This window comes from Anomaloglossus baeobatrachus, chromosome 7 (assembly GCF_048569485.1).
Source record: "Anomaloglossus baeobatrachus isolate aAnoBae1 chromosome 7, aAnoBae1.hap1, whole genome shotgun sequence".
NCBI classification, from domain to species: domain Eukaryota; kingdom Metazoa; phylum Chordata; class Amphibia; order Anura; family Aromobatidae; genus Anomaloglossus; species Anomaloglossus baeobatrachus.
Window position 1 is genome coordinate 17902032 of NC_134359.1, and position 136352 is coordinate 18038383.

Sequence of the window (136352 nt, forward strand, 5' to 3'; positions counted from 1 at the left end):
GGGATCACAGAGTGACCCTGAGAGTGCGGGACTGCTCACACTGCTGCCATGAAGTTGGTGAAAACCCGTGGGGCTGTCGCCAGACCGAAGGGTAGGGCTACGAACTGAAGATGCTCGTCTTCAAAAACGAATGGTAGCAAACGCCGGTGTCCTGGAGCAATCGGCACGTTGAGATAAGCATCCTGATGTCAATTGATGCTAGGAAATCTCTTTGAGACATTGAGGCCATGACGGAGCGGAGGGATTCCATCCGGAACCGCCTGGTTTTCACGTGCTAGTTGAGCCGTTTAAGGTCCATAACGGAACGGAAGGAGCCGTCTTATGTTGGCACTACGACCAGATCGGAGTAAAAAGCGTATCTTGTTCCTGAGGAGGAACAGGGATTACTACTCTTTCTGCCTTCAGAAGAGCCTCGGCTCGCCGGTGAGGAAGTTGTGGGACAACTGTCTCTCATCCACCGGCCTTTGACCTGTGGCAGGTAAGTGTCGCTAAAGCGGGGGAGTCTGCGACCGATCGGGGACGCGGAGTGAGAGGGCTGAAGGTCATGAGGAAACCGCCTTGATAGCAGTTTCTCCGGCTGCTTTCCCCGGGCGTGATTGAGCCCGCCAGGAATCTGCGCCCCTCTGAGCCTTTTGCGTCCCTTTGGACGAGGACCACTGGGACCTGCCCGAGCCTGGGGAGGACCGAAACCTCGACTGTCCCTTCTCCTGTTGGGTTTTGTTTGATGTGGGCCGGGGTAAGGAAGAATCCGTACCCTTGTACAGTTGAATGATTACATCCAACCACTCACTAAACAGTCTGTCACCAGATAACGGCAACCTGGTTAAGCACTTTTTGGAATCAGCATCTGCTCCAATCCCTTAACCACTAGGCTCTGCGTAAAAACACGGAGTTGGCGGACGCCACTGACGTACGGCTCGTAGCGTCCAGGACAGCATTAACGGCTTGAGTCGCAATGCCGACATTGCGAGGTTAAGGACGCTACTGCGGCCAAGATGTACATGTGACAGCGTCCCCCTGCGCAATACCAGCTGAAATAGCTTGGAGTGCCTCTATGGCTGCGAATGCCGGAGCAACCGACCCGCCGATAGCTTCATAGACAGAGTGCAACGAGAGGTCTATCTGTCTGTCAATGGCATGTTTAAGTGAAGTCCCATCTTCCACTGCAACTATAGATCTAGCCGCAAGCCTGGAGATTGGGGGATCCACCTTTGGACACTGTGTCTAGCGCTTGACCACGTCAGGGGGGAAGAGACACCGCGTATCCTAAATACGGTTGGAGAAACTGTTATCGGGATAAGCGTGGAGATTCTGGACTGCTTCTCTGGAGTCAGAGTGACCAGAAAAATACTCAATATACACTTGAGATACTGAAAGAGGGATTTATCCTGCTGTGAAGCTGACCCCTCCCCTGGAGGAGTTGAGGGGGAAATACCCAACTTTCCATTGATGGACGCTATAAGATTATTCACTATAGCGTCACCATCCGGTGCATCCGGATTGAGAGCGGTCTCAAGATCAGAGTCTTGAACAGCTACGTGTGCCTCATGATACAGAGAGTACTCCTGTGGTGACCCTGACCAGTGATGAAGTCGAGGGCCATTCCCATGGAGCTCGCTTAGGCCGTCTGGGACTGTCGTCCGTGTCAGAGCCTGCACCCTGGGATGCATGGGACCCCCCTGGAACCCTGATTTATTCCCAATCAGGGTGGCCAGGGGCATTGAATCAACCTTGGCCAAGGTCTATCTGGACTGCAAAGTCTGTAAGATATTAGTCATAATCACAGACAATATAGCAGCGGAAAACTGCAACTCCATCCCTGTCCATGGACAGGGAGCACAGGTGGTCTTTTGGCTACCTGTAGCGGAGACCCCGGTTGAGCAATTGCACATACTGGTGGCCCTGGAACCGTATCACATGCAGTACAAGCAGCATAGAAAGCCTGTGCCTTGGCACCCCTGCTTTTTTGCTGTTGTTGTCTAGCCATCTAGGAGCATTAGCTAAGAATAGCGACCTTACAGTGAATGCATACAAGCATGAAGTACAAATAAACACTTCAGCCCATGTAGTACAAGCAGCCTAGAAAGCTTGTGCCTTGGCACCTTTGCTTTTCTGCTGCTGTTGTCTAGTTATTCAGGAGCATTAGCGAAGAATAGCTACATACAGTGAATGTATAGCATACAAGCATGAAAATAAACACTTCAGCCCATGTAGTACAAGCAGCCTAGAAAGCTTGTGCCTTGGCACCTTTGCTTTTCTGCTGCTGTTGTCTAGTTATTCAGGAGCATTAGCGAAGAACAGTTACATACAGTGAATGTATAGCATACAAGCATGAAAATAAACACTGCAGCACATGCACTTCAAGCAGCATTGAAAGCTTGTGCCTTAGCACCCTTGCTGTTTGCTGCCGCTGGCTAGCCATCTAGGCTGGTAGACAGCAAAGAATAGCCATTACAGTGCCATGTACAGTCTGTGCTTTAGCACCGCTGCTTTTTAGCTGGTGTTTCTAGGCCTGCATCCTGAATAGCGACTTTACAAAAAGTACAGCAGGACACTTCGGCATTAGTGGGTCAGCACTGCAGCTGCCGCTTACCGCCCGCACAAAAGCAGGTGTTGGCGCCTCCTGTGACTGCTAGCTCAGCGCTTGTCTCCGTTTTCCCGCTCTGCGTGCCGGAATGGCTGCCGGCGTCCAGAGAAGAGGGGCGGGCCGAGGGCGTGCCCGAGACAAGAGCGGGAACCCGGCGTCCCACTGAGTCTAGTGAAGGGGGCTGGAGAATGCAAAGCAGACTCCAGCTCCCTGCGCTGACTTACTGTACAGCGTCCCGCCCCTTCCCTGACTGGCAGGGCTGGGGGCGGGAACGAAAGGAAAACTAGGCCGCAAAGCCGGGGACTCGAGTAATAAGCGCGGCCGTCCTATGTGCACGGCCGGCGCGGAAGTCCCCGGCGCACCACAAGTCCCAGCCGCGCCACAGTGTAAAACACCCAGCAGCGGCCGGCGCGGCCGTTCCCAATACATAAATTCACTCAGCAAAGCTGTAGTGAATAGCACAAGCGCTCTGCGCTGTTGTCCCCGGCGCACTAGCACTCCCAGCAATGCTGGTGTGTGTGTGCGAGCTTGCCCGGGGACACAGAGTACCTTAATGTCGCAGGGCCCTGTCCCTGACGATACTCAGCTCCATATCCAGCAGGTTCTCTGGGTCTGTGGATGGAGCCCGGTCTCAGTGCCTGGAGACCGGTAAGATCCCACTTCACCCAGAGCCCCATCAGGGGGATGGGGAAGGAAAGCAGCATGTGGGCTCCAGCCTCCGTACCAGCAATAGGTACCTCAACCTTACAAACCGCAAGTGGGGTGAGAAGGGAGCATGCTGGGGACCCTATATGGGCCCTCTTTTCTTCCATCCGACATAGTCAGCAGCTACAGCTGACTAAACAGTGGAGCTATTGCATGGATGTCTGCCTCCTTCGCACAAAGCTTGAAAACTGAGCAGCCCGTGATCCCACGGGGGGTGTATAGCCAGAAGGGGAGGGGCCTTACACTTTTTAGTGTAATGCTTTGTGTGGCCTCCGGAGGCAGTAGCTATACACCCAATTGTCTGGGTCTCCCAATTAGGAGCGACAAAGAAAAACGGAAAAAACGCAATAGCCTAGGCTGAGGTTGGCCCACAGAGATATGGGCCCACTTCAGCCTCCTACGACACTAAGCAAAAAACTGGCATAGTACCGCCTCCGGCTCGGGGTGTACACTGCCAGGGAGGAGCTAACTTTTTTTATGTTCACTTAGTGTCAGCCTCCTAGTCACAGCAGCATACACCCATGGTCCTGTGTCCCCCAATGAAGGCGATAGAGAAATAAAAATGGTCAGTAGCTAATGTGATCATACATTTGCAGGAGGAATAACAGAGGAATAGCACAAAGCCAAGATTCATTTGCAGGAGGAATAACCGAGGAATAGGACAAAGCCAAGAAACATTTGCAGGAGCAATAACTGAGGAATAGCACAAAGCCAAGATTCATTTGCAGGAGGAATAACCGAGGAATAGGAAAGCCAAGATTCATTTGCAGGAGGAATAACAGAGGAATAGCACAAAACCAAGCTATATTTGCAGGAGGAATAACAGAAGAATAGCACAACGCCAAGCTATATTTGCAGGAGGAATAACAGAAGAATAGCACAACGCTAAGATTCATTTGCAGGAGGAATAACAGAAGAATAGCACAACGCTAACATTCATTTGCAGGAGGAATAACAGAGGAATAGCACAAAGCCATAGAGTTTACACGGTTTCACTAAACCACACGACAGAAGAACTGACAGGTCGTTTTTAATAAATGAAAACCATAGTAAGATCTGTCAACGTCTGCTGCCAACCTGATGATTGTTTCCATGTATAACTATAAAAATAAAATCGTATTGCAGATGTTATGACTCAGCAGCTTCTTGTGAACCAATTTGTGGATGACTTTAATTCTATTTATCCTGATGGCGACTGCAAGAGCCGCCCCCCTCCGAGCACAGGCGACAGGTGCAGCTGTCAACGCATGAATGGCAGCCGTGGACATGGAGGAGGTGTGCGGGTGGCCCGGAGCGGCTGCAGCACAGTGACATCTACCCACGGCTCTCAAGGGAAGACCCCCAATTACTATGGCCAAATACACAGAAATCTGTAACCTTTAAGGAGTGTGTGAACACAGCCACTTTAGGAAAAAAAGCTGCAAGTGTCAGAAGTGATGAGCAATGCTCTGCAGCCATGTTGTGGGTCTGGGCTCGTGCAGTGGTCAGCGAGCGCTCCCCTCCGTGGTTCAGGCCGGGATACTCTGTGCCCAGCGCTGACAGCTGCAGCTTTCCCCGGGAGGACTTGGCGTCCTGGGGGCGCACAACATGACACCCCAGCTGCGTGGGAGTGAGGAGGGAGCGGTGTCACTGCTCCGTCTTATTTTGGTACTTGCTAAATATTGTCCCCTGAAGACCCATTAGTGAACCCGAGCCCCCGCCTGCAGAGCGGCTTTAAGCAGGGGGGTGCGGAGCAGGACGGTACCATGGGGAGAGCAGGAAAGAGCTGATGAGGTGCAATTATGTGGGAATAAGTATCTGATGAAAGGGTCCCGGATCACTCAACTCTAAGATCCATCCCACCATGCGAGAGCTGCACTCCGGAGATGGCTGACATCGGTGGTCTCCAACCAGTAACTCCTTACCACGTGGCTTGAGATCACACTCCGGAGATGGCTGACATCGGTGGTCTCCAACCAGTAACTCCTTACCACGTGGCTTGAGATCGCACTCCGGAGATGGCTTACTCCCGTGGTCTCCAACCAGTAACTCCCTGCCACGTGGCTCCAGATCGCACTCCGGAGATGGCTTACTCCTGTGGTCTTCATCCAGTGACTCCCTGCCACGTGGCTTGAGATCGCACTACGAAGATGGCTTACTCCCGTGGTCTTCATCCAGTGACTCCTTGCCACGTGGCTTGAGATCGCACTGCGCAGAGAATTCCCTGTGCATATAATCCCAATATTGAGGACTCATCTTCAGCCATGAAGTGATGACTTGGATGACGCTAAAACAAAATCTAACAGTAAACTATGAATGCATTTAATGCGTCACTTCATTTTTTTTGCATTTGAGCAACCCGACACCATAAGTCTCGACCCTGGATTTCAAGGGTCCCCTTATAACCGCCCCATTTAACGACTGGACCTCATAGGGCTGTTGGAGGGGCACCCGCCTGAGTAAGAAGCGTCAGCTCTTGCGGCAGTTTTGTCATCATTTATTAACAATATATTATTTTGGCAAAGAAAACTAAAAACTCAAACAGCAGAACAGAGGTCATCCTGAAATTGTGAACGAGGATGTGCACAGACCCAAGACCCCCAATGTGAGAGGAATAGGACAATTCCAGGACCGGTTGGTTCCTATAACCCAGAAGGTGAAAAGTTTTGTACTGCTCAACATTAAAAAAGGCAGCACAACTCTCATCGGACACTTTCATTCCAGGCACTTAACACTTTAGAAAAATAGATGCATCTTGGATTGCTCCTTGCGGTATTGCGTTTTCTTCTGGAAGCACAGCGATGGCCCAGCAAGGCCTCCCCAGACCTGCGAGCCCCGGGACCTGCACCCCGAGTCACAGATTCATTGGTCAGCGTCCACGGTAAAACTCATCATCCGTTGAGGTAGATTTTGAGTAGGAGCAGCAGCGGCAGGTGGAGACGCCGCTCATCACATGACCAAGGCAGATTCCGGTGCACTGGACAGAATGCGAGAGAGGACGGGGCTGCGCTCCTGCTGCGGAGGGATCACAGGACTGTGATGGAGGGGGGACGTCTTGAATGGTTTCAGCTGCTCCTCTGGATAAAGAAGCAATCTGCGGAGAGAGAAAAAAAATGAAAAAAAAAACAACACACAAATAAATAATTAAAATAAGACTGTTCTATTACACTTACAGCATTTTTACACATAATATTACAACACTCGACAGGTTTAATGTAGCGTCCCCTAATGGTCTTTTCCTTTCCAGATCACATTATATGTATATCCAGGATACAAATGTAGGCAGAACTCGCACAGAGGTGGTCTCATATCCGTACAATGAAGTCAGAGCAGTGGAGCATTAATGGCTATATAGGACAAATGCTCATTTAAAGGGGCTTTCTACTTTTTTAAAAGATAGTCCCCAATAGATGGCACTAATTTTAATTAAAATGGGTCCACCATTGCTCCAGTCTATGTTCTGGGAATAGCAATGACATCACAACTACAGCCAATCACTGAATGCAGTGATGACATCACGACTATTGCACTGCAGCCAATCACTGAGCTCAGCACCTCTTATGTAGCATGACATCAGCCATCTTCTGATCTGATCTTCGTGATTGGCTGCAGCGCTATATTAATGATGTCATCACTGCAGCCAAAATGAAGAGCGGGCCAGAGGAAGAGAATAGATGTACAGAGGCTTCAAAGTGTAATACAAAATCCCATCTACATTGTTGGGGCTGTGTCAGATTTCTCATGAAGTCACACTGGAGAGATTCCCCACATGTGTCATTTGTTATAACTCCTATAAATAAGAGGCTGGAAATTGCGGCCCCCCCGGGGTGATCAGTAAGTGGGAACCTGATGGCGTCATGAATAACAAATGTCTGCAAACCCATACCTGGGTTTTGTGGCGTCCCTTTTACTGTAGCCATTGAGACTCGTCCCACCGGGACTGGATTTCTGCGGTGACCTCTGAAATAAAAGTAGTAGTTATCATTATTAATAATGCATTTCTATCTAAAGCAATGAAATTCTCCAATGCACCTAGAGCAGCTTCACATGAAGCCGGATATTTCAGACTAGTAATGAGCGCGCACTAAAATGCTCGATACTCGAATCGAGTGCGTCAGACGCTCAGATGGGCTCGACTTGAGTAACGATTATAATAGAAGTCAATGGGGAACTCCAGTAATTTTCCAGTAGACCCTCCCTCTCCTAAGGAGGGCTGGGGGAGCAGGGAATAAAGAATAAAATATGCAGCACCGCCATAGTCCACAAATAGAAACCTGAAATACAAACAGAAATAAAAACAAGACTCAGTCCCTCGTTCACCAATTTATTAGAAAAGCAAGTTCTCAAGTCCAACGCAGTCCTTCAGGTCCCACGACGTTCCTCGATTATGGAGATGAAAAGCTGCTGAACCCGGGACTCTGAGCACCGACATTTCGGACGTCACCACTCAGTGTCCCGGATCTCACGGAGCACAGCGCGAGTCGGGAGAGGCGGCTGCTCGGAACTAATGGAGCCTCGTTGTGATGCTCCACAGCATTTGATCTCTGTAATTGAGGACTGTTGTAGGAACTGCAGGACTACGTCAGACTTGGGAACCTGGATTTCTAATAAGCTGGTGAACGAGGGACAGGGTCTTGTTTATATTTCTTCGTTTGTCTTTTAGATTTCCAATTGTGGACTACGGCAGCAACCCCCAGACTGCGCCGGGAATCCCCGTTTTGTTTTTTTTTCACTATATGATGAACCAGCGAAAGCCTGGGGGAGTGTTTTTTAATAAATATTTCGTTTTTTTTTTCTTTTTACTCACTGGGATTGTAATGGGGGAGTTCTGATAGACGCCTCTCCATTTTTAACTCCTGGGCTTAATGTCAGCTGACATCAACCCAAAAAATATTACCCTGATTGCCAGCGCACCAGGGCAATCAGAGAGAAGTGAAGCGCCAGAATTGGAGCATCTAATGGATGTGCCACTTCTGAGGCGGCTGCAGACTATTTTTACGCTGGGAAGAGCCCAAAAAACATGGACCTTCCTAGCCAGATAATACCAGCCCACATCTGTCTGCTTTACCTTTGCTGGTTATCAAAAAAAGAGAATTTTGTTACTTACCGTAAATTCTTTTTCTTATAGTTCCGTATTGGGAGACCCAGACATTGGGTGTATAGCTTCTGCCTCCGGAGGCCACACAAAGTACTACACTTAAAAGTGTAGCTCCTCCCTCTGAGCTTATACACCCCCTGGTAGCCAGTCCTAGCCAGTTTAGTGCAAAAGCTGAAGGAGAATAGCCACCCACAAGTAGAGATAGAGCAAGAACCGGAACAACCGGAGACTCTGCCCACGACAACAGCCGGTGATAACACACGGAACAAGAAAATTGCCAACAGGCAACAGGGAGGGTGCTGGGTCTCCCAATAAGGAACTATAAGAAAAAGAATTTACGGTAAGTAACAAAATTCTCTTTTTCTTTATCGTTCCTTTGGGAGACCCAGACCATGGGACGTTCCAAAGCAGTCCCTGGGTGGGAATAAACAGAAAAAACTAAGAAGGCGGCGGAGGAGGCACCTGAGTACTCTGGTAGGAGTCCGAAATGGTCGATCTAATCCAACGGGCCAAGGTCAGCTTAGAAGCAGAGAGACCCTTGCGCCGCCCTGTGGTTAGCACAAAAAGAGGTGCACCGCCTAAGCGCAGCGGTGCGAGCCACATAAATCCGGAGAGCACGCACCAGATCTAGAGTATGCAGCGCTTTCTCAAAGCGATGAACAGGGGCCGGACAGAAGGAAGGCAAGGAAATATCCTGGTTAAGGTGGAAGGGAGAGACCACCTTAGGAAGAAAGTCCGGGGTCGGACGGAGAACCACCTTGTCTTGGTGAAAAACCAAAAAAGGTGACTCCGAGGAGAGCGCAGCCAAATCAGACTCTCCTGAGAGAAGTTATGGCAACTAGAAAGGCCACCTTTTGAGAAAGACGATACAAAGAAACCTCCCTAAGAGGCTCAAAAGGGGGGTTTCTGCAATACCGTGAGGACCAAGTTAAGGTCCCAGGGATCCAAGGGCCGCCGGTAAGGCGGAATGATGTGAGACGCACCTTGCATGAAGGTGCGGACCTGAGCCAGCTGAGCGAGACGCCGCTGGAACAGCACTGATAGAGCTGAGACTTGTCCCTTGAGAGAGTTGAGGGACAGTCCTAGCTGCAGACCGGACTCTAAAAAAGACAGAAGGGTCGGTAAAGAGAATGGCCAAGGAGGATGGTCGGTAGAGCGACACCATGACAGGAAAATTCTCCAAGTCCTGTGATAGATCTTAGCGGAGGAAGACTTACTGGCCCGAGTCATAGTGGAGATGACTTCAGGAGGAATACCAGAAGCCGTCAAAATCCAGGACTCAAGAGCCACGCCGTCAATTTGAGTGCCGCAGAATTCGGGAGGAAAAACGGACCTTGCGAGAGCAGGTCTGGACGGTCCGGAAGATGCCACGGCATCTCCACAGACAGTTGGAGTAGGTCCGGATACCAAGCTCGCCTGGGCCAGTCCGGTGCAATGAGGATGACTCGACGGCCCTCCATTTTGATCTTGGGCAGGACTCTGGGCAGGAGAGCTAGAGGGGAAAACACGTAGGACAGACGAAACTGGGACCAGTCTTGAACCAGAGCGTCCGCGGCGAAGGCCTGAGGATCGTGGGAGTGTGCCACGTAAACCGGAACCTTGTTGTTGTGACGGGATGCCATTAGGTCCACGTCCGGAGTGCCCCACTTGCGGCAGATTGACAAACACTGCCGGGTGCAGGGACCACTCGCCACCGTCCACGGATTGACGACTGAGGTAATCTGCCTCCCAGTTTTCGACGCCAGGGATGTGGACTGCGGATATGGTGGACTTTGAGTCCTCCGCCCATTGAAGAATGCGTTGGACCTCCAATATTGCCAGGCGGCTGCGTGTCCCGCCTTGGTGATTGATGTAGGCAACCGCTGTCGCGTTGTCTGACTGGACTCGGATGTGCTTGCCCGCCAACAGGTGGTGAAAGGCTAGGAGAGCTAGAAGCACAGCTCTGGTTTCCAGCACATTGATTGAAAGGGCTGACTCGGACGGAGTCCAAGTGCCCTGCGCTCTGTGGTGGAGACATACCGCTCCCCAGCCGGATAGACTGGCATCCGTGGTGAGGATCACCCAGGACGGGGCCAGAAAGGAGCTCCCTTGGGACAGGGAGAGGGGGGTCGAAGCCACCACTGAAGAGAGCTCCTGGTCTGTGGCGACAGAGCCACTAACCTCTGTAAGGAGGAAGGCCGCTTGTCCCAACAGCGGAGGATGTCCAGCTGCAGGGGGCGCAGATGGAACTGGGCAAAGGGAACCGCCTCCATGGAGGCCACCATTTGACCCAGCACATGCATCAGGCGCCTGAGGGAATAACGGCGAGGCCTCAGGAGAGAGCGCACCGCTAGCCGGAGAGACTGCTGTTTGATTAAGGGCAACTTCACAAGTGCCGGCAAAGTCTCGAACTGCATCCCTAGGTACGTGAGACTCTGGGTCGGAGTCAAAGTGGATTTGGGAAGATTGACAATCCACCCGAATTGGGCTAGAGTGGCGAGAGTGAGCGAGACACTCCGCTGACAGTCTGCGCTGGATGGAGCCTTGACTAGAAGGTCGTCCAGATAAGGAAGCACTGCTAACCCCTGGAGGTGCAGGACCGCAATCACTGCCGCCATGACCTTGGTGAATACCCGAGGGGCCGTGGCTAACCTGAAGGGGAGAGCCACGAATTGGAAATGATCCTCTAACGCAAAACGTAACCAACGCTGATGTGACACTGCGATTGGCACACGTAGATAGGCATCTCTGATGTCGATGGACGCCAGGAACTCCCCGTGGGTCATAGAGGCAATGACTGATCGCAGAGACTCCATGCGAAAGTGCCGCACCCGAACATGGTTGTTGAGAAGCTTGAGATCCAGGATGGGCCGGAAGGTACCGTCCTTTTTGGGGACTAGGAAGAGATTTGAGTAAAAACCTCTGAACCGTTCCTGAACGGGAACTGGGACAATCACTCTGTTTGCCTGCAAGGACGCCACGGCCTGTGAGAAGGCGGCGGCCTTGGAGCAGGGGGGAGTTGAGAGAAAAAATCTGTTTGGAGGGCTGGAAGAGAATTCTATCCTGTAACCGTGAGATATGATGTCTCTCACCCACTGATCGGAGACGTGTTGAAACCAAGCGTCGCCAAAGTGGGAGAGCCTGCCACCGACTAAGAACGTGGCTGAGCGGGCAGATAGTCATGAGGAAGCTGCCTTAGTGGCAGAACCTCCTGCGGTCTTCTGCGGACGCGCTTTTGGGCACCAGTTGGATTTCTGATCCTTGGCTGAGTTAGCGGACAAGGCGGAAGGCTTAGAGGATGACCAGTTGGAGGAACGAAAGGAACGAAACCTCGATTGATTCCTACCCTGGGCGGGTTTCCTGGTCTTAGTTTGTGGCATGGAAGTACTCTTCCCGCCAGTAGCTTCTTTAATGATTTCATCCAGCTGTTCACCAAACAGCCGTGAACCAGCAAAAGGGAGCCCAGCAAGAAACTTCTTGGAAGAAGCATCTGCCTTCCACTCTCGAAGCCACAAAATCCTGCGGATAGCAAGAGAATTAGCTGAAGCCACCGCAGTGCGGTGAGCAGCCTCTAGCATGGCAGACATGGCATAAGATGAAAAAGCTGAAGCCTGAGCAGTTAAGGTAACCATCTCAGGCATAGATTCCTTGGTGAGGGAATGCATCTCCTCTAGAGAAGCAGAGATGGCTTTGAGAGCCCACACTGCTGCAAAAGTCGGGGCAAACGCGGCCCCCGCAGCTTCATACACAGATTTGGCCAGAAGGTCAATCTGACGGTCAGTGGCATCCTTAAGAGAGGTGCCGTCAGCCACCGACACAACGGTCCGGGCTGAGAGCCTAGACACCGGGGGGTCTACCTTTGGGGAGTGAGACCACTCCTTGACCACCTCAGGTGGAAATGGAAACCGGTCATCAGAACCACGCTTTGGGAAGCGTTTGTCAGGACAGGCCCTGGGTTTGGTCACAGCGGTCTGAAAACTGGAGTGGTTAAAGAACATACTCTTCACTCTCTTAGGCGAGGTAAACGGATGTTTTTCTGCCAAAGAGAGTTGCTCCTCTGACACTGGCGGATTGAGGTCCAGTACAGAATTAATGGAAGCAATCAAATCACTAAGATCTGTTTACATGTTTACATCCCACTCATCTCCGCCCCTCCGCTCCGATTGGCCGCCTGGCGTGTGACGTCGCTATGACGCCGCACGACCCGCCCCCTTAACAAGGAGGCGGGTCGCCGGCCAGAGCGACGGTCGCAGGACAGGTGAGTCCATGTGAAGCTGCCGTAGCGATAATGTTCGCTACAGCAGCTATCACAAGGAAATCGCTGCTGCGACGGGGGCGGGTACTATCGCGCTCGGCATCGCAGCATCGGCCTGCGATGTCGCAGCGTGCAAAGTACCCCTTAGAAGGACGGGGTCTGGGATCAGATGATGAATCCTCCGTGAGCTCCGATGGACGGAGGTCAGAGGATAGGAATCCTCTGTCAAGAGTATTAGAGGCACCCTGTGAGGGGGCCTGATGCATATTCATCAAAGTCCTGGACAAAAGTCCCATGCACTCAGCAAATGACTGGGATATGGACCTAGAAAAGGACTCTACCCAGGCTGGGGGTTCAGTCACAGGTGCAGCAGCAGCCTGAGAGACCACTGGGGGTGAGACTCCAGGCTGTGGCACCGCCAAGTTAGAGCAGGCATCACAATGTGGATAGGTGCTCGGCTCAGGCAGCAGGAGCTTACATGCAGTGCATGCAGAATCAAGCTTTGGAGCCTTGCTCCTTGTGTGACACATGCTGCTGGAGTGGGGGCTTTGCAGACAATGAACCCCAGGGAGAATATACAGAGGTCCACAACCGGAGACCGGCTGTGGCTTACCAGACCGCTGAGCGCAGTGTTGTGTGCCCTCCAGATCCCGAAGCCCGGTCCCCCAGTCGCAGCACCTCAGCAGAGATGCAGAATGCAGGATGTCCCAGAGCAGAGTGAACTCTGCCTGAGAAATAGCCCCTGGAGCGAAGAGAGGGGGCGGGACTAGGGGGCGTTCCTATAAAAGAGCGGGAACTGGAGGGCTATAGAGACCTGCAGGGGAGGAGGGACGCCCCAGCAGTGGGGAGTGTCCCTCCCCTGTGTAGAACGGCCGCCGGGAGGAGCCGAACCTGTCCCTCTGCATGAGTGACATGCGAGGGCAGGAAAATGAAACTAGGCCTCCGGCGAAGCCGGGGCCTAAATTTAAGCGGCGAGGCCGACAAGCAGGCACCATCGGCACAGTTCTCAGGCAAAAGCTGGAGAACCCGCCGGAAAAGTTAAAAACAATCACATACAGCATACTCTCCCCTTACAATAAAGAACCGGGACCCCCAACATAAACGTCTCAGGTACTTAGCTGCTGAGATGCAGGGCCATGTCCCTGGGGATGAGTGCTCCGGTCCAACAGAATCCTCAAGGGGCTGTGGATGGAGACCGGACTCCTGCCAGGCATGGAGACAGTGCTGGCTCCCACTTCAAGCCAGAGCCCAGGAGGGATGGTGAAGGAGCGCGGCATGTAAGGCTTCAGCCTTGTAAATCAACCTTAACAACACCGCCGACAGTGGGGTGAGAAGGGAAATGCCGGGAGTCCAGACATGGACCCGCTTTTCTTCAATCTCTTTCCAAAAAACAAAAAATCAGATGAGAATGCATGTGTGGATGTATGCCTCCTGAACACAAAGCGATAAACTGGCTAGGACTGGCTACCAGGGGGTGTATAAGCTCAGAGGGAGGAGCTACACTTTTAAGTGTAGTACTTTGTGTGTCCTCCGGAGGCAGAAGCTAGACACCCATGGTTTGGGTCTCCCAAAGGAACAATAAAGAAAAAAACAAGCGTGTTTTTGCAGCTGCGGTTTTACTGTCAAGAGAAGTAGAAATTTCTGCATCTAAATGCTCAACATGTGCACATAAACCCTACTGCCATAGAAATTAAACCCTGCCTATATGCCTGCTCCTCACACCAAACACTCCCTGATCTGCTTCCAGTGTGCTGAGCATTGTGTCACCAAGTCTTATATAAGACACGATGCGGCCGGCCAATCACAGATCTGAAATTACAGTGTACGGCAGGTAAACCCCGCATGTTCATTGGCTGTGTAACAGCTGCAAAACATACAATTTGGGGACTCGAGCATGGCGCTCGAGCACCTGCAATACTTGAGCGAGTAATTAATGTACCCCCAGGGCTGGATGGTTAATACAGTATCGAAAAGCACCGAGCTCGCTCACCCATCACTATTCGAAAATGAGACCAACCACATGCAGAGGGAATCCACCGCTCCCTTAGTCATCCATCCAACCCCGGTCTTGTTTCCTTAGTGGCGCCCTGCAGACTTACCGGCGGTGAGCGTGGAGTAGACCCGGTGTGAACGTTCTTCAGACACAAGCGCCTCAGCAGTTCTTGTCCTAATCAGGAAAAAAAAAAAATTAAATTAAAAAAAACTGTAGAGACAATCTCATATATTAGTACCTTAGTGGGGGCGCCACCACTGGAGCAGCCCCCCCTCCCCCCATCACCCCCCCAGACCCTGGAAGAAGCAGACGACACAGGAGACTGAACAGAGCAACTGGGCATTTTTATTTCTTTTTATCCCTGTATTTTTAAAGATATTACTTTATTTTACATTCAATGCAGACCTGAGAAGAATGGTTTCCTGTGGGACAACTAAGGCTAGGTGTGCACAATGCGTTTTTGCGTGTTTTTTGGGTGCGTTTTGGGGCTCAAAACTGCATGACTTTGCTTCCTCAGTAAAGCCTATGAATTTTCATTTTTTGCTGTCCGCACACAACTTTTTTAGCTGCGTTTTTGAGCTTTAAATAAAAAAATAAAAAAAAAGTAATGTCAATTCTTTTCTGCGTTTTCCACCCATGCAATGCATTGGAAACGCAGCAAAACGCAGAGATCAAAAACGCAGCAAAACTCAGCCAAAAACACTGCATCTTTGTAGTCACAAAAAATGGCAAGGTGTGCACATAGCCACACCCTGGTATACACAGTATTACATACTTTTTTTTTTATTATTGCAGAGGGGGGAACTATTTTTTACAATTCAGACTTTTTTCTTTACAGCTTTCATGCAGAATAAGACAAAATGACAAAAAAAGAATTTTAAAATATTGTAGCGATTCCCAATTGAATTTCATGACACTATGGGGGCATAATGTGTGAGAGAAAAACAAAAAGTAAGAAATAATTGCTATATAAAAAGGGGAACATAATTTAATGGTATTTTCGTAGTCTTTTGAGACTCTAAAATTTAAATTAAAAAAAAAAAAAAAATGTGAAAAGCAGTCACATTTCCTTTTTATTTTGCAACGATACAAAAAGTTCATATTTATTAGATTTACAAGGTATTGGCTGTCTTCTGGTTTGATGCTTGCGTGACACTACGCTGTGGTAGATGCACAGAGTGATATGTCCTGGCAGGATCTAATAGGCTCATCTCATGCAACAAGTCAGTATTCTGTGATCACTTTGCAAAGGCGCCGCTGAGATTACCAAAGGGGCCCTCCTCTTGCCAAATGCCTTAGATGCCGCAGTCACTATTTACCGTGGCAGCCAAGAGGTTAAACCAGCCAGGACTGAAAGCCAAAGCCGATCCAGACTGCTGCAGCAAGATGTATGATGGCATGGACGGACGCGTCTTGAGAATACGCCATCTCTACACCACAACATGAAAAGAGCCATTCTCCAGCACCACAAGCCCATGACGTGACATAGAAAAGGGTTAAATGATCTCGGGGGAGAAACCTTTGTGTGGCATGATTTACCATACCATTATGGACGGCCCCCGGCTGCCTACCTTTCTCTCTGCTGCCGTAGTATTTCTGCTCCCACTGGTTGGTGAGAATATTGAAATACCGTTGTTGTTCGAAGAAGCGCAAATATCGCGAGGAGATGGCGGAAGGAAAAACTCGCTCAAAATGTCCACAGCGCGAGAGCTCATCTTCAGTCTCCACTAGGACCCGCACGTCCTCTGGAGTAAGCTGGTCCAGGACTGTGGCATAGAAGTCCTGAAAGACGGACAGATCTTAACGCCGGGACTAAAGGTCACAGGTCATCGTGGGATTTGTTCTGTTACAAAGATGCAGAGACGATATTAAATATTATAAAGGCTTCCGTTACCTTATCCGGCACCTTCAGGCTGAGGTAATGTGCCCGCTTCATCTTTTCCTCATTCACAATCTCCGCAGAACCACCGTGGTCCTTTCCCAACACGCTAAAATAAAAATTAAATTCTATCAAGATTTATTCTACAAATGTAATCTAGCTGCACCTAGCCTTGTGTGTATACAGCTCCCGTGCAGAACTATGTGCCTCCATGCTTACAGGCTCCAGACAAACCCTGTGTGACCGGATCCTGCAGGCACACTCCCCCGTCACTGGAGAGGATACATGCCTGCAGCATCAGACTACACTGGCCATGTTTGTAGTCTGTAACCATGGAGACACACCGGTCTGCACAGGAGCTGGAAACCAGAACATGAAAAGGTTTCAATTCATTTACTTAGCAAAAGTTATGTGATTTTTGTTGTTGCAATGCATCTAATTATAAAAATAGCAACAAAAACAGGAATACCTTCCAAAAATTAATTACTTATACAGCAAAGATGGGCTGCAGTTGTACATCGCCCAGGCCAAAAACTAGTACTCTACCAGGATACAGCTAAACCCCCACTAGGTGGAGGCATCACAGGTGCAGAAGGAGCAAATCACACACAAACTTCCAAAAAATGGAGGGGGCTTGATAAAACTGCACACTGATTGCTTACATAGAGCGCTGTTCACACAAGCAATTGCGCCCTCCATTTTTTGGAAGTGTGTGATTTCCTCCTCCTGCACCTGTGATGCCTCCACTTAGAGGGGGTTTAGCTGTATCCTGCTAGAGTACTAGTTTTTGGCCTGGGAGATGTACAACTGCTGCCCACCTCTGCTGTAAAGGCCACTTTACACACAGATAAATCTGCGGCAGATCTGTGGTTGCAGTGATATTGTGGACAATCAGTGGCAGGTTTGTGGCTGTGCACAAATGGAACAATATGTCCATGATTTCACTGCAACCACAGATCTGCCAAAGATTTATCTCTGTGTGTGACAGGGCCTTAAGTAATGCAATGCATCTAAAATTAAATAGTGACAGCTCTAAACATGAACTTTATGTCCTCGTCTCCCTCCGATCCGATCCACCGCTTTATGACGCGGCCATGGTTGGTTACGCAATGCGCATTGTTACAGGGAGCAGAATGTATCAATGATTTTTCGCTTCGCTATTTCGGGTGCATTTTATGTCTATATCCACAAAAAAAAAAAAGAATTTTGTTTACTTACCGTAAATTCTTTTTCTTATAGTTCTGTAATGGGAGACCCAGACATTGGGTGTATAGCTTCTGCCTCCGGAGGACACACAAAGTACTACACTCAAAAGTGTAGCTCCTCCCTCTGAGCATATACACCCCCTGGATAACAAGATCTAGCCAGTTTAGTGCAAAAGCTGAAGGAGAATAGCCACCCACAAGTAAAGACAGAGCAAGAGCCGGAACAACCGGAGACTCTGTCCACGACAACAGCCGGTGATACCACGCAGAACAAGAAACTGCCAACAGGCAACAGGGAGGGAGCTGGGTCTCCCAATACGGAACTATAAGAAAAAATTTACGGTAACAAAATTCTCTTTTTCTTTATCGTTCCTATGGGAGACCCAGACATTGGGACGTCTCAAAGCAGTCCATGGGTGGGAATAATCAGAAAACTGAGAAGTAGGCGGAGCCTAACTTCACAAATGGGCGACAGCCGCCTGAAGGATGCGTCTGTCCAAGCTCGCATCTGCCGAAGCATGAGCATGCACTTGGTAGTGCTTTGAAAAGGTATGCAGGCTAGTCCAAGTGGCAGCCTGACCGACCTGCTGAGCCGTGACCTGGTGCCTGAGAAACCAAGAGGCACCGACAGCTCTGGTCGAGTGTGCCTTGATCCCCGGCGGGGGAGGCACCTGAGAACACTAGTAGGCCTCTGAAATGGGCGACCTAATCCAACGGGCTAAGGTTGGCTTAGAAGCCGAGAGGCCCTTACGCCGACCTGTGGTTAGCACAAAAAGAGAGGTGCACCGCCTAAGAACAGCGATGCGAGACACATAGATCCGGAGCGCCCGCACCAGATCCAGAGTATGCAGCGCTTTCTCAAAGCAATGAACAGGAGCCGGACAAAAGGAAGGTAGGGAAATATCCTGGTTAAGATGGAAAGGAGAAACCACCTTAGGAAGAAAGTCCGGAGTCGGACGGAGAACCACCTTGTCTTGATGAAAAACCAAAAAAGGTGACTCCGAGGAGAGCGCAGCCAAGTCAGAGACTCTCCTGAGGGAAGTTATGGCCACCAGAAAGACCACTTTCTGTGAAAGACGAGACAAAGAAACCTCCCTAAGAGGCTCAAAGGGGGGTTTCTGCAAGGCCGTGAGGACCAGATTGAGGTCCCAGGGATCCAAGGGCCGCCGGTAAGGCGGAATGATGTGAGACGCACCTTGCATGAAGGTGCGCACCTGAGCCAGCCGGGCGATACGCCGCTGGAACAGCACTGACAGAGCCGAGACCTGTCCCTTGAGGGAATTGAGGGATAGTACTAGCTGCAGACCAGACTGTAAAAAGGACAGAAGGGTCGGCAAGGAAAAAGGCCAAGGAGCATGGCCGGAAGAGCGACACCAGGACAGGAAAGAAGGGAATTTTGTTTACTTACCGTAAATTCCTTTTCTTCTAGCTCCAATTGGGAGACCCAGACAGTGGGTGTATAGCTACTGCCTCTGGAGGCCGCACAAAGAACTACACTTAAAAGTGTAAGGCCCCTCCCCTTCTGGCTATACACCCTCCCGTAGGAGTACGGATTCCTCAGTTTTAGTACCAAAGCAAGAAGGAGGAAAGCCAATAACAGTTTCAAAACCAAATTCAATCCGATAACTAGATCGGAGAACTTAAGAAACAACGTGAACAACATGTGCACCCGAAAAAACGAAACCCTAAAAACAGATAGGGCGGGTGCTGGGTCTCCCAATTGGAGCTAGAAGAAAAGGAATTTACGGTAAGTAAACAAAATTCCCTTCTTCTTTTTCGCTCCTAATTGGGAGACCCAGACAGTGGGACGTCCAAAAGCAGTCCCTGGGTGGGTAAAAAGATACCACATGAACGGGCTGTCCCACAGCCTCTTCCTACAGGTGGGCCACCGCCGCCTGAAGGACCCGTCTACCTAGGCTGGCGTCTGCCGAAGCGTAGGTATGCACTTGATAGTGTTTGGTAAACGTGTGCAGACTCGACCAGGTAGCCGCCTGGCACACTTGCTGAGCCGTAGCCTGATGCCTCAACGCCCAGGACGCACCAACGGCTCTGGTAGAATGGGCCTTCAGTCCAGATGGAATCTGAAGCCCAGCAGAACGGTATGTGTGAAGAATTGGTTCCTTGATCCACCGCGCCAGGGTGGATTTGGAAGCTTGCGATCCCTTATGCTGACCAGCGACTAGGACAAAGAGCGCATCCGAACGGCGTAGAGGCGCCGTGCGAGAAATGTAAATCCTGAGTGCTCTCACCAGGTCCAACAGATGTAAACCCTTTTCAAATTGGTGAACTGGATGCGGACACAAAGATGGCAAAGTGATATCCTGATTGAGATGAAAGGAAGAAACCACCTTGGGAAGAAACTCTGGAATTGGACGCAGTACTACCTTGTCTTGGTGAAACACCAGGAAGGGAGATTTGCAAGATAACGCCGCCAGCTCGGACACTCTTCGAAGAGATGTGACCGCTACAAGAAAAACTACCTTTTGTGAAAGCCGAGAAAGGGGAACCTCTTTCAAGGGCTCGAAAGGCGGCTTTTGAAGAGCAAGGAGAACCTTGTTCAGATCCCAGGGTTCCAATGGCCGTCTGTAAGGAGGAACGATATGACAAACTCCTTGGAGAAACGTGCGTACTTTAGAAAGCTGTGCCAAGCGCTTCTGAAAGAATACGGATAACGCGGAGACTTGACCCTTAAGCGAGCTAAGGGACAAACCTTTTTCCAACCCAGACTGCAGGAAGGAAAGAAAAATTGGCAATGCAAATGGCCAGGGAGAAAACCCTTGAGCCAAGCACCACGCTAAGAATATCTTCCACGTTCTGTGATAGATCTTAGCTGAGGATGGTTTTCTAGCCTGTCTCATTGTGGCAACAACTCCCTGAGATAAACCTGAGGCCGCTAGGATCCAGGACTCAATGGCCACACAGTCAGGTTCAGGGCCGCAGAATTCAGATGGAAAAACGGCCCTTGAGACAGCAGATCTGGACGGTCTGGTAGTGCCCACGGTTGGCCTACCGTGAGATGCCACAGATCCGGGTACCACGACCTTCTTGGCCAATTTGGAGCGACGAGTATGGCTCGCTGGCAGTCGGACTTGATTTTCCGGAGAACTCTGGGTAACAATGCTAGAGGTGGGAACACATAGGGGAGTCGGAATTGCGACCAATCCTGAACCAAGGCGTCTGCCGCCAGCGCTCGGTGATCGTGAGACCGTGCCATGAAAACTGGGACCTTGTTGTTGTGCCGTGACGCCATCAGATCGACGTCCGGCGACCCCCAGCGGTAACAGATCTGTTGAAACACGTCCGGGTGAAGGGACCATTCTCCTGCGTCCATGCCCTGGCGACTGAGAAAGTCCGCTTCCCAGTTTTCCACGCCTGGGATGTGAACTGCAGATATGGTGGACGCTCTGCTTTCCACCCACGTCAAAATCCGCTGGACTTCTTGAAAAGCTTGGCGACTGCGTGTTCCCCCTTGGTGGTTGATGTACGCCACCGCCGTGGAATTGTCCGACTGAATCCGAATCTGCTTGCCTTCCAGCCATTGTTGGAAGGCTCGCAGGGCAAGATAGATTGCTCTGATTTCCAGAACATTGATCTGCAAGGTGGACTCTTCCTGAGTCCACGTCCCCTGAGCCCTGTGGTGGAGAAACACCGCTCCCCACCCTGATAGGCTCGCATCTGTCGTGACCACTGCCCAGGACGGGGGAAGGAACGACTTTCCCTGTGACAATGAGTTGGGGAGAAGCCACCAACGTAGAGAGTCCTTGGCAGTCTGAGAGAGGGAGACAGTCCTGTCGAGGGACGTCGATTTCCCATCCCATTGGCGCAGAATGTCCCATTGGAGAGGGCGCAGATGAAACTGCGCGAACGGGACTGCCTCCATTGCTGCTACCATCTTTCCTAGGAAATGCATGAGGCGCCTCAGTGAGTGCGACTGGCTCTGAAGGAGAGATTGCACTCCAGTCCGTAGCGAGCACTGCTTGTCCAGTGGAAGCCTCACTATCGCTGATAGAGTATGAAACTCCATGCCAAGATAAGTCAGAGATTGGGTCGGGGTTAGATGAGACTTTGGAAAGTTGATAATCCACCCGAAAGTCTGGAGAGTGTCTAGCGCCACCTTCAGACTGTGTTGGCATGCTTCTTGAGAGGATGCCTTTATAAGCAGGTCGTCTAGATACGGGATGACCGAGTGACCCTGCGAGTGCAGAACAGCTACTACTGCTGCCATGACTTTGGTGAAGACCCGGGGGGCTGTTGCCAGACCGAAGGGTAACGCTACGAACTGTAGGTGCTCGTCGTGTATGACGAAACGTAGGAAACGCTGATGCTCTGGTGCAATCGGCACGTGGAGATACGCATCTTTGATGTCTATTGATGCTAGAAAATCTCCCTGAGACATTGAGGCTATGACGGAGCGTAGGGATTCCATCCGGAACCTCCTGACTTTTACGTGTCTGTTGAGCAACTTCAGATCCAGGACGGGACGATACGATCCGTCCTTTTTTGGGACCACAAACAGATTGGAGTAAAAACCGTGACCCTGTTCCTGAAGAGGGACGGAGGTCACCACTCCTTCCGCCTTTAGAGCGGCCACCGCCTGCAACAGAGCATCGGCTCGGTCTGGTGGTGGAGAAGTTCGGAAGAAACGAGTTGGCGGACGAGAACTGAACTCTATCCTGTACCCGTGAGATAGAATATCTCTCACCCAACGGTCCTTGACGCTTGCTAGCCAAATGTCGCCAAAGTGGGACAGCCTCCCACCGACCGCGGGTGTGGGCATCGGAGACCGCAAGTCAGGAGGACGTCGTTTTGGCAACGGTTCCTCCGGCTGGTCTTTTTGGGCGTGACTGAGACCTCCAAGAATTTGAACGTCTCTGGTCCTTTTGAGTCTTTTTTGACGAGGCGAATTGGGACCTGCCCTGTCCTCGAAAGGACCGATAACCAGACTGACCCCTCCTCTGTTGGGGCTTGTTTTGTCTGTGTTGCGGCAAGGAAGAGTCCTTACCCTTGGAGTGTTTGATGATTTCATCCAAACGCTCTCCAAACAATCGGTCACGAGAAAAAGGCAAATTGGTTAAGCACTTCTTGGAATGAGAATCTGCTTTCCAATGTCTCAACCACAGAGCCCTACGCAAAACAACTGAGTTGGCTGACGCCACTGCCGTGCGGCTTGTAGCGTCCAGAACAGCATTAATCGCGTACGACGCGAATGCCGCCATTTGCGAGGTCAATGGTGCTACCTGCGGGGCAAATGCACGTGTGACTGAGTCGACTCGCGCAAGCCCGGCCGTGATAGCTTGGAGTGCCCATACGGCCGCAAAAGAAGGCGCTAATGACGCTCCAATCGCTTCATAGATGGATTTCAGCCAGAGCTCCATCTGCCTGTCAGTGGCATCTTTAAGTGCCGCTCCATCTTCAACAGCAACCAAGGATCTAGCTGCAAGCCTGGAAATTGGAGGATCCACTTTTGGACACTGGGTCCAACCCTTGACCACTTCAGAGGGAAAAGGGTAGCGTGTATCTTTAAGTCGTTTAGGAAAACGCCTTTCAGGATAAGCGTGGGGTTTCTGGATTGCGTCTCTGAAGTCAGCGTGGTCCAGAAAAGTGCTTAATGTACGCTTAGGGTATCTGAAATGGATTCTCTCGTGCTGCGAAGCTGACTCCTCTACAGGAGGAGCTGGTGGGGAAATATTCAACATCTTATTGATGTTAAATATAAGATCATTAACTATGGCGTCACCATCTGGTGTATCTAGATTGAGAGCGGTCCCAGGATCAGAATCCTGATCAGTTACGTCCGCCTCATCACCCATAGATTCATCCCGCTGGGATCCAGACCATTGAGATGAATGTGAAGGCCCGTCATAACGAGCCCGCTTAGGCTGCCCGGGGCCATCGTCCGAGTCAGAGTCTTCACCCTGAGGTGTAGATGCCCGTCCCGGAGCTAGGAGCTGAGGGGGACCAGGGGGCAATACATGCACAGTGTCCGTGGTCTGAAGTACAGGCCTAGCTCGCAATGTGTCAAGAATTTGTGACATAGTGAGAGACATTCTGTCAGCAAAAGCTGCAAACTCAGTTCCTGTCACCTGGACAGCATTCACAGGTGGTACACCCTGGGTCACGTCCAGCAGAGGTCCCGACTGTGCAAGCGCCGCAGGGGCCGAGCACTGCACACAATGGGGGTCCGTGGAGCCTGCCGGTAGAAAAGTCCCACATGCGGTGCAGGAAGCATATAATGTCTGTGCCTTGGCACCCTTGCGTTTTACGGGCGACATGCTGCTGGCTCTCTGCATGTGAGAGAGTCTATAGCCAAAAGGCGACCAGCGCTATGTAATACCAAGTATTTGTAGCAACAAAATACTAAGAATACTACGAGCACAAGAGGGGGTGAGCCCTGAGGGCTGCTTACCGCCCGCTGAACAGCGGGTAAGAGGCTGCAGAATGCCTTGTCTGGGTCTCCCCGGCTCCCCTCTGCAGCTCAGCGTGTCAGCAGGAATGGCTGCCGGCGTCTGTGGAGAGGGGCGGTCCGTGGGAGTTCCCAAACAAAAGTGCGGGAACAGTGTCCCCTCTGTGCTGACTGTGAGGGCTGGAGTATGTAAAAACGACTCCAGCCCTCAGCGCTGATGCACTGGCCAGCGTCCCGCCCCTCTCCTGACTGGCAGGTCTGGGGGCGGGAACGAACGAAAGCAGGCCGCAAAAGCCGGGGACTCGAGTTATCAGCGCGGCCGCCGTAAAAGCGCGGGCCGCGCTGAAGTCCCCGGCGCACTACAAGTGCCAGCCGCGCCGCTGTTCCAGCGGCCGGCGCGACCGAGTCCTAGACGTGGGCAGCGTCCCGCCCCTCTCCTGACTGGCAGGTCTGGGGGCGGGAACGAACGGAAGCAGGCCGCAAAAGCCGGGGACTGTAGTTATCAGCGCGGCCGCCGTAAAAGCGCAGGCCGCGCTGAAGTCCCCGGCGCACTACAAGTGCCAGCCGTGCCGCAGTCCCAGCGGCCGGCGCGGCCGATTCCCATAAGTGTGCCTGCTTCAGCTAAGCTGAATGAGGCCATGGCACAGGCGCCGCAGCGCTGATGTCCCCCGGCGCACTACAACACCCAGCATGCTGCGGTGTGAGCGCCAAATGCACGGGGACACAGAGTACCTTAAGGAAGCAGGGCCATGTCCCTGATGTACTCCGCTCCATCCAGCATCTTCTCCAGGGGCTGTAGATGGAGCACGGTCTCAGTGCCTGGAGACCGGTAAATCCCACTTCACCCAGAGCCCTGTAAAAAGGGATGGGGAAGGAATCAGCATGTGGGCTCCTGCCGCCGTACCCGCAATGGGTACCTCAACCTTACAAACACCTCCGACATAAGTGGGGTGAGAAGGGAGCATGCTGGGAGTCTGTATAGACCCTCTTTTCTTCCATCCGACATAGTCAGCAGCTGCTGCTGACTAAAAACAATGGAGCTATGCGTGCGTGTCTGACCTCCTTGCGCACAAAGCTAAAACTGAGGAATCCGTACTCCTACGGGAGGGTGTATAGCCAGAAGGGGAGGGGCCTTACACTTTTAAGTGTAGTTCTTTGTGCGGCCTCCAGAGGCAGTAGCTATACACCCACTGTCTGGGTCTCCCAATTAGGAGCGAAAAAGAAATCTTCCAAGTCCTGTGATAGATCTTGGCAGAGGAAGACTTCCGAGCCTGAGTCATAGTGGAGATGACCTCGGAAGGAATACCAGAAGCCGTCAAGATCCAGGACTCAAGAGCCACGCCGTCAATCTGAGAGCCGCAGAATTCTGGCAGAAAAACGGACCTTGTGAGAGAAGGTCTGGACGGTCCGGAAGATGCCACGGCACCTCTACGGACAGATGGAGCAGGTCTGGGTACCAAGCTCGCCTGGGCCAGTCCGGTGCAATGAGGATGACCCGCCGGCCCTCCATTCTGATCTTGCGCAGAACTCTGGGCAAGAGAGCTAGAGGGGGAAACACGTAGGACAGACGAAACTGGGACCAATCTTGAACCAGAGCGTCCGCTGCAAAGGCCTGAGGATCGTGGGAGCGAGCCACGTAAACCGGAACCTTGTTGTTGTGCCGGGATAACATTAGATCCACTTCCGGAGTGCCCCACTTGCGGCAGATTGACTGAAACACTGCCGGATGCAGGGACCACTCGCCACTGTCCACGGTTTGACGGCTGAGATAATCTGCCTCCCAGTTTTCCACGCCTGGGATGTGGACTGCGGATATGGTGGACTTGGAGTCCTCCGTCCATTGAAGGTTGCGTTGAACCTCCAACATTGCCAGGCGGCTGCGTGTCCCGCCCTGGTGATTGATGTAGGCAACTGCTGTCGCGTTGTCTGACTGGACTCGGATGTGCTTGCCCGCCAGCAGATGGTGAAAAGCTAAGAGAGCCAGGAGCACGGCTCTGGTTTCCAGCACATTGATCGAGAGGGCTGACTCTGACGGAGTCCAAATGCCCTGAGCTCGGTGTAGACATACCGCTCCCCAGCCGGATAGACTGGCATCCGTGGTGAGAAACACCCAGGACGGTGCCAGGAAGGAGCGTCCCTGAGACAGGGAGAGGGGCCGAAGCCACCACTGAAGGGAGCCCCTGGTCTGTGGCGACAGAGCCACCAACCTGTGCAAGGAAGAAGGCCGCTTCTCCCAACAGCGGAGAATGTCCAGCTGCAGTGGACGCAGATGGAACTGGGCAAAGGGAACCGCCTCCATTGACGCCACCATCTGACCCAGCACCTGCATCAGGCGCCTGAGGGTATAACGGCGGGACCTCAGTAAAGAGCGCACCGCCAGATGGAGGGACTGCTGTTTGACTAAGGGCAGCTTCACAAGTGCCGGCAAAGTCTCGAACTGCAACCCCAGGTACGTGAGCCTCTGGGTCGGAGTAAGAGTGGATTTGGGCAAATTGACAAGCCACCCGAATTGGGTTAGAGTGGCGAGAGTGAGCGAGACACTCCGCTGGCAGTCTACACTGGATGAAGCCTTGACTAGAAGGTCGTCCAGATAAGGAAGCACTGCTAACCCCTGGAGGTGCAGGACCGCAACCACTGCTGCCATGACCTTGGTGAATACTCGAGGGGCTGTGGCTAACCCGAAGGGGAGAGCCACGAATTGGAAATGTTCCGATCCGATTGCAAAACGTAGCCAACGCTGGTGTGAAACTGCAATTGGCACATGCAGATAGGCATCTCTGATGTCGATGGATGCCAGGAAATCTCCTTGGGTCATTGAGGCAATGACTGATCGCAGAGACTCCATGTGAAAATGCCGCACCCGAACATGCTTGTTGAGAAGCTTGAGATCCAGGATGGGCCGGAAGGAACCGTCCTTTTTGGGGACTAGGAAGAGATTTGAGTAGAAACCTCTGAACCGTTCCCGAGCGGGAACCGGTACAATTACTCCGTTTGCCTGCAAGGATGCCACGGCCTGAGAGAAGGCGGCGGCCTTGGAGCAGGGGGGAGTTGACAGAAAATCTGTTTGGCGGGCTGGAAGAGAATTCTATCCTGTAGCCGTGGGAGATGATATCCCGCACCCACTGATCGGAGACGTGTTGAAACCACACGTCGCCAAAGTGGGAGAGCCTGCCACCGACCAAGGACGTTGCTGGCGCGGACAGATAGTCAAGAGGAGGCTGCCTTAGTGGCAGCAGCTGCTGCGGTCTTCTGTGGACGTGCCTTTGTGCGCCAGTTGGATTTTTGGTCCTTGGCTGAGTTAGTGGACGAGGCCGAGGGCTTAGAGGACGACCAGTTGGAGGAACGAAAGGAACAAAACCTCGACTGGTTCCTGCCCTGGACAGGTTTCCTGGTTTTGGTTTGTGGCATGGAAGTACTCTTCCCGCCAGTAGCTTCCTTAATAATTTCATCCAGCTGTTCACCGAACAGCCTGGACCCAGCAAAAGGGAGCCCAGCAAGGTACTTAGAAGAAGCATCTGCCTTCCACTCTCGAAGCCACAAGATCCTGCGGATAGCGAGGGAATTAGCCGAAGCCACCGCAGTGCGGTGAGAAGCCTCCAGCATGGCAGACATGGCATAGGATGAAAAAGCTGAAGCTTGGGAAGTTATGGCAGCCATTTCGGGCATAGAGTCCCTGGCGAGGGAATGCATCTCCTCTAGAGAAGCAGAGATGGCTTTGAGAGCCCACACTGCTGCAAAAGATGGGGAGAACGAGGCCCCTGCCGCCTCATATACAGATTTGGCCAGAAGGTCAACCTGGCGGTCAGTGGAATCCTTAAGAGAGGTGCCATCAGCCACTGATACAACGGTCCGGGCTGAGAGTCTAGACACCGGGGGGTCCACATTTGGTGAATGAGCCCACTCCTTGACCACCTCAGGTGGAAAGGGAAACCAGTCATCAGAACCACGCTTTGGGAAGCGTTTGACAGGACAGGCCCTGGGCTTGGTCACAGCGGTCTGAAAACTGGAGTGGTTAAAGAACACACTCCTTGTTCTCTTAGGCAAGGTAAACTGGTGCTTTTCTGCCAGAGAGGGTTGCTCCTCTGATACTGGCGGATTGAGGTCCAGTAAAGAATTAATGGACGCAATCAAATCACTAACATCTGAGTCACCCTCGGTCAGATCAATGGGGCACATGGAGGTAGCCTCCGAGCCCCCAGTAAAGGCATCCTCCTCGTCCTGCGAGTCAGCTCGTGAATCAGAGCCGCGGGACGAGGAAGGAGAGGGAGCCCTGCGTCTCCTTTTAGGAGGACGGGGTCTGGGACCAGATGAAGAATTCTCTGTGAGCTCTGCTGAGAGACCCCTAGCAGCAGAGGCGCCCTGAGAAGGGGGCTGATGCATGTTCAGCAAAGTCCGGGACAGCTGTCCCATGGAGTCGGCAAAAGGCTGGGAGATAAAGGATTCTACCCAAGTCGGGGGTTCAGCCACCGGAGCCGGAGCAGCCGGAGGGACCACTATGTGTGCGATTTCAGGCTGAGGCATTGTCAGGTTAGAGCAGGCATCACAATGTGGATATGTGCTCGGTTCAGGCAGCACGAGCTTACATGCAGTGCATACTGAGTACAGCCTTGCAGCCTTGCTCCTCGTGTGAGACATGCTGCTGAAGTGGGGGCTCTGAGCCAGAATGACCCCCAGAGAGTATATAAGAAGATCCACAACCGGAGGTTGTGGCTTACCAGCCAGTTTGTGTGCCCTCCAGATCCAATAGCCCGGACCCCCAAGCAGCTTAGCAGGGATGCTGCAGCCAGCACTGATCCAGAGAAAAAACGCTGAGAAAATGGCGCCGGAGCGAGGAGAGGGGGCGGGACCTGCTCTGAGAGCGGGATCTGGAGGGCCAAGGAGATTTACAGGGGAGGGGACATGTACTCAGAGAGGAGTGTCCCTCCCCTGTGCCGAACGGCCGCTGGGCGGAGCCGCACTGTCCCTCTGCATGATTGACATGCGAGGGCAGTGAAATCGAAAGTAGGCCTCCGGCGAAGCCGGGGCCTAAATTTAAGCGATGCGGCCGGCGCGCAGGCACCATCGGCGCGGTTCTCAGGCGACAGCCAGAGAACCGGCCGGAAATGTCACAAAAGTTACACAGCACACTCCCCCACCATAATAAAGTACCGGGACCCCCCAAATATAAACGTCTCAGGTACTTAGCTTGAGACGCAGGGTTCCAAGTCCCTGGGGATGAGTGCTCCGTCCAGCAGGATCCTGAAGGGCTGCGGATGGAGACCGGTCTCCTGCAAAGCAAGGAGGACCGTGCTGGCTCCCACTTCAAGCCAGAGCCCGAGGGATGGTGAAGGAGCGTGGCATGTAAAGGCTCCAGCCTTGTAAATCAACCTTAACAGCACCGTCGACACAGTGGGGTGAGAAGGGACATGCCGGGAGTCCAGGCTTGGACCCGCTTTTCTTCAAAAACTTTCCAAAAATGAAAAATCAGATGAGAATGCATGTGTGGATGTGTGCCTCCTGAACACAAAGCAATGAACTGGCTAGATCTTGTTATCCAGGGGGTGTATATGCTCAGAGGGAGGAGCTACACTTTTTAGTGTAGTACTTTGTGTGTCCTCCGGAGGCAGAAGCTATACACCCAATGTCTGGGTCTCCCATAGGAACGATAAAGAAATATTCCAGGTCTATAAAAGACGTTTTCTCTCTGGTGTTAGTCGGCCTCACCTGGAGGTCAGATTTGTGTTGCTGGAGTTTGCGCTCTCATTGTTGGGGAGGAGAAAGCCGGCTAAGTTCAGGAGGTCCCGGATCATCTGTCCTTTGATCCTCACATCCAATGGAGAATTGGAATGAAGACTGTGGGAGAAAGAAAATAACGTGACGAGAGGCTCTAATGGACAGAAGGCAGGCGAGAAGATTATGCTCATGTGCCAATCTTGCAGCGTTCGGGCGACCGCAGAAATTTACATAAGATTTAGAGGACATGCTGTGGATTTTTCATCTACACTTTTCTTTGTTAAATCCATATCAAATTCCCCACAAAATCTGCATAAAATTACATCAGTTTTTTTTTTGCTGTGTAAACATTTTATTGTTTCATGTGGACGTAACCAAAGAGTGCGAAAAAGTCGTCACTCCCATGAAGTGCAGAAGTGTGAAAAGAAAATGAAGTGTAGACGCAACTGTGGATATAGTTTAGAAATACCCAGGAGCCCTGTCCCTTTAACTGTTAATCCTATACAGCATTACTGACATTGCTGGCGAGTGCCTGGGAGTCTATGGAGGACATCTGCGAGTCTCTGGGTGGCTGGAGGCTGCTAGATATTTTCATTACCTCAGCAGTACAATATTTCCATGTGCTAACAGGACGGCTGTCCAAGCAGGACGACTTTATATATCCCCCAGTGCCGCCTATTAAATTCCCACCCTCACCTTAAAAAGAGACCGTAAGCCTAAAGGCAAGTTTACACCACCCAAGGTGTTCACTTATCGTGGCCAATTAGTGGTCTATTTACACAGGGCGACCACATGTCTTATGTGCACAGAATAAATCGGTAATAGATCAGTAATAAATTGTTCTGAGCGGCCAGGCTGCATTGTTCTCGGCAGGACATACAGGTTACAAAGGACAATGTGCTGCTGAGAACTAGAGTTTTTAAACCTACAAAAAAATATTCTCTCACCTGAAGGAGAATCTTCAAAGCAGGACGGGAGAAGGGGTTAATGCCGCGCAGTCACCAAAGGATGTAAAATTGTTGATTAATAATTATTTTGTTCTATAGAGCTATGCGTTTCGAGGTATAGAACCTCTTCCTCAGGACCAAAGAATCAATACAATTTTATTGTTGGTTCTTTTTTTAAATCGTAAGATTTTTATTTACAAAATGTGTCAAATATTACATCATATTGACAAATTCTTAACAGCACATTAAAGAACGTATTGATGATTCTTTGGTCCTGAGGAAGAGGTTCTATACCTCGAAACGCCTAGACCTATGGATAAAGATAATTATTAATGAACAATTTTATATCCTTTGGTGACTGCGCGGCGTTAACCCCTTCTCCTTTCCCAATTTGAAGGTGGGGCTGCGGTAGCCGCCATTATCTATATGTTATCTCTGGTGGTGGTGACCCTCACAACCGCATAAGGTGAGTGTACATTACTACACATTGCCATTTTTAGATCTGGTAAGACCCTATCAGCGCTTCTTTTTCCTATTCTTTATCACTGAAGGACAATCTTGTGATTTCCAGCCTGTTTACACTGCCCGATTATCAGTACTCCTCAAATTGTCCAGTGTAAATCCAGTTTTAAAGCGCCCCTCTGCCCCCACTGGGATTATTGGCTAGAAGTACTGAAACCTTAATGGTCCTGATTCATCAAGGCTTTTAAGCCAAAAAAAATTGTTGAAGCTTTCAAAAGTAGTAAATTTTTGGTGTAAAAAGCTTGTGACTTTTGCCTTCTTCATATGAGTTTATACAAAGAAGGGAATTTTGTTTACTTACCGTAAATTCCTTTTCTTCTAGCTCCAATTGGGAGACCCAGACAATTGGGTGTATAGCTACTGCCTCCGGAAGCCACACAAAGTATTACACTAAAAGTGTAAGGCCCCTCCCCTTCTGCCTATACACCCCCCGTGGGATCACGGGCTCCTCAGTTTTAGTGCAAAAGCAAGAAGGAGGAAAGCCAATAACTGGTTTAAACAAATTCAATCCGAAGGAATATCGGAGAACTGAAACCATTGAACATGAACAACATGTGTACCCGAAAAAACCAAAAAACCCAAAGGAAACAGGGCGGGTGCTGGGTCTCCCAATTGGAGCTAGAAGAAAAGGAATTTACGGTAAGTAAACAAAATTCCCTTCTTCTTCGGCGCTCCATTGGGAGACCCAGACAATTGGGACGTCCAAAAGCAGTCCCTGGGTGGGTAAAATAATACCTCATGTTAGGGCCGTAAAACAGCCCTTTCCTACATGGAGGCAATCGCCGCCTGAAGGACTCGTCTACCTAGGCTGGCGTCCGCCGAAGCGTAGGTATGCACTTGATAATGCTTGGTGAAAGTGTGCAGACTCGACCAGGTAGCTGCCTGGCACACCTGCTGAGCCGTAGCATGGTGCCGTAATGCCCAGGACGCACCCACGGCTCTGGTAGAATGGGCTCTCAGCCCTGAGGGAACCGGAAGCCCAGCAGAACGGTAGGCTTCAAGAATTGGTTCCTTGATCCACCGAGCCAGGGTGGATTTGGAAGCTTGCGACCCTTTACGCTGACCAGCGACAAGGACAAAGAGTGCATCCGAGTGGCGCAGGGGCGCCGTGCGGGAAATGTAGAGTCTGAGTGCTCTCACCAGATCCAACAAATGCAAATCCTTTTCACATTGGTGAACTGGATGAGGACAAAAAGAAGGTAAGAAGGTATCCTGATTGAGATGAAAGGGGGATACCACCTTAGGGAGAAACTTCGGAATCGGGCGCAGAACCACCTTGTCCTGGTGAAACACTAGGAAAGGAGCTTTGCATGACAGCGCTGCTAGCTCAGACACTCTCCGAAGAGACGTGACCGCTACTAGAAAGGCCACTTTCTGTGAAAGGCGAGAAAGGGGAACATCCCTCATAGGCTCGAAAGGCGGCTTCTGGAGAGCAATTAGAACCCTGTTCAGATCCCAAGGTTCTAATGGCCGCTTGTAAGGAGGGACTAAGCGGCAAACCCCCTGCAGGAACGTGCGTACCTGAGGAAGTCGTGCTAGGCGCTTCTGAAAAAATACAGAGAGCGCTGAGACTTGTCCCTTAAGGGAGCTGAGTGACAAACCTTTTTCCAAACCGGATTGCAGGAAGGAAAGAAAGGTAGGCAATGCAAATGGCCAGGGAGAAACTCCCCGAGTAGAGCACCAAGATAAGAATATCTTCCACGTCCTGTGGTAGATCTTGGCGGACGTTGGTTTCCTAGCCTGTCTCATGGTGGTAATGACCTCTTGAGATAATCCTGAAGACGCTAGGATCCAGGACTCAATGGCCACACAGTCAGGTTCAGGGCCGCAGAATTCAGATGGAAAAACGGCCCTTGAGACAGCAAGTCTGGTCGGTCTGGTAGTGCCCACGGTTGACCCACCGTGAGATGCCACAGATCTGGGTACCACGACCTCCTTGGCCAGTCTGGAGCGACAAGGATGGCGCGGCGGCAGTCGGACCTGATCTTGCGTAGCACTCTGGGCAACAGTGCCAGAGGTGGAAACACATAAGGTAGCCGGAACTGCGACCAATCTTGAACTAAGGCGTCCGCCGCCAGAGCCCTTTGATCGTGAGACCGTGCCATGAAAGCCGGGACCTTGTTGTTGTGTCGGGACGCCATTAGGTCGACGTCCGGCATCCCCCAGCGGCGACAGATCTCCTGAAACACGTCCGGGTGAAGAGACCATTCCCCCGCGTCCATACCCTGGCGACTGAGGAAGTCTGCTTCCCAGTTTTCTACGCCCGGGATGTGAACTGCGGATATGGTGGATGCCGTGTCTTCCACCCACATCAGAATCCGCCGGACTTCCTGGAAGGCTTGCCGACTGCGTGTTCCGCCTTGGTGGTTGATGTATGCCACCGCTGTGGAGTTGTCTGACTGAATTCGGATCTGCTTGCCTTCCAGCCACTGCTGGAAGGCTTGTAGGGCAAGATACACTGCCCTGATTTCCAGAACATTGATCTGAAGGGTGGACTCCTGCTGAGTCCACGTACCTTGAGCCCTGTGGTGGAGAAAAACTGCTCCCCACCCTGACAGACTCGCGTCCGTTGTGACCACCGCCCAGGATGGGGGTAGGAAAGACTTTCCTATTGACAATGAGGTGGGAAGAAGCCACCACTGAAGAGAATCCTTGGCCGCCTGAGAAAGGGAGACGTTCCTGTCTAGGGACGTCGACTTCCCGTCCCATTGGCGGAGAATGTCCCATTGTAGTGGACGCAGATGAAACTGCGCGAAAGGGACTGCCTCCATTGCTGCTACCATCTTCCCTAGGAAGTGCATGAGGCGTCTCAAGGGGTGCGACTGGCCCTGAAGGAGAGATTGCACCCCTGTCTGTAGTGAACGCTGTTTGTCCAGCGGAAGCTTCACTATCGCTGAGAGGGTATGAAACTCCATGCCAAGATATGTTAGCGATTGGGTCGGGGTCAGATTTGACTTTGAAAAGTTGATGATCCACTCGAAACTCTGGAGAGTCTCCAGCGCAACGTTCAGGCTGTGTTGGCATGCCTCTTGAGAGGGTGCCTTGACAAGTAGATCGTCCAAGTAAGGGATCACAGAGTGACCCTGAGAGTGCAGGACTGCTACTACTGCTGCCATGACCTTGGTGAAGACCCGTGGGGCTGTCGCCAGACCGAAAGGCAGGGCTACGAACTGAAGGTGTTTGTCTCCTATAACGAAGCGTAGAAAACGCTGGTGCTCTGGAGCAATCGGCACGTGGAGATAAGCATCTTTGATGTCTATTGATGCTAGGAAATCTCCTTGAGACATTGAGGCGATGACGGAGCGGAGGGATTCCATCCGGAACCGCCTGGTTTTCACATGCTTGTTGAGCAGTTTTAGGTCCAGAACAGGACGGAAAGACCCGTCCTTTTTTGGCACCACAAACAAATTGGAGTAAAAACCGTGACCTTGCTCCTGAAGAGGAACAGGGACCACCACTCCTTCTGCCTTTAGAGAGCACACCGCCTGCAGAAGAGCATCGGCTCGGTCGGGAGGTGGAGAAGTTCTGAAGAATCGAGTCGGAGGACGAGAACTGAACTCTATCCTGTACCCGTGAGACAGAATGTCTCTCAGCCAACGGTCTTTGACCTGTGGCAGCCAAATGTCGCCAAAGCGGGAGAGCCTGCCACCGACCGAGGATGCGGAGAGAGGAGGCCGAAAGTCATGAGGAAGCCGCCTTGGTAGCGGTTCCTCCGGCTGTCTTCTTTGGGCGTGACTGAGCCCGCCAAGAATCTGAGCTCCTCTGATCCTTTTGAGTCCTTTTGGACGAGGAGAATTGGGACCTGCCCGAGCCTCGAAAGGACCGAAACCTCGACTGTCCCCTCCTCTGTTGGGGTTTGTTAGGTTTGGGCTGGGGTAAGGAAGAATCCTTACCCTTGGACTGTTTAATGATTTCATCCAATCTCTCACCAGTCTGTCACCAGAAAATGGCAAACTGGTTAAGCACTTTTTGGAAGCAGAATCTGCCTTCCATTCCCTTAACCACAAGGCTCTGCGTAAAACCACGGAGTTGGCGGACGCCACTGCCGTACGGCTCGTAGAGTCCAGGACAGCATTAATAGCGTAAGACGCAAATGCAGAAATTTGAGAGGTTAAGGACGCTACTTGCGGAACAGATGTACGTGTGACAGTGTCAATCTGCGCAAGACCAGCTGAAATAGCTTGGAGTGCCCATACAGCTGCGAATGCTGGAGCAAACGACGCGCCGATAGCTTCATAGATGGATTTCAACCAGAGCTCCATCTGTCTGTCAGTGGCATCTTTAAGTGAAGCCCCATCTTCCACTGCAACTATGGATCTAGTCGCAAGTCTGGAGATTGGAGGATCCACCTTTGGACACTGGGTCCAGCTCTTGACCACGTCAGGGGGAAAGGGATAACGTGTATCCTTAAGACGTTTGGAGAAACGCTTATCTGGATAAGCGTGGTGTTTCTGGACTGCCTCTCTAAAGTCAGAATGGTCCAGAAAAGTACTCAATTTACGCTTGGGATACCTGAAATGGAATTTCTCCTGCTGTGAGGCTGACTCCTCCACTGGAGGAGCTGAGGGAGAAATATATAACATTCCATTGATGGACGCTATAAGATCATTCACTATGGCGTCACCATCAGGTGTATCCAGATTGAGAGCGGTCTCAGGATCAGAATCCTGATCAGCTACCTCTGCCTCATCATACAGAGAGTCCTCCTGCTGGGACCCTGACCAGTGAGATGAAGTCGAGGGTCGCTCATAGCGAGCTCGCTTAGGCTGTCTGGGACTGTCGTCCGTGTCAGAGCCATCACACCGGGATGTATGGGACCCCCCCGGAGCACGGATTTGTTCCAAATGAGGGGGGCCAGGGAGCATTGAATCAACAGTGCCCATGGTCTGAGTTACCGGTCTGGACTGCAAAGTCTCTAGGATTTTAGTCATAGTCACAGACAATCTATCAGCAAAAACTGCAAACTCCGTCCCTGTCACCTGGACAGTGTTCACAGGTGGTTCTCCTTGGGCCACCTCTAGCAGAGACCCCGGCTGAGCAAGTACTACAGGGGCCGAGCATTGCACACAATGGGGGTCAGTGGAACCTGCCGGTAGAACAGCCTCACATGCGGTACAAGCAGCATAGAAAGCCTGTGCCTTGGCACCCTTGCTTTTTGCGGACGACATGCTGTTGTCTAGCAATCTAGGAGGGTATATAGCCAAGAATAGCGACCGTACAGTGCAATGTATAGCATACAAGCATAAAGTACAAATGAACACTTCGGCACTAGTGGGGTCAGCACCTCAGGTGCTGCTTACCGCCCGCTCAAAAGCGGGTGTGTGGTCGCCAGAATCCCGTGTCTGGGTCTCCCAGTCTCCCCTCTCCAGCTCAGACTGCAAACAGGAATGGCTGCCGGCGTCCTGTGAAGAGGGGCGGGCCGTGGGCGTGCCCCAGACAAAGTGCGGGAAACTGGCGTCCCACTGTGCCCAGTGAGGGGGCTGGAGTATGCTAAGCAGACTCCAGCCCTCGGCGCTGACGTTCTGAACAGCGTCCCGCCCTTCCCCTGACTGGCAGGCCTGGGGGCGGGAACGAAACGAAACTAGGCCGCAAAAGCCGGGGACTCGATTTATAAGCGCGGCCGTCGTATAAGCACGGCCAGCGCGGAAGTCCCCGGCGCACCACAAGTCCCAGCCGCGCCGCAGTGTAAAAACAGCCAGCAGCGGCCGGCGCGGCAGTTCCTAATACATAAACTCACTCAGCTAAGCTGCAGTGAGTAATAGCACAAGCGCGCCGCGCTGTTGTCCCCGGCGCACTAACACACCCAGCAATGCTGGTGTGTGTGTGCGCGATTTGTACGGGGACACAGAGTACCTTAATGTAGCAGGGCCCTGTCCCTGACGATACTCAGCTCCATATCCAGCAGGTTCTCCGGGTCTGTGGATGGAGCACGGTCTCAGTGCCTGGAGACCGGTAAGATCCCACTTCACCCAGAGCCCTGAGGGGGATGGGGAAGGAAAGCAGCATGTGGGCTCCAGCCTCCGTACCCGCAATGGATACCTCAACCTTAACAAACACCGCCGACAAGAGTGGGGTGAGAAGGGAGCATGCTGGGGGCCCTATATGGGCCCTCTTTTCTTCCATCCGACATAGTCAGCAGCTGCTGCTGACTAAACAGTGGAGCTATGCGTGGATGTCTGACCTTCGCACAAAGCATGAAAACTGAGGAGCCCGTGATCCCACGGGGGGTGTATAGGCAGAAGGGGAGGGGCTTTACACTTTTAAGTGTAATACTTTGTGTGGCCTCCGGAGGCAGTAGCTATACACCCAATTGTCTGGGTCTCCCAATGGAGCGCCGAAGAAAACCTCCAAATGGGGCAGGACGAGGGCATGTCAAAGCTTCTCTAATTGGGAGCTGTGACACTATGGACATCAGGAATCTCACTCCAGTGCCTAGCAGGAGTAATCTCTCTGGCGTAGCGCTCAAACTCAGGCCACTCAGACACTCCAAATTCGAGAAGAGATGTGCAACTTTTCATGAATCAGGAGAGTCTGACTCCAACACGGCCCCTCATCAAACACAATATGACTGCCGCCAGTCTGCATGACTTGTACACTGTCCTTATGTCACAAATCTCCAGTTTGTTACTTTCCTAAATTTCATACATCCACATAAAACAATGTATTCTGCCTACAAACTAAACTACCATTTTGTTTTCTTCCTAAATGGCTGTGCAAACCCTTCCTGATGTTTGATGTAAGTCACATGTCAGGTACGGGTGTTTGTAGCGGTGTTATTCAGCTGGCATCTGTCGGGGTCATTAGCCAATTCTCACAACCCTATAGCAGCGGTTTTCACCCATTCTTATTAAGAGCTGCAATTCCAGGCACGACCATGGATCTTATGAGATTGGAGCACAGCACCTTTAGTATGTGCCACGAGACAAGAGGTCGGGCAGGGACTTGGCCGTATTACAGATGATACATGTACGTATAGGAGCCTCGGTGTATATCAGGCCTAATCCATATTTCCTGGGTGCAGCGCGATGATTGAACCTCCCTTAGACCATCAGTATTAGAAGCCTCCGCACAGGACGGTACCTTGGAGAGATGTTCACCTCCAGAACCCACGGCTTCAAGTTCTCATCTAACATGATGTCGAATCCAAACAGCTCGTGGCAGGAATACTGGTGCTGGACGTACGTCTTCATGAAACTGTTCACATAAGGCTCGGAGCTTAAAAAAATAAAAAAAAAGTTAGAAGATGTCATTTACCCCTTCTTGGTGCCATATCTGTGCACGGATATTCATTATAATCATATGTTGTTGCTGGAGCAAATCAGGATTGAATAAAAGACATTTCTGCAAATAATCTAATCTGAGCTTAGAATTAAAAAACAAAAAAACCCACACAACAAAAAACACACAAGATGCCACAGTTTCAGATTCATCAGATGAACCTGTCAAAAGAAGGGAATTTTGTTTACTTACCGTAAATTCCTTTTCTTCTAGCTCCTATTGGGAGACCCAGACAATTGGGTGTATAGCTTCTGCCTCCGGAGGCCACACAAAGTATTACACTTTAAAAAGTGTAACCCCTCCCCTCTGCCTATACACCCTCCCGTGCATCACGGGCTCCTCAGTTTTGGTGCAAAAGCAGGAAGGAGGAAACTTATAAATTGGTCTAAGGTAAATTCAATCCGAAGGATGTTCGGAGAACTGAAAACCATGAACCAAAAGAACAATTCAACATGAACAACATGTGTACACAGAAGAACAACTAGCCCGAAGGGAACAGGGGCGGGTGCTGGGTCTCCCAATAGGAGCTAGAAGAAAAGGAATTTACGGTAAGTAAACAAAATTCCCTTCTTTGTCGCTCCATTGGGAGACCCAGACAATTGGGATGTCCAAAAGCAATCCCTGGGTGGGTAAAAGAATACCTCGATAAAAAGAGCCGAAAAACGGCCCCTTCTTACAGGTGGGCAACTGCCGCCTGAAGGAGTCGCCTACCTAGGCTGGCATCTGCCGAATCATCGGCATGCACCTGATAGTGTTTCGTGAAAGTGTGCAGACTCGACCAGGTAGCCACCTGACACACCTGCCGAGCCGTAGCCCGGTGCCGCAATGCCCAGGACACCGACGGCTCTGGTAGAATGGGCCTTCAGCCCTGCAGGAATCGGACGCCTAAAAGAACGGTAGGCTTCAAGAATCGGTTCCTTGATCCACCGAGCCAAGGTTGACTTGAAAACCTGAAATTTCTTACTCTGGCCCGCGATAAGGACAAGAGCGCATCAGACCGGCGCAGGGGCGCCGTGCGAGAAATGTAGAGCCGGAGTGCTCTCACCAGATCTAATAAATGCAAATCCTTTTCACCTTGGTGAACTGGATGCGGACCCAAAGAGGGTAAGACGATATCCTGATTGAGATGAAACGGGGATACCTTAGGGAGAAAGTCCGGGACCGGACGTAGAACCACCCTATCCTGGTGAAACACCAGGAAGGGGGGCTTTGCATGACAGCGCTGCTAGCTCAGACACTCTCCTGAGTGATGTGACTGCCACTAGGAAGGCCACCCTTTGCGAAAGGCGAGATAGAGAGATCCCGCATCGGCTCGAAAAGTGGCTTCTGAAGAGTCGTCAGCACCCTGTTAAGATCAGAGGGTGTTAACGGACGCTTGTAAGGTGGGCCCGGAAAGCGCCGATACTTGTCCCTTGAGAGAGCCGAGAGACAAGCCCTTGTCCATTCCGGATTGAAGGAAAGAAAGAAAAGAGGGCAAGGCAAACGGCCAGGGAGTAAAACCCTGATCAGAACACCAGGATAAGACAATCCTCCAAGTCCTGTGATAGATCTTGGTGGACGTTGGTTTCCTGGCCTGTCTCATGGTGGCAATGACCTCTGGAGATATCCCTGATGACGCTAGGAGCCAGAACTCAATTGCCACACAGTCAGGTTTAGAGCCGCAGAATTCAGAAGGAAATATGGACCTTGAGGCAGCAAGTCTGGTCGGTCTGGGAGTGTCCACGGTTGACCCACCGTGAAGTGCCACAGATCCGGGTACCACGATCACCTCGGCCAGTCTGGAGCGACGAGGATGGCGCGGCGACAGTCTGACCTGATCTTGCGTAACACTCTGGGCAGTAGTGCCAGAGGAGGAAAAACATAAGGCAGTCGAAACTGCGACCAGTCGTGAACTAGCGCGTCTGCCGCCAGAGCTCTGTGATCCTTGGACCGAGCCATGAATGCCGGGACTTTGTTGTTGTGCCGAGACGCCATTAGATCGACGTCCGGCATTCCCCAGCGGCAACAGATCTCTAGAAACACGTCCGGGTGAAGAGACCATTCCCCTGCGTCCATGCCCTGGCGACTGAGAAAGTCTGCTTCCCCGTTTTCTACGCCCGGGATGTGAACTGCGGAGATGGTGGAGGCTGTGGCTTCCGCCCACAGCCGAATCCGCCGAACTGCTCGGAAGGCTTGGCGACTGCGTGTGCCGCCCTGGTGGTTGATGTACGCAACCGCCGTGGCGTTGTCCGACTGAATTCGGATCTGCCTGCCCTCCAGCCACCGCTGGAACACCTTTAGGGCTAGATCCACTGCCCTTATCTCCAGAACATTGATCTGAAGGGAGGACTCTGTCGGAGTCCAGGTTCCCTGAGCCGAGTGGTGGAGGAAGACCGCTCCCCACCCTGACAGACTCGCGTCCGTCGTGACCACAGCCTCAGCTGGGGGCCGGGAGGATTTTTCCTCCGCCCAGGAAGTGGAAAGAAGCCACCACTGAAGAGAGGTTTTGCCGCAAGGGAAAGAGACGTTCTTGTCTAGGGACGTCGACCTCCTGTCCCATTTGCGGTGTCCGATAGAATCGGACGCAGACGAAACTGCGCAAGGGAACTGCCTCCCTTGCTGCCATCATCTTCTTTAGAAAGTGCATGATGCGCCTCAAGGGGTGACTGGGCCCGAAGGAGAGATTGCACCCCTGTCTGTAGTGAACGCTGACTATGCAGCGGAAGCTTCACTATCGCTGAGAGAGTATGAAACTCCATCCCGAGGCAAGTCAGTGATTGGGTCGGTGTCCGTTTTAACCTTGGAAATTTGATGATCCACCCGAACCCCTGGAGAGTCTCCAGAGCAATGGTCAGGTTGTGTTGACATGCCACCCAGGAGGGTGTCTTGACTAGAAGATCGTCTAGGTAAGTGATCACCGAGTGGCCCTTGTAGGACTGCCACCACTGCTGCCATGACCTTGGTGAAGACCCGTGGGGCTGTCGCCAGGCCGAATGGCAGAGCCACGAACTGAAGTGTTCGTCCCTGATGGCGAAACGCAGAAGCGTTGAAGCTCGGGTGCGATCGGCACATGGAGATAAGTATCCTTTATGTCAATTGATGCTAGGAAGTCTCCTTGTGACATTGAGCTTTCAGAGTGTTCCCCGCCTGAAAAAATGCATCGGCTCGCTCGGGGGGCGGAGATGTTTTGAAGAAAACGAGTCGGAGGACGAGAGCAGAGCTCTATCCTGTACCCGTGAGACAGAATGTCTCTCACCCATCGGTCTTGGACATGTGGCCACCAGGCGTCGCAAAAGCGGGAGAGCCTGCCACCGACCGAGGACGCAGTCTTGGTGAGGCCGAAGTCATGAGGAAGCCGCCTTGTGACTTAGACCGCCATGCAGAAGAGTTCCTCTAGCCCTCCTCTGACCTGTTGGACGTGGAGGAAAGGAACTTGCTGAGGGCCGAAATGACCGAAACCTTTGGACTGGGGCAAGGACGAGACCTTTCCCTTGGACTGTCTAGTAACTTCATCCAATTGCTCGCCAAACAAACGGTCGCCAGAAAATGGCAAACCGGTTAAGAACTTCTTGGAAGCAGAGCCTGCCTTCCATTCACGTAGCCACATGGCCCTGCAGACTGCCACCGAATTGGTGGATGCCACCGCTGTACGGCTCGCAGAGTCCAGGAACGGCGTTCATGGCGTAGAACGAAGAAACCTACGCCTGAGAAGTGAAGGACACAACCTGCGGGGCAGAGTATGTGCAACCGCAATAATCTCAGCCAGAGAAGCTGAGATAGCTTGGAGTGCCCTCACGGCTGCGAAGGCTGGAGCAAAAGATGCGACTATGGCTTCATAGATGGATTTCATCATAAGCTTTATTTGCCTGTCAGTGGCATTCGTTCACTAATACTACGGATCTAGCCGCCAGCCAAGGGACTGGAGAATCCACCCTGTGACACTGAGCCCAACCCTTAACAACGTCAGGGGGAAAAGGGTAACGCGTGTCAATAAGGCGCTTAGTAAGCGTTTGTCCGTAAAGTTCTGTGCTTTTGGACGGCCCCTCTGGAGTTAGAGTGATAGAAACACGCACTCCTGATTAAGTCGGGGAAGGTTCCCAGCGGGCCCGCTTAGCCTAACAAAGGCCGCGGTCCATGACGGAGTTCTCACCGTGGGATCTGGGTGTTACCCCAGGAGCCCCTTGTTGTACCGACCCAGAGGGACCCGGGAGCGATGAACTCACAGCTCCCTGGGCCTGTGTTATCGGTCTGGACTGCAAGGCTTCCAGTATCTTAGCAGACCCTCTGTCCATAGACTAAGTCCTGGAATGTGAAAGCTACTCAGAGATTTGCTGATTCCAACATGCAAACTCTGTCCCTGTCATCTGTGCAGTGGAAACCGGCGGAACCACCTGGCCGAGGGTCCCACCAGTGCCGGAGGCTCCGGCTGAGTGAGTGCCCTCGGGGCCAAGCATTGTACACAATGAGGGCCTGTAATATAGCCGCACAAGAGGTACAGGTTGTAACTAAGCCCATACCTTGGCACCCTTACTCTTTAAGAGCAGACAACAGCATGTCGTCCGCAGAGTAATCAGTGAGGGTATACAGCCAAAGGCAAATAATGCTGCCGAACAGTGAGATCATATATCATATAAATAAACATACATTATATATATATATATATATATATATATATATATATATATATATATATATATATATATATATATATATATATATATATATATATATATATATATATATATATATATATATATATATATATATATATATATATATATACATATATATATACATATATACATACATATACACTGCGGCACCAAGGGGGGTCAGCACCTGAAAACTGGTGCCCCACAGTGCTCAGTGAGGGGGAAGGAGGATACCAACGTATGCTCCAGCCCTCCCTGCCGACGTCCAGTCGGCCGTCCCGTCGTTACCCCTGACTGGCAGGCCCGAAAACGGGAGTATATGGTACTAGGCCGCAAGAGCCGGGGACTAAATTTAAAAACGCGGCCGGCAAACATGGCGCGGTCGGCGCGGTAGTCCCAGTCTCACAAACCACTCAGCAACCGCTGCGGCATTTGTAACACAGATGCTGCATGCACCGTCCCTCAGGGGACACAGAGTACCTTATGATGCAGGGCTCTGTCCCTGATGATGTCAAGTCTCCTGTCCGTCAGAATCCCCCAGGGGCTGCGGATGGAGCCCGGTCCCAGAGCATGGCGACCGGTTAGGATCCCCCTCTCCCAGAGCAGTGTTGTAGCAGATTCTGAGATCCTCCACCGGCAGAATTATAACAATGGCTGCCGGCGTTCCGAGGGGAGGAGAGAGCCGTGGGCGGAACCGCAAAAGTGCGGGAACCTGGTGGCCCATAGTGATCAGTGAGGGGGGCGGAGGACAGCGAAGTGTGCTCCAGCCCTCACTGTCGGCATCATACCGACCGTCCCGCCTTTCTCCCTGACTGGCAGGCTCAGGGGCGGGAGTTTAACACACTAGGCCGCAAAAGCCGGGGACTAAAGTAAAAACCCGCGGCCGACAAACAGGCACGGTCGGCGCGGTAGTCCCAGACAAAAAATCCACACCGCAGTCGCAGCTGCGTCTGAGGCCAAGGTGCTTCATGCACCGTCCCAACGGGGACACAGAGTACCTGTAGATGCAGGGCCATGTCCCTGACGATACTCCGTCTCCTGTCCGGCAGATTCCCCCAGGGGCTGCGGAGGGAGCCCGGTCCCAGTGGCTGGATGACCGGTTAGGATCCCACTTCCCCAGAGCCCCTAAGGGATGGGGAAGGAAAACGGCATGTGGCTCCTGCCTGTGTACCCGCAATGGGTACCTCAACCTTAACAGCACCGCCGACTCAGTGGGGTGAGAAGGGAGCATGCCGGGAACCCTGTTAGGGGCCCTCTTTTCTTCCATCCGATATAATCAGCAGCTGCTGCTGACTAAAATGTGGAGCATTGTGTGCATGTGTGCCTCCTTCAACACAAAGCATAAAAACTGAGGAGCCCGTGATGCACGGGAGGGTGTATAGGCAGAGGGGAGGGGTTACACTTTTTAAAGTGTAATACTTTGTGTGGCCTCCGGAGGCAGAAGCTATACACCCAATTGTCTGGGTCTCCCAATGGAGCGACAAAGAAATAAATTACTGGTGTCTCATAGAAAATAAAAGCACCTTGCACTCCCATCCCACACAGGTGCGGCACCGGTGATGTTGGCACCAGGATCTGCCGCTGCTTGTGAAACATCTGTGCCTGGTGTGAGCTGCAGTCTATCAATGATCACTGATAGGCAGCAGCGTTAGCCATCCAATGGAAGTGTGGAGTTTAATCTAAGGGAAGTGTAAGTGCTGCAGCCAGTGTCCAAGTAACCTCAAACTCAATATTCATGTCAACTTGCATCGAGGACATATTTTGCAGGGTGCACATGAGATTCCTTAAAATCAGGTGCACTGTGCTGTAAAAGGCATCAGATTTTCTGTACACGGATATGTAGAGGAAAGTCAACTCTGCTGTGCCATGGGAGCTCAACATTAGAGAACGATTCATAGGCCTAAACTTCTCTACATCATAAGTGATAAATTATTTCTTGGGGTCCCACCGCTCCTAACAGTTCCCGCGTAGAGGGCTCATTAGTGCCATTTAGAATGGCACAATGGCTACACTTGCACACATCCGCTCTGTTCAGTATCTTGGCCATCTCCAGAGGTCCCATAGACAATGAAACGAGCAGAGGTGCACAAAGCGGCCATCTCTCCGTACAAATGGCGCAATTCAGAGCCTCATTTTAGGGATTCAGGGGATTTAACTAGCCCAGTAAGAAGATAGGAAAACCCCTGGAAGCTGAATGTAAACCATGAACTATTGTTTCCATTAAAAGACAGCAAGCGAAGGTAAAGCAGAAATATCAAACTTTATTGGGGGGTGGGGGGGAGCCGATGAGGGGGACGTTTGAGCGCTCAGTCCAAGTCATTATCAGTAACCACTTACGCAATTATTGTCTTTATCACCATCTCTTTGATCTTCTCCCAGATTTTTTCGCTGCTGAAACCTTTCTGGTTGAGGTAGCTCCACAACGCTTTAAGAGCCCTGCGGGGAGAGTGCAGTTAATAGATTAATCATACAACCCCGGATCCTTGTAGATTTACAGAAATGTACTAAATGTAGGGAAAAGTCTGATGGCAACAAAAGGAAAAAATAGAAGCCCAAGCTGAGCCATGAGCCGAGCGCCCTCACACCCCGGACTAGGAGGGCACTGGCTTTCTTAACAGAAGCCACCAGTTAAGAAGACCTATGGGTCAAGCAATGGTCCCTGCAAAAAGTCATGCAAATTAGCCCCTGTGGCTCTTCTCTGGTTGTTTCCTTATAACTCAATGTCAGACCAGTTAGAAGGAGCCTTAGAACATGTCTGAGAATATTGCACAAATGCCTGCACCTACCACTTGTGGCCCTGACAGGCAGACTCGTCCGCGTTTGCCTTGTAGTCCACATTCTTTTTATTCACAGAATAGTTTGTCAAGTGCATGAATTTGTTGCTAAGGCTTTTCATGGACGACGAATACCTGAAAGAAAAAACATGCATTACACTATGAATGGTGGAAGCTGCTCACATAATAAGGGATTGCTTCTGCAGATGTTGTATTGACAGGCGGGGGGTCTGAGATAGGATGAAAGAGGGTACACATTCTGACCACTAGAGGTCTGTGAGAGATATATAGATTTAGATATAGATAGAGATTATATATACCTCCCCAGTAAGCTACATTCGGCTTATAAAGACACGACCCTCATTTTCCACCCAAAATTTTTGGAAAGAAAAGAGTCTTAAAACCCCAAAAATATGGTATCTATTTGAAGTATATTTACAGTTTCAGAAAACGTCCGCAGCTTTGCTGAACGGGTCTGGGAGCCGTGATGGTGCCATATTGGTTTTGGCCACAAATCCACACAGGAGGGCATGGAGAGACTGACTACGAAACTAATCCCCATCATTCACTAAAACACAGGGGGAGAAGCGCTCAGCCAAGTGCGGGTCTCACTTTGGACTTAGGGCGGGCTTTGCACGTTGCGACATCGCACGTGCGATGTCTGTGGGGTCAAATTGAAAGTGACACACATCCGGCATCACTTTCGACATCGTAGTGTGTAAATGCTAGATGATACGATGAACGAGCGCAAAGAAGGGAATTTTGTTACTTACCGTAAATTCCTTTTCTTCTAGCTCCTATTGGGAGACCCAGACGATTGGGTGTATAGCACTGCCTCCGGAGGCCACACAAAGCAATTACACTAAAAAGTGTAAGGCCCCTCCCCTTCTGGCTATACACCCCCAGTGGGATCACTGGCTCACCAGTTTTAGTGCAAAAGCAAGAAGGAGGAAAGCCAATAACTGGTTTAAACAAATTCACTCCGAAGTAACGTCGGAGAACTGAAAACCATTCAACATGAACAACATGTGTACCCGAAAACAACCAAAAATCCCGAAGGACAACAGGGCGGGTGCTGGGTCTCCCAATAGGAGCTAGAAGAAAAGGAATTTACGGTAAGTAACAAAATTCCCTTCTTCGGCGCTCCATTGGGAGACCCAGACGATTGGGACGTCCAAAAGCTGTCCCTGGGTGGGTAAAAAAATACCTCATGTTAGAGCTGCGAAGACAGCCCTCCCCTACGGGGAGGCAACTGCCGCCTGCAGGACTCTTCTACCTAGGCTGGCATCCGCCGAAGCATAGGTATGCACCTGATAATGTTTGGTGAAAGTGTGCAGACTCGACCAGGTAGCTGCCTGGCACACCTGTTGAGCCGTAGCCTGGTGTCGCAATGCCCAGGACGCACCCACGGCTCTGGTAGAATGGGCCTTCAGCCCTGATGGAACCGGAAGCCCAGCAGAACGGTAGGCTTCAAGAATTGGTTCTTTGATCCATCGAGCCAGGGTGGCCTTGGAAGCCTGCGACCCTTTGCGCTTACCAGCGACAAGGACAAAGAGTGCATCCGAACGGCGCAGGGGCGCCGTGCGGGAAATGTAGATTCTGAGTGCTCTCACCAGATCTAACAAATGTAAATCCTTCTCATACCGATGAACTGCATGAGGACAAAACGAAGGCAAAGAGATATCCTGATTAAGATGAAAAGAGGATACCACCTTCGGGAGAAACTCCTGAATGGGGCGCAGCACTACCTTGTCCTGGTGGAAGACCAGGAAGGGAGCCTTGGAAGACAGCGCTGCTAGCTCAGACACTCTCCGAAGAGATGTGATCGCTACCAGAAAAGCCACTTTCTGTGATAGTCTAGAAAGTGAAACCTCCCTCAGAGGCTCGAAGGGCGGCTTCTGGAGGGCAACTAGTACCCTGTTCAGATCCCATGGATCTAACGGCCGTTTGTACGGGGGAACAATATGGCAAACCCCCTGTAGGAACGTGCGCACCTTAGAAAGTCGTGCTAGACGCTTCTGAAAAAAGACGGATAGCGCCGAGACTTGTCCTTTAAGGGAGCCGAGCGACAAACCTTTTTCTAACCCAGATTGCAGGAAAGAAAGAAAGGTAGGCAATGCAAATGGCCAGGGAGACACTCCCTGAGCAGAGCACCAGGATAAGAATATCCTCCACGTTCTGTGGTAGATCTTAGCAGACGTGGGCTTCCTAGCCTGTCTCATGGTGGCAACGACCCCTTGGGATAAGCCTGAAGACGCTAGGATCCAGGACTCAATGGCCACACAGTCAGGTTCAGGGCCGCAGAATTCCGATGGAAAAAAGGCCCTTGGGACAGTAAGTCTGGTCGGTCTGGTAGTGCCCACGGATGGCCGACCGTGAGATGCCACAGATCCGGATACCACGCCCTCCTCGGCCAGTCTGGAGCGACGAGTATGACGCGGCTGCAGTCGGATCTGATCTTGCGTAGCACTCTGGGCAAGAGTGCCAGAGGTGGAAACACATAAGGGAGCCGGAACTGCGACCAATCTTGCACTAGGGCGTCTGCTGCTAGAGCTCTTTGATCGCGAGACCGTGCCATGAAGGTTGGGACCTTGTTGTTGTGCCGGGACGCCATTAGGTCGACGTCCGGCCTTCCCCATCGGCGACAGATTTCCTGAAACACGTCCGGGTGAAGGGACCATTCCCCTGCGTCCATGCCCTGGCGACTGAGGAAGTCTGCTTCCCAGTTTTCTACGCCGGGGATGTGAACCGCGGATATGGTGGAGGCCGTGGCTTCCACCCACATCATAATCCGCCGGACTTCCTGGAAGGCTTGCCGACTGCGTGTCCCCCCTTGGTGATTGATGTATGCCACCGCTGTGGAGTTGTCCGATTGAATTCGGATCTGCTTCCCTTCCAGCCACTGTTGGAAGGCTAGTAGGGCAAGATACACTGCTCTGATTTCCAGAACATTGATCTGAAGGGTGGACTCCTGCTGAGTCCACGTACCCTGAGCCCTGTGGTGGAGAAACACTGCTCCCCACCCTGACAGACTCGCGTCTGTCGTGACCACCGCCCAGGACGGTGGTAGGAAGGATCTTCCCTGTGATAATGAGGTGGAAAGGAGCCACCACTGCAGAGAGTCCTTGGCCGTCTGGGAAAGGGAGACTTTCCTGTCCAGGGATGTTGACTTCCCGTCCCATTGGCGGAGAATGTCCCATTGAAGTGGACGCAGATGAAACTGCGCAAACGGAACCGCCTCTATTGCCGCCACCATCTTCCCGAGGAAGTGCATGAGGCGTCTTAAGGAGTGTGACTGACTTTGAAGGAGAGCCTGCACCCCAGTCTGTAGAGACCGCTGCTTGTCCAGCGGAAGCTTCACTATCGCTGAGAGAGTATGAAACTCCATGCCAAGATACGTTAGTGATTGGGTCGGTGACAGATTTGACTTTGGGAAGTTGATGATCCACCCGAACGCCTGGAGAGTCTCCAGTGCAACATTCAGGCTGAGTTGGCATGCCTCTTGAGAGGGTGCCTTGACCAGTAGATCGTCCAAGTAAGGGATCACAGAGTGTCCGTGAGAGTGCAAGACTGCTACCACTGCCGCCATGATCTTGGTGAACACCCGAGGGGCTGTCGCCAGACCAAATGGCAGAGCTACGAACTGAAGATGGTCGTCTCCTATCACGAAGCGTAGAAAGCGTTGGTGCTTTGTAGCAATCGGCACGTGGAGATAAGCATCTTTGATGTCTATTGATGCTAGGAAATCTCCTTGAGACATTGAGGCAATGACTGAGCGGAGGGATTCCATCCGGAACCGCCTGGCGTTCACATGCTTGTTGAGCAGTTTTAGGTCCAGAACAGGACGGAAGGAGCCGTCCTTTTTTGGAACCACAAAGAGATTGGAGTAAAATCCTCGCCCCCGTTCCTGAGGGGGGACAGGGATCACGACTCCTTCTGCTCTTAGAGAGTCCACCGCCTGCAGCAGGGCATCTGCTCGGTTGGGGTGTGGGGAGGTTCTGAAGAACCGAAGTGGAGGCCGAGAACTGAACTCGATTCTGTACCCGCGAGACAAAATGTCTGTTACCCACCGGTCTTTGACCTGTGACAGCCAAATGTCGCAAAAGCGGGAGAGCCTGCCACCGACCGAGGATGCGGAGGGAGGAGGCTGAAAGTCATGAGGTAGCCGCTTTGGAAGCGGTTCCTCCATTTGCTTTCCTGGGGCGTGAGTGAGCCCGCCAGGAATCTGAGCTCCCTTGTTCTTTCTGAGTCCTTTTGGACGAGGAGAATTGGGCCTTGCCCGAGCCTCGAAAGGACCGAAACCTCGACTGCCACTTTTTCTGTTGAGGTTTACTTGCTCTGGGCTGTGGTAAGGAAGAGTCCTTACCCTTGGACTGTTTTATGATTTCAGCCAATGGCTCACCAAACAGTCTGTCTCTAGATAATGGCAAGCTGGTTAAGCATTTTTTGGAACCAGCATCTGCTTTCCAGTCCTTTAACCACAAGGCTCTGCGCAAAACCACAGAATTGGCGGACGCCATAGCGGTACGGCTCGTAGATTCTAGGACAGCATTGATAGCATAGGTCGCAAACGCAGACATTTGCGAAGTTAGGGACGCCACCTGCGGTACTGCTGGATGTATGATAGCATCCACCTGTGCTAAACCAGCTGAAATAGCTTGGAGTGCCCACACGGCCGCGAATGCTGGAGCAAACGACGCGCCGATAGATTCATAGACAGATTTCAACCAAAGGTCCATCTGTCTGTCGTTGGCATCTTTAAGTGAAGCGCCATCCTCTACTGCGACTATGGATCTAGCCGCAAGCTTGGAAATTGGGGGATCCACCTTTGGACACTGGGTCCAGCGTTTGGCCACCTCAGGGGGAAAGGGATAACGTGTATCCTTAGAACGTTTAGAGAAACGCTTGTCTGGATGAGCGTCGTGTTTCTGGATCGATTCTCTGAAGTCAGAGTGGTCCAAAAAAGCACTTAATTTACGCTTGGGATACAGGAAATGGAACTTCTCCTGCTGTGCAGCTGCCTCCTCTGCTGAAGGAACTGGGGGAGAAATATCCAACAGTCTATTAATTGCCGATATAAGGTCATTAACCATGGCGTCACCATCAGGGGCATCCAGATTGAGAGGGGCCTCAGGATTAGAATCCTGATCACCGTCCTCAGTCTCATCACAGAGAGACTCTTCTCGCTGAGACCCTGAGCAGTGTGATGACGTCGAGGGTCTTTCCCAGCGAGCTCGCTTAGGCTGCCTGGGACTGTCATCTGAGTCAGAGACTTCAGCCTGTGATGCTTGAGACCCCCTTGAAGTACGGATTAGTTCCAACTGAGGGGGACCGGAGAGCATAGACACAGCAGTGTCCATGGTCTGAGTAACTGGCCTGGACTGCAAGGTCTCCAGGATTTTTGTCATAGTCACAGACATTTTATCAGCAAAAACTGCAAAGTCTGTCCCCGTCACCGGGGCAGGGTTCACAGGCGACTCTGCCTGGGCTACCACCACCATAGGCTCTGGCTGACGAAGTGCCACTGGGACTGAACATTGCACACAATGTGAGTCATTGGAGCCTGCCGGTAGATCAGCCCCACATGCAGTACAAACAGTGTACACAGCCTGTGCCTTGGCACCCTTGCGTTTTGCGGATGACATGTTGCTGCCTCCTCAGAGCAGTACAGGGTGTCCAGCCAAGAAGCGACCTTACAGTGCAACTATATATATATATGGTACCACGAAAAAAGTACACTAATATAACACTGAGGCACTAGTGGGGCCAGCACTAAAGTGCAGCTTACCGCCCGCTTAGGAGCGGGTGTGTGGTCGCCGAAATCCCTTTAGTCTGGGTCTCCCAGAGCCTGCTGCCTTTCCCCAGCCAGACCGCATGTGTAATGGCTGCCGGCGTCCTTGTGGAGAGGGGGGGGCGGGCCCTGGGCGTATACAGACGAAGAGCGGGAAGTCTGCTTCCCACTGTGCCTAGTGAGAGGGCTGGAGCATGTAAATAAAGCTCCAGCCCTCGGCGCTGCCAATTGAGCAGCGTCTCTCCCCTACCCTGATTGACAGGGTGGGGGCGGGAACGAAGCGGCGCTAGGCCGCAGAAGCCGGGGGCTATAGTTAGAAGCGCCGCCGCCGTAAAAGCGCGGTCGGCGCAAAGTCCCCGGCGCACCACAAGTCGCAGCTGCGCCGCCGCTCCAGGAGCGGTCGGCGCAGTAGTTCCCAACATGTAACGTCACTCAGCAAAGCTGCAGTGACCTAACCCCAGCGTTAATGTCCCCGGCGCACTATAACGCTCAGCAAGCCTTGAGAGTGTCCGTGCCTGCCGGGGACACCGAGTACCTGAATGATGCAGGGCCTTGTCCCTGACTGTACTCATGCTCCAAATCCAGCAGGTTCTCTGGGTCTGTGGATGGAGCCCGGCCTCAGGGCTTGGGGGCCGGCAAGATCCCACTTCCACAGAGCCCTCCAGGGGATGTGGAAGGAAAACAGCATGTGGGCTCCAGCCTCTGTACCAGCAATAGGTACCTCAACCTTACAAGCACCACCGCGGGTGAGAAGGGAGCATGCTGGGGGCCCTATATGGGCCCTCTTTTCTTCCATCCGATATAGCCAGCAGCTACTGCTGACTACAAACCAGGGCTGTGGAGTCGGAGTCGGAGTCGTGGAGTCGGAGTCGGAGCTCATTTTGGTGGAGTCGGAGTCGGAGTCGGTATAAAATGCACCGACTCCGACTCCTAAAATATATAATAAATTGGGGACAGGAGTGCAATGCAGAATGTGCTGAATATTTTACTAAATAACAACATTTAGTATAATGCTTATATTTAAGTGAAAAATTTATTGTAGTACAATGTGAACATCAGACATTTAATTGTTTTTATGATACAATAATCAAGATATTTGGATAGAACATAAAATATTTATTGGAATACAACTTTAGAACACAAAAAAACTAATAAATTGTAAATATGTAATATATATAATATATATATATATATACAGTGTATATACACACACACAAGATATATATGTAATCTACTGTATATTACATAGTGTATTACATATTTACAATTTATTACAGTTTTTTGTGTTCTAAAGTTGTATTCCAATAAATATATTTTATGTTCTATCCAAATATCTTGATTATTGTATCATAAAAATTATTAAATGTCTGATGTTCACATACACATATTCATGTACTACAATAAATTTTTCACCTAACTATAAGCAATATATGTAGGAGTCGGAGTCTGAGTCGGAGTCGGAGCCGGAGTCGGTGCAAGAGAATTTGAGGAGTCGGAGTCGGAGTCGAAGGTTTGGCTTACCGACTCCACAGCCCTGCTACAAACAGTGGAGCTATGCGTGGATGTCTGACCTCCTTCGCACAAAGCAGAAGAAGGGAATTTTGTTTACTTACCGTAAATTCCTTTTCTTCTAGCTCCAATTGGGAGACCCAGACAGTGGGTGTATAGCTACTGCCTCTGGAGGCCGCACAAAGAACTACACTTAAAAGTGTAAGGCCCCTCCCCTTCTGGCTATACACCCTCCCGTAGGAGTACGGATTCCTCAGTTTTAGTACCAAAGCAAGGAGGAGGAAAGCCAATAACAGTTTCAAAAACAAATTCAATCCGATAACAAGATCGAAGAACTTAAGAAACAACATGAACAACATGTGCACCCGAAAAACGAAACCCTAAGAACAAATAGGGCGGGTGCTGGGTCTCCCAATTGGAGCTAGAAGAAAAGGAATTTACGGTAAGTAAACAAAATTCCCTTCTTTTTCGCTCCTAATTGGGAGACCCAGACAGTGGGACGTCCAAAAGCAGTCCCTGGGTGGGTAAAAAGATACCACATGAACGGGCTGTCAGACAGCCTCTTCCTACAGGTGGGCCACCGCCGCCTGAAGGACCTGTCTACCTAGGCTGGCATCTGCCGAAGCGTAGGTATGCACTTGATAGTGTTTGGTAAACGTGTGCAGACTCGACCAGGTAGCCGCCTGGCACACTTGCTGAGCCGTAGCCTGATGCCGCAATGCCCAGGACGCACCCACGGCTCTGGTAGAATGGGCCTTCAGTCCAGATGGAATCGGAAGCCCAGCAGAACGGTATGTGTGAAGAATTGGTTCCTTGATCCACCGCGCAAGGGTGGATTTGGAAGCTTGCGATCCCTTATGCTGACCAGCGACTAGGACAAAGAGCGCATCAGAACGGCGTAGAGGCGCCGTGCGAGAAATGTAAATCCTGAGTGCTCTCACCAGGTCCAACATATGTAAACCCTTTTCAAATTGGTGAACTGGATGCGGACACAAAGATGGCAAAGTGATATCCTGATTGAGATGAAAGGAAGAAACCACCTTGGGAGAAAACTCCGGAATTGGACGCAGTACTACCTTGTCTTGGTGAAACACCAGGAAGGGAGATTTGCAAGATAACGCCGCTAGCTCGGACACTCTTCGAAGAGACGTGACCGCCACAAGAAAAACTACTTTTTGAGAAAGCCGAGAAAGGGAAACCTCTTTCAAAGGCTCGAAAGGCGGCTTCTGGAGAGCAATGAGAACCCTGTTCAGATCCCAGGGTTCCAATGGCCGTTTGTAAGGAGGAACGATATGACAAACTCCTTGGAGAAAAGTGCGTACTTTAGAAAGCCGTGCCAAGCGCTTCTGAAAGAATACGGATAGCGCGGAGACTTGACCCTTAAGCGAGCTAAGCGACAAACCTTTTTCCAACCCAGACTGCAGGAAGGAAAGAAAAATTGGCAATGCAAATGGCCAGGGAGAAAACCCTTGAGCCAAGCACCACGCTAAGAATATCTTCCACGTTCTGTGATAGATCTTAGCTGAGGATGGTTTTCTAGCCTGTCTCATTGTGGCAACAACTTCATGAGATAAACCTGAGGCCGCTAGGATCCAGGACTCAATGGCCACACAGTCAGGTTCAGGGCCGCAGAATTCAGATGGAAAAACGGCCCTTGAGACAGCAAATCTGGACGGTTTGGTAGTGTCCACGGTTGGCCTACCGTGAGATGCCACAGATCCGGGTACCACGACCTTCTTGGCCAATCTGGAGCGACGAGTATGGCTCGATGGCAGTCGGACTTGATTTTCCGGAGAACTCTGGGTAACAATGCTAGAGGTGGGAACACATAGGGGAGTCGGAATTGCGACCAATCCTGAACCAAGGCGTCTGCCGCCAGCGCTCGGTGATCGTGAGACCGTGCCATGAAAACTGGGACCTTGTTGTTGTGCCGTGACGCCATCAGATCGACGTCCGGCGTCCCCCAGCGGCAACAGATCTGTTGAAACACGTCCGGGTGAAGGGACCATTCTCCTGCGTCCATGCCCTGGCGACTGAGAAAGTCTGCTTCCCAGTTTTCCACGCCTGGGATGTGAACTGCGGATATGGTGGACGCTCTGCTTTCCACCCACGTCAAAATCCGCTGGACTTCTTGAAAAGCTTGGCGACTGCGTGTTCCCCCTTGGTGGTTGATGTACGCCACCGCCGTGGATACTACCATCTTTCCTAGGAAATGCATGAGGCGCCTCAGTGAGTGCGACTGGCTCTGAAGGAGAGATTGCACTCCAGTCCGTAGCGAGCACTGCTTGTCCAGTGGAAGCCTCACTATCGCTGAGAGAGTATGAAACTCCATGCCAAGATAAGTCAGAGATTGGGTCGGGGTTAGATGAGACTTTGGAAAGTTGATAATCCACCCGAAACTCTGGAGAGTGTCTAGTGCCACCTTCAGACTGTGTTGGCATGCCTCTTGAGAGGGTGCCTTTATAAGCAGGTCGTCTAGATACGGGATGACCGAGTGACCCTGCGAGTGCAGAACAGCTACTACTGCTGCCATGACTTTGGTGAAGACCCGGGGGGCTGTTGCCAGACCGAAAGGTAACGCTACGAACTGTAGGTGTTCGTCGTGTATGACGAAGCGTAGGAAACGCTGATGCTCTGGTGCAATCGGCACGTGGAGATACGCATCTTTGATGTCTATTGATGCTAGAAAATCTCCTTGAGACATTGAGGCTATGACGGAGCGTAGGGATTCCATCCGGAACCTCCTGACTTTTACGTGTCTGTTGAGCAACTTTAGATCCAGGACGGGTCGATACGATCCGTCCTTTTTTGGGACCACAAACAGATTGGAGTAAAAACCGTGACCTTGTTCCTGAAGAGGGACGGAGGTCACCACTCCTTCCGCCTTTAGAGCGGCCACCGCCTGCAACAGAGCATCGGCTCGGTCTGGTGGTGGAGAAGTTCTGAAGAAACGAGTTGGCGGACGAGAACTGAACTCTATCCTGTACCCGTGAGACAGAATATCCCTCACCCAACGGTCTTTGACGCGTGACAGCCAAATGTCGCCAAAGTGGGAAAGCCTCCCACCGACCGCGGGTGTGGGAATTGGAGACCGCAAGTCAGGAGGACGCCGTCTTGGCAACGGTTCCTCCGGCTGTCCTTTTTGGGCGTGACTGAGACCTCCAAGAATCTGAGCGTCTCTGGTCTTTTTGAGTCTTTTTTGACGAGGCGAATTGGGACCTGCCCGGTCCTCGAAAGGACCGATAACCAGACTGACCCTTCCTCTGTTGGGGTTTGTTTTGTCTGTGTTGCGGTAAGGATGAGTCCTTACCCTTGGAGTGTTTGATGATTTCATCCAAACGCTCTCCAAACAATCGGTCACGAGAAAAAGGCAAATTGGTTAAGCACTTCTTGGAATGAGAATCTGCTTTCCAATGTCTCAACCACAGGGCCCTACGCAAAACAACGGAGTTGGCTGACGCCACTGCCGTGCGGCTTGTAGCGTCAAGAACAGCATTAATCGCAGACGACGCGAATGCCGCCATTTGCGAGGTCAATGGTGCTACCTGCGGGGCAAATGCACGTGTGACTGAGTCGACTCGCGCAAGCCCGGCTGAGATAGCTTGGAGTGCCCATACGGCCGCAAAAGAAGGCGCTAATGACGCTCCAATCGCTTCATAGATGGATTTCAGCCAGAGCTCCATCTGCCTGTCAGTGGCATCTTTAAGTGCCGCTCCATCTTCAACTGCAACCAAGGATCTAGCTGCAAGCCTGGAAATTGGAGGATCCACTTTTGGACACTGGGTCCAACCCTTGACCACCTCCGGGGGAAAAGGGTAGCGTGTATCTTTAAGCCGTTTAGGAAAACGCCTTTCAGGATAAGCGTGGGGTTTCTGGATTGCGTCTCTAAAGTCAGCGTGGTCCAGAAAAGTGCTTAATGTACGCTTAGGGTACCTGAAATGGATTCTCTCGTGCTGCGAAGCTGACTCCTCTACAAGAGGAGCTGGTGGGGAAATATTTAACATCTTATTAATGTTAAATATAAGATCATTAACTATGGCGTCACCATCTGGTGTATCTAGATTGAGAGCGGTCCCAGGATCAGAATCCTGATCAGTTACGTCCGCCTCATCACCCATAGATTCATCTCGCTGGGATCCTGACCATTGAGATGAATGTGAAGGCCCGTCATAGCGAGCCCGCTTAGGCTGCCCGGGGCCATCGTCCGAGTCAGAGTCTTCACCCTGAGGTGTATATGCCCGTCCCGGAGCTTGGAGCTGAGGGGGACCAGGGGGCAATGATTGCACAGTGTCCGTGGCCTGAAGTATAGGCCTAGCTCGCAATGTGTCAAGAATTTGTGACATAGTGAGAGACATTCTGTCAGCAAAAGCTGCAAACTCAGTTCCTGTCACCTGGACAGCATTCACAGGTGGTACACCCTGGGTCATGTCCAGCAGAGGTCCCGACTGTGCAAGCGCCGCAGGGGCCGAGCACTGCACACAATGGGGGTCCGTGGAGCCTGCTGGTAGAAAAGTCCCACATGCGGTGCAGGAAGCATATAATGTCTGTGCCTTGGCACCCTTGCGTTTTACGGACGACATGCTGCTGGCTCTCTGCAATGTGAGAGAGTCTATAGCCAAGGGCGACCAGCGCTATGTAATACCAAGTATTTGTAGAAACAAAATACTAAGAATACTACTGGCACAAGAGGGGGTGAGCCCTGAGGGCTGCTTACCGCCCGCTGAATAGCGGGTAAGAGGCGCAGAATTCCTTGTCTGGGTCTCCCCGGCTCCCCTCTGCAGCTCAGCGTGTCAGCAGGAATGGCTGCCGGCGTCTGTGGAGAGGGGCGGTCCGTGGGAGTTCCCAAACAAAAGTGCGGGAAACAGTGTCCCCTCTGTGCCGATTGTGAGGGCTGGAGTATGTAAAAACGACTCCAGCCCTCGGCGCTGATGCACTGGCCAGCGTCCCGCCCCTCTCCTGACTGGCAGGTCTGGGGGCGGGAACGAACGGAAGCAGGCCGCAAAAGCCGGGGACTCGAGTTATCAGCGCGGCCGCCGTAAAAGCGCGGGCCGCGCTGAAGTCCCCGGCGCACCACAAGTGCCAGCCGCGCCGCAGTCCCAGCGGCCGGCGTGACCGATTTCCAGAAGTGGCCAGCGTCCCGCCCCTCTCCTGACTTGCAGGTCTGGGGGCGGGAACGAACGGAAGCAGGCCGCAAAAGCCGGGGACTCGAGTTATCAGCGCGGCCGCCGTAAAAGCGCGGGCCGCGCTGAAGTCCCCGGCGCACCACAAGTGCCAGCCGCGCCGCAGTCCCAGCGGCCGGCGCGACCGATTCCCAGAAGTGTGCCTGCTTCAGCGAAGCTGAATGAGGCCATGGCACAAGCGCCGTAGCGCTGATGTCCCCCGGCGCACTACAACACCCAGCATGCTGCGGTGTGAGCGCCAAATGCACGGGGACACAGAGTACCTTGAGGAAGCAGGGCCATGTCCCTGATGTACTCCGCTCCATCCAGCATCTTCTCCAGGGGCTGTAGATGGAGCACGGTCTCAGTGCCTGGAGACCAGTAAATCCCACTTCACCCAGAGCCCTGTAAAAAGGGATGGGGAAGGAATCAGCATGTGGGCTCCTGCCGCCGTACCCGCAATGGGTACCTCAACCTTACAAACACCTCCGACATACAGTGGGGTGAGAAGGGAGCATGCTGGGAGCCCTGTATGGGCCCTCTTTTCTTCCATCCGACATAGTCAGCAGCTGCTGCTGACTAAAAACAATGGAGCTATGCGTGCGTGTCTGACCTCCTGCGCACAAAGCTAAAACTGAGGAATCCGTACTCCTACGGGAGGGTGTATAGCCAGAAGGGGAGGGGCCTTACACTTTTTAGTGTAATTGCTTTGTGTGGCCTCCGGAGGCAGTGCTATACACCCAATCGTCTGGGTCTCCCAATGGAGCGCCGAAGAAAACGTCGTTATCGTATCATTGTTGCATTCACCGACATTTCCATACTGCTGGTGCAACGACAGGTACGATGTTGTTCCTCGTTCCTGCGGCAGCGCACATCGCTGTGTATGAAGTCGCAGGAGCGAGGAACATCTCCTTACCTGGGGCCGGCGGCTAGGCGGAAGGACGGAGGTGGGCGGGATGTTTACATCCTGCTCATCTCCGCCCCTCCGCCGCTATTGGCCGCCTGCCGTGTGACGTCGCTATGACGCTGCACGACCCGCCCCCTTAGGAAGGAGGCGGATCGCCAGCCAGAGCGACGGTCGCAGGGCAGGTGAGTGCATGTGAAGCTGGCAGAGCGAAAATTATCACATGATATCGTACCTTCGACGGGGGCGGGGACTATCGCGTGCGACATCGCAGCATCGGCTTGCGATGTCGCAACGTGCAAAGCCCGCCCAAGAGAAATCTTAAGATACAGCCGCCATCGGCTGAGCTCCTCTGACCCTCTGATTAGTGACAGGTTAAGAGTCACAACACCCGGACCGATCAGAACTTCTGCCATCTCCCTCCCATATATAAAATTATATATATATTTGCACTAAGTGATTGTACAATATACTTGGTGCACGGATCTCCAATTGCATAGGCCTGTGAATGTCAGGGAATGATGGGTGTTATAGTTTTGCAAACATGTGATGGGCCACAAGATGTGGAAATACGGCTCAAAGGTTAAATCTAATCCTCACAAAGCAGAACATACTTGCAGCTGGCGAACCGCACCAGGCCGTCGGTAAACAAGTACACACGCAGAGGGTCATACGACGTGACGTAAACATAGATCCGCAAGTCAAACTTGCTGCCACTGATGAGGTAGGGTTTGTGCAAATACCTAAAAAAAAACAAACAAAAAACAAACATTCTCATATACAAATCAGGTGGTTCATAGCGTCCTGTGCAGTGAGGTTTCCTGTAGATCATTTTTCAAAAAGATCACTACTTGGAAAAGCCAAGAGGCAAAAAAACATTGAGACTATTGCACCACAACGGGTCGCTAAACTTTTTCAGAGTCTTAAGGGGGATTTACACGCTATGATATCGTTAATGTTTTATAGTCGGGGGTCACGTTGTTTGTGACACACATCCGGCGTCATTAACGTTATCGCAGCGTGACACTTTTGTGCAACCTAAAACGATAGCAAAAGTGGCACAAATAGTTTGCCGCGGAGAGGTCGTCCTAAAACCAAAAATCGGTCACCTCTCATTAGCGATGTTATTCCTCGTTCCTGCGGCAGCGCACATCGCTGTGTGTGAAGCTGCAGGAGCGAGGAACATCTCCTTACCTGCGTCCACCGGCTATGCGGAAGGAAGGTGGTGGGCGGGATGATTACGTCCCGCTCATCTCCACCCCTCCGCTTCTATTGCACGGCTGCCGTGTGACGTCGCTGTGACGCCGCACGACCAGCCCCCTTAGGAAGGAAACGGATCGCCGGCCATAGCGACGTCGAAGGGCAGGTAAGCCGTGTGACGGGGAGCGCGATTGTGTGTGACGGGCAGAGATATGCCCGTATCGCACAAACGATGGGGGCGGCTACGCACTAAAGCGATATCGCTACCGTGTAAAGCCCGCTTTAGATTAAACATTGAGAGTCAAGAGCCAGACAAATATTAAAGGGTTGTTCTGTTGTTCTGTTTTCATGAGCGCACCGCTTGCGCAGATTTACAATTCAGGCTGAGCTGTTGTGACCTGTGCAGTTTCCAAAGCTGCTGGCTATGGGGGCGCTGCCACGACCAGGAGCCAAACAGCACGGACCAACGGTCCAGCAGAGCAGCACAAGCAAGCTCTATAGCAAACCGTTTTGTAAATGTTGAGCTCCGTCTATAGGAGACCGGCCACCACCGCTAGACTGCATCAGCGGCTGGTGACCTAGTATCATAACCAGGCAAAGTTTAGAATTGAAGGGCAGTAGGGAAGACGGCGGCTGGATTGGCGGCCATATTGGTTTTGGATCCATAGTGTTCGGTCACAACTCTGACTACTTGCAATGTAAGAACAAGTTCCCACATACGAGGGCATGGCGGGGGAATCAGTCACTCATTGGCTGAACTATCCCCTCTTCAGGTGGCGGTTACCTCTGTACCAGTAGCGGTCTTTTCTTCGGCAGCTGGCTCCATTTATGGATCACATGGATCCCCATTCCTCTGGCTGATGCAGGCTGAAATGAAAGCAAATAGAATTGTTAAAAAGTATAGAAATCAGATAAAAATAAGTTAAGATCACTAGTGATAACTGATCCGTTCTGTCCAGCTCCAAGCCCCGAGCACACGGCAGATCCCTCTCCTGAGCCGATGTATGGAGCATCTAATGAAGTGCACCATGGTACAATTGTATTGGAGGTGCAGAGACATACATTCGGGACCCGTAAGGGTTTATAGGGCCCTGATAAGCTCCATACGACCGGTGTTACCGCTCAGGAAAACCTCAGTGTGCACAAAGCCCTGAGGACGAATCTCCTAGAAGCAATCACCATACATAGATCACACTCCTCCCGTACCGGCTTCACGATCCATTTCTGCCGCGTCCCCCCTTGTTCCCAGGCTTTCCTCAGGAGTTTGATGTCTTGCGGAAGCACAAAGGACTGGGGGAAGAAGTTGAATTCTTTCCTTCCAAAGCGAGCCTGCATTTTGGACAGGTTTCTCCAGAGACGATCTTTCCTCCCGATCTGAAAGGAGCCTGGAAAATGGTTCAGCTGATCGGAAACAAGAAAAGAAGGTGAGGAACAGCCAGCAGAGAGACAACGGAGGTCCTCCAGGGTCATAGTATGGCCACCCTATAACAGACTGTGGGGGTCTGACTCTTGGCACCCCCCAATAATCAGACGCTTGAAGGGGCCATAACATCACCACTGAAGTAAATGAGACAATGCTGCAATCCTCTGCTTATAACACCAATACTACAATATCATCAAATGCTTGCTACATAATATGAACACCAATATTACAACTAAAGCAAGCAATATACACACATTGTAATTTCAAAAATACTTTATTAACAATAAATATTGATTAAAAAATGAATCAAATGGAACCATCCAGATGACGGATGGAATAATAACACATGGGGGACACGGCACCTGTGGTGAAAAATACACACCACCATATACCAACAGGATAGTAAGAGGTTACCAGATGTATGCCTGGCACTAAAGTTCACAGCCTATTAAGAAGTATACAAATCAATTGTACAATTATTATATATAAGGACAGTGACGTTAAAGATGCAGAGCGTACATCATATTACCAAGGAGTAGTATATCCAAAGGGTATCGGTACAGCGGCCCCCATGAACACTGACGCGCGTTTCGCTACAGTGCTTCGTCCAGTAGTCCTTATTACAGAGGCTGCAGTGCCCACCCCAGTGCCGGGGGCTGTATACTAACAAGCTGATCCGAGAAGGTGACGCGAGTCACACACCAAACAATCAAATAAGGAGCGGCCATCAATATGACCCTTGAAAACCCCTTTAAAAATCTAAGTAACTCCTTACTGTGGAAAACGTACCTTCTGGTAGTCTCTGATAGCTTTAAAGCCTGTGGACTTCATGTGATGACCCCAGCAACCCAACCAGTCATTCTCTGCAAGAAAGATTCATCTGTTATGACCAGGCCTATTTGGAGGTGATAATGGTCAGACATTTTTATTTTATTTTTTATTCTAGCCATTCCACCTTTTAGTAGCCATGACATATTTTACTGACCTGACTGATTGACCACTTAAATAAAAGTGTGCCATTATTCAGCCCGGCTTGGCGAAACAGAAAATATGGTGTCATTCCTATTTGTTTATGCTTTTTTTTGTGGGGATTGAAGGACTAGGGATTGTGAATCAGGAATGAAGGGAATTTTGTTTACTTACCGTAAATTCCTTTTCTTCTAGCTCTAATTGGGAGACCCAGACAATTGGGTGTATAGGCTATGCCTCCGGAGGCCGCACAAAGTATTACACTCAAAAGTGTTAAGCCCCTCCCCTTCTGCCTATACACTCCCCGTGCTCCCACGGGCTCCTCAGTTTTGGTGCAAAAGCAAGAAGGAGGAAAAAGAATTATAAACTGGTTTAAAGTAACTTCAATCCGAAGGAATATCGGAGAACTGAAACCATTCAACATGAACAAACATGTGTACACAAAAAAACAGGGGCGGGTGCTGGGTCTCCCAATTAGAGCTAGAAGAAAAGGAATTTACGGTAAGTAAACAAAATTCCCTTCTTCTTTGTCCCAGACAATTGGGACGTCCAAAAGCAGTCCCTGGGTGGGTAAAATAATACCTCGTAAGAGATCCGTAAAACGGCCTCTTCCTACAGGTGGGCAACCGCCGCCTGAAGGACTCGTCTACCTAGGCTGGCATCCGCCGAAGCATAGGTATGCACCTGATAGTGCTTCGTGAAAGTAAAAGGAGGGGAGCCAGCACTGCTTGTGAATGGCTTGCAACAATGAAGAAATAAAAAGTGTAATATTCACAAATTCGTTCCTACTGTAAAAATTCAATGAGATTTTTAGCAAATGATTGATCAATGATTTGAGCCCCCCTGCCCCGTCACGGCAAGTCTCTATAGGGGGGTCCCTAACGCTATATTATAAATTATTATGTACCATGAGGTCTCATATAATGAGCAGGACCATATGAAGACACCACTTACCTGAGACATGTCTGAACCGCTCCCATGCTGCTAGGACTGACAACCACGAATAAAGGCAGCCCAGGTGCCAGTGTGTGTGGCAGAACCACACACACCAGCACAATGTCAGGACTGGCCCTCACAGTGCCAGACCAGCAAGCATGGATGAGGGCGGAACAAGGTTCAGGCAGGTGGTGTTTAAATAATGATGCCTTGGAGCAGGAGGTGGTGGCTGTGTGTGAACAAGCACCAACTGAATTTTGATGGCTACAGAAGGAATTTGCAAACCACACTGGGCGTGCACGGCATGGTGGCGGTCGACCACCTGACCAGTAAACGAAAAAGGAGGGGAGCCAGCACTGCTTGTGAATGGCTTGCAACAATGAAGACCCCCCTATAGAGATTTGCCGTGACGGGGCAGGGGGGCTCAAATCATTGATCAATCATTTGCAAAAAATCTCATTGAATTTTACAGTAGGAACGAATTTGTGAATATTACACTTTTTATTTCTCCATTGTTGCAAGCCAACCACAAGCAGTGCTGGCTCCCCTTCTTTTTGCTTCGTGAAAGTGTGCAGGCTCGACCAGGTAGCCGCCTGACACACCTGCTGAGCCGTAGCCTGGTGCCTCAAAACCCAGAACGCGCCCACGGCTCTGGTAGAATGGGCCCTCAGCCCTGAGGGAACCGGAAGCCCAGCCGAACGGTAAGCTTCGATAATTGGCTCCTTGATCCACCGAGCCAGGGTTGATTTGGAAGCCTGTGACCCTTTACGCTGGCCAGCGACAAGGACAAAGAGTGCATCCGAGCGGCGCAGGGGCGCCGTACGAGAAATGTAGAGTCTGAGTGCTCTCACCAGATCTAACAAGTGCAAATCCTTTTCACATTGGTGAACTGGATGAGGACAAAGAAGGGAATTTTGTTTACTTACCGTAAATTCCTTTTCTTCTAGCTCCAATTGGGAGACCCAGACAATTGGGTGTATAGCTACTGCCTCCGGAGGCCGCACAAAGTACTACACTTAAAAGTGTAAGGCCCCTCCCCTTCTGGCTATACACCCCCCCGTGGGAGCACGGGTCCCTCAGTTTTAGTGCAAAAGCAAGAAGGAGGAAAGCCAATAACTGTTTCAAAAACAAATTCAATCTGATAAACAATATCGGAGAACGTAACTTATCAACATGAACAACATATGCACCCGAAAAACAAATACCCTCAGAAAAAACAGGGCGGGTGCTGGGTCTCCCAATTGGAGCTAGAAGAAAAGGAATTTACGGTAAGTAAACAAAATTCCCTTCTTTTTCGCTCCTAATTGGGAGACCCAGACAATTGGGACGTCCAAAAGCAGTCCCTGGGTGGGTAAAAGAATACCTCGCGATCGGGCTGTCAGGCAGCCCTTTCTTACAGGTGGGCCACCGCCGCCTGCAGGACTTGTCTACCTAGGCTGGCGTCCGCCGAAGCATAGGTATGCACCTGATAATGTTTGGTACAGGTGAGCAGACTCGACCAGGTAGCCGCCTGGCACACCTGCTGAGCCGTAGCCTGGTGCCGTGATGCCCAGGACGCAGAATGGGCCTTCAGCCCTGAAGGAACCGGAAGCCCAGAAGAACGGTAGGCTTCAAGAATTGGTTCCTTGATCCACCGAGCCAGGGTGGATTTGGAAGCTTGCGACCCTTTACGCTGACCAGCGACAAGGACAAAGAGTGCATCCGAGCGGCGCAGGGGCGCCGTGCGGGAAAAGTAGATTCTGAGTGCTCTCACCAGATCCAACAAATGCAAATCCTTTTCACATTGATGAACTGGATGAGGACCCAAAGATGGTAAAGTGATATCCTGATTGAGATGAAAGGAAGATACCACCTTGGGAAGAAACTCTGGAATTGGACGCAGTACTACCTTGTCTTGGTGAAACACCAGGAAGGGAGATTTGCAAGATAACGCCGCCAGCTCTGACACTCTCCGAAGAGACGTGACCGCCACCAGAAAAGCCACATTCTGTGAAAGCCGAGAAAGGAAATCTCCTGCATAGGCTCGAAAGGTGGCTTCTGGAGAGCAATTAGAACCTTGTTCAGATCCCCGGGTTCCAATGGCCGCTTGTAAGGGGGAACGATATGACAAACCCCCTGCAGGAACGTGCGTACCTTAGGAAGTCGCGCCCGGCGCTTCTGAAAGAATACGGATAGCGCAGAGACTTGTCCTTTAAGGGAGCTAAGCGACAAACCTTTTTCCAACCCAGACTGCAGGAAGGAAAGAAAAATAGGCAATGCAAATGGCCAGGGAGAAACTCCCTGAGCAGAGCACCAAGATAAGAATATCTTCCACGTTCTGTGGTAGATCTTGGCGGAGGATGGTTTCCTAGCCTGTCTCATGGTGGCAACAACATCATGAGATAAACCTGAGGTCCCTAGGATCCAGGACACAATGGGCACACAGTCAGGTTCAGGGCCGCAGAATTCAGATGGAAAAAACGGCCCTTAAGACAGCAAGTCTGGACGGCCTGGTAGCGCCCACGGTTGTCCTACCGTGAGATGCCACAGATCCGGGTACCACGACCTCCTTGGCCAGTCTGGAGCGACGAGAATGGCGCAACGGCAGTCGGACCTGATTTTGCGGAGCACTCTGGGCAACAATGCCAGAGGTGGGAACACATAAGGTAGTCGGAACTGCGACCAATCCTGAACAAAGGCGTCTGCCGCCAGAGCTCGGTGATCGTGAGACCGTGCCATGAAAACCGGGACCTTGGTGTTGTGCCGTGACGCCATCAGGACGACGTCCGGCATTCCCCAGCGGCGACAGATCTCCTGAAACACGTCCGGGTGAAGGGACCATTCCCCTGCGTCCATGCCCTGGCGACTGAGAAAGTCTGCTTCCCAGTTTTCCACGCCTGGGATGTGAACTGCGGATATGGTGGATGCTGTGTTTTCCACCCACGTCAGAATCCGCCGGACTTCTTGAAAGGCTTGTCGAGCCACTGTTGGAAGGCTCGCGGAGCAAGATAGACTGCTCTGATTTCCAGAACATTGATCTGAAGGGTGGACTCCTGCTGAGTCCACGTACCCTGAGCCCTGTGGTGAAGAAACACTGTTCCCCACCCTGATAGGCTCGCATCTGTCGTGACCACCGCCCAGGATGGGGGTAGGAACGACTTTCCTTTTGACAATGAGGTGGGAAGAAGCCACCATCGGAGAGAGTCCTTGGTTGCCTGAGAGAGGGAGACATCCCTGTCGAGGGACGTCGACTTCCCGTCCCATTGGCGGAGAATGTCCCATTGTAGAGGGCGCAGATGAAACTGCGCGAAAGGGACTGCTTCCATTGCTGCCACCATCTTCCCTAGGAAATGCATGAGGCGCCTCAAGGAGTGGGACTAGTTCTGCAGGAGAGATTGCACCCCTGTCTGCAGAGAGCACTGCTTGCCCAGTGGAAGCTTCACTATCGCTGAGAGAGTATGAAACTCCATGCCAAGATATGTTAGTGATTGGGTCGGGGTTAGATTTGACTTTGAAAAGTTGATAATCCACCCGAAACTCTGGAGAGTCTTCAGTGCCACGTTCAGACTGTGTTGGCATGCCTCTTGAGAGGGTGCCTTTATAAGTAGATCGTCCCAATACGGGATCACGGAGTGACCCTGCGAGTGCAGGACAGCTACTACTGCTGCCATGACCTTGGTGAAGACCCGAGGGGCTGTTGCCAGCCCGAAAGGTAACGCTACGAACTGCAGGTGTTCGCTTTCTATAACGAAGCGTAGAAAACGCTGATGCTCTGGCGCAATCGGCACATGAAGATAAGCATCTTTGATGTCTATTGATGCTAAGAAATCTCCTTGAGACATTGAGGCTATGACGGAGCGTAGAGATTCCATCCGGAACCTCCTGGTTTTTACGTGTTTGTTGAGCAACTTTAGATCCAGGACGGGCCGAAAGGACCCGTCCTTCTTTGGCACCACAAACAGATTGGAGTAAAAACCGTGACCTTGTTCCTGAAGAGGAACGGAAGTCACCACTCCTTCTGCCTTTAGAGCGGCCACCGCCTGCAGCAGAACATCGGCTCGGTCGGGCGGTGGGGAAGTTCTGAAGAAACGAGTTGGAGGACGAGAGCTGAACTCTATCCTGTACCCGTGAGACAGAATGTCCCTCACCCAACGGTCTTTGACCTGTGACAGCCAAATGCCGCCAAAGCGGGAGAGCCTGCCACCGACCGAGGATGCGGAGAGAGGAGGCTGAAAGTCATGAGGAAGCAGTCTTGGTAACGGTTCTTCCTGCTGCCTTTTTTGGGCGAGACTGAGTCCGCCATCTGAGCCTCTCTGATCCTTTTGAGTCCTTTTGGACGAGGAGAATTGGGACCTGCCTGAGCCTCGAAGGGACCGAAAACCAGACTGACCCCTCCTTTGTTGGGGCTTGTTTTGTCTGTGTTGAGGTAAGGATGAGTCCTTACCCTTGGAGTGTTTAATGATTTCATCCAAACGCTCCCCAAACAATCGGTCACGAGAAAAAGGCAAACTGGTTAAGCACTTCTTGGAAGCAGAATCTGCTTTCCATTCTCTCAACCACAGGGCTCTGCGCAAAACCACGGAGTTGGCTGACGCCACCGCCGTACGGCTCGTAGAGTCCAGGACAGCATTAATCGCGTAAGACGCGAATGCAGACATTTGAGAGGTCAATGGTGCCACCTGCGGGGCAGATGTACGTGTGACCGAGTCGACTTGTATAAGCCCAGCTGAAATAGCTTGGAGTGCCCATACGGCTGCAAAAGCTGGCGCCAACGACGCTCCAATAGCTTCATAGATGGATTTCAGCCAGAGCTCCATCTGCCTGTCAGTGGCATCTTTAAGTGCCGCTCCATCTTCTACTGCAACTAAGGATCTAGCTGCAAGCCTGGAGATTGGAGGGTCCACCTTGGGACACTGGGTCCAACCCTTAACCACGTCAGGGGGAAAAGGATAGCGTGTATCTTTAAGCCGTTTAGAAAACCGCTTCTCAGGATAAGCGTGGTGTTTCTGGATTGCGTCTCTAAAGTCAGAGTGGTCCAGAAAAGTGCTTAATTTACGCTTGGGATATCTGAAATGGAATTTCTCCTGCTGTGAAGCTGCCTCCTCCGCAGGAGGAGCTGGCGGAGAAATATCTAACATTCTATTGATGGACGCTATAAGATCATTCACTATGGCGTCACCATCCGGTGTATCCAGATTGAGAGCGGACCCAGGATCAGAATCTTGATCAGTTACATCCGCCTCATCACCCATAGATTCGTCCCGCTGGGATCCTGACCAGTGAGACGAAGTTGAGGGCCCCTCATAACGAGCCCGCTTAGGTTGTCTGGGACTGTCGTCCGAGTCAGAATCGTCACCCTGGGGTGCATGTGACACCCCCGGAGCTTGGTAGTGTTCCAGCTGAGGGGGACCAGGGAGCAATGATGCCACAGTGTCCATGGTCTGAGTTACTGGTCTAGACTGCAATGTTTCAAGAATCTTTGACATGGTCATAGACAATCTGTCAGCAAAAGCTGCAAACTCCGTTCCTGTCACCTGGACAGCATTCACAGGTGGTACACCCTGGGTCACGTCCAGCAGAGGCCCCGGCTGTGCAAGTTGCACAGGAGCCGAGCACTGCACACAATGGGGGTCATTGGAACCTGCCGGTAGAGCAGCCCCACATGCGGTACAGGCAGTATATAATGTCTGTGCCTTGGCACCCTTGCGTTTTGCGGACGACATGCTGTTGCCTCCTTGTAATCTAGGAGGGTATATAGCCGAGAATCACCAGCGACCGTACAGTACAAAGTATTTGCAAACACAAAATACTCAGTATACAAATGGCACAAGTGGGGGTGAGCCCTTGAGGCTGCTTACCGCCCGCTGAACAGCGGGTATGAGGCCGTAGAATCCCGTGTCTGGGTCTCCCCGTCTCCCCTCTGCAGCTCAGCGTGCAGGCAGGAATGGCTGCCGGCGTTCTGTGAAGAGGGGCGGACCGTGGGCGTGCCACAAACAAAGAGCGGGAAACTGCGTCCTACTGTGCCTGGTGTGAGGGCTGGAGTATGTAAAAACGACTCCAGCCCTCAGCGCTGATGCTCTGTACAGCGTCCCGCCCTCCTCCTGACTGGCAGGTGCGGAGGCGGGAACGAACGAACTAGGCCGCAAAAAGCCGGGGACTGTAGTAATAAGCGCGGCCGTGATATATGCACGGCCAGCGCGGAAGTCCCCGGCGCACCACAAGTCCCAGCCGCGTCGCAGTCCCAGCGGCCGGCGCGACCGTTCTCCCTGAGTCTACCCACTCAGCTAAGCTGAAGTGAGGAAATGGCACAAGCGCAGCAGCGCTGTTGTCCCCGGCGCACTAACACACCCAGCAATGCTGCGGTGTGCGCGCGTATGCACGGGGACACAGAGTACCTTGACGGAGCAGGGCCATGTCCCTGACGATACTCAGCTCCATATCCAGCGGCTTCTCCAGGGGCTGCGGATGGAGCACGGTCTCAGTGCCTGGAGACCGGTAAAATCCCACTTCGCCCAGAGCCCTAATGGGGATGGGGAAGGAATCAGCATGTGGGCTCCAGCCTCCGTACCCGCAATGGGTACCTCAACCTTAACAAACACCGCCGACAGAAAGTGGGGTGAGAAGGGAGCATGCTGGGGACCCTAGTATGGGTCCTCTTTTCTTCCATCCGACATAGTCAGCAGCTGCTGCTGACTAAACAGTGGAGCTATGCGTGCGTGTCTGACCTCCTTCGCACAAAGCAAAAACTGAGGGACCCGTGCTCCCACGGGGGGGTGTATAGCCAGAAGGGGAGGGGCCTTACACTTTTAAGTGTAGTACTTTGTGCGGCCTCCGGAGGCAGTAGCTATACACCCAATTGTCTGGGTCTCCCAATTAGGAGCGAAAAAGAAAAGAAGGTAAGGAGATATCCTGATTGAGATGAAAGGGGGATACCACCTTAGGGAGAAATTCCGGAACCGGACGCAGAACCACCTTGTCCTGGTGAAACACCAGGAAGAAGGGAATTTTGTTACTTACCGTAAATTCCTTTTCTTCTAGCTCCAATTGGGAGACCCAGACGATTGGGTGTATAGCTACTGCCTCCGGAGGCCACACAAAGTATTACACTAAAAAGTGTAAGGCCCCTCCCCTTCTGCATATACACCCCCCGTGGGATCACGGGCTGCTTCAGTTTTAGTGCAAAAGCAAGAAGGAGGAAAGCCAATAACTGGGTAAACAATTCAATCCGAAGGAACATCGGAGAACTGAAACCATTCAACATGAACAACATGTGTACCCGAACAACCAAAAATCCCGAAGGAACAGGGGCGGGTGCTGGGTCTCCCAATTGGAGCTAGAAGAAAAGGAATTTACGGTAAGTAACAAAATTCCCTTCTTCGGCGCTCCATTGGGAGACCCAGACGATTGGGACGTCCAAAAGCAGTCCCTGGGTGGGTAAATTGATACCTCAAGTTTGGACTGTAAAAACAGCCCTTCCCTACATGGAGGCAACCGCCGCCTGCAGGACTCTTCTACTTAGGCTGGCATCCGCCTAAGCGTAGGCATGCACCTGATAACGCTTGGTGAAGGTGTGCAGACTCGCCCAGGTAGCCGCCTGGCACACCTGCTGAGCCGTAGCCTGGTGCCGTAATGTCCAGGACGCACCCACGGCTCTGGTAGAATGGGCCTTCAGCCCTGATGGAACCGGAAGCCCAGCAGAACGGTAGGCTTCAAGAATTGGTTCCTTGATCCATCGAGCCAGGGTGGATTTGGAAGCCTGCGACCCTTTGCGCTGACCAGCGACAAGTACAAAGAGTGCATCCGAGCGGCGCAGGGGCGCCGTGCGGGAAATGTAGATTCTGAGCGCTCTCATCAGATCCAACAAATGCAAATCCAATTCATATCGATGAACTGGATGAGGACAAAAGGAAGGTAAGGAGATATCCTGACTGAGATGAAAAGGGGGATACCACCTTAGGGAGAAACCCCGGAATCAGGCGCAGCACTACCTTGTCTTGGTGAAACACCAGGAAGGGAGCTTTGGATGACCGCGCTGCTAGCTCGGACACTCCCTGAAGAGACGTGACCGCTACCAAAAAAGGCCACTTTCTGTGAAAGTCGAGAAGTGAAACATCCCTCAGAGGCTCAAAGGGCGGCTCCTGGAGAGCAATTAGTACCATGTTCAGATCCCATGGGTCTAACGGCCTCTTGTACGGAGGGACAATGTGACAAACCCCCTGCAGGAACGTGCGTACCTGAGGAAGTCGTACTATGCGCTTCTGAAAGAATACAGACAGCGCTGGGACTCGTCCGTTAAGGGAGCCGAGCGACAAACCTTTTCCCAAACCAGATTGCAGGAAGGAAGGAAAAGTAGGCAATGCAAATGTCCAGGGAGACACTCCCTGAGCAGAGCCCTAAGATAAGAATATCTTCCACGTCTTGTGGTAGATCTTGGCAGACGTCGGCCTCCTAGCCCGTCTCATGGTGACAATGACGTCTTGAGATAATCCTGAAGACGCTAGGATCCAGGATTCAATGGCCACACAGTCAGGTTCAGGGCTGTAGAATTCAGATGGAAAAAACGGCCCTTGGGACAGTAAGTCTGGCCGGTCTGGTAGTGCCCACGGTTGGCCGACCGTGAGATGCCACAGATGCAGGTACCACGACCTCCTCGGCCAGTCTGGGGCGACGAGGATGGCGCGGCGGCAATCGGAGCTGATCTTGCGTAGCCCTCTGGGCAACAGTGCCAGAGGGGGAAACACATAGGGTAGCTGGAACTGCGACCAATCCTGAACTAAGGCGCCTGCCACCAGAGCTCTTTGATCGTGAGACCGCGCCATGAAAATCGGGCCCTTGTTGTTGTGCCGAGACGCCATTAGGTCGACGTCCGGCCTCCCCCAGCGGCTACAGATTTCTTGAAACCCGTCCGGGTGCAGAGACCATTCCCTTGCGTCCATGCCCTGGCGACTGAGGAAGTCTGCTTCCCAGTTTTCTACGCCCGGGATGTGAACTGCGGATATGGTGTATGCTCTGTCTTCCACCCACATCAGAATCCGCCGGACTTCCTGGGAGGCTTGCCGACTGCGTGTTCCGCCTTGGTGGTTGATGTATGCCACCGCTGCGAAGTTGTCCGACTGAATTCGGATCTGTTTGCCTTCCAGCCTCTGCTGGAAGGTTTGCAGGACAAGATACCCTGCCCAGATTTCCAGAACATTGATCTGAAGGGTGGACTCCTCCGAAGAGAGTCCTTGCCCGTCTGAGAAAGGGGTACGTTCCTGTCTATGGACGTCGACTTCCCATCCCATTGGCGAAGAATGTCCTATAGAAGTGGACGCAGATGAAACTGCGCGAAAGGGACTGCCTCTGCATGAGGCGTCTTAAGGGGTGTGACTGGCCTTGAAGGAGAGACTGCACCCACGTCTGTAGTGAACGCTGTATGTCCAGCGGGAGCTGCCCTATCGCTGAGAGTGTGTGAAGCTCCATGCCAAGATATGTCAGCGATTGGGTCGGTGTCAGATTTAACTTTGAAAAGTTTATGATCCACCCGAAACTCTGGAGAGTCTCCAGCGCCACGTTCAGGCTGTGTTGGCATGCCTCTTGAGAGGGTGCCTTGACAAGTAGATCGTCCAAGTAAGGGATCACAGAGTGACCCTGAGAGTGCAGGACTACTCCCACTGCTGCCATGAACTTGGTGAAAAGCCGTGGGGCTGTCGCCAGACCGAAGGGCAGGGCTACGAACTGAAGATGCTCGTCTTCAATAACGAATCGTAGCCAACACCGGTGCTCTGTAGCAATCGGCACGTGGAGATAAGCATCCTGATGTCTATTGACGCTAGGAAATTTCCTTGGGACATTGAGGCAATGACGGAGCGGAGGGATTCCATCCGGAACCGCCTGGTTTTCACGTGCTTGTTGAGCAGGTTTAGGTCCAAAACGGAACGGAAAGAGCCGTCGTTTCTTGGTACCACAACCAGATTGGAGTAAAAACCGTATCTTGTTCCTGAGGAGGAACAGGGATTACCACTCCTTCTGCCTGCAGAAGAGCATCGGCTCGGTCGGGAGGTGAGGAAGTTCTGAAGATCAAGTCGGAGGACGAGAACAGAACTCTATCCTGTACACGTGAGCCAAAATGTCTCTCACCCACCGGTCTTTGACCTGTGGCAGCTAAATGTCGCCAAAGCGGGAGAGTCTGCCACCGACCGCGGATGCGGAGAGAGAGGGCTGAACGTCATGAGGAAACCGCCTTGGTAGCGGTTCCTCCGGCTGCCTTCCTTGGGCGTGATTGAGCCTGCCAGGAATCTGCGCCTCTCTGAGCCTTTTGAGTCCTTTTGGACGAGGACAATTGGGACCTGCCCGAGCCTGGGAAGGACCGAAACCTCGACTGTCCCTTCCTCTGTTGGGTGTTGTTTGATCTGGGCTGGTGTAAGGAAGAGTCCTTACCCTTGGACTGTTTAATGATTTCATCCAATCGCTCACCAAACCGTCTGTCACCAGATAGTGGCAAACTGGTTAAGCACTTTTTTGGAAGCAGAATCTGCTTTCCATTCCCTCAACCACAAGGCTCTGCGTAAAACCACGGAGTCGGCGGACGCCACTGACGTACGGCTCGTAGAGTGCAGGACAGCATTAATAGCGTAAGTCGCAATGCAGACATTGCGAGGTTAAGGACGCCATCTGCGGCACAGATGTACATGTGACAGTGTCCACGTGCGCAAGACCAGCTGAAATAGCTTGGAATGCCCATACGGCTGCGAATGCCGGAGCAACCGACACGCCGATAGCTTCATAGACAGAATTCAACCAGAGGACCATCTGTCTGTCAATGGCATCTTTAAGTGAAGTCCCATCTTCCACTGCAACTATGGATCTAGCCGCAAGCCTGGAGATTGGGGGATCCACCTTTGGACACTGGGTCCAGCGCTTGACCACGTCAGGGAGAAAAAAGGATAACGTGTATCCTTAATACGATTGGAGAACGCTTATCTGGATAAGTGTGGTGTTTCCGGATTGCTTCTCTGAAGTCAGAGTGGCCAGAAAAGTACTCAAAATACGCTTGAGATACTGAAAAGGGATTTCTCCTGCTGTGAAGCTGACTCCTCCACCGGAGGAGCTGAGGGAGAAATATCCAACATTCCCTTGATGGACGCTAGAAGCAAAATTTATCAAAGCGGCGGCCGGAGGCAACGTATCTTGCAACGTTTTTTTGTCCGGCAAAAAAAACCGCATCGCGCCGGATCCGGCGCGATACGGCGTGTTTTACAATAAAAGCCTATGGACGCCGGATCCGGCGCAATGCGGTAAAAAATGGATGCGGCTACCGGATCCGTTTTTGTAAACTGCGCATGCACCAAATTAATTAAAAAAGCTGATCCTTCAAAAAAAGGACAAACCGGATGCAAAAACGGATGCAAACCGTATCCACCGGATCCGGTTTTGTACGCATCCGGCATAACGGATCCGTTAAAAACCGGATCCGGTGGATACAGTTTGCATCCGTTTTTGCCGGATCCTTTGCATCAGGAAAAAAAAGGATTGTGCCTGAATGCAGAAAACTGATGTGTGAAAGTAGCCTTAGACTGTCTGGGACTGTCGTCCGTGTCAGAGCCTGCGCCCTGGGATGCATGGGACCCCCCCGGAGCACTGATTTGTTCCAAATGAGGGCGGCCAGGGAGCATTGTATCAACATTGCCCATGGTCCGTCTGGACTGCAAAGTCTCTAAGATGTTAGTCACAGTCACAGACAATCTATCAGCCGAAAACTGCAACTCCGTCCCTGTCCCTGGACAGGGTTCACAGGTGGTTCCTTTGGTCACCTCTAGCAGAGACCCCGGCTGACCAAGTGCTACAGGGGAGCATTGCACACAATAGGGACAGTGGAACCTGCCGTGTGGAACAGTATCACGTGCAGTACAAGCAGCATAGAAAGCCTGTGCCTTGGCACCCTTTCTTTTTTGCTGCCGTTGTCTAGCCATCTAGAAGCATATAGCCAAGAATAGCGACCGTACAGTGCAATGTATAGCATACAAGCAGAAAGTACAAATGAACACTTCAGCACATGCAATACAAGCAGCATAGAAAACCTGTGCCTTAGCACCCTTGCTTTTTTGCTGCTGTTGTCCAGCCATCTAGGAGTATATAGCCAAGAATAGCGACCGTACAGTGCAGTGTATAGCATACAAGCAGAAAGTACAAATGAACACTTCAGCACATGCAATACAAGCAGCCTAGAAAGCCTGTGCCCTAGCACCCTTGCTTTTTGCTGCTGTAGTCTAGCCATCTAGGCATAAAGTACAAATGGCATTAGTGGGGTCAGCACTTCAGGTGCTGCTTACCGCCCGCACAAAGGCGGGTGTGTGGTCGCCCGAATCCTGTGACTGGTTGCCCAGAGCTTGTCTCCCTTCTCCAGCCCAGACTGCGTGCAGGAATGGCTGCCGGCGTCTTGTGAAGAGGGGCGGGCCGTGGGCGTGCCCCAGACAAGAGCGGGAAACTGGCGTCCCACTGTGTCCAGTGAAGGGGGCTGGAGAATGCAAAGCAGACTCCAGCTCTCGGCGCTGACTTTCTGTACAGCGTCCCGCCCCTCCCCTGACTGGCAGGGCTGGGGGCGAGAACGAAGCGAAAACTAGGCCGCAAAGCCGGGGACTCGAGTAATAAGCGCGGCCGTCCTATGTGCACGGCCAGCGCGGAAGTCCCCGGCGCACCACAAGTCCCAGCCGCGCCACAGTGTAAAACACCCCGCAGCGGCCGGCGCGGCAGTTTCTAACACATAAATTCACTCAGCTAAGCTGCAGTGAATAATAGCACAAGCGCTCCGCGCTGTTGTCCCCGGCGCACTAGCACTCCCAGCAATGCTGGTGTGTGTGTGCGCGATGTGTACGGGGACACAGAGTACCTTAATGTAGCAGGGCCCTGTCCCTGACGATACTCAGCTCCATATCCAGCAGGTTCTCCGGGTCTGTGGATGGAGCCCGGTCTCAGTGCCTGGAGACCGGTAAGATCCCACTTCACCCAGAGCCCCGAGGGGGGATGGGGAAGGAAACCAGCATGTGGGCTCCAGCCTTCGTACCCGCAATGGGTACCTCAACCTTAACAAACACCGCCGACAAAAGTGGGGTGAGAAGGGAGCATGCTGGGGGCCCCATATGGGCCCACTTTTCTTCCAACCGACATAGTCAGCAGCTGCTGCTGACTAAAAACAGTGGAGCTATGCGTGGATGTCTGACCTCCTTCGCACAAAGCATGAAAACTGAAGCAGCCCGTGATCCCACGGGGGGTGTATATGCAGAAGGGGAGGGGCCTTACACTTTTTAGTGTAATACTTTGTGTGGCCTCCGGAGGCAGTAGCTATACACCCAATCGTCTGGGTCTCCCAATGGAGCGCCGAAGAAAGGGACTTTGCATGACAGCGCTGCTAGCTCAGACACTCTCCTAAGTGAAGTGACTGCAACTAGGAAAACCACTTTCTGCGAAAGGCGTGAGAGAGAAATATCCCTCATTGGCTCGAATGGTGGTTTCTGAAGAACCGTCAGCACCCTGTTCAGATCCCAGGGTTCTAACGGCCGCTTGTATGGAGGGACGATGTGACAAACCCCCTGCAGGAACGTGCGTACCTGTGGAAGTCTGGCTAGGCGCTTCTGGAAAAACACAGAGAGCGCCGAGACTTGTCCCTTAAGGGAGCCGAGCGACAAACCCTTTTCCAGTCCAGATTGAAGGAAGGACAGAAAAGTGGGCAAGGCAAAAGGCCAGGGAGAAATACCCTGAGCAGAGCACCACGACAGGAAAATTTTCCACGTCCTGTGGTAGATCTTGGCGGACGTTGGTTTCCTAGCTTGTCTCATAGTGGCAATGACGTCTTGAGATAACCCTGAAGACGCTAGGATCCAGGACTCAATGGCCACACAGTCAGGTTGAGGGCCGCAGAATTCAGATGGAAAAACGGCCCTTGAGATAGCAAGTCTGGTCGGTCTGGTAGTGCCCACGGTTGGCCGACCGTGAGATGCCACAGATCCGGGTACCACGACCGCCTCGGCCAGTCTGGAGCGACGAGGATGACGCGGCTGCAGTCGGCCCTGATCTTGCGTAACACTCTGGGCAACAGTGCCAGCGGAGGAAACACATAAGGGAGCTGAAACTGCGACCAATCCTGAACTAAGGCGTCTGCCGCCAGAGCTCTGGGATCTTGAGACCGTGCCATGAACGCTGGTACCTTGTTGTTGTGCCGGGACGCCATGAGATCGACGTCCAGCACCCCCCAGCGGCAACAGATCTCCTGAAACACGTCCGGGTGAAGGGACCATTCCCCTGCGTCCATGCCCTGGCGACTGAGATAATCTGCTTCCCAGTTTTCCACGCCTGGAATGTGAACTGCGGAGATGGTGGAGGCCGTGGCTTCCACCCACAGTAGAATCCGCCGGACTTCCTGGAAGGCTTGCCGACTGCGTGTGCCACCTTGGTGGTTGATGTATGCCACCGCTGTGGAATTGTCTGACTGAATTCTGATCTGCTTGCCTTCCAGCCACTGCTGAAACGCTTTCAGGGCAAGATACACTGCCCGTATTTCCAGAACATTGATCTGAAGCGAGGACTCTTGCTGGGTCCACGTACCCTGAGCCCTGTGGTGGAGAAAAACCGCTCCCCACCCTGACAGACTCGCGTCCGTCGTGACCACCTCCCAGGATGGGGGTAGGAAGGATTTCCCTTTCGATAATGAAGTGGGAAGAAGCCACCACCGAAGGGAAGCTTTGGTCGCCTGCGAGAGGGAGACGTTCCTGTCGAGGGACGTCGGCTTCCTGTCCCATTTGCGAAGGATGTCCCATTGAAGAGGACGCAGGTGAAACTGCGCGAAAGGAACTGCCTCCATTGCTGCCACCATCTTCCCCAGGAAGTGCATGAGGCGCCTCAAGGGGTGTGACTAGCCTTGAAGGAGAGATTGTACCCCTGTCTGTAGTGACCGCTGCTTGATCAGCGGAAGCTTCACTATCGCTGAGAGGGTATGAAACTCCATGCCAAGGTATGTCAGCGATTGGGCCGGTGTCAGATTTGACTTTGGAAAATTGATGATCCACCCGAAACTCTGGAGAGTCTCCAGGGTAGCGTCGAGGCTGTGTTGGCATGCCCCAAGAGAGGGTGCCTTGATCAACAGATCGTCCAAGTACGGGATCACCGAGTGACCCTGAGAGTGGAGGACCGCTACTACAGTAGCCATAACCTTGGTGAAAACCCGTGGGGCTGTTGCCAGGCCGAACGGCAGTGCCACGAACTGCAGGTGTTCGTTCCCTATGGCGAAGCGCAAGAAGCGCTGGTGCTCTGGAGCAATCGGTACGTGGAGATAAGCATCCTTGATATCGATCGATGCAAGGAAATCTCCCTGGGACATTGAGGCGATGACGGAGCGGAGGGATTCCATCCGGAACCGCCTGGTCTTTACGTGTTTGTTGAGAAGTTTCAGGTCCAGGACAGGTCGAAAAGACCCGTCCTTCTTTGGGACCACAAACAAGTTGGAGTAAAAACCGTGGGCCTGTTGCTGAAGAGGAACAGGGACCACCACTCCTTCTGCCTTCAGAATGCCCAGCGCCTGCAGAAGAGCCTCTGCTCGCTCGGGAGGCGGGGATGACCTGAAGAATCGAGTCGGGGGACGAGAGGTGAACTCTATCTTGTAACCGTGAGACAGAATGTCTCACCCAGCGGTCTTTTATTCGTGGCAGCCAGGTGTCGCAAAAGCGGGAGAGCCTGCCACCGACCGAGGATGCGGAATGAGGAGGTTGAAAGTCATGAGGAAGCCGCTTTGTTAGCTACCCCTCCGGTGGTCTTTTTAGGACGTGACTTAGACCGCCATGCATCAGAGTTCCTTTGCTCTTTCTGAGGCCTTTTGGACGAGGAGAATTGGAACCTGCCCGCGCCCCGAAAGGACCGAAACCTCGACTGCCCTCTCCTCTTTTGGGGTATGTTCGGTTTGGGCTGGGGTAAGGATGTATCATTTCCCTTGGATTGTTTGAGGATTTCATCCAAACGCTCGCCAAACAATCTGTCGCCAGAAATTGGCAAACTGGTTAAGCGCTTTTTGGAAGCAGAATCTGCCTTCCATTCCCGTAGCCACAAGGCCCTGCGGAGTACCACCGAATTGGCGGCTGCCACCGCCGTACGGCTCGCAGAGTCCAGGACAGCATTAATAGCGTAAGACGCAAATGCCGAGGTCTGAGTGGTAATGGACGCCACTTGTGGCGCGGACGTGCATGTGGCTGCTTCAATTTGCGCTTGACCTGCTGAGATAGCTTGTAGCGCCCATACGGCTGCGAATGCTGGGGCAAAAGAAGCGCCGATCGCTTCATAGATGGATTTCAACCAGAGCTCCATCTGCCTGTCAGTGGCATCCTTGTGTGAAGCCCCATCTTCCACTGCAAGTATGGATCTAGCCGCCAGTCTGGAGATTGGAGGATCCACTTTGGGACACTGAGTCCAACCCTTGACCACGTCAGGTGGAAAGGGATAACGTGTATCCTTAAGGCGCTTAGAAAAACGCTTATCTGGACAAGCATGGTGATTCTGGACTGCCTCTCTGAAATCGGAGTGGTCCAGAAACATACTCTGTGTACGCTTGGGGAACCTGAACCGGAATTTCTCCTGCTGAGAAGCAGACTCCTCTGCTGGAGGAACTGAGGGAGAAATATCCAGCATTTGATTGATGGATGCAATAAGATCGTTCACTATGGCGTCCCCGTCTGGAGTATTAAGATTGAGAGCGGCCTCAGGATCAGAATCCTGATCAGCTACCTCCGCTTCATCAACTCGAGATTCCCCTCGCTGAGACCCTGAACAATATGATGATGTCGAGGGAAAATCTAAGCGAGCTCGCTTAGTCGGTCTGGGGCTGGGGTCTGTGTCAGAACCCTCAGCCTGGGATCTATGAGATACCCCGGGAGGACATTGTTGGTCCAACTGAGGGGAGCCAGGGAACAAAGATTCAACAGAGTCCCTGTGCTGAGATACCGGCCTGTACTGCAAGGCTTCTAGTATCTTAGCCATAGTCTCAGAGTTTTGCAAACTCCGTCCCCGTCACCTGAACAGTGTTAGCAGGTGGCTCCCCCTGGGCCCCCCCTAGCAGAGGCTGTGGCTGAGCAAGTGCCACAGGGCCCGAGCACTGTATACAATGAGGGTCAGTGGAACCTGCCGGTAGCGGGGTCGTACATGCGGCGCAGGCAACATAATAAGCCTGTGTTTTGGCACCCCTGCCTTTCGTGGGCGCCATGCTATTATCTTCCCTGAGCAACACAATAGGGTATATAGCTAGAAATCAACTGTGCACTATACAGTGTAAAATAAACATATAATGTTACACTACTGCACAATGGGGCTAGCACCACAGGTGCTGCTTACCACCCGCTTAAAGCGGTTGTGATGCCACCAGAGTCCCTGCCTGGGTCTCCCAGATTTTGTCCCCCTCTGCAGCGTCCGAGGAGCTGACAGGAATGCGTCCTGAGGAGATGAGGGAGCCGTGGGCGTGACCCAGAAAGAGCGGGAACTGGTGCCTGCACTGTGCACAGTGAGGGGAGTGGAGTATGCAAAGCATGCTCCAGCCCTCAGTGCTGCTCGTTCTGTGCAGCGTCCCGCCCTTCCCCTGCCTGTCAGGGCTATGGGCGGGAGGAAAGGAAACTAGGCCGCAAAAAGCCGGGGACTCTAGTAATAAACGCGGCCGCCGTAAAAGCGCGGCCGGCGTGGAAGTCCCCGGCGCACTACAAGTCCCAGCCGCGCCGCAGTGTTTCCAAGGCAGCGGCGGTCAATGCGGCAGTCCCTATACATAAACACACTCAGCAACGCTGAGTGTGTAATGGCACATATTAACCCGGTCAACGCCGCGGTCCCCGGTGCACTAGCACACCCAGCAAAGCTGGAGTTGCTGTGCGCGGTCCCCACGGGGACACAGAGTCCCTCCAAGTAGCAGGGCCATGTCCCTGAACGATACCCGGCTCCTATCCAGCAGGCTCCACAGGAGTTGTGGATGAAGCACGGTCTCATGTGCCTGGAGACCGATAGGATCCCACTTCCACCAGAACCCTGAGGGGGATGGGGAAGGAAAACAGCATGTGGGCTCCAGCCTCCGTACCCGCAATGGGTACCTCAACCTTACAACACCACCGACAAGAGTGGGGTGAGAAGGGAGCATGCTGGGGGCCCTATATGGGCCCACTTTTCTTCCATCCGACATGGTCAGCAGCTGCTGCTGACCAATCTGTGGAGCTGTGCGTGCGTGTCTGACCTCCTTCGCACAAAGCAAAAAACTGAGGAGCCTGTGGGAGCACGGGGGGTGTATAGGCAGAAGGGGAGGGGCTTAACACTTTTGAGTGTAATACTTTGTGCGGCCTCCGGAGGCATAGCCTATACACCCAATTGTCTGGGTCTCCCAATAGAGCGACAAAGAAAATAATGAACTTATTATACACCATCATCTGGGTCACTATGACCGCACGTCATTACCCCGACAGCAGGCTTATTATATAGACAACGATGGGGTCTTTTCTAGGGCTCAAGGGTTGACTGCACAGGCATCTCCAAGTGAGATCGAGTCATCACGAAACCCAGTAATCTGGTATAAAAAGATCACTTATGATCATCAAAAATAGATTCCGCCAAACGAACACTTATGAGCAGGAGCCAAGTGCCCACTTCAGGGCATTGAGACCCCCGTGCAGGATTTATGCTTCAGATCATTTAAAAACCTGGTGCAGTAGAGGAGGACCCCTTAGAGGATTCTTAGGGTATGTGCACACGCTAAAGGGGGCTTTACACGCTACGACATTGCTAATGCGAACTCGTTGGGGGGTCACGGAATTGGTGACACACATCCGGCCACATTAGTGATGCCGTTGCGTGTGACACCGAAGAGCGATTTTGCATGGTCGCAAAAACGTGCAAAAATCGCTTATGGGTGACATGGGGGTCCATTCTCAAAAATCGTTACTGCAGCAGTAACGAGGTTGTTCCTCGTTCCTGCGGCAGCACACATCGCTGCGTGTGACACCGCAGGAACGAGGAAGCTCCCCTTACCTGCCTCCGGCCGCTATGCGGAAGGAAGGAGGTGGGCGGGATGTTACGTCCCACTTAGCTCCGCCCCTCCGCTGCTATTGGGCGGCCGCTCAGTGACGTCGCTGTGACGCCGCACGGACCGCCCCCTTAGAAAGGAGGCGGTTCGCCGGTCACAGCGACGTCGCCGGGCAGGTAAGTAGTGTGACAGGTCTGGGCGATGTTGTGCGGCACTGGCAGCGATTTGCCCGTGTCGCGCAACAGATGGGGGCGGGTACCCACACTAGCGATATCGGGACGATATCGCAGTGTGTAAAGCCCACTTTAGTATTTGGTGCAGAAATTTTCTGCACCAATCTGCATCCTCTGGCAGAAAAAAAAAAGCACCAAAAAAGCAGTATGGTTTTGCTATGCGGTTTTGATAATGAAGTCTATGGGTGGAAGGGCTGAAAAACGCAGGAAACAAAACGCACCAAGAATGGACATGATGCAGATTGTTTTCTGCACAAAATCTACAAGGATAAAAAATAAGCAACATGTGCACAACATTGCACAACTCTCACTGACTTTGCTGCCATAAGGACTGACCTGCAGATTTGTGACAAAATAAAATGCAAAGAAAATGCCGTGAGTGCAATATGGCCTTAGTGGGTGTTTACGGATAAAACTGACAACATAAGATAAGACATTTTGTGTCTGATATTTTTTTAACTATACACTGTGAATTCTAAATTAGATAAGGATCCTGAAGCCTCGTCATTAGCCAGCGTGACTACATTGTATGTGCAAATGGTGCAACACTTCACATCCCATAAATAAAAACCTGCTTCACTCACCCTCTTGGGGTCTAGAGCAAAGTCTACGCCTGACACGTTGACAGCGCGGCTGCCAACAACTGATCAGCAGCTCTACCCAATTAGACGGCATAATCTGCAGAGCTCAGTGATTGGCTGCAGCGCTGTCAATGTGACATCATCAGCGCTGCAGACAGTAACGGACACTAGGCACCATGGCAGAGACTCAGCACTGAATCCAGAGTGTAAGTAAAGCCGGGGGAACAAGGCTTTGTCTATAACTGAAAAGAAGGGAATTTTGTTTACTTACCGTAAATTCCTTTTCTTCTAGCTCCAATTGGGAGACCCAGACAATTGGGTGTATAGCTACTGCCTCCGGAGGACACACAAAGTATTACACTTAAAAGTGTAAAGCCCCTCCCCTCTGCTATACACCCACCCGTGCATCACGGGCTCCTCAGTTTTGGTGCAAAAGCAGGAAGGAGGAAACTTAGAAATTGGTCTAAGGTAAATTCAATCCGAAGGATGTTCGGAGAACTGAAACTATGAACCAAAGAACAATTCAACATGAACAACATGTGTACACAAAAGAACAACAGCCCGAAGGGAACAGGGGCGGGTGCTGGGTCTCCCAATAGGAGCTAGAAGAAAAGGAATTTACGGTAAGTAAACAAAATTCCCTTCTTCTTTGTCGCTCCATTGGGAGACCCAGACAATTGGGATGTCCAAAAGCAATCCCTGGGTGGGTAAAAGAATACCTCGATAAAAGAGCCGTAAAACGGCCCCCTCTTACAGGTGGGCCACCGCCGCCTGAAGGACCCGCCTACCTCAGCTGGCATCTGCCGAAGCGTAGGTATGCACTAGATAGTGCTTCGTGAAAGTGTGCAGGCTCGACCAGGTAGCCGCCTGACACACCTGCTGAGCCGTAGTCTGGTGCAGCAATGCCCAGGACGCACCCATGGCTCTGGCGGAATGGGCCTCCAGCCTGAAGGGACCGGAAGCCCAGCAGAACGGTAGGCTTCAAGAATTGGTTCCTTGATCCACTGAGCCAAGTTGACTTGAAAGCCTGCGACCCTTTACGCTGGCCAGCGACAAGGACAAAGAGCGCATCCGAGCGGCGCAGGGGCGCCGTACGAGAAATGTAGAGTCTGAGTGCTCTCACCAGACCTAACAAGAGCAAATCCTTTTCACATCGGTGAACTGGATGAGGACACAACGAGGGTAAGGAGATATCCTGATTGAGATGAAAAGGGGATACCACCTTAGGGAGAAATTCCGGAACCGGACGCGGAACCACCTTGTCATGGTGAAACACCAGGAAAGGAGCTTTGCATGATAACGCTGCCAACTCAGACACTCTCCGAAGTGAGGTGACTGCTACTAGAAAAAACCACTTTCTGCGAAAGACGTGTGAGCGAAATATCCCTCACGACAAACCCTTTTCCAATCCGGATTGAAGAAAGGACAGAAAAGTGGGCAAGGCAAATGGCCAGGGAGAAAAACCCCTGAGCAGAGCACCACGACAGGAATATTTTCCACGTCCTGTGGTTGATCTTGGCGGACGTTGGTTTCCTAGCCTGTCTCATAGTGGCAATGACCTCTTGAGCTAATCCTGAAGACGCTAGGATCCAGGACTCAATGGCCACACAGTCAGGTTGAGGGCCGCAGAATTCAGATGGAAAAACGGCCCTTGAGACAGCAAGTCTGGTCGGTCTGGCAGTGCCCACGGTTGGCCCACCGTGAGATGCCACAGATCCGGGTACCACGACCTCCTCGGCCAGTCTGGAGCGACGAGGATGGCGCGGCGGCAGTCGGCCCTGATCTTGCGTAACACTCTGGGCAACAGTGCCAGAGGAGGAAAGACATAAGGAAGCCGAAACTGCGACCAATCCTGAACTAAGGCGTCTGCCGCCAGAGCTCTGTGATCTTGAGATCGAGCCATGAATGTTGGGACCTTGTTGTTGTGCCGTGACGCCATTAGGTCGACGTCCGGCATCCCCCAGCGGCAACAGATCTCCTGAAACACGTCCGGGTGAAGGGACCATTCCCCTGCGTCCATGCCCTGGCGACTGAGAAAGTCTGCTTCCCAGTTTTCTACGCCCGGGATGTGAACTGCGGATATGGTAGATGCTGTGGTTTCCACCCACAGCAGAATCCGCCGGACTTCCTGGAAGGCTTGCCGACTGCGTGTCCCACCTTGGTGGTTGATGTAAGCCACCGCTGTGGAGTTGTCCGACTGAATTCGGATCTGCTTGCCTTCCAGCCACTGCTGGAACGCTTTTAGGGCAAGATACACTGCCCTGATCTCCAGAACATTGATCTGAAGTGAGGACTCTTGCTGAGTCCACGTACCCTGAGCCCTGTGGTGGAGAAAAACTGCTCCCCACCCTGACAGACTCGCGTCCGTCGTGACCACCGCCCAGGATGGGGGTAGGAAGGATTTTCCCTTCGATAATGAGGTGGGAAGAAGCCACCCCCGAAGGGAAGCTTTGGTTGCCTGAGAGAGGGAGACGTCCCTGTCTAGGGACGTCGGCATCCTGTCCCACTTGCGTAGGATGTCCCATTGAAGTGGACGCAGGTGAAACTGCGCGAAAGGGACTGCTTCCATTGCTGCCACCATCTTCCCCAGGAAGTGCATGAGGCGCCTCAAGGGGTGCGACCGACCTTGAAGGAGAGACTGCACCCCTGTCTGTAGTGAACGCTGTTTGTCCAGCGGAAGCTTCACTATCGCTGGAAGAGTATGAAACTCCATGCCAAGATATGTCAGCGATTGGACCGGTGTCAGATTTGACTTTGGAAAATTGATGATCCACCCGAAACTCTGGAGAATCTCCAGAGTAACGTTGAGGCTGTGTTGGCATGCCTCTTGAGAGGGTGCCTTGACCAGCAGATCGTCTAAGTAAGGTATCACTGAGTGACCCTGAGAGTGGAGGACCGCAACTACTGTAGCCATGACCTTGGTGACAACCCTTGGGGCTGTCGCCAGGCCGAACGGCAGTGCCGCGAACTGAAGGTGTTCGTCTCCTATGGCGAAGCGCAAGAAGCGCTGATGCTCTGGAGCGATTGGTACGTGGAGATAAGCATCCTTGATATCTATCGATGCTAGGAAATCTCCTTGGGACATTGAGGCGATGACGGAGCGGAGGGATTCCATCCGGAACCGCCTGGTCCTTACGTGTTTGTTGAGCAGTTTTAGGTCCAAAACAGGACGGAAGGACCCGTCCTTCTTTGGAACCACAAACAGGTTGGAGTAGAAACCGTGACCCTGTTGCTGAAGAGGGACCGGGACCACCACTCCTTCTGTGCAACCGCCGTACGGCTCGCAGAGTCCAGGACAGCATTAATAGCGTAGGACGCGAATGCCGACGTTTGAGAGGTTATGGACGCCACCTGCGGCGCAGACGTACGTGTGAGTGCGTCAATTTGCGCCTGACCAGCTGAGATAGCTTGGAGTGCCCATACGGCTGCGAATGCCGGAGCAAAGGACGCGCCGATAGCTTCATAGATGGATCTCATTAGGAGTTCTATCTGTCTGTCCGTGGCATTCTTGAGCGTGGACCCGTCAGCCACTGCTACTGCTGATCTAGCCGCCAGTCAAGAGACTGGAGGGCACCTTATGACACGGAGCCCGAACGTTAACAACGTCAGAGGAGAATGTGTTATAAGACGTTTAGTAAAACGCTTGTCCGGGAAGGTGTGCTTCTGTACAGTATCTGTGAAGCCGTTAGAGCCACGTCCGGACAGAGTCCTGGGTTGCGACCTCCGCCCCCTCCTCTAGAGGGTCCTCAAGCTGAGACCCTTGAAGAAGTCGGGGAAGATTCCAAGCAAGGCTGCTTAGCCGGACTGGGACTGCGGTTCGTGCCGGAGTACCCCACGTCATAACGAGAGGCCACCCCAGGAACACGCTTCGTCGCAGACCGACAGAGGCCTGGGGCGATCTCGCAGTGCCCGGGGCCTGTTTAAGGGACCGGTCTGGACTGCAAACTCCTAGTCTCTTAGCCGACCACTTGTCCATAGCCTGAGACATGGATAGGGAAAATGACCCAGAGAGTTTCTCAGCAAGCTGTAACTCTGTCCCTGCCGCTTGGACCGGGAACGCCGGCGAAGTTTTCACCATGGAAACTCTGTCGCTGTTATCTGTGCAGTGCCTGTAATATAGGCGCACAAGAGGTTAAAATAAGCCAGTGTTTTGGCACCCTTACTCTTTAAGAGCAGACAACAGCCTGTCGTCCGCAGAGTAATCAGTGAGGGTATACAGCCAAAAACAATAATGCTGCCGAACAGTGAAATCAATATATATATATATATATATATATATATATATATATATATATATATATATATATATATATATATATATATATATATATATATATATATATATATATATATATATATATATATATATATATATACACACCCAGGGGGTGACAACACCCTAGGAAGACCACCTTTGAAAAACTGGTGCCCCCAGTGCTCAGTGAGGGGGAAGGAGGATAGCAACGTATGCTCCAGCACTCCCTACGTTATGATGCAGGTGTCTGCAGGAATCCGGTGGTCTATAGGGATCAGTGTGGGGGGGCGGAGGACAGCGAGGTGTGCTCCAGCCCTCACTGTCGGCAACCTACCGACCCTCCCGCCCCTCTCCCTGACTGGCAGGCTCAGGGGCGGGAGTGTTAACCCACTAGGCCGCAAAAGCCGGGGATTCAAGTAAAACCGCGGCCGGCAAACATGCATGGTCGACGCGGTAGTCCCGGACAAAGAATGCCCACCGCAATCGCAGCTGCGTCTGAGGCCAAGGTGCTTCAGGCACCGTGCCAACGGGGACACAGAGTACCTGTAGCTGCAGGGTGTCCCTGACGATACTCCGTCTCCGGCAGGGGCTGCGGATGTGGCTTGTAGCCCTCAGATTCTCTGACCCGGATCTCCCTCAGCTGCAGCCAGAAGGTGTTGAAAAAACATGGCTGACGGCGTTCTCTGAGGAGGAGGGAGGCATGGGCGTGTTTACACAAAAGTGCGGGAATCTGGTGCCTCAGCGTGGGTAGTGAGGGGGGCGGAGGACAGCTCAATGTACTACAGCCCTCACTGTCGGCGTCACACCGACCGTCCCGCCCTTTTCCCTGACTGGCAGGTCTGGGGGCGGGAGAATCCCATACTAGGCCGCAAAAGCCGGGGATTAAAGTTGAAATCGCGGCCGACCGGCAGTGCACGGTCGGCGCGGTAGTCCCGGACCCACACGCACGCCGCAGTCGCTGCAGCGTCTGTGCCCAAGGTGCTTTATGCGCCGTCCCAACGGGGACACAGAGCACCTGGAATATGCGTTACTAGGCAGAAGCCGGAGACTAGAATGTAAGCGCAGCCGGCCACAAGCGCGGTCCCGGCGCACTAACACGCCCAGCAGTGCTGCAGCGTGTACGACACAAGCGCGCCATGCGCCGTCCCCAAGGGGATACCGAGTACCTCACAGTAGCAGGGCCATGTCCCTGACGATACTCAGCTCCTGTCCAGCAGATTCCCAGGGGCTGCGGAGGGAGCACGGTCCCAGTGTCTAGAGACCGATTATGGATCCCACTTCACCCAGAGCCCTGCAGGGATGGGGAAGGAAAACAGCATGTGGGCTCCAGCCTCCGTACCCGCAATGGGTACCTCAACCTTCACAACACCGCCGACCAGAGTGGGGTGAGAAGGGAGCATGCTGGGGGCCCTATATGGGCCCACTTTTCTTCCATCCGAAATAGTCAGCAGCTGCTGCTGACTAAGTTGTGGAGCTATGCTTGCATGTGTGCCTCCTTCGCACAAAGCTTAAAAACTGAGGAGCCCGTGATGCACGGGTGGGTGTATAGCAGAGGGGAGGGGCTTTACACTTTTAAGTGTAATACTTTGTGTGTCCTCCGGAGGCAGTAGCTATACACCCAATTGTCTGGGTCTCCCAATGGAGCGACAAAGAAATCCCATTAATGCTTTCTCCTAATGTCCCCCTCAAAAGGTTACAGCTGATCACTAGAACCCACCTAATCAGCTTAACCCCCTCACAACATATGACGGATATTTACGTCAGAGGTCTTGCCCCTCCATTTGATGTGGGCTCACTCTCTAAAGGTCCAGTCACACTAAGCAACTTACCAGCGATCCCAACAACGATAGGGATCGCTGGTAAGTTGCTAGGAGGTTGCTGGTGAGCTGTCACACTGCGACGCTCCAGCGATCCCACCAGCAACCTGACCTGGCAGGGATCGCTGGAGCGTGGCTACACGAGTTGCTGGTGAGCTCACCAGCAACCAGTGACCAGCCCCCAGTCTCCTAGTTACAGCACACATCAGGTTAATTAACCCGATGTGTGCTGCAGCTAAATGTGCACAGAGCAGGGAGCAGCGCACACTGAGCGCTGGCTCCTTGCTCTCCTAGTTACAGCACACATCAGGTTAATTAACCCGATGTGTGCTGCAGCTAAATGTGCACAGAGCAGGGAGCAGCGCACTCTGCTTAGTGCTGGCTCCTTGCTCTCCTAGTTACAGCACACATCGGGTTAATTACCTGATGTGTGCTGCAGCTACATGTGCACAGAGCAGGAGCCGGCAGCACAGGCAGTGAGAGCGGAGGAGGCTGGTATCAAAGGTAAATATCGGGTAACCAAGGACAGGGCTTCTTGGTTACCCGATGTTTACATTAGTTACCAGCCTCAGCAGAAGCTGGCTCCCTGCTCACTGCACATTAGTTGTTGCTGTCTCGCTGTCACACACAGCGATCTGTGCTTCACAGCGGGAGAGCAACAACTAAAAAATGGCCCAGGACATTCAGCAACAACCAACGACCTCACAGCAGGGGCCAGGTTGTTGCTGGATGTCACACACAGCAACATCGCTAGCAACGTCACAAAAGTTGTTCGTTACCAGCGATGTTGCTAGCGATGTTGCTTAGTGTGACGGGGCCTTAAGCCTTCATCTTTCCCTGCATATATCAGCTGATCTGATCAGGAGTCAGAAGCCTCTAACAGCCACAGGTGGAACAGAGAGCTGTCTGTGGCTGTTAACTAGTTAAATATCGCTGTCAATGTCTGACATCGGTATTTAACACAGGCAAGGTGAGAGCGCGCCACTTCCCACTCCCATCATGTTATCGCAGGGTGCCAATGGATTGCCATGACAGCCGGGAGTCAGCTGATGACCCCTGTGTCTGCCATCACAGTCCTGCAGTGAACACCATCCGCGAGTGACATGCATAGGAGATCGTGATTTCTGCTGTACAGACCAATACAGACACTGCTCTGTACAGCACAAGCAATAAGACGACGGCTTCAGTAAATACAACAAAAAGTGGGGGGGGTTGGAATACAATGTTTTAAAAATACATAAAAAAATATGCATATCATCCCCCCCCTTTTGCCCCATTCAAAATAACAATAAACACACATTTTGTATAGCTGCATTCAGAAATGTCCGATCTGTCAAAATATACAATAAATTAATCCAATCAGTAAACAGCATAATGGGAAAAAAAATTACCAAGACAGAATTTTTTGGGCTGCTGCCAAACATTACAATAAAATGCATCAAGAGGTAATCAAAGCATTGCATCTACCCCAAAAAGGTAACTGCAAAAACATTAGCTCAGGGTGCAAAAAACAAACAAAAAAAAAACACCACAACAAACCGCCATCTCACAGCCCCAGGTCGCAATTACGGATCTCAGAAGAAGGTGGTTATAAAAAAAGACTTTGGATGTTATCTTTCAAAAGTACAACTCGCTCTGCAAAATAACAAGCCATCGCACTACCTTATTGACAAGGCGGGGGAAATGTGTGTGTGGGGGGGGGGGGAATTATGCTGCCTCTTGGAAGATGGAGAGCAAAAAACGAAAGCACAAAAACTGAAAATGGCCATGCCATGAAGGGAATAAACACCATTGACTTTGCTAACAAAAAAAAGATCACCTAAGGTAGGTATTTTTTTCTCTTATGCAGAAATTAAAAGTAAAAAAGAAAAAAAAAAATGTACAATTCCATAAACTATTTTTTTTTACTCAACATAATTAGCCTTTTATTTCTTTCCTTGCGCTCGCCATGTCGGGCAGGTTACAGGGTTACTCACTTTTGGTGATCCGGAAATGAGACCTCGCAACAGTCTGCTTGACTACGTTTGGGGTCACTGTGCTCATTTTCCACTTCATCAGTTTTCGTTGAGCCCAAGGCAACAGCTCCACTAGAAACACAACGGGATACAGAAGTGAGAACCTCCGCAGGATAAAGTCTCCCAGAGGTTTACATACTTGTGATCTCTAACATATCTATGATTACTTCACATGGAAAAGGAGGGGATATAGAGAACGGAGAAGACTGGGCAGGGGTAGTGTATGGTCTATATCATGGGTGCACAGAGGAGCTGTAGGGTTGGGGATTACAAGCAGAAACTTTTTGTGAAGATTACTGTGGAGCTTTCTCTATCGCTTCATTGGGGGACACAGCAAAAATCATGGTTTCCTGTGTCCCCCAATGAAGGCTCCGAGAAAGATTTTACGTTGAGTACCCAAAATCTTTTTTTCTTGTTTGATGCGATTTTATATCTGTGACTGCGTTTAGACTACAGCTACAAATGACAAGAACCTCGTGCGACCACAAACATTGGTGCAACTTAGCCACAACTTGCAGCCATGCAATTATTTTAGCACTGCAATTTAGCTGCAGAAACAAAAGGTAAAGTACCCCCTTCAGTAAAGGCCATGGGATTAAAGTTAGGTGCGACTTGTGACCAGAAATCTCGTAGGTTTGGATCGTACAGTCACAGGTCGCACTACAAACCCTATAGACACCCGATGACCCAGAGATGCCCCCCGTGTAGCCTAGATTTTAACTCTCTAGCCGGACAGCTGTATGTATCATACCTTTTTCATCCTGGGTGGCAAAATAAATAGTTGGCGGTGTGTTGGGGAACAGGCTTGGCGTGAGGGCGGGTTGCACATTGGAGGTCCCCGGTTCCACGATGGAATTACAATGCCTAGAAATGAACATCTGCATATTAATTCATAGAAGACGTGGTTTTCCTGCCAAAAGATATCAGGAGAAAGTGAACTGAAAAAGTATAAACATTGGAGCTGTGTTCACGTCTAGCAAAATTCCTGCAGAACCATGCCACAAAAAAAAGCAGCAGGGAACATTCTCTAAACAGTGCACATTTTGCAGCCGATTGCTTTGCACAAAAGAAGCACGATTGAAAAAATAATAAAAACCCCCATATGCTGACCTTCCCCGACATCTCAGGACTTGTGGTCAATCCACAGCAAAAATCTGCAACAATCAGGGTTTGTAGGTTTTAATTTCCCAATTGAACTCAATGAGAAAATCTGCAAGTGAGCCTGACACTTCACAGGTTTATAGTCTACACAATGTGTGAGGACAAGTCACAGTGTGGATGACGTCCACCCAGTACACAGCCAACGAGCCACAAAACAAACATCATACTCTAATGGGCGGATGTCTATTATTGCGTGTCCATATGGTCGCTCCATGTCTACAAGTGTCCAAGCTAAAATATTCTGGTCCCTTCATAGGGAGCTGAGCGACGCAGATCCTGTCAACTGGTCCCTGCCGGTTATCAGGAATTGTGCGCGCGTCCTATTCTAGTGACAAAGATGGGTGCATGATGACTATCACATGGGTCTCAATGTCATCAATTCAAGAAAAACCCTTTAAGGCTATGTGCGCACGTTGCGTACTGGTCCTGCAGAAATTTCTGCAGCGATTTAAACAGCACACGTGCGCTTCAAATCGCTGCAGAAACAGTCCGTAATGGAAAAAAAAAAAAAAGCAGATTCCATGCGCTCTGACTGCAGCCCCTCCCATAGACAGAGCGGGGGACGCAGGCAAAGCGCAGGAAAGAAGTGACATGTCACTTCTTAGAACGCACGCTTCGGGCAGCAGCCAAAACGCTGCGCTCTAAGACGCCACGTGCGCACGGCTCCTGCACAATCTGCATAGATTGTGCTGGGGACGCAGGATGCATGCAGTTACGCAACGTGCGCACATAGCCTTAGAGAGAAGAGAAAGCAATTAGGGTTACAATCCACATACCTGGAATCTTCTGCACATGATGTAGAAGGCGCTTCCACAATGCTGGGATCTGCAATAGAAGACAGAATACATAACAGTAAAGTATGAAAGATCGCCCAAAAAGTGTCCGTCCTGGAACGTTCACAGGGTCAGTTATGGGGCTGAAAGTGAAATCTGCAGACACAAACCTTCCTCGTCCTCCTCGCTGTCATCCAAGCCTTCAGGCAGCTCCTCCTCAGCATCATCATCATCAATATCGGTGTTTGGCACAGTAATACTACGATGGAGAAAACATTAGGGACAAGGCATGGCAATTCCACCACTCCAAAGCAAGTGCAGATGAAACCTTCTCGATAGGTCAAAGTGAACCATAGTACAACGTAAAATTACAAAAAATTAAAATTAATTTTTTTTTTTTTTTTTGGGGTAGGGGCCAAAATTAGTTTAGAGCTCCTAAAATTATCTGTAGGTGCCTAGTCTGCAGATTAAATATAGGGGCATGGTCTAATGTCCAAATTACATTATGGGGTCCATTTTTTTAGTAAATGAAATTAGTTTAGGGGTCTGGCCTTCACTCTTAACAAATAGCTCTTTATGTGAACTCTAAGGCTATGTGCCCACGGGACAATGTACCAGCGAATATTTCTGCATGTTACCAGCAGCTGCTCCCCGGAATACGCTGCTATCCATTCCTGTGGGTTGCGAGCATTTTTGTTGCGGTAAGCCTGCAGGATAAGTGCGGAAATATCTGCGGAATTCCCGCCCTGTATCTCCATAGTGGAGGAGCAGGAATTCCGCAGATATTTCCGCATGAATAATTGACATGCAGTTACGTGCGGCGGTGGGACATCCTCCGGAGCATATTCCGCACCCGCTCATACCGAACCATTGATCCAGCACTCCCCAAATGCCATAGGATAACATGGGGAGTCTCTGTACTTGATAGAACCTGCGGATTTATCTAGAAAATCCAGATAAATCTGCAGGTTTTCTGCGACAAAATCCGTGGGCACAGAGTCCCGTGGGCACAGAGTCCCGTGGGCACAGAGTCCCGTGGGCACAGAGTCCCGTGGGCACAGAGTCCCGTGGGCACAGAGTCCCGTGGGCACAGAGTCCCGTGGGCACAGAGTCCCGTGGGCACAGAGTCCCGTGGGCACAGAGTCCCGTGGGCACAGAGTCCCGTGGGCACAGAGTCCCGTGGGCACAGAGTCCCGTGGGCACAGAGTCCCGTGGGCACAGAGTCCCGTGGGCACAGAGTCCCGTGGGCACAGAGTCCCGTGGGCACAGAGCCTTAGGGTTCAGCTTGGCCCTTCCCCTGACCCTAGGCCCAGTTAGGCAGACCTAAGCCAAGTACTACAGAATCTTGGGAACCCCGGCCACACCCAGAGAGCTCCACATTTTTACATGGCATCTCAGTGCCACCCTGATGAAATATGCCCAAGACTTTGAGCCTGTGAAGAAACATGACTTACTCTTTGTTACTTCCTAAAGCTTCACAAGGTCTATTGAGATGCATGGTTGAGATCTGAGAGGCCATCACAGTTATGTTTCCTCGATGAGACGGCTCGCCGGTCGCTGGGGGTGATGGTTCACATTTCAAGGCTGGAAGATGAGCAGCGCTACCAATACGGCACGAGTCACCCCCCATGGCATCAAGGCCGGCACTGCTTTGCTGGGTGCAGATATTGGCATGGTAACCCTTGGAAATACTGATGTCACCGTTAAGGCATGGACCCTCTGCTGCCAGGGTGCTAGGTGCACAGTGACCCGGATGGTAGGAGGACTGTGCTGTCGCACTGCTGACACTCATATCGTCATTTTGGCAGACCGTTTTATTAGAGATTTCAAGTTGTGCTTCACGGCCACCGAGCAGATGACCTCCCGTCAATCGCCGCACAGCCTCTGTAAGCTGGACTCCTCTATTGGGAGAGCGGCCAACTTTAGTATTTTCAAGTATATGCCAGGTTGTTCCCTCAACTTTGGCCAAATCCTCCATGATGTTGGATGAAGTTGCTTTGCCGGGCACAGTCCCTGAGCGGATGCCAGTGTGATTCAGTGAAGGAACCGTCCCATCAGGTTGGCCGAAGTCTGGTTTCTCACCGGAAGCCCATGAAGCAGACTTTGCTCCAACCTGAGTGGAGCTTGGCACCTTCTTCTTGTCCACGTGTGGATGTAAAGGCACTTTAGCACTGTTTGGCCGCAGGAAAGCATTGGCAACTAATGGCGGCCGGGGAGGATCGGAAGTCAGCTTGGCGGCCACACTGGAAGGTCTTCGAATGCCAACATCAGGGAGCTCACCAGCCGCGCATGGCAAGAAAAACTGATCTACCATTAGTGACGTCATGGCACTTTCAGTTTTGGCAGACTTCAGGAAAGGCCTGATGGGTGGATACCTGTAGCGGATGGAGATATTTCTATGACTTTCTGACTTTGGATTTGATTTTTCAGAAGTTCTACGGAAAACTAACGTTCTCTCGAGGCTGTCATGTAATGAACGGTGCCCAGAAGAGGGAGGAGACGGTGCTAAAGCTGGAGTGGTCCTGCCGGGCTCCGAGAACAGACAGGAAGGTCGCGGGAACATGTAATGAGCAGATCGGCGATCATCAGCCAAACGGGCATGGTCCCTCTTCTGGTTCCAGAGGGGCGACCGCTTTGAGGCAGGGACGTCACATTTGGGGTCTTTACATCGGTCTGGATGAGAAGTAGTCGGCTTATGATGACCTTCACCTTGAGGCTCAGCAATATACACCAGTGCGTCGACTGAGGCCATGAATGGCCATTTCCCAGGTGTCAGTCCAGTGTGATAGACGCACTTAGTGCTTCATTGTTCTGCGCTTTCATCTGCAAAAGTCAAACAGAGAGAAGGGTAAAGCTACAACACCGTACGCTTACCATTCCTAGCTCATAAAGTAATGGCATACTGCTAAGATATCGATGGCTGGGAGACGAAAGGTTTAGCGCTGCAGCCCATTCACAGATTGTACCTGCCCTGGGCACACCTGAACCCCTGCTTTCCAGTACGTGTTTTATCTCGTCCCAGTGCTGGATTTACAGCTACAATGCTGCGGCTTTATAGTAATTGCTTACTTCACCCAAGAGCTGTATTCACAGCTACACGGCTCAGCACTGCTGTATAATATTCTCCATGCTGCAGCTTTATAGTAATTGCTTACTTCACCCAAGAGCCGTATTCACAGCTACACTGCTCAGCACTGCTGTATAATATTCTCCATGCTGCAGCTTTATAGTAATTGCTTACTTCACCCAAGAGCCGTATTCACAGCTACACTGCTCAGCACTGCTGTATAATATTCTCCATGCTACAGCTTTATAGTAATTGCTTACTTCACCCAAGAGCCGTATTCACAGCTACACTGCTCAGCACTGCTGTATAATATTCTCCATGCTGCAGCTTTATAGTAATTGCTTACTTCACCCAAGAGCCGTATTCACAGCTACACTGCTCAGCACTGCTGTATAATATTCTCCATGCTACGGCTTTATAGTAATTGCTTACTTTACACAAGAGCTGTTTTCATAGCTACACGGCTCAGCACTGCTGTATAACATCCTCCATGCTGCGGCTTTATAATAATTGGTTACTTCACATAAGAGCTGTATTCTCAGTTACACTGCTCAGCACTGCTGTATAACATCCTCCATGCTACGGCTTTATAGTAATTGTTTACTTCACCCAAGAGCTGTATTCACAGCTACACTGCTCAGCACTGCTGTATAATATCCTCCATGCTGCGGCTTTATAATAATTGCTTACTTCACATAAGAGCTGTATTCTCAGTTACACTGCTCAGCACTGCTGTACAACATCCATGCTGTTGCTTCTGAACATGTGCTACATAGAGGCAGGAGAGCAGGAATCCCTCATGTTTGTGTGTGCTGTGTATGGGAGACATCACAGCAGCCAGTCTAAACCCACCAGCTCAGAGACAAGTGGTAATGATTGACAGAGACAAATGTTAATTTATGGCAACTGCCTATGGGTGTAAGACCCTCCTATAGACACAGATACATGTGCTCAGATGCCCACCAGCTGCCGCTGTGATGTCGGGCTTGGTCATTATAGTACATCTGATATGTAGTGAAGTAGCGAGGAAACCAGAGCGGAGGACAATTAGCGTAACAATTGGTGAGACTTACACAAAGCCGAAGCTCAGTGTAACACTAATTAAGTCTCCCCTGCGCTCCTGACATATTAATGAGGGTGGATTTCTACATGGCAGATTAAACGCCTGATATATGTTAACTCGGGGGTCAAACGCTGCACTAACACAAATCACCTTCATTCCGAAAATAGTAGAAAGTGGGGAAATGAGACACTTAATATGTGCAGCTGTATAAAGTGCAAGGTTTACAAAGGTATTCAGAAAAAAAAAAATGATCCCCAGGATGAGAAATGGCTGCAAAACTGCTGCTATATAACTGAAAAGCGTGAATATACCGCTATCAGTAATGGGTCTTGTGCGGATCATTAGATGATGGGGGAGACAAGCTCACAGTATTTGGAACCATTTAAGCCATATCAATAGAATCTACTGGAAATGTTGGATCACGCATTATTAGTAGTTATTACAGATAAGCAATAAGGGTCTTCCTTAAGGTACCGTCACACATAACGAGATCGCTAGCGAGATCGCAGCTGAGTCACCGTTTGGTGACGCAGTAGCGATCCCGTTAGGCTACTTTCACACATCCGGATTTTTGCTCTGCGGCACAATACGGCGTTATGCAGAAAAACCGCAACCGGCTTTTGTAACGCCGGTTGCGGGGTTTTTTGCATAGACTTACATTAGTGCCGTATTGTGCCGCAGGGGCTTGCGTTCGGTCCGGTTTTTGCCGCATGCGGCAGATTTAGCCGATGCCGCGGCCGGATCGAACGTTCCCTGCAACGTTTTTTGCTCCGGCAAAAAACACCGCATCGCGCCGCATCCGGCCGCTGCGGCGCATTTTTCAATGCATACCTATGGAGGCCGGATGCGGCGCGATGCGGAAAAAACCGCATCCGCTCGCCGCATGCGGTTTTTTCCACTGCGCATGCTCAGTAGCATGCCGCAACCGGAAAAAAACGGACAGGCCGCATGTAAAAACCTATGCAAAGGATGCGGTGTTTTCGCCGCATCCATTGCATAGTTTTCACAGCCGGATTGAATGTAGCGGTAGTGACCACCACTTCCATAGACAGCAAAAGGTGCAGAGTTCACACATGCTAAAGACCCCTATTGTCATGACTGGTTGGCGGTCCCATCAACAGAACTCAGTGATCAGACATTTATGTTGTGAATGGCCATTATAAGTTTGGAATATAAAGCCCTTTAAAGTAATTTAATGTGTCGTCCACTTGAGGCAGGGGAACGCCGCCTCCTCCTAATAGGATTTTTTTTTTAGCAAAGAAATGGGAGGTGAAGGGAATAAATGAATCAGCAGACGCTGCACTAAATGCTGCTCAGCCTCTGACTCAGCAGATCGCGCTCACATCCAGCTGACGCGATCTCACGGCAATTCCAGCACCTTAACCCCCAGAACCCGGATCACCCGCAGCAGAACATAGGTTTATAAAGGATGGAGGAGGGTGGGCGGGGGTACCCAACAAATTAGTGGTGGATTCCGATCATTTTAGGTTCCTGCACTGTACTCCGAGTTATAAGAGCCCTCCCTGCCCCCGCACACATCCGGCAGCCGAGATACAGACGCAGGAATCTGTGCGATGTGTCACCAGGAAAGCGAAAATGAGAATGAAAAGAGAGAGTACTGGTCATTAAAGGCACAGTACCATGAAAATCACACACACGAGGGAGGAGCAAAAGTGCACCCCAATTTGGGATGTATTCCATCTGTTTAGATTTTGGCGGTTGGTGACTGTTCACATTAAGTCATCAGGCCTTGTCCACAGGCTATTTACTTCATGCAGCATTTGCTTGGACCTGTCCCGCCCACAGCCATGACTCAGTCATGGGTACGGGATTGAAATAGACCAGGTGAGTGCTGCTGAGAGCAGTTCTACTATTCATATGTGAGGCCGTATGGCACATTTTATAAAAATATTTTAGTGTAGGACTGCCCCAAATGAGATTTGCCGTGACGTGGCGAGGCAGCTCAAGAAATTGCAATTTTTTGCCAAAAATCTCAAAATTTTTATAATAAGTACAGTTTGGAATGTTTAGTGCTGAAGTGCACATTTAGTGCTGGCTTTTTGTTTTTTCTTCATTAAAGGCACAGTACCATGAAAATCACACACACGAGGGAGGAGCAAAACTGGGCAATGATTTGGAAATGGGGGAATCAATACAAAGCAGGACTGAGGAAATCCTGTGTCTGCTCATGCACAACGTCTTATGTAGTTTTCTATCTAGGACATTTAGGTGACGCACAAGTAAAACCTACCAAAGTCCTATCGCCTCCTGCAAAGTTACCTTGGTTGTAAAGTCTGAGCCCAAAGCCCCAATCACAACCATGTGTAATGTTATTTGTAAGCAAAAAAAAATTAACAAAAGTCAATGAAAGATTGGATATAAAAAACGCAGTTCAAAATTGAAGGCCTAAGGCCCCTTTCACACACATCAGTTTTTTGCCATCAGTCACAATTGTTGGCTTGACGGATCCATTGTAGATTGTGGAAAAACTGATGCGATGGATCCGTTTTTCGACGGATCCAACAAAAAAAAAACTGCTCCATCGCATCAGTTTTTTTCATCTTTTTCTTCCGTTTTTCAAAGGATTCGTTTTTTAAAAACGCCCAATGGGAGGCTCCCAAACATTATTGGTTACTGAAAACCTATATATACAGTGTTTATACACCCCATCTTTGACAGGTTGTAGAGTAGTGATGTGTCGGTCGTGAACGATCCGACACAAAGATCCAGCTCCCTGCAGTGACTGACAGGAGCCGGTTCACCAGTGAGAGCCACTAAAATCTCTAAACGGCTATTTTCGCCGCCAAAACCCCACCCACCCGTGGCTAAACTCCGCCTAATCAACAATCTAATTGGTCGCTTGTAAGTGGGCGGGGTTTAGCCGTGGTTGGGCGGGGTTTTGTCAGCTTTACTATAATCTTAAATATGTGTTCACCTGGGGGTGAACACATATTTAATAAGGAGCAGAGAATGATCTGAAAGATCCAGCCCCTTTTGGTGAGCGGAGCCATGGTAACCGGATCACCAAAAAGAGCCGGACTGCCCATCACTATTGTAGAGCAAGTGGCAAAAAATGGAAGGTGTGATTGCGAACATTGTTAAGATCTATGTGGATTTTACTTTTAAAGGGAACCGGTCATCAGAAATTTAGCTTGAAACCTAAAAGTTTCCCCCTCTGCGGCTCCTGGGCTGCTTTCTAGCAGGTTCCTGTACTTTTTGTGGCCCCTTTTAAACCAAATTAAATACTTTATAAACTTGTACCTTTTGCTATGTAAATTTTGTAAATCGGCCATGGGGGCGGGCTCTCTGGTCAGGTGACCGTTGCTGTTCCTCCAGCACATTGACGCCGTCCCCCCACGCTCCATTCCATCCATCAGGACGCCGCCCACTGCGCCCGAGGTGCCGCCCACACCAGGATCGCTGGTGACGTGTGTCACAAGCACGAGATTATGGGCGGCGCTGTGATTGCATCGCAAGTGCCCGCCCATAATCTCGTGGACGCGCTTTCCCCCACTGCCTCCAGCGTTCTGCGCAAGCGCTCGCCGGCCAAATGACCTGACGTCACCTCCTTCCCATCTTACCCTGCAGCAGGGCAAGATGGGAAAGAGGTGACGTCGGGTCATCTGGCCAGCAAGCGCTTGCGCAGAACACTGGAGGAAGAGGGGAAAGTGCGGTCACGAGGTTTTGGGCGGCACTTGCTGATGACACTCACAGCGCCGCCCATAACCTCGTCCCTGCGCCAAACGTCACCAGCGGTCACATGTGCACACAGTGCACAGTCCCGCTACAGTCGCACAGCGCATCCGTGGGACCACGGGCGGCGTCCTGAGATATGAAATTCAGGGTTGGGGGGCGGCGTCAATGTGCTGGAGGAACAGCAACGGTCAGCAGAGAGCCCGCCCCCATGGACGATTTACAAAATTTACATAGCAAAAGGTATAAGTTTATAAAAGTATTTAATTTGGTTTAAAAGGGGCCCCAAAAAGTACAGGAACCTGCTAGAATGCAGCCCAGGAGCTGCAGAGGGGGGAAACTTTTAGGTTTAAAGCAAAATTTCTGATGACAGGTTCCCTTTAAGGCGAATCGTTTGGAAACGATCGTTCTTGAAAAGGAGCAAGAAAGACCTCACATCATGCGTCTGCGCCGGTGTCGTTTTTGGATCCAGCCAATCACAGCACTGAGAATAACATGTGGGGTGTATTCTACGTTATATATGGAGTTGAGAGGAAACCCCGAGAAGTTTTTTAACCATGTTCGGATGAAAGCGGAAAACTGATATTTTGTTACGCTGGCTGGCTTGCTGGGACATTGATAAGTGAAACCCTACCTGGCAGGTTTATACACCTTTCCTAATTGGGGACTGGCTAATTTGATACCAAATAAATTGGAGCATGCTCAGTAAAAAAAAAAAAAAAAAAAAAAAAAAAAAAGCCACGGAATCAGTTGCCGGATTCTGTCATTAAGGATTACGACGGATCCTGCACCCATAGGCTTCCATTCTACCGAACGGCGACGGATCTGTCGAATGACGGATGAAACGTGAGGCCATCCATCGCTAATACAAGTCGATGAGAAAAAAAACTGATCCATTGGCATCAGTCGACGGATCCAGGTTTTTTGTTTTTGTTTTTTTTTTCAAAATTCGACGGATTGTGACTGATGGCAAAACACTGATGTGTGAAAGGGGCCGAAGGGTACATGCATATGGTGCAGCCAAATATTTTAAGGTCACAGAGACCAAAAGGAATGGCACCCACTTTCATCAGTCACCTGACCGCAGCCAAAAAAAAGGGCAATAGAGTGGTGAAAAATGACTGATCCTGAGTTACCTCTTGTATTATACTCCAGAGCTGTACTCACTATTCTGCTGGTGCAGTCACTGTGTACATATATTACATTAGTGATCCTGAGTTACCTCCTGTATTATACTCCAGAGCTGTACTCACTATTCTGCTGGTGCAGTCACTGTGTACATACATTACTGATCCTGAGTTACATCCAGTTTTATACTCCCGAGCTGCAGCTGAAGTTGGATCACTACATATTACACGTTATTACACGTTCTTTGACTCCATTCATAACCCATTTACTGGAAGCAGTGATGACTGGACGGAGTTGTTGGGCCGCCCCGGTGATAATCTTGCGTTTCTCTGGCAGCGGTCGTGTTCCTGACTACGATCTGATAACCGGCTTGGTGTCCTGTATTTGCGCTGGGTATCAGGTGGGCAGAACAAGCCTAGACATGTGCCACCGTGTAACGTGACCCGGCCAAACACAGCGAACCTGAATAAGGCGACACAGTTCTATCACCGCAACGGTCTATTTACAGGGTCTCCAGTTACCTCCCTAAACGTCACAAACGCCCCATACACAGCTAGAAACTGGGGAACAGAAGAGCAGCTGTGTACGGAGTACAGGACACCGCTCACAGGATACGTTCTGCGGAATAATGATTGTTTACTCTGAGGCTCAGGTTTCCTGAAAATGACGATGACGCGTGGCTGAGACATTACACACCGTTCATGTTCCAGATTTACGCCCTGAAATGCTCCGAAGTAAAGAATGACAGCCAAAGCGTGCCACATGTACAGGTGCACCCCCACACCTCCAGCCTAGGCGATGGGTAAAACTGGGGTGTTCAGAATAGAGGGCAAAGCACAGCCCTACTGACAGCTGCCTGCAATATGGCACAGGACTGGATATATGCAACCGCCATACTCTAGACAGGCCTCCCTCTGAACTCCCCCCTACACCCGATCACAGGGCAAGTGAGTGCCCGGAATTGGAAGAGGAGAATGAGGGTCCTTTAAAGGGGGCAGACACACTGCCGATCACAGATCAACCACAAAGTCGACCAGCGCTTGTTGAAAGGGGTTACGCATCAAATCAAAGAAAAAAAAAAATACTCTTCTGGCTCAGATAGCACATGACCGCTGCAGACAATTTGTGGCTGCTGATCGTCTGCAGTGGTCATGTGATACCCCCAGTCCTGAGCGAAAGAAAGATTAGCAGGGAACACAGGCAGCAGTATGGAGTAAAGGAGGGGGTTCAGCAAAGGGTGTGCAGATGTAAAATAGTGATAGAGATAGATAGATATATATATATATATATATATATATATAGTGTGTCTGTATATACCGTCCGTCGATTTTAACATTTTTATCCTAACAACAGGGGTAGACAATCCCTTTAAAAACCATTTTGACCTAGCAATGATCAGGAGGGGGAAGTCATAGGCCACTTGGTCTACCACGTCCTTTATTGTCTGTTTACAGGGTAGGTGAGGGGGAAAAGATGATCAACAAATGAGCATCTGCCGGTTAATCCCTCGGTGCGAGCGATGATCGGGGGACAAGCGTCCCCCCAGTGTGTACTCATCTTGTGATCATCTGACCGTAATGCCTTAAGCTGCTTTCACACATCCGTTTTTTCCTGTGTGGCACAATCAGGCTCTTTGCAGAAAAAACGCAACCGGACGGGCCGCATGTCAAAAACTTATGCAAAGGATGCGGTTTTGTCGCCGCATCCGTTGCGTAGGTTTTAGAGCCGGATTGGCCAGCTCTGCTAAAACCGGAGGTGTGAAAGCAGCCTAAAGCCGAATTATTATTATTTATAAAAAAAAAAAGAAAAGTTAAACTTTTCAAGTTTTGGGTGCTCAGGTTCCCCTTGATTGCTAAAGCAAAGGAGCACAAAGCTCAGCGGAGAGCTGAAGACCGGCACAAAGAAAGTCTGGGATCCTTGGCGCTTTCCTTCCAGTGTTTATCAGTGGGGGTCTCAGCAGCCGGACCCCACCAGCGATGACGACTTCAGACCCGTCTACAGTTCTGACAGAGCAGAATCCCAGCTATTGTAAGGCCACCCCCGCCCCCCACATGCTGGGAGTAGTAGTTCTTCTACAAAGTGGGAGGGAGAGAAGTGTGGAAGACTCGAGTAAAATAAAATATACCAGTAACTGATCACTGGGACCCCCCCAACATATGAAGAGGGGTCCTGTGCACACACATAGGACGGACGGGGACAGCGGGGTCTGGCCATACAGAAGGACATGGAGCGAACAGGGGGCAAAGCTCAGTTTCTGTAACCCACGGTTCTCCTCACCCGAGAAGGGCAGCACCCCCCCTCTCCTCACCCGAGAAGGGCAGCACCCACCCCCCTCCCCTCACCCGAGAAGGGCAGCACCCACCCCCCTCCCCTCACCCGAGAAGGGCAGCACCCCCCCCCCCCCTCACCCGAGAAGGGCAGCACCCCCCCTCTCCTCACCCGAGAAGGGCAGCACCCCCCTCCCCTCACCCGAGAAGGGCAGCACCCCCCCTCCCCCTCACCCGAGAAGGGCAGCACCCCCACCCTCCTCACCCGAGAAGGGCAGCACCCCCCCTCACCCGAGAAGGGCAGCACCCCCCCTCACCCGAGAAGGGCAGCACCCCCCCCCCCCGAGAAGGGGCAGCACCCCCCCCCTCACCCGAGAAGGGCAGCACCCCCCCCCCCCTCACCCGAGAAGGGCAGCACCCCCCCCCCCTCACCCGAGAAGGGCAGCACCCCCCCCCCCCTCACCCGAGAAGGGCAGCACCCCCCCCCCCCTCACCCGAGAAGGGCAGCACCCCCCCCCCCCTCACCCGAGAAGGGCAGCACCCCCCCCCCCCTCACCCGAGAAGGGCAGCACCCCCCCCCCTCACCCGAGAAGGGCAGCACCCCCCCCCCTCACCCGAGAAGGGCAGCAACCCCCCCCCCCTCACCCGAGAAGGGCAGCACCCCCCCCCCCTCACCCGAGAAGGGCAGCACCCCCCCCCCCTCACCCGAGAAGGGCAGCACCCCCCCCCCCTCACCCGAGAAGGGCAGCACCCCCCCCCCCTCCTCACCCGAGAAGGGCAGCACCCCCCCCCCTCCTCACCCGAGAAGGGCAGCACCCCCCTCCCCTCACCCGAGAAGGGCAGCACCCCCCTCCCCTCACCCGAGAAGGGCAGCACCCCCACCCTCCTCACCCGAGAAGGGCAGCACCCCCACCCTCCTCACCCGAGAAGGGCAGCACCCCCCCTCACCCGAGAAGGGCAGCACCCCCCCCCCCCCTCACCCGAGAAGGGCAGCACCCCCCCTCACCCGAGAAGGGCAGCACCCCCCCCCCCCCCTCACCCGAGAAGGGCAGCACCCCCCCCCCCCTCATCCGAGAAGGGCAGCACCCCCCCCTCTCCTCACCCGAGAAGGGCAGCACCCCCCCTCACCCGAGAAGGGCAGCACCCCCCCCCCCCCTCACCCGAGAAGGGCAGCACCCCCCCCCCTCACCCGAGAAGGGCAGCACCCCCCCCCTCCTCACCCGAGAAGGGCAGCACCCCCCTCCCCTCACCCGAGAAGGGCAGCACCACCCCCCCCTCACCCGAGAAGGGCAGCACACCCCCCCCTCACCCGAGAAGGGCAGCACACCCCCCCCTCACCCGAGAAGGGCAGCACCCCCCCCCCTCCTCACCCGAGAAGGGCAGCACCCCCCCCCCCCTCATCCGAGAAGGGCAGCACCCCCCCCTCTCCTCACCCGAGAAGGGCAGCACCCCCCCCACTGTCCTCCTCGCCCGAGGAGAGACCCCCCCCCCCTCACCGTCCTGCCGCCATAATCACCCAGGGGAGGCTCTGCAATCCTCCTCACCTGGTAATGGGAGGCCCCCGCCATTATTACCCAGGGAGCTCTCTCCACACACAGCACCGGACACCACTCACCTGCTCCGCGCCGCCCGGGCCCACAATGGCCGCGCCGCTCCCGGGCTCAGCGGCCTCTCCTCTCCTAGCAACCGCGACACTGACTGTGCTGAGGCGCCGCCGCCAGTGCGCGTGACGTCACGGGAAGGGGCGGTGCTACCCGGAGACAGGGCGGAGCCTCAAGAGAGCAGCGCGGGAAAAAGGAGAAATGGTAGAAGAGAGACGGAGGGGAAGAGAGACGGAGAGGAAGAGCTAGAGGGGAAGAGCTAGAGGGGAAGAGACGGAGGGGAAGAGACAGAGGAAAAGAGACGGAGGAAAAGAGACGGAGGAAAAGAGACGGAGAGGAAGAGAGAGTGATGGGAAGAGACGGAGAGGAAGAGACGGAGGGGAAGAGACGGAGAGGAAGAGACGGAGGAAGAGAGAGTGATGGGAAGAGACGGAGGAAGAGACGGAGGAAGAGACGGAGGAAGAGAGAGTGATGGGAAGAGACGGAGGAAGAGACGGAGGAAGAGAGAGTGATGGGAAGAGACGGAGGAAGAGACGGAGGAAGAGAGAGTGATGGGAAGAGACGGAGGAAGAGACGGAGGAAGAGAGAGTGATGGGAAGAGACGGAAGGGAAGAGACGGAGGAAAAGAGAGTGATGGGAAGAGACGGAGGAAGAGAGAGTGATGGGAAGAGACGGAGGAAGAGAGAGTGATGGGAAGAGACGGAGGAAAAGAGACGGAAGGGAAGAGACGGAGGAAAAGAGAGTGATGGGAAGAGACGGAGGAAAAGAGAGTGATGGGAAGAGACGGAGGAAGAGAGAGTGATGGGAAGAGACGGAGGAAAAGAGAGTGATGGGAAGAGACGGAGGAAAAGAGAGTGATGGGAAGAGACGGAGGAAGAGAGAGTGATGGGAAGAGACGGAGGAAGAGAGAGTGATGGGAAGAGACGGAGGAAGAGAGAGTGATGGGAAGAGACGGAGGAAAAGAGACGGAAGGGAAGAGACGGAGGAAAAGAGAGTGATGGGAAGAGACGGAGGAAAAGAGAGTGATGGGAAGAGACGGAGGAAAAGAGAGTGATGGGAAGAGACGGAGGAAGAGAGAGTGATGGGAAGAGACGGAGGAAAAGAGACGGAAGGGAAGAGACGGAGGAAAAGAGAGTGATGGGAAGAGACGGAGGAAAAGAGAGTGATGGGAAGAGACGGAGGAAAAGAGAGTGATGGGAAGAGACGGAGGAAGAGAGAGTGATGGGAAGAGACGGAGGAAAAGAGACGGAGAGGAAGAGAGAGTGATGGGAAGAGATAGAGGGGAAGAGACAGAGGAAGAGAGAGTGATGGGAAGAGACGGAGAGGAAGAGACGGAGGGGAAGAGACGGAGGGGAAGAGACGGAGAGGAAGAGACGGAGGAAGAGACGGAGGAAGAGAGAGTGATGGGAAGAGACGGAAGGGAAGAGACGGAGGAAAAGAGAGTGATGGGAAGAGACGGAGGAAGAGAGAGTGATGGGAAGAGACGGAGGAAGAGAGAGTGATGGGAAGAGACGGAGGAAGAGAGAGTGATGGGAAGAGACGGAGGAAAAGAGACGGAAGGGAAGAGACGGAGGAAAAGAGAGTGATGGGAAGAGACGGAGGAAAAGAGAGTGATGGGAAGAGATGGAGGAAGAGAGAGTGATGGGAAGAGACGGAGGAAAAGAGACGGAGGGGAAGAGACGGAGGAAAAGAGAGTGATGGGAAGAGACGGAGGAAGAGAGAGTGATGGGAAGAGACGGAGGAAGAGAGAGTGATGGGAAGAGACGGAGGAAGAGAGAGTGATGGGAAGAGACGGAGGAAAAGAGACGGAAGGGAAGAGACGGAGGAAAAGAGAGTGATGGGAAGAGACGGAGGAAGAGAGAGTGATGGGAAGAGACGGAGGAAAAGAGACGGAAGGGAAGAGACGGAGGAAAAGAGAGTGATGGGAAGAGACGGAGGAAAAGAGAGTGATGGGAAGAGACGGAGGAAGAGAGAGTGATGGGAAGAGACGGAGGAAAAGAGACGGAAGGGAAGAGACGGAGGAAAAGAGTGATGGGAAGAGACGGAAGAAAAGAGAGTGATGGGAAGAGACGGAGGAAGAGAGAGTGATGGGAAGAGACGGAGGAAGAGAGAGTGATGGGAAGAGACGGAGGAAGAGAGAGTGATGGGAAGAGACGGAGGAAGAGAGAGTGATGGGAAGAGACGGAGGAAAAGAGACGGAAGGGAAGAGACGGAGGAAAAGAGAGTGATGGGAAGAGACGGAGGAAAAGAGAGTGATGGGAAGAGACGGAGGAAGAGAGAGTGATGGGAAGAGACGGAGGAAGAGAGAGTGATGGGAAGAGACGGAGGAAGAGAGAGTGATGGGAAGAGACGGAGGAAGAGAGAGTGATGGGAAGAGACGGAGGAAGAGAGAGTGATGGGAAGAGACGGAGGAAAAGAGACGGAAGGGAAGAGACGGAGGAAAAGAGAGTGATGGGAAGAGACGGAGGAAAAGAGAGTGATGGGAAGAGACGGAGGAAGAGAGAGTGATGGGAAGAGACGGAGGAAGAGAGAGTGATGGGAAGAGACGGAGGAAGAGAGAGTGATGGGAAGAGACGGAGGAAGAGAGAGTGATGGGAAGAGACGGAGGAAGAGAGAGTGATGGGAAGAGACGGAGGAAGAGAGAGTGATGGGAAGAGACGGAGGAAAAGAGACGGAGGAAAAGAGACGGAGGAAAAGAGACGGAGGAAAAGAGACGGAGGGGAAGAGACGGAGAGGAAGAGACGGAGAGGAAGAGACGGAGAGGAAGAGACGGAGAGGAAGAGAAGAGACGGAGGAAGAGAGAGTGATGGGAAGAGACAGAGGGGAAAAGACAGAGGGGAAAAGACGGAGGGGAAAAGACGGAGGAAGAGAGAGTGATGGGAAGAGACAGAGGGGAAAAGACAGAGGGGAAAAGACGGAGGGAAAGGGAAAGACGGAGGGGAAGAGACGGAGGGGAAGAGACGGAGGGGAAGAGACGGAGGGGAAGAGACGGAGGGGAAGAGACGGAGGGGAAGAGACAGAGGGGAAGAGACAGAGGGGAAAAGACGGAGGAAGAGAGAGTGATGGGAAGAGACAGGGGGAAGAGAGAGTGATGGGAAGAGACGGAGGGGAAGAGACAGAGGGGAAAAGACGGAGGAAGAGAGAGTGATGGGAAGAGACGGAGGGGAAGAGACGGAGGGGAAGAGACGGAGGGGAAGAGACGGAGGGGAAGAGACAGAGGGGAAGAGACAGAGGGGAAAAGACGGAGGAAGAGAGAGTGATGGGAAGAGACAGGGGGAAGAGAGAGTGATGGGAAGAGACGGAGGGGAAGAGACAGAGGGGAAAAGACGGAGGAAGAGAGAGTGATGGGAAGAGACGGAGGGGAAGAGACAGAGGGGAAAAGACGGAGGAAGAGAGAGTGATGGGAAGAGACGGAGGAAAAGAGACGGAGGAAAAGAGACGGAGGAAAAGAGACGGAGGAAGAAAGAGGGAGGGGAAGAGAGAGGGAGGGGAAGAGACGGAGGAAAAGAGACGGAGGAAAAGAGACGGAGGAAAAGAGACGGAGAGGAAGAGAGAGTGATGGGAAGAGACGGAGGAAAAGAGACGGAGAGGAAGAGAGAGTGATGGGAAGAGACGGAGAGGAAGAGACGGAGGGGAAGAGACGGAGAGGAAAAGAGAGGGAGGGGAAGAGACGGAGAGGAAGAGAGAGTGATGGGAAGAGACGGAGGAAAAGAGACGGAGGAAAAGAGATGGAGAGGAAGAGAGAGTGATGGGAAGAGACGGAAGGGAAGAGACGGAGAGGAAGAGAGAGTGATGGGAAGAGACTGAGGAAGAGAGAGTGATGGGAAGAGACGGAGAGGAAGAGACGGAGAGGAAGAGAGAGTGATGGGAAGAGATGGAAGGGAAGAGACGGAGGAAAAGAGACGGAGGAAGAGAGAGTGATGGGAAGAGACGGAGGGGAAGAGACAGAGGGGAAGAGACTGAGAGGAAGAGAGGGGAAGAGACAGGGGGAAGAGAGTGTGGGAGAAGAGACGGAGGGGAAGAGACGGAGAGGAATAGACGGAGAGGAAGAGAGAGTGATGGGAAGAGACGGAGGAAAAGAGAGGGAGGGGAAGAGACGGAGAGGAAGAGAGAGTGATGGGAAGAAAAGAGAGGGAGAGGAAGAGACGGAGAGGAAGAGAGAGTGATGGGAAGAGACGGAGAGGAAGAGACGGAGGGGAAGAGATGGAGAGGAAGAGAGTGATGGGAAGAGACAGGGGGAAGAGAGTGTGGGGGGAAGAGACGGAGGGGAAGAGACGGAGAGGAAGAGAGAGTGATGGGAAGAGAGAGTGATGGGAAGAGAGAGTGATGGGAAGAGAGAGTGATGGGAAGAGACAGAGGGGAAGAGAGGGAGGAAGAGACGGAGGGGAAGAGAGGGAGGAAGAGACGGAGAGGAAGAGAGGGAGGCAGAGACGGAGAGGAAGAGAGGGAGGAAGAGACGGAGAGGAAGAGAGGGAGGAAGAGACGGAGGGGAAGAGAGGGAGGAAGAGAAGTAGAGAAAGAGAGTGATGGGAGGAGACAGAGGGGAAGAGAGGAAGGAAGAGACGGAGGGGACGAGAGGGAGGAAGAGACGGAGAGGAAGAGAGGGAAGAAGAGACGGAGGGGAAGAGAGGGAGGAAGAGACGGAGAGGAAGAGAGGGAGGAAGAGACGGAAGGGAAGAGAGGGAGGAAGAGACGGAGAGGAAGAGAGGGAGGAAGAGACGGAGAGGAAGAGAGGGAGGAAGAGACGGAGGGGAAGAGAGGGAGGAAGAGACGGAGGGGAAGAGAGGGAGGGGAAGAGACGGAGGGGAAGAGAGGAAGGAAGAGACGGAGGGGACGAGAGGGAGGAAGAGACGGAGAGGAAGAGAGGGAGGAAGAGACGGAGAAGAAGAGAGGGAGGAAGAGACGGAGGGGAAGAGAGGGAGGAAGAGACGGAGAGGAAGAGACGGAGGGGAAGAGAGGGAGGAAGAGACGGAGGGGAAGAGAGGGAGGAAGAGACGGAGGGGAAGAGAGGGAGGGGAAGAGAGGGAGGAAGAGACAGAGGGGAAGAGAGGGAGGAAGAGACGGAGAGGAAGAGAGAGTGATGGGGAAGAGAGGGAGGAAGAGACAGAGGGGAAGAGAGGGAGGAAGAGACGGAGGGGAAGAGAGGGAGTTAGAGACGGAGAGGAAGAGACAGGGGAAGAGAGGGAGGAAGAGGCGGAGGGGAAGAGAGAGTGATGGGAAGAGAAAGAGACGGAGGGGAAGAGAGGGAGGAAGAGACAGGGGAAGAGAGGGAGGAAGAGGCGGAGGGGAAGAGAGAGTGATGGGAAGAGAAAGAGACGGAGGGGAAGAGAGGGAGGAAGAGACAGGGGAAGAGAGGGAGGAATAGACAGGGGAAGAGAGGGAGGAATAGACAGGGGAAGAGAGGGAGGAATAGACAGGGGAAGAGAGGGAGGAATAGACAGGGGAAGAGAGGGAGGAAGAGGCGGAGGAAGAGACAGAGGGGAAGAGAGGGAGGAAGAGACGGAGAGGAAGAGAGGGAGGAAGAGACGTAGAGGAAGAGAGTGATGGGAAGAGACAGAGGGGAAGAGAGGAAGGAAGAGACGGAGGGGACGAGAGGGAGGAAGAGACGGAGAGGAAGAGAGAGAGGAAGAGACGGAGAGGAAGAGAGGGAGGAAGAGACGGAGGGGAAGAGACGGAGAGGAAGAGAGGGAGGAAGAGATGGAGGAAGAGACGGAGAGGAAGAGAGGGAGGGGAAGAGAGGGAGGAAGGGAGGGGAAGAGAGGGAGGGGAAGGGAGGGGAAGAGGGGGAAGGGAAGAGACGGAGGGGAAGAGACGGAGGGGAAGAGAGGAAGGAAGAGACGGAGGGGACGAGAGCGAGGAAGAGACGGAGAGGAAGAGAGGGAGGAAGAGACGGAGGGGAAGAGACGGAGGGGAAGAGAGGAAGGAAGAGACGGAGAGGACGAGAGGGAGGAAGAGACGGAGGGGAAGAGAGGGAGGAAGAGACGGAGAGGAAGAGAGGGAGGAAGAGACGGAGGGGAAGAGAGGGAGGAAGAGACGTAGAGGAAGAGAGTGATGGGAAGAGACAGAGGGGAAGAGAGGAAGGAAGAGACGGAGGGGACGAGAGGGAGGAAGAGAGGGAGGGGAAGAGAGGGAGGGGAAGAGACGGAGGGGAAGAGAGGGAGGGGAAGAGAGGGAGGAAGAGACGGAGAAGAAGAGAGTGATGGGGAAGAGAGGGAGGAAGAGACAGAGGGGAAGAGAGGGAGGGGAAGAGAGGGAGGAAGAGACGGAGAGGAAGAGAGAGTGATGGGGAAGAGAGTTAGGAAGAGACAGAGGGGAAGAGAGGGAGGAAGAGACGGAGGGGAAGAGAGGGAGTTAGAGACAGGGGAAGAGAGGGAGTTAGAGACGGAGAGGAAGAGACAGGGGAAGAGAGGGAGGAAGAGACAGGGGAAGAGAGGGAGGAAGAGACAGAGGGGAAGAGACGGAGAGGAAGAGACGGAGGGGAAGAGAGGGAGGAAGAGAGGGAGGGGAAGAGACAGAGGGGAAGAGAGGAAGGAGGGGACGAGAGGGAGGAAGAGACTGAGAGGAAGAGAGGGAGGAAGAGACGGAGGGGAAGAGAGGGAGGAAGAGACGGAGAGGAAGAGACGGAGGGGAAGAGAGGGAGGAAGAGACGGAGGGGAAGAGAGGGAGGGGAAGAGAGGGAGGAAGAGACGGAGAAGAAGAGAGTGATGGGGAAGAGAGGGAGGAAGAGACAGAGGGGAAGAGAGGGAGGGGAAGAGAGGGAGGAAGAGACGGAGAGGAAGAGAGAGTGATGGGGAAGAGAGTTAGGAAGAGACAGAGGGGAAGAGAGGGAGGAAGAGACGGAGGGGAAGAGAGGGAGTTAGAGACAGGGGAAGAGAGGGAGTTAGAGACGGAGAGGAAGAGACAGGGGAAGAGAGGGAGGAAGAGACAGGGGAAGAGAGGGAGGAAGAGACAGAGGGGAAGAGACGGAGAGGAAGAGACGGAGGGGAAGAGAGGGAGGAAGAGAGGGAGGGGAAGAGACAGAGGGGAAGAGAGGAAGGAGGGGACGAGAGGGAGGAAGAGACGGAGAGGAAGAGAGGGAGGAAGAGACGGAGGGGAAGAGAGGGAGGAAGAGACGGAGAGGAAGAGACGGAGGGGAAGAGAGGGAGGAAGAGAGGGAGGGGAAGAGAGGGAGGGGAAGAGAGGGAGGAAGAGACGAAGAGGAAGAGAGTGATGGGGAAGAGAGGGAGGAAGAGACAGAGGGGAAGAGAGGGAGGAAGAGACGGAGAGGAAGAGAGAGTGATGGGGAAGAGAGGGAGGAAGGGACAGAGGGGAAGAGAGGGAGGAAGAGACGGAGGGGAAGAGAGGGAGTTAGAGACAGGGGAAGAGAGGGAGTTAGAGACGGAGAGGAAGAGACAGGGGAAGAGAGGGAGGAAGAGACAGGGGAAGAGAGGGAGGAAGAGACAGAGGGGAAGAGACGGAGAGGAAGAGACGGAGGGGAAGAGAGAGTGATGGGAAGAGAAAGAGACGGAGGGGAAGAGAGGGAGGAAGAGACAGGGGAAGAGAGGGAGGAATAGACAGGGGAAGAGAGGGAGGAATAGACAGGGGAAGAGAGGGAGGAATAGACAGGGGAAGAGAGGGAGGAATAGACAGGGGAAGAGATGGAGGAAGAGAGGAAGAGGCGGAGGAAGAGACAGAGGGGAAGAGACAGAGGGGAAGAGAGGGAGGAAGAGACGGAGAGGAAGAGAGGGAGGAAGAGACGGAGAGGAAGAGAGGGAGGAAGAGAGGGAGGAAGAGACGTAGAGGAAGAGAGAGTGATGGGAAGAGACAGAGGGGAAGAGAGGAAGGAAGAGACGGAGGGGACGAGAGGGAGGAAGAGACGGAGAGGAAGAGAGGGAGGAAGAGACGGAGGGGAAGAGACGGAGAGGAAGAGAGGGAGGAAGAGACGGAGAGGAAGAGAGGGAGGAAGAGAGGGAGGGGAAGAGAGGGAGGGGAAGAGAGGGAGGGGAAGAGAGGGAGGGGAAGAGAGGGAGGGGAAGAGAGGGAGGAAGAGAGGGAGGAAGAGACGTAGAGGAAGAGAGAGTGATGGGAAGAGACAGAGGGGAAGAGAGGAAGGAAGAGACGGAGGGGACGAGAGGGAGGAAGAGACGGAGAGGAAGAGAGGGAGGAAGAGACGGAGGGGAAGAGACGGAGAGGAAGAGAGGGAGGAAGAGACGGAGAGGAAGAGAGGGAGGAAGAGAGGGAGGGGAAGAGAGGGAGGGGAAGAGAGGGAGGGGAAGAGAGGGAGGGGAAGAGAGGGAGGGGAAGAGGGGGAAGGGAAGAGAGGGAGGGGAAGAGGGGGAAGGGAAGAGACTGAGGGGAAGAGACTGAGGGGAAGAGAGGAAGGAAGAGACGGAGGGGACGAGAGGGAGGAAGAGACGGAGAGGAAGAGAGGGAGGAAGAGACGGAGGGGAAGAGAGGGAAGAGACGGAGGGGAAGAGAGGGAGGAAGAGACGGAGGGGAAGAGAGGGAGGAAGAGACGGAGGGGAAGAGAGGGAGGAAGAGACGGAGGGGAAGAGAGGGAGGAAGAGACGGAGGGGAAGAGAGGGAGGAAGAGACGGAGAGGAAGAGACAGGGGAAGAGAGGGAGGAAGAGACAGGGGAAGAGAGGGAGGAAGAGAGGGAGGAAGAGGCGGAGGAAGAGACGGAGGGGAAGAGAGAGTGATGGGAAGAGAAAGAGACGGAGGGGAAGAGAGGGAGGAAGAGACGGAGAGGAAGAGACAGGGGAAGAGAGGGAGGAAGAGACAGGGGAAGAGAGGGAGGAAGAGACAGGGGAAGAGAGGGAGGAATAGACAGGGGAAGAGAGGGAGGAATAGACAGGGGAAGAGAGGGAGGAATAGACAGGGGAAGAGATGGAGGAATAGACAGGGGAAGAGAGGGAGGAAGAGAGGAAGAGGCGGAGGAAGAGACAGAGGGGAAGAGACCGAGGAATAGACAGGAAGAGACGGGGGAGAAGAGACAGGAAGAGACGGGGGAGAAGAGACAGGAAGAATTGGAGTAAAACACAAGAGGACAAGATGAAGAGACAGAGGAAAAGACAAGGGAACAGATGGAAGAAAAGAGAAAGGAGAAGAGATCGGGAAGGAGACAGAGGAAGACACAAGGGAAGAGACGTGGCAAAAGACGAGAGAAAGAGAGATTAAGAGGAAGAAAGAGGCAGAAGAAAAGACCAGGGAAGAGAGAGAGGGAAAGACAGAGGAAGAATTGGAGGAAGAGAGAGACGGGGAAGAGACGAAAAGAGGGAGGAAGAGAGAAAGAGACAGGAAAAGATGGGGGACGAGAGAGGGGAAGAGACAGGAAAAGATGGGGGATGAGAGAGGGGAAGAGACAGGCAAAGATGGGGGATGAGAGAGGGGAAGAGACAGGCAGGGTCAGACGAAGTGACACTGGCAGACACTGGCCAGCACTGGGCTAGAGCCGCTCTGGGGTCCGTAACAGAGAGTAGTAGAGAATGGGTTTCACAGCCGCGCCAAAAGACTACTGGATTCTTCTCAGATTAATGTTTCTTTTATTTCATAACAGGTCAAGTCTACGCGTTTCAGGAGAACACAGCTCCCTTCTTCAGGACAAACCAGCAAAGAATCATCAAATTAGAGATTTGATGATTCTTTGCTGGTTTTTCCTGAAGAAGGGAGCTGTGTTCTCCTGAAACGCGTAGACTTGACCTGTTATGAAATAAAAGAAACATTAATCTGAGAAGAATCCAGTAGTCTTTTGGCGCGGCTGTGAAACCCATTCTCTACTACTCTCTGTTATCTGCCTCATGGGGACCGCTGCCGGGACTTGGTGTTACATGCTGCTATAGGTGTTGTGACTGTCACAACCCGAATTGGTGAGTAGGATTATCCTTTGCTTCACCCTATATATATTGGGGGTAAGACCCTATTGCGCTTTCTTTTTCCACAGTTTTCGCTCTGGGGTTCGTGTCACAGATGAATGCCATCCACAGGGATACGGCCACACTCCAGCTCCGAGGAGAGCAAATTCCCCTTTATTTGTTATTTGGAGGATATGCTGAGTTTTTATAAAGTCACAATTTTAGCCGTAACAAAGTGATAATAAGCATCTGATTAATTGCATCAGCATTTACCACTGATTGGCTGTATTCCAATCTTCTACATGACTCAATATTAATTTCAACTAGTGTGTTAATAGTGTGGACATACCGCCATGGGATGGTGCGGGCATACCGCCATGGGATGGTGCGGGCATACCGCCATGGGATGGTGGGGGCATACCGCTATGGGATGGTGCGGGCATACTGCCATGGGATAGTGCGGGCATACTGCCATGGGATAGTGTGGACATACCGCCATGGGATGGTGGGGGCATACCGCCATGGGATGGTGCGGGCATACTGCCATGGGATAGTGTGGACATACCGCCATGGGATGGTGGGGGCATACCGCCATGGGATGGTGGGGGCATACCGCCATGGGATGGTGCGGGCATACTGCCATGGGATGGTGCGGGCATACTGCCATGGGATGGTGGGGGCATACTGCCATGGGATGGTGCGGGCATACTGCCATGGGATAGTGTGGACATACCGCCATGGGATGGTGGGGGCATACCGCCATGGGATGGTGCGGGCATACCGCCATGGGATGGTGCGGGCATACTGCCATGGGATGGTGGGGGCATACTGCCATGGGATAGTGCGGGCATACTGCCATGGGATGGTGCAGGCATACTGCCATGGGATGGTGCGGGCATACCGCCATGGGATGGTGGGGGCATACTGCCATGGGATGGTGCGGGCATACTGCCATGGGATGGTGGGGGCATACTGCCATGGGATGGTGCAGGCATACCGCCATGGGATGGTGCGGGCATACCGCCATGGGATAGTGCGGGCATACCGCCATGGGATAGTGCGGGCATACCGCCATGGGATAGTGCGGGCATACCGCCATGGGATAGTGCGGGCATACTGCTATGGGATAGTGTGGACATACTGCCATGGGATGGTGCGGGCATACTGCCATGGGATAGTGCGGGCATACTGCCATGGGATAGTGCGGGCATACTGCCATGGGATAGTGCGGGCATACTGCCATGGGATGGTGGAGGCATACTGCCATGGGATAGTGCGGGTATACTGCCCCAGTCTTCTTGGGAATGGAGTTTTCTGAACTCTTGAGTGCTCTGGGGTGCTGGACCTCGTGCAGAATCCTTGTACTGGTGTCCCACTATCTGACTAAGCCTCCTGGGGGCGATGTAAGGTAATGTAGAATATCTCATCTCCTGGGGTATGAGAATTTTGGCCGTCCTGTGTCCCGAGTATATAACATATGTTTAAGGGTCTGCAGGAATGGCAAATCCTTCTCCTCGTAGACCCAGGTGTCAGTCTGCAATTAGGCCAAGGTGCCGATCTGTATGCGCTTGTAAGTGGCGAGCATCTGAGAGTGGACCCACTGGCTCATGCACCAAACTCCCCTGAAGCTAACCCCTATACAGTGGCTGTCAGGTACAGGCCCAGGGGGCCGAAATGCACGACTGCTGGGAACAGTGGTATCGGCTCCTATGGAATGGAGATTCTCTAAAGTCCAGAACGGATGTGCACAGATGTAAGGGCATGGATTAGGAATCACAGATGTGGCAACAGGATGTGGTATCCTAGACGTGGCAGCACGGAGGTGGTGATTCAGACGTTGCGGCAGGCTCTAGGAAGAGACACAGATAGCGGGTACAGGTAAATGGTAGTAGAACGCGAGACACAGGGCTAGATAGTAACTAGTATGGGACCTAGTAATGCACTATGGATTGGCAATGTTGCTCAGGCACCTCCCCTAAGGGGTGAGTGCCTTAAATACCTTCAGAGTGATTGCTGACCTCAGGGGTCACTTCTAGGTAATAGGACACTGGTCGTTTAAGAAAGGCGGCGTGGCTGCGCGTGAACCAGGCCTGTGTGTGGCCTGGAAGCAGGAGGCAGCTGTGGCAAGCCCCAGGGATGGAATGGGGTGCATAGGCTCGCCAGACAGGTGAGACCGGTGCCCCCGCCGATGCATGGGACCTGGCGCTACAACTATGCCTGTGGACCGGTCCAAGTAGAGGGGCACGGGCTGTTATTATTATAGCGCCATTTATTCCATGGCGCTTCACAAGTGAGAGAGGGTATACGTACAACAATCATTAACAGTACAAGACAGACTGGTATAGGAGGAGAGAGGACCCTGCCCGCGAGGGCTCACAGTCTACAGGAGGAGAGGGGACCCTGCCCGCGAGGGCTCACAGTCTACAGGAGGAGAGAGGACCCTGCCCACGAGGGCTCACAGTCTACAGGAGGAGAGAGGACCCTGCCCACGAGGGCTCACAGTCTACAGGAGGAGAGAGGACCCTGCCCGCGAGGGCTCACAGTCTACAGGAGGAGAGAGGACCCTGCCCGCGAGGGCTCACAGTCTACAGGGAATGGGTGATGGTACAATAGGTGATCTGTTATCTCAGATAGTCAGTAAGGTTACTACAATTAGTAGGGGGAAACAATTCTCCATCCTCACAGTGGAGATTCCCTGTCTCGGTGGAGGATGCAGTCAGGGTGGTGGAGGCGCAGCTTCAGAAGGTCGCCTCTCAGACACAATCCCGGAGGCTGATGCAGAGGTGAGATGTTCCCAAGACTTGCTTTACCTTCAGGGACCGCAATTAATTATCCCTCCAAGTCATGTTATGGGAATATTACGTAAAATTCATTACCCACCATGAGGCTTGGGGCCAGGTCACCACCTTGAGGGAGACAACGTCTTGTTCCACCCCTTCATCAGATTGCATAGTATAGTCTACCAGGTTGCTATCACAAGTTTGGGTGAACGATTCCCGGGGGTCAAAGGCAATATACGGCATTGTTATAGATGACAGTGGGGCACGAGTACAAAGCCAACAATCGGCCAGTCCAGCTCTTTCGGCAATGGACTTGTGCATTCTTATAATTTTACTAGCTGTAGTACCTGGGCATTGCCCGGCGTAGTAACGGTCTCTCTCCCAGTCTGTCTGTGCCTTTCTTTGTCTGTCTCCATCTGTGTGTGTCTGTCTCGCTCTCTTCCCCAGTCTTCTCTCTCCCCGTCTCTCCACCGACATCATATTACCTCACACATAAGCTTCTTGTACTAACAGTTTATTTTGTTCCTATAGCAACCACTCACAGCTGCCATTAATAGCCTGTAGCTCCAACCTCCATTCAGTTTAATAAAGGCAGGATTTTGGAGAGTAATTGTAAAGTGCAGGGTTAAATTTTCCCATCAAAACATAGTCTGAGTTCTCTGGGTCACATGGGGGGGTCTGTGCAAAATTTCGTGATTGTAAATGTGACAGTGCAAATTGATTTAGTGGTCATACACACACACACACTCAGCTTTATAGATTAGATTGTCCAGGGGGATCTTTGTTCTCTTTGATCATCCCCATGGTCCTGTGGTTGCTTTTACTGCCCACAATACTCAAATATACAATGAGTACCAGAGACGTACTCCCATAGGCATCCTTGTCGAGTGACTGCTGTAGGTGCGGTTACACCTCGGCTGGAGTGGTCTCGACTGTCTCCAGGGACTGGTGTATGGGGACCTTCTAAGGAGTAAGGTCTGGTATGGAAGAAGTCAGGTGAGGGCACGTATGGATGAATAACACACACGTAGGAGAATGTGTGAGAACAAGATCTGCTTTATTAGGTTACATGGAAGTTGAAGTTTTGTACAAAAGAAAAAAAAAAAAAAACACCGGAAATATAGGGTTGGGTTTTTTTTTTTTTACCAAAAACCAAATCCCGGTGGTTATTAATGTGATGTTTGTCACTTCATGCAAATATTGTACCAATAGGAGTAAATTAATTAACAAGATAAAATGACAAGTGACGGGTGCAGCGTATAACCTGGTGTGTTCTATGTGTAGAGCCGCGGATGGCACCCCGGAGGGGTCATTAGTAACAGATCCTCCTCTAAGGTTATGTGACTTCTGAACCAAATTAACGAAGATTCCCATGTGGATGTGCGGGTGATTAAATAAGATGCGAAGGGAAAAGAGTGCAAACGTATACGTCAGTCCTAATAAGAGCTAATGTCCCCCCCGTTCTGTACATTTCTTATTCTAAAATTGTGTTTTAAAAGGATTCCTCAAACTAGCACCAACTTTATAGTTTGTTATAGAATTAATCTACGTAGAAAGTAATTTAATTACATTACTTTCCTTACTTTAATCTGAAGTTACATCCTGTATTATACCCCAGAGCTGCACTCACTATTCTGCTGGAGTCAATTTGTACATTACGTACTGTATTAAACCACAGAGCTGCACTCACCATTCTGCTGGTTGAGTCACTGTGTATATACATTACTTATCTTGTGTTATACTCCAGAGCTGCACTCACTATTCTGCAGGTGCAGTTAATGTGTACACACATTACTGATCCTAACTTACCTCCTGTATTATACTTCAGAGCTGCACTCACTATTCTGCTGGAGTCAATTTGTACATTGCTTACTGTATTATATCCTAGAGCTGCACTCACCTTTCTGTTGGTTGAGTCACTGTGTATATACATTACTTATCCTGTATTATACCACAGAGCTGCACTCACTATTCTGCTGGAGTCAATTTGTACATTACGTACTGTATTATACCACAGAGCTGCACTCACTATTCTGCTAGTCAATTTGTACATTACTTACTATATTATATACCAGAGCTGCACTCACCATTCTGTTGGTTCAGTCACTGTGTATATACATTACTTATCCTGTATTATACCACAGAGCTGCACTCACTATTCTGTTGGTTCAGTCACTGTGTATATACATTACTTATCCTGTATTATACCACAGAGCTGCACTCACTATTCTGCAGGTGCAGTTAATGTGTACAAACATAACTGATCCTAACTTACATCCTGTATTATACTTCAGAGCTGCACTCACTATTCTGCTGGAGTCAATTTGTACATTACTTACTATATTATATACCAGAGCTGCACTCGCCATTCTGTTGGTTCAGTCACTGTGTATATACATTACTTATCCTGTATTATACCACAGAGCTGCACTCACTATTCTGCTGGTATAGTGATTGTGTACATACATTACTTATCCTGTACTGATCCTGAGGTACATCCTTTATTACGCTGCAGAGCTGCACTCTCTATTCTGCAAGTATTAGAGCTGAAATCTCCCAGCATAGCACATGGTTGCATTTTGGGTAGAGTAATCTTTACACCAGGTAATGTAGACTAATTATATGACGGGAAATTGGTAATAATAGGAACTCAGATTTGGTATGATTCTTTTGTCTGCTTGCTGACTTTTTCCAATACAGAGCAGCAGAATCATGAATGCAGCTCTGGAGTGTTACTGAACAGTATGTAACAGACATACGGTACTTCCTTGTGCAGGTTCTTATCCTTCCTTCCTAGATAGATCCCATTGGAGTCATTTTTCTATACTTCCCGTGGGAGATTTTGGGATAGGATCTGGCGGCTATTTTGCAGCTTTATCATAGCGACCCCCGTACCCCTATGGGGGGGCAATTATTTTGATATAAGCTGTAGCACGATTCGAACCCTGCAGAGGACACGGCCTTCAGGACTGAGCTTGTCCCGTGTGCCACGAACACTAAAAACTCCAGCAATCGGGATTGTAAAATCAGCCACATGTGGAAATGTGGAAACCGGTTGTTGAAAGCCGGAATCTTTAGGGCCACAAAACTGTACAAAGCTCCAATTTTATGCCCTTTTACATACAACGCCCCAATCCCATATCGCAAAACCCTCCGATCAGTGGTAAAACGAGCGGCGGCTCTAAATACATCAGGAAAAAAGAAGTTCTGCAACTTTGATACATTTGTATTTACCGTAAATTCCCTCTGATGTGCTTTGTGTCAGTGAATGGAAATAGGAAAAAAAAATAATAATTTTCCTCTCCATTTAGGGTATCTGCTGGTCTGAAAAAAAAAAAAAATACACGAAACAGCAAAGCAAAACAGGATTTTTTTTTATCCTGAACAAAAGCAGGTTAAAAACAAAAAAAAAAATGATATTTTTTAATCTAAACATGGCCGCCTATGGCTGATAGACGCCACTGACGATCCTGTATTCATTTTGTACAGCTGAAGGTCTGTTACAGTTTCATCCAGGGTGGACGATGTCTGAGCAGAATACATCCACAGCCCATTTCTGGCTCCTGTATTAAAGGGTTTATCCAGAACTTTGCTCATCTTTTTGCTGTGAGGCTAAAAATGTACAATTATTTGCCAAGAACCTGCCTGGCGCTGATCGCTGTCGGCACAGAGTGGTCACGGACTGCTGCCGTCGGCCAATCTGAGGCTTTCATGGACGTCACGCTGACGGAGAAGCTTCTTTTCTTCTGCTCAGTCGCTGGGTGTCTCTGCTGACGTTATACTGACTGACAGCCGGCTCCCCGCAGTGAAGCGGCAGGGAGCCGGCGGTCAATCAGCGTGACATCAGCAGAGACGCCCCATCAATAGAGCAGGCCGGAAGCAAGGAAGCTGCTCTGCTGACGTGAGGTCAAATAAAGCCGCAGACCCCTGGCAAGAGTGACCCGTGACCGATTGAGCCGTCCGACATCGGTACCGAGGACAGGCAGGTATTTAGCAGAGCCAAGTCTTGGATATCCATTCTTAATCATTTGCTACAATGTATCAGTCCAGATTAAAAAAAAAATACAATAAAAACGAATGGGCTTTGTGTGCTATTGGAACAGACTGACAGCTCCGTGTCTCCATTCACCGACAGGCTGCAGAGAAGCTGATAATAAGGAATAGAAATAAAAAGCCTATTAGAAAGTTACAGGACTTATTAAATGATTGTTTTCCTTGATCATATTTTGTCGGATTGGTCACCAGTTTCCGATTGTTGGGGGTCCGATGCTCCGCACCCCCCATATACCAGGTATTTACAGGTCCGGAGGTGGACAGCACAGCGCCATACATTGTGTGGTGGCCATTTTCAGGTACTGCAGGCTCACGTCACAGCTGAAGCGCAGCTCTGGCACCCTACACTGCGTTAACAACAGCTTATTATTAGTGGGGATGCCGGGCGTCAGACCCCCAACTTATCGGACAGTGATTACCATATCATTAATGTAAGAATCATCGATAAACCCTTAGCTTAAATAATGCTCCAGACCCCCAGTGAGATACATTGCATCAGTGCAGGTAAATCATTGACTTGTCAGCAGCTGGGAAGGTTATCTAGACTGACTACATTGTAACAAACCAGCAGCTGTCATAAGTATAAGACCTGGGCAGGTTTTCAGCCTCTGGAGGTAAATACGGATGTTTGCATTCACAGACAGCAAGCAGAACGTGCTAAACGTATAAATTGTAGAAGCAGCAGCCCCGGGGCACGGATGTGAGCAATGTCCTAGTAAAAGAGTGAGATATAATAGGTTAAATTATTGGAAGTCCTGAGCCCAGGGCACAGGCCTGACCGGAGGGGGACGGGCCCGTGCCGCCTTGTACAGGGGTTAGCCTGGAACGATGAAAGTTTGTAACCTGTCAAAGCTGCTGCCTCTGCAAAAATACATCTGTAACTCCAAGTTTCTGGACAAGTCCGAGTTTGCGGAGCCGCCTGGAGAGAGGACGCAGGAGTTGGGGCAGCTGGAGCGCAGCAGTGAGTCATGGAAGCCATATTGGTGGAGTCCAGGAAAGGCACGGACGACGGGCTGGGGTACACCGCAGCGGGTGGCGTTCTTCTGACGGCAGGTTTTGGGCCAGGATGACGGTTTTGGTTTAGAGCAGTAAGGACAGGACTGGTCGGGGGGCTGCGGATCCTCGCTTGCAGCTCCCCCCGGATCACTGTAGGTGAGTGCGGTGAGCACCGAGCCCCAGATATACAACGCTGTGGCCGTGACACTTGACCGCCGCTCCACGGACTCCTCTTCCTGGAAGCACGGAGGAACGGCCTGACCGGCGACCTCTACGGGAGGAACCGGGACGAATAAAGGCACTGAGACCTCTGACGGCAGCTCCATGACAGGGGCGGGCAGAAGAGCTGTGCCGTTAATCTCGCCCGTGGCCTTGTGGAGCACGGCAACGGAGGCAAAGAAGGTGGCAACTCCAGTGAGGTACACCAGACTCAAGAGACAGGCCAGCTGCGGGGGAAGAAGACAAAAGAGGATCAGCACAGAACAGACAGCGCGGCCCGGCGCATCACAGACAGCGCGGCCCGGCGCATCACAGACAGCGCGGCCCGGCGCATCACAGACAGCGCGGCCCGGCGCATCACAGACAGCGCGGCCCGGCGCATCACAGACAGCGCAGCCCAGAACCCGGCCCAGAAGCCAACCAACCTTGGTTACTTGCTGGCAGAAGTCACTGAAGGCTTTCTGCCACAGCTCCTGCTCCAGCAGCGCCGCGGCGTCCGAGTACGTGAACCAGCCGCGCTTCATCCCCTCCTGCTGCGCCACTCTGCAAAAAACAGAAGCTTTAATCATCTGCTAAAGAAATAAAGACATGAAAAAAAGCAGCACGGAAATGGCTGTGACTCACCGGCCCTCCAGCCACCGCAGCACCGCAAAGAATTCCCCCGGGTGAGTGTACAAACTCCAATCCTGAGAAAAAGAAAAAAAAAGAGTTAGCGGATTTTTTGCTTTGTAAATGGGGGTGCATCTTACAAAACGAATATGGCTTACCGGGGCGGTGGTGGTGGAGCGGGGTCAAAGGATGCGCTAGATGGTGTTGCGGCGGGCGGCACAGATCTGCGGGCGGCACAGATGTCACAGGACAGGGGTGTCTCAGCGACGGGTTTATGGAGCTGACTGACTGCTCCATTGAATCGCCCGCAGTTGACGTGATGAGCTTCAAGAAAAATGGCCACAGAGGCGGCGCGTGCACAGACTGACACAATGGACTTCAAAAAAATGGTCGTGAGGTCCTATCTGCGCACACGCCGCCTCCGCAGCCATTTTCTTGAAGTCCATCTCGTCAACAGCGGGCAATTCTGTGGAGCCGGCAGTCAGCTCAATGCAGCTGCTGCAGAGACACCCCATGCTGTGACATCTCCGCAGCCCGCCCGCAGAAAATTGGTGCCCGCCGCGACACCCCCGAGCATATCCTGTGACCCTGTCTCCTATAACCCAGCTCCACCACCATCGCCTTGGGAAGCAATATCCGGGAAATTCAATGGCGCTCGCCGCTACACCCCAGAGCCCGCAGCATTGCCGACCCTCCTGAGCCGCAACACCCCCGCCTCTGAGTCCGCAGCATTGCCGACCCTCCTGAGCCACAACACCCTCTCCTCTGAGCCCGCAGCATGGAAGACCCTCCTGAGCCGCAACACCCTCTCCTCTGAGCCCGCAGCATGGAAGACCCTCCTGAGCCGCAACACCCTCTCCTCTGAGCCCGCAGCATGGAAGACCCTCCTGAGCCGCAACACCCTCTCCTCTGAGCCCGCAGCATTGTTGACCCTCCTGAGCCATAACACCCCCTCCTCTGAGCCCGCAGCATTGCCAAGCCTCCTGAACACCCCCTCTTCTTAGCAGGCAGCATTACTGACCCTCCTGAGCCATAACAACCCCTCCTCTGAGCCCGCAGCATCGCCGACCCTGCTTCCTGTGACCTTCCTGATGCACTCCACCATCGCCGCTCCCCCCTGATGAGCATTAGGATTAAGACGCACTAGGATTATAAAACAGACCCTCATATTAACATTAAAAAGTTTTTCCTATTTTCCGCCTCTAAATTCGGGTGCATGCATCCAGTGCATCATATAAAACGAAAAATACGGTAACTGAACGCAAGTAACGATAATGGCTGCAAATAAAACAAAAAAAAAAAACAAAACACTTTCTTGTATCAAAAGATTATTTTTATGAAATGCAAAACCTTCTGCACTGAATATTATTATCCATCTTTCTAGGGGACAAATCTCCAAATCCCAGATGACAAAATTCCAATTTCAGATGAGTCAATCACCACTAGGGGGAGCTCTGGTGGCTGCGGACGACAAGTCTAAACAAGTTTTATAAATCTGTCAGCGCCACCTAGTGGTCACTTCAGGTGGATTATTAGGCCACTGTGTACAATGGTCCAAATACAACAAAACCCCCTCGCACAATGGACTTACGATCGCTCGGAGAAAATTCATCTCCAGATTGTTCACCGCCTGCACGTCCAGTCTCCCGGCTGCTCCCCACTCGTCGTTGAACACCTCTTCCTCTTCACCTTCATCGTACAGATACTTGCTGGCCACCATCTGTAATGGAAGAAAAATGGAAGATATTTCACATTAACATTGTCAGCGATGTCTAGTGATTAGAGGGCACTGCCGCGTGGTCTGGCCTGGGAGGGGGGGTTGCCGTCTGCTTGAATTTGGTATATGGGGGTGGGGGGGGCAGATGGGAAAACCACTTTATCAGAGGTTTTTAGAAACTTTCTAAAATTTGGTAAAAGTTCAGGAAATGTCTTATAATAATGAATTAACCATTACTGGAGATGAGAGAATCGATTTGCAGAAACCTGATACAGCGGCCGGATCAATGTCCTGTGTCTCCCGGAAGGGAGCCCCGAGACCTCCTCCTTCCTGACTGTTTCCCCAACACCTCCTATCTGTAGGCCCGGTGTGATGTCCTGTGTCTGCCGGAAAGGGAGCCCTGAGAGCCTCCTCCTTTCTGACTGTTTCCCCAGCGCTTTCTATCTGTAGACCCGGCCTGATGTCCTGTGTATGCCGTACGAGAGCCTCCTCCTTCCTGACTGTTTCCCCAGCGCTTCCCATCTATAGGCCCAGTGTGATGTCCTGTGTATGCCATATGGGAGCCCTGACAGCCTCCTCCTTCCTGACTGTTTCCCCAGCGCTTCCTATCTGTAGACTCTACATGATGTCCTGCTTCAGCTGCACGGGAACCCTGACAGCCTCCTTCCTGACTGTTTCCCCAGCGCTTCCTATCTGTAGACTCTACATGATGTCCTTCTTCAGCTGTACGGGAACCCTGACACCCTCCTTCCTGACTGTTTCCCCAGCGCTTCCTATTTGCAGGCCCAGCATGAAGTCTTGCGTCTGCTGGACCGGAGCCGTGACAGCCTCCTCCTTCCTGACTGTTTCCCCAGCGCCTCCTATTTTTGTCATCCGCCTCACTCTACAATGATGACATCACGCCGTACCTAGAAATCACAAGGTGTGCCGGAGAAGAGGTGATTTTCAGGGGTCCTGCCTAGTGGCCAAATCTATTTGCTCAACTGTATTATACCTGAAATCCCCCAACTCTTCTGTAAAGGTCATTAGAGGCATCGGAAATGATGATGTCCCATCCGTCAGTCCCATGACCACTGCAGCCAATCACTGGCCTTGGTGATCACGTGATGCACATGCTTATGGTCAATGACTGGTTAGAGCAGTCAGGTGACTGATGGGCCGGGCATCACCAGAGACCCCCAGAGTGGCAGGAAATTAATGGTATGAAAGTTGCTTTTTTTTTGCCCAATTTTAAAAAAAGAAATACAAGAAACTGTCTAACAAAAATTATCATGGCCAGCACAGCGGGTAAAGGGATAGATGTTTATGGCCTATCCTAATATCAGATTTTTTCGGGGTCTGATGCCCGTCACCCCCCCCGATCAACAGTTTGCAGCTTGTGGCCGAAAAAGCACAAAGCCAGGACACCACAGCGCCCTACACTGTGTAGTGGCCGCTGCCAGGTACTGCAGCTCGGCTCCTACTGAAGTGACTGATCCGTGGAGCAGAGGTTCCTCCGTGTACAGAGCTGCGGGGTCTCGGCCACACGCTGTGCATAACAGGCAGTCACATACGTATAGTCGTCTGGTGCATTATCCCGTTTACTACTGGTATACTGCATGCGAGGGCATTTATAGGAGGACCTCAACAGGAAACATGTTCAGACCCCACTGGGGACCCTCAACAGACGCGGTGCTACATCCTTACATGAGATCAGCCTTGATCAAGTCAAAAGGGTCTCTCCCACGTTAAAAGCTGTGAAAGGGTTAATAAAACCTGTGTATTACAGCCGCAGTGTCGAGCTGCTGCGTCCATGTGATCAGTGTGATTAATGCGCTTGCCATGATGTGACAACTGCCTGGCACATGAGTCGGCACGGCCGCACATGCTTGTGTCACACCCTGGATCATACGGATGAGCGCCTGCCCCCGGGGACTGCAGATCAACAGACAAAAACCGGCACCGCAGCCGAAGAAACCCCGGAGGGCAAGTCGTGACTGCGGCGACTCCCATCACTCACCATGGATATGAGGAACAGGTCGGACGAGGAGATCTGCTGCAGGTACTCGGGGTTCCGGTGTCGCAGCCGTTCTATGTAAACCAAGGCCAACATCATGGAGCACGGAGAGATGCAGGCCTCCCTAGTGACAAAGACACGGAGCAGTCAGCAGTGCAGCGGACACCATAGATCTCTACAATCACATCATATAAGAGCCGGAGAGCAGTGCAGGGGTACAACGAGGGAGGGGGGGTCATAGAGCCGAGACCCACAACAGGGGCCCAGGAGGTCCAGAAAACAAGGGTCCCCCAGCGGCTGCTCATAGCACGGAGGTAGCGGGGAAGGGTCGATGCATGCGGAGGGATAGCGCATATAGTCATTTCAGCAGTGCTGGGATTAGTGGGGTCCCGGGACTCGTACCCCCCACTAATCCCACTGTGGTTCCTTTGCATCTTGCACTAGTAGGGGTCAGTATGCCTGGGAACTTTAGGTGTGTGGGGGTCACTTACTGACTTTCTCCCAATGAAAAGGGGGCCGCACTTCCTACGAGTTCTCCCCATTAAAATCTATGGGAACGGAAAAGATCTGAACAAACAGCATTTGACTTATTCCTTAAGTCCCATGAGCTCCTCTCCATTCAATTCCATGGGAAGTGTCCTAGGAGCAATTTATCAACCCGAAAATCCAGGCTGCATATTGCTAGTCCTACTGTGAGCAGCCTGTGTGCCCCGGACTCGTCTCCCCGCGGCTGCAGCGTCGCCGGACTCGTCTCCCCGCGGCTGCAGCGTCGCCGGACTCGTCTCCCCGCGGCTGCAGCGTCGCCGGACTCGTCTCCCCGCGGCTGCAGCGTCGCCGGACTCGTCTCCCCGCGGCTGCAGCGTCGCCGGACTCGTCTCCATTGAGCACATCTGGGACGTCATTGGTCTGTGATTACACCGGAGCTGCCAGCAGTGGATCTTGATGATTTGCCCATGTGCATTAGGCGGCAGAACCTTCCGCAGACGACCATTAATGACGTCACTGATCGCAGCTGAGCTGAAAGTGCAGAAATCGCTCAGAGACTGGTGAAATTGAAATGTTGAGAAAATTTTGTTCCCAATTTTCCCTCATTTTCAGATCAGTGACGTCTCCATTCTGAGATTTCTGTAATTCCTTGACGTTTCCTTCTTGATGGTGTGATTCCAATGCTGAGACTTGTGCAGTATATACATAAATACAATCAGGGAGGAAGTTACATAACGAGCGGCTCAGACTAAACCTTCCTGCTGCAGAGCTGCGCTCACTAGTGTCCTGTATTTACAGCCCAGCCCTTGTGACATAATATCTGCTGCCTGCGGAGAGCAAGTCATCGCTGATGTGACAACTCAGTCTACTCCACCAGCACTGGCATGAACCTAATACTGATGAACTCGACTACGAATAATAAGGAACGCTGGGAGTTGTAGTTCTACAACAGCATGGGAAAAATCAGGCTGCTGCTTTAGAGTGTAAGCTCTGGGGAGCAGGTTCTTCTCTCCTTTCAATGTATATAGACTTTGCTGGCGGGCGTACGAGGACCTGGGACTCACCTGGACACGTGAGCTGCGTATTTCTTCTGCAGGCGGCGGATGGGGCTGGGCGCAGCTTTCTGCAGCAGTTCCACAGCGATGTCTGTAAGAGGGGGGATACACAAATGAGAAGGGACAGAGACCCCCGGGGATGAGGTAGGAGATCACACAGGACTAAATATAGACTGACAGAAGTAATCATACCACCGAGGAGAGGGGCATCAGCACAGCGCAGGTAGGGCAGGGAAACTCACACCGCCCCTGCAATGTGCCACCTACATACAGCACCACCACTGATCATCATTCCTGGATGAGAGTCTACACTTTCCTTAATTTGATCATATGATTAAAAAAAAAAAATACATAAAAATCTCCTAGTTTTGTGTTCACAGCTCTTATGCAAAACTGTGTGTCCAAGTCTACAGCCTACTCCGCACAAGACAAGGGGGGGAGACTGGGGTGTAAAATAGGACGGCAGCCGCACAGGGACTGAACGCATGGAACGGATCACAGGAGCTGCGTACACAAAACGGAAGGATTTGTTTTCATTTAGCGTTTAATGTTAGAGATGAAGTAGAACAAAAATAAATAAATAATTTATAAAATATCTTTCTATATATCAGATAACCAAGCACCCTTGTACAGAGGCTGTGCTCACCGGCCACCGGACTGGACAGGTTCTCCATGGGGCACTCCGCCTCCCATCCGTAATACAGCCGCTTTCTCACCCGCTCGCTCAGCTGGGGATGTCCGGGTAGAAACTGGAACAGAAAAACAAAATGACTGATAACGGATCGCCCAAAGCTGAGAGTGGCTGCAATCATCAGAGGATGCTGAGAGTCCAGGTGATAGAGGTGGGAATAATCAGAGGATGCTGAGAGTCCAGGTGATAGAGGTGGGGTCCTCGCACTTTCGCTGTCTGAGCGTTGACACACAATGCAATGTTTACACTAGATCTGCTGGTCACATTCTACACAAGGACCCTGATAATCCAGCAAATTCCTGAGTTATCAGACTAGAACATACACAATTTAAGAAATGTCCTACTTTGAGTCATCGGGTCAGTACACGATATGGAGAAAACACCTGGGACAGAAGTGATCACTGAATACAGGTTTCTCATTTGGTCCCATTGCCCGTCCTCTCACTGATACCAGCGCATCCTGTAATAGGAGCCTCCGGGGTAACACGTCCATTCATGACATTTCTCCTCCTGAATCTTCTCTATCACCTGTGACTGATATTTTTGAGAAGTGGAAGGAACCGCAGTAACTGAGCCACGGAGTGGAGACCCTGTAATGTTACAGAGCGGGGGGCCGAGTGCTGAGGAGCAGACGACAGAAAAGTCACCACCGCTCTGCTGACCCCATAACTGCAGAGTCCAGACCTCATCTGGTAACATCAGCACAAACACTGCATCCGCCAGGAGCTTCATGGCCGAGCAGCTGCAGCCGCACGTCACCGAGCCCAATGCCGAGCCGCACGTCACCGAGCCCAATGCCGAGCCGCACGTCACCGAGCCCAATGCCGAGCCGCACGTCACCGAGCCCAATGCCGAGCCGCACGTCACCGAGCCCAATGCCGAGCCGCACGTCACCGAGCCCAATGCCGAGCCGCACGTCACCGAGCCCAATGCTGAGCCGCACGTCACCGAGCCCAATGCCGAGCCGCACGTCACCGAGCCCAATGCCGAGCCGCACGTCGCCGAGCCGCACGTCACCGAGCCCAATGCCGAGCCGCACGTCACCGAGCCCAATGCCGAGCCGCACGTCACCGAGCACAATGTTTCTCTTCGGATGGAGTGGTGTAAGGCTATGTACCCGCGGATATATCTGCAGGTTTCCCACAGCTGCTCCCCGGAATCCGCAGCTATACATTGCTGCGGGACTCCAGCGAAATATCTGCGGGAAACCTGCGGACATTCGTGCGACTTACCTGCGGAAGTCCCGGCCTCTATCTCCATAGTGGAGGTCCGAGATTTCCGCAGGAATAATTGACATGCAGTTATGTGCAGCTGTGGGACATCTGCAGCCGCATATTCCGCAGCATGGACACAGCACTCCCCATGTCCCATAGGATAACGTGGGGAGTGTCTGTACTTGCTAAAACCTGCGGATTTATCTGGAAAATCCAGATAAATCCGCTGGTTTTCTGTGGCAACAGAGTCCAGTGGGCACATAGCCTAAAGCCGCCACCACTGGACTCTGGAGGAGACGTGTTCTGTGCAGGGACGGATCGCACGTCTCTATCCAGCCCTTCAGCAGTAACACCTGCTCCTGGGAAAGCTGGGTGGTGACTACAATCAGGATAGGGTCAGATGGATCATGGAGATGTGGTCACTCAGCTTTCCCCCACCCTGCAGGGCAGAGGTCACAGCAGCGCTACACGCTGACACCACAGCCCCGAGTGCACCTGTATAGGAGGCTAGTCACGTGACAGCATGGGGACACGTGACAGCCGCCATATTGGTTACCACCCAGCTTTCCCAGGGATAAATAAAACAGAAAAAGCTTTATTGCTATTACTCTGACAGGAGACAATGATTCCAGGCCTGTGATAGAGTCTTTATATCGCTCGCTCTCTCCTCCCTGACGCCGCGGCCTCCTCCTCACTCACCGGGAACTCCATGAAGCCGTGTCCGGGCAGCTGGAAGCGTCCATTCTCCTCCCGGGGGTGAGGCCCGCACAGGCGTCCGGACATTCTGCGCTCCATGGCGGCTCCGAGGTTACGGCGAGGCCGGGGCTGTCTCCGCCGCTGATCCGAGGCCGCTCCTGCTCCTGCCGCGACACTTCCGGGACCTGCGGAAAGGGCGGGGTCATCTTGGTGACGTCACATGTTTACAGATAGAAGCCCCGCCTCTGAGCGTGCGCGGGACTCACAGCGCGGAGACATCGTTGCCTGGTAACCAATTGTGATCACGTAAAGCGGGCGCGGATTTTTCTCCAAGAGCCCGTGCACACCGTGCAGATTTGTCACAATATCCTGATGCCAGCAAAGTGAATGAGAATGTCAAATTCCATGACAGAAACCACATTGAAGAAAAAAAAAAAAGGCGCCTGAAAAGCACAGGTGGCCGGAGAGGCGCTGCCAGCCGTGGTTTATGGACCAGGTGGCCAGAGAGGCGCTGCCAGCCGTGGTTTATGGTCCGGGTTGCCAGAGAGGCGCTGCCAGCCGTGGTTTATGGACCAGGTGGCCGGAGAGGCGCTGCCAGGCGTGGTTTATGGACCAGGTGGCCAGAGAGGCGCTGCCAGCCGTGGTTTATGGACCAGGTGGCCGGAGAGGCGCTGCCAGGCGTGGTTTATGGTCCGGGTTGCCAGAGAAGCGCTGCCAGCCATGGTTTATGGACCAGGTGGCCAGAGAGGCGCTGCCAGGCGTGGTTTATGGTCCAAGTGGCCAGAGAGGCGCTGCCAGCCGTGGTTTATGGTCCGGGTTGCCAGAGAGGCGCTGCCAGCCGTGGTTTATGGTGCAGGTAGCCAGAGAGGCGCTGCGAGCCGTGGTTTATGGTCCAGGTAGCCAGAGAGGCGCTGCCAGCCGTGGTTTGTTTCAGGTAGCCAGAGGTGCGTGGCGGCTGTGGTTTATGGTCCAGGTGGCCAGAGAGGCGCTGCCAGCCGTGATTTATGGTCCAGGTAGCCAGAGAGGCGCGTGGCGGCTGTGGTTTATGGTCCAGGTAGCCAGAGAGGAGCTGCCAGCCGTGATTTATGGTCCAGGTAGCCAGAGAGGCGCTGCCAGCTGTGGTTTATGGTCCAGGTAGCCAGAGAGGCGCTGCCAGCCGTGATTTAGGGTCCAGGTAGCCAAGAGAGGCGCATGGCGGCTGTGGTTTATGGTCCAGGTGGCCAGAGAGGAGCTGCCAGCCGTGATTTATGGTCCAGGTAGCCAGAGAGGCGCTGCCAGCCGTGGTTTATGGTCCGGGTTGTCAGAGAGGCGCTGCCAGCCGTGGTTTATGGACCAGGTGGCCAGAGAGGCGCTGCCAGGCGTGGTTTATGGTCCAAGTGGCCAGAGAGGCGCTGCCAGCCGTGGTTTATGGTCCGGGTTGCCAGAGAGGCGCTGCCAGCCGTGGTTTATGGTGCAGGTAGCCAGAGAGGCGCTGCGAGCCGTGGTTTATGGTCCAGGTGGCCGGAGAGGCGCTGCCAGGCGTGGTTTATGGTCCGGGTTGCCAGAGAGGCGCTGCCAGCCGTGGTTTATGGTCCGGGTTGCCAGAGAGGCGCTGCCAGCCGTGGTTTATGGACCAGGTGGACAGAGAGGCGCTGCCAGGCGTGGTTTATGGTCCAAGTGGCCAGAGAGGCGCTGCCAGCCGTGGTTTATGGTCCAAGTGGCCAGAGAGGCGCTGCCAGCCGTGGTTTATGGTCCGGGTTGCCAGAGAGGCGCTGCCAGCCGTGGTTTATGGTGCAGGTAGCCAGAGAGGCGCTGCGAGCCGTGGTTTATGGTCCAGGTAGCCAGAGAGGCGCTGCCAGCCGTGGTTTGTTTCAGGTAGCCAGAGGTGCGTGGCGGCTGTGGTTTATGGTCCAGGTGGCCAGAGAGGCGCGTGGCGGCTGTGGTTTATGGTCCAGGTAGCCAGAGAAAAGCTGCCAGCCGTGATTTATGGTCCAGGTAGCCAGAGAGGCGCTGCCAGCTGTGGTTTATGGTCCAGGTAGCCAGAGAGGCGCTGCCAGCCGTGATTTATGGTCCAGGTAGCCAAGAGAGGCGCATGGCGGCTGTGGTTTATGGTCCAGGTGGCCAGAGAGGAGCTGCCAGCCGTGATTTATGGTCCAGGTAGCCAGAGAGGCGCTGCCAGCCGTGGTTTATGGTCCAGGTAGCCAGAGAGGCGCTGCCAGCCGTGGTTTATGGTCCGGGTTGCCAGAGAGGCGCTGCCAGCCGTGGTTTATGGTGCAGGTAGCCAGAGAGGCGCTGCCAGCCGTGATTTATGGTCCAGGTAGCCAGAGAGGCGCTGCCAGCCGTGGTTTGTTTCAGGTAGCCAGAGAGGCGCATGGCGGCTGTAGTTTATGGTTCAGGTAGCCAGAGAGGCGCGTGGCGGCTGTGGTTTATAGTCCAGGTAGCCAGAGAGGCACGTGGCGGCTGTGGTTTATAGTCCAGGTAGCCAGAGAGGCGCATGGCGGCTGTAGTTTATGGTCCAGGTGGCCAGAGAGGCGCTGCCAGCCGTGGTTTATGGTCCAAGTGGCCAGAGAGGCGCTGCCAGCCGTGGTTTATGGACCAGGTGGCCAGAGAGGCGCTGCCAGCCGTGGTTTATGGTCCAAGTGGCCAGAGAGGCGCTGCCAGCCGTGGTTTATGGACCAGGTGGCCGGAGAGGCGCTGCCAGGCGTGGTTTATGGTCCGGGTTGCCAGAGAGGCGCTGCCAGCCGTGGTTTATGGTCCGGGTTGCCAGAGAGGCGCTGCCAGCCGTGGTTTATGGACCAGGTGGCCAGAGAGGCGCTGCCAGGCGTGGTTTATGGTCCAAGTGGCCAGAGAGGCGCTGCCAGCCGTGGTTTATGGTCCGGGTTGCCAGAGAGGCGCTGCCAGCCGTGGTTTATGGTGCAGGTAGCCAGAGAGGCGCTGCGAGCCGTGGTTTATGGTCCAGGTAGCCAGAGAGGCGCTGCCAGCCGTGGTTTGTTTCAGGTAGCCAGAGGTGCGTGGCGGCTGTGGTTTATGGTCCAGGTGGCCAGAGAGGCACGTGGCGGCTGTGGTTTATGGTCCAGGTAGCCAGAGAGGAGCTGCCAGCCGTGATTTATGGTCCAGGTAGCCAGAGAGGCGCTGCCAGCTGTGGTTTATGGTCCAGGTAGCCAGAGAGGCGCTGCCAGCCGTGATTTAGGGTCCAGGTAGCCAAGAGAGGCGCATGGCGGCTGTGGTTTATGGTCCAGGTGGCCAGAGAGGAGCTGCCAGCCGTGATTAATGGTCCAGGTAGCCAGAGAGGCGCTGCCAGCCGTGGTTTATGGTCCGGGTTGCCAGAGAGGCGCTGCCAGCCGTGGTTTATGGACCAGGTGGCCAGAGAGGCGCTGCCAGGCGTGGTTTATGGTCCAAGTGGCCAGAGAGGCGCTGCCAGCCGTGGTTTATGGTCCGGGTTGCCAGAGAGGCGCTGCCAGCCGTGGTTTATGGTGCAGGTAGCCAGAGAGGCGCTGCGAGCCGTGGTTTATGGTCCAGGTGGCCGGAGAGGCGCTGCCAGGCGTGG

General features: G+C 52.2%; 2 protein-coding genes across 3 annotated transcripts; both read right to left on the reverse strand.

Annotated features, from left to right (window-relative positions):
* Positions 1-5730: 5730 nt before the first annotated feature.
* TTLL4 (tubulin tyrosine ligase like 4) lies at positions 5731-106606 on the reverse strand. Of its 2 annotated transcripts, XM_075317091.1 has the most exons (19): positions 106498-106606; positions 95119-96487; positions 93835-93923; positions 93668-93716; positions 92482-92594; positions 91692-91802; positions 62723-62796; positions 61717-61911; positions 61295-61377; positions 59925-60053; positions 45960-46082; positions 45511-45609; positions 38345-38479; positions 29787-29915; positions 16491-16584; positions 16168-16378; positions 14703-14770; positions 7158-7231; positions 5731-6365 (listed from the first exon to the last, which is right to left on the reverse strand). In XM_075317091.1, exons 2-19 carry the CDS (start codon positions 96414-96416, stop codon positions 6221-6223), a joined length of 3219 nt encoding a protein of 1072 aa, XP_075173206.1. In that variant the 5' UTR covers positions 96417-96487; positions 106498-106606; the 3' UTR covers positions 5731-6220. The 2 variants fall into 2 exon arrangements, with proteins under 2 accessions (XP_075173206.1, XP_075173207.1); XM_075317092.1 differs by lacking the exon at positions 29787-29915.
* A 13522-nt stretch (positions 106607-120128) lies between these two features.
* Positions 120129-133036, reverse strand: CNPPD1 (cyclin Pas1/PHO80 domain containing 1). Its single transcript, XM_075317093.1, has 8 exons — positions 132830-133036; positions 130872-130974; positions 130235-130316; positions 128688-128808; positions 126563-126691; positions 124987-125048; positions 124788-124905; positions 120129-124589 (listed from the first exon to the last, which is right to left on the reverse strand). The coding sequence occupies exons 1-8, from the start codon at positions 132923-132925 to the stop codon at positions 123963-123965; spliced, it is 1338 nt and encodes a 445-aa protein (XP_075173208.1). The 5' UTR covers positions 132926-133036; the 3' UTR covers positions 120129-123962.
* Positions 133037-136352: the final 3316 nt, after the last annotated feature.

Excerpts from the sequence above, each read along its gene's own strand:
- TTLL4 (XM_075317091.1), bottom strand. The coding sequence starts at position 96,416 with ATGGCCTCAGTCGACGCACTGGTGTATATTGCTGAGCCTCAAGGTGAA. Across the intron at positions 61,912-62,722 it reads CTATCAGAGACTACCAGAAG|CTGAACCATTTTCCAGGCTC; the intron begins GTACGTTTTCCA and ends GTTTCCGATCAG. Across the intron at positions 16,379-16,490 it reads GCCTGAAGGTGCCGGATAAG|GACTTCTATGCCACAGTCCT; the intron begins GTAACGGAAGCC and ends TCCGTCTTTCAG.
- CNPPD1 (XM_075317093.1), bottom strand. The coding sequence starts at position 132,925 with ATGGAGCGCAGAATGTCCGGACGCCTGTGCGGGCCTCACCCCCGGGAG. Across the intron at positions 126,692-128,687 it reads ACCTGTTCCTCATATCCATG|ATGGTGGCCAGCAAGTATCT; the intron begins GTGAGTGATGGG and ends CTTCCATTACAG. Across the intron at positions 124,590-124,787 it reads TCTGCCAGCAAGTAACCAAG|CTGGCCTGTCTCTTGAGTCT; the intron begins GTTGGTTGGCTT and ends CTTCCCCCGCAG.